Source organism: Copidosoma floridanum, unplaced genomic scaffold, assembly GCF_036245765.1.
Source record: "Copidosoma floridanum isolate Cflo_tuat_1 unplaced genomic scaffold, Cflo_Japanese_pri ptg000007l, whole genome shotgun sequence".
NCBI classification, from domain to species: Eukaryota; Metazoa; Arthropoda; class Insecta; order Hymenoptera; family Encyrtidae; genus Copidosoma; species Copidosoma floridanum.
Genome location: NW_028321884.1, coordinates 8,452,220 through 8,574,115, shown reverse-complemented (window position 1 = coordinate 8,574,115; position 121,896 = coordinate 8,452,220). Strand labels below are relative to the sequence as shown.

General features: G+C 39.0%; 17 protein-coding genes across 35 annotated transcripts in view; 10 read left to right on the top strand and 7 right to left on the bottom strand.

Annotated features, from left to right (window-relative positions):
* Nucleotides 1–1,442: 1,442 nt before the first annotated feature.
* Nucleotides 1,443–6,371, top strand: LOC106647456 (Son RNA binding protein). 2 transcript variants are annotated; one of them, XM_089588805.1, is made up of 14 exons: nt 1,443–2,034; nt 2,108–2,254; nt 2,337–2,504; nt 2,581–3,033; nt 3,107–3,260; nt 3,336–3,487; nt 3,565–3,707; nt 3,771–3,879; nt 3,967–4,361; nt 4,431–4,541; nt 4,618–4,731; nt 5,574–5,805; nt 5,892–6,007; nt 6,076–6,371. In XM_089588805.1, the coding sequence occupies exons 1-14, from the start codon at nt 1,584–1,586 to the stop codon at nt 6,187–6,189; spliced, it is 2,859 nt and encodes a 952-aa protein (XP_089444931.1). In that variant the 5' UTR covers nt 1,443–1,583; the 3' UTR covers nt 6,190–6,371. The 2 variants fall into 2 exon arrangements, with proteins under 2 accessions (XP_089444931.1, XP_089444932.1); XM_089588806.1 differs by lacking the exons at nt 5,892–6,007; nt 6,076–6,371 and adding an exon at nt 5,182–5,255 and having other exon boundaries at nt 5,574–5,657.
* Nucleotides 6,372–6,542: 171 nt separating this feature from the next.
* On the top strand, nt 6,543–10,431 carry mus301 (mutagen-sensitive 301). The gene is made up of 12 exons (XM_014363862.2): nt 6,543–7,133; nt 7,201–7,379; nt 7,447–7,623; nt 7,693–7,792; nt 7,870–8,066; nt 8,135–8,518; nt 8,597–9,194; nt 9,272–9,429; nt 9,496–9,591; nt 9,668–9,955; nt 10,029–10,163; nt 10,279–10,431. Exons 1-12 carry the CDS (start codon nt 6,797–6,799, stop codon nt 10,348–10,350), a joined length of 2,721 nt encoding a protein of 906 aa, XP_014219348.2. The 5' UTR covers nt 6,543–6,796; the 3' UTR covers nt 10,351–10,431.
* A 373-nt stretch (nt 10,432–10,804) lies between these two features.
* LOC106647595 (uncharacterized) lies at nt 10,805–12,839 on the bottom strand. Its single transcript, XM_014364066.2, has 3 exons — nt 11,502–12,839; nt 11,192–11,428; nt 10,805–11,113 (listed from the first exon to the last, which is right to left on the bottom strand). Exons 1-3 carry the CDS (start codon nt 12,332–12,334, stop codon nt 10,897–10,899), a joined length of 1,287 nt encoding a protein of 428 aa, XP_014219552.2. The 5' UTR covers nt 12,335–12,839; the 3' UTR covers nt 10,805–10,896.
* On the top strand, nt 12,540–26,382 carry spel1 (DNA mismatch repair protein spel1). Its single transcript, XM_014364065.2, has 14 exons — nt 12,540–12,777; nt 12,861–12,910; nt 22,690–22,813; nt 22,894–23,150; nt 23,225–23,392; nt 23,481–23,669; nt 23,747–24,141; nt 24,220–24,434; nt 24,511–24,825; nt 24,906–25,357; nt 25,435–25,526; nt 25,604–25,823; nt 25,910–26,002; nt 26,074–26,382. Exons 1-14 carry the CDS (start codon nt 12,741–12,743, stop codon nt 26,230–26,232), a joined length of 2,766 nt encoding a protein of 921 aa, XP_014219551.2. The 5' UTR covers nt 12,540–12,740; the 3' UTR covers nt 26,233–26,382.
* LOC106647593 (uncharacterized) lies at nt 12,930–19,156 on the bottom strand. Its single transcript, XM_014364063.2, has 3 exons — nt 18,975–19,156; nt 16,122–18,399; nt 12,930–15,269 (listed from the first exon to the last, which is right to left on the bottom strand). The coding sequence occupies exons 2-3, from the start codon at nt 18,328–18,330 to the stop codon at nt 13,270–13,272; spliced, it is 4,209 nt and encodes a 1,402-aa protein (XP_014219549.2). The 5' UTR covers nt 18,331–18,399; nt 18,975–19,156; the 3' UTR covers nt 12,930–13,269.
* Nucleotides 26,383–26,580: 198 nt separating the features above from the next.
* On the top strand, nt 26,581–29,850 carry LOC106647531 (uncharacterized). Its single transcript, XM_014363974.2, has 5 exons — nt 26,581–26,866; nt 27,197–28,063; nt 28,137–28,524; nt 28,595–28,898; nt 28,985–29,850. The coding sequence occupies exons 1-5, from the start codon at nt 26,739–26,741 to the stop codon at nt 29,083–29,085; spliced, it is 1,788 nt and encodes a 595-aa protein (XP_014219460.1). The 5' UTR covers nt 26,581–26,738; the 3' UTR covers nt 29,086–29,850.
* A 3,855-nt stretch (nt 29,851–33,705) lies between these two features.
* LOC106647499 (RAS oncogene family member Rab39) lies at nt 33,706–39,502 on the bottom strand. Its single transcript, XM_014363923.2, has 3 exons — nt 38,535–39,502; nt 35,418–35,527; nt 33,706–34,936 (listed from the first exon to the last, which is right to left on the bottom strand). Exons 1-3 carry the CDS (start codon nt 38,640–38,642, stop codon nt 34,498–34,500), a joined length of 657 nt encoding a protein of 218 aa, XP_014219409.1. The 5' UTR covers nt 38,643–39,502; the 3' UTR covers nt 33,706–34,497.
* A 424-nt stretch (nt 39,503–39,926) lies between these two features.
* Nucleotides 39,927–42,807, top strand: Uba4 (Ubiquitin-like activating enzyme 4). 2 transcript variants are annotated; one of them, XM_089588749.1, is made up of 5 exons: nt 39,927–40,464; nt 40,562–40,775; nt 40,852–41,150; nt 41,217–41,667; nt 41,755–42,807. In XM_089588749.1, the coding sequence occupies exons 1-5, from the start codon at nt 40,290–40,292 to the stop codon at nt 41,906–41,908; spliced, it is 1,293 nt and encodes a 430-aa protein (XP_089444875.1). In that variant the 5' UTR covers nt 39,927–40,289; the 3' UTR covers nt 41,909–42,807. The 2 variants fall into 2 exon arrangements, with proteins under 2 accessions (XP_089444875.1, XP_014219496.2); XM_014364010.2 differs by having other exon boundaries at nt 41,217–41,678; nt 41,757–42,807.
* Galt (Galactose-1-phosphate uridylyltransferase) lies at nt 41,893–43,686 on the bottom strand. Of its 3 annotated transcripts, none has more exons than XM_014363984.2 (6): nt 43,446–43,686; nt 43,186–43,355; nt 42,894–43,099; nt 42,586–42,814; nt 42,297–42,513; nt 41,893–42,238 (listed from the first exon to the last, which is right to left on the bottom strand). In XM_014363984.2, exons 1-6 carry the CDS (start codon nt 43,477–43,479, stop codon nt 41,994–41,996), a joined length of 1,101 nt encoding a protein of 366 aa, XP_014219470.2. In that variant the 5' UTR covers nt 43,480–43,686; the 3' UTR covers nt 41,893–41,993. The 3 variants fall into 3 exon arrangements, with proteins under 3 accessions (XP_014219470.2, XP_014219471.2, XP_014219472.2); XM_014363985.2 differs by having other exon boundaries at nt 43,186–43,347; XM_014363986.2 differs by having other exon boundaries at nt 43,186–43,323.
* Nucleotides 43,687–44,032: 346 nt separating this feature from the next.
* LOC106647589 (hydroxyacylglutathione hydrolase, mitochondrial) lies at nt 44,033–50,229 on the bottom strand. 3 transcript variants are annotated; one of them, XM_089588437.1, is made up of 5 exons: nt 50,145–50,229; nt 45,140–45,249; nt 44,725–45,067; nt 44,547–44,650; nt 44,033–44,479 (listed from the first exon to the last, which is right to left on the bottom strand). In XM_089588437.1, exons 2-5 carry the CDS (start codon nt 45,185–45,187, stop codon nt 44,207–44,209), a joined length of 768 nt encoding a protein of 255 aa, XP_089444563.1. In that variant the 5' UTR covers nt 45,188–45,249; nt 50,145–50,229; the 3' UTR covers nt 44,033–44,206. The 3 variants fall into 3 exon arrangements, with proteins under 3 accessions (XP_089444563.1, XP_014219545.2, XP_014219544.2); XM_014364059.2 differs by lacking the exon at nt 50,145–50,229 and adding an exon at nt 45,536–45,661; XM_014364058.2 differs by lacking the exon at nt 50,145–50,229 and adding an exon at nt 45,371–45,527.
* On the top strand, nt 45,654–47,944 carry LOC106647587 (ATP-dependent DNA helicase Q1). 2 transcript variants are annotated; one of them, XM_089588436.1, is made up of 4 exons: nt 45,654–45,674; nt 45,744–45,825; nt 45,947–46,838; nt 46,917–47,944. In XM_089588436.1, the coding sequence occupies exons 2-4, from the start codon at nt 45,771–45,773 to the stop codon at nt 47,764–47,766; spliced, it is 1,797 nt and encodes a 598-aa protein (XP_089444562.1). In that variant the 5' UTR covers nt 45,654–45,674; nt 45,744–45,770; the 3' UTR covers nt 47,767–47,944. The 2 variants fall into 2 exon arrangements, with proteins under 2 accessions (XP_089444562.1, XP_014219540.2); XM_014364054.2 differs by lacking the exon at nt 45,654–45,674 and having other exon boundaries at nt 45,677–45,825.
* On the top strand, nt 48,426–54,246 carry TBC1D16 (TBC1 domain family member 16). Its single transcript, XM_014364053.2, has 8 exons — nt 48,426–48,752; nt 50,861–51,060; nt 51,233–51,717; nt 51,812–52,255; nt 52,341–52,683; nt 52,763–53,188; nt 53,275–53,568; nt 53,663–54,246. Exons 3-8 carry the CDS (start codon nt 51,270–51,272, stop codon nt 54,060–54,062), a joined length of 2,355 nt encoding a protein of 784 aa, XP_014219539.2. The 5' UTR covers nt 48,426–48,752; nt 50,861–51,060; nt 51,233–51,269; the 3' UTR covers nt 54,063–54,246.
* Nucleotides 54,247–56,683: 2,437 nt separating this feature from the next.
* Nucleotides 56,684–60,498, bottom strand: LOC106647588 (putative sodium-coupled neutral amino acid transporter 12). 3 transcript variants are annotated; one of them, XM_014364057.2, is made up of 6 exons: nt 60,174–60,498; nt 59,852–59,973; nt 59,644–59,773; nt 59,062–59,170; nt 58,808–58,983; nt 56,684–58,728 (listed from the first exon to the last, which is right to left on the bottom strand). In XM_014364057.2, exons 1-6 carry the CDS (start codon nt 60,207–60,209, stop codon nt 57,835–57,837), a joined length of 1,467 nt encoding a protein of 488 aa, XP_014219543.2. In that variant the 5' UTR covers nt 60,210–60,498; the 3' UTR covers nt 56,684–57,834. The 3 variants fall into 3 exon arrangements, with proteins under 3 accessions (XP_014219543.2, XP_089444657.1, XP_014219541.2); XM_089588531.1 differs by having other exon boundaries at nt 58,808–59,170; nt 60,174–60,325; nt 60,433–60,452; XM_014364055.2 differs by having other exon boundaries at nt 58,808–59,170.
* Nucleotides 60,499–63,359: 2,861 nt separating this feature from the next.
* On the top strand, nt 63,360–65,240 carry LOC106647550 (smad nuclear-interacting protein 1). Of its 2 annotated transcripts, none has more exons than XM_089588533.1 (3): nt 63,360–63,564; nt 63,658–64,093; nt 64,356–65,240. In XM_089588533.1, the coding sequence occupies exons 2-3, from the start codon at nt 63,809–63,811 to the stop codon at nt 64,935–64,937; spliced, it is 867 nt and encodes a 288-aa protein (XP_089444659.1). In that variant the 5' UTR covers nt 63,360–63,564; nt 63,658–63,808; the 3' UTR covers nt 64,938–65,240. The 2 variants fall into 2 exon arrangements, with proteins under 2 accessions (XP_089444659.1, XP_089444658.1); XM_089588532.1 differs by having other exon boundaries at nt 63,645–64,093.
* Nucleotides 65,241–66,532: 1,292 nt separating this feature from the next.
* On the bottom strand, nt 66,533–70,070 carry LOC106647549 (actin related protein 1). The gene is made up of 2 exons (XM_014363997.2): nt 69,907–70,070; nt 66,533–67,899 (listed from the first exon to the last, which is right to left on the bottom strand). Exon 2 carries the CDS (start codon nt 67,877–67,879, stop codon nt 66,749–66,751), a length of 1,131 nt encoding a protein of 376 aa, XP_014219483.1. The 5' UTR covers nt 67,880–67,899; nt 69,907–70,070; the 3' UTR covers nt 66,533–66,748.
* A 39,013-nt stretch (nt 70,071–109,083) lies between these two features.
* On the top strand, nt 109,084–111,193 carry LOC106647556 (uncharacterized). The gene is made up of 2 exons (XM_014364006.2): nt 109,084–109,714; nt 110,075–111,193. The coding sequence occupies exons 1-2, from the start codon at nt 109,698–109,700 to the stop codon at nt 110,415–110,417; spliced, it is 360 nt and encodes a 119-aa protein (XP_014219492.1). The 5' UTR covers nt 109,084–109,697; the 3' UTR covers nt 110,418–111,193.
* A 2,402-nt stretch (nt 111,194–113,595) lies between these two features.
* Nucleotides 113,596–121,896, top strand: part of LOC106647606 (uncharacterized) — a 19,326-nt gene continuing 11,025 nt past the window's right edge. For 2 of the 9 annotated variants that reach the window (XM_089588626.1, XM_089588621.1), the window contains exons 1-2: nt 113,683–114,052; nt 117,990–118,481. The gene's annotated coding sequence lies outside the window, so the exon portion shown is untranslated. The other 7 variants (XM_089588625.1, XM_089588622.1, XM_089588624.1 and 4 more) reach the window with 7 other exon arrangements.

The following is a 121,896-nucleotide window of genomic DNA, read 5'->3' as shown; positions in this document are numbered from 1 at the left end:
TTGGCCACGTAAGCGCTCAGGAATGCCGTGTGATACAGGGTGGTTGGTTGGTCGGTAGGTGGGGCGCGCGGGGCTATTATACGTTTTTCTATTACCTGCGCGTATACATACATACATGGAGAAATTTTTTCGTAGAAGTCGGTGTCATCGCTGCTATTTGCTTACTTGATAGCCACTCTTTTATTCACCTTTTTTTTTCTCCCTACTCTGAATTCGAACTGTCGTTTTGTTTTTCAAAGGGGCTGGGACTATAGTGGATTATTGGGAAAAATTTTGGCCGCTCGGGGTTGATTATTGATTAGATACGTGATGCGTATAATCATAAGAGACACAAAGTTGGTATAGGTATGTGCGTGCGAAACGATATTTTAAATTTTGATGCATTTACTGTGTACTGGAGATTAATTGCAAGTGTTAAATTTACGTACCGATGTGATTATCGTTTCGTAGTCAGTTATACAAGTTGGTAAAATGATTCCCCATACTTGGAAAGATTCGTCCAAATTTACCTAATTAATGCATTTACCTCATACAGAACATTTGGGTAAGTGCATGTATACGCAATGTTATATAGGTATGTTTTTTTTAAATTTTAACGGTCGTTATCCAAAAATGGTAAGGTAGTTATCTACAACTAAATGTTATACCATGCAGAAGTACACGATAATACCGACCGATGTGCCGATGCCGATGCACGCATCGATAAGTGATAATGTCACCAGTTAATATCGGTACGGTAGGTGTCGTCATTGACATTATCTGATTTTCTACTTTTTAGTTCAAAATTCGAAACGCGAGATGGCGCTGAGCTTTTAAAAAACACTGAGCGCCCTACCCAGTGATCTATTTAAATTTAATGTTGTTAATAATGACAGGTGCGAGTGCAACCGCAGTGAAGACAATATTGAACACATTTTTTGGCAATGCGAACTCTTCGAAGAACAAAGAAATGACATGATGAAAGATTTGAGAAAAGTTGTTAAATATGGACCTTATTCTATTATTAACTTACTGTCAAATACAAACCAAAACATTCTCACAATTTTGGCTAATTATATTTGCCAAATCAAAAAAAATATCTAGCATAAGCATTGATTATTTATATTCATTCAAAAAAGAAAAGAAAAATAGTACATATAAATATAAACGTATTTTGTAACATGACACAAAAACATATTCTATTAATATTTTCTAATGTTCATATTCATTGTAAGTGTATTTGAAATATGTAATCAAATATGTATTCTTAAATATTCTTGTATGTAAATGGCTATGTAACTCAAAGTTAATGCCAATAAATCTATAATCTATAAATCTATAATCTGAGCGCCCTACGGATTAATTTAAATTTTTTTGTTTGTTTTGAGTTTTGAGTAAGTAAAGGTTAGTCTGTCCCCTTGGAGCAGTTGGAGCTTTTCGAGATGTTATTGCTGCATATTTGTCGCTCGTGTTAGTCGTGTCGTGTGTTAAATGGTCGAAAAACAAAACGCACGTTTGTAAATGCGTGCAGACGATCCGAAACCTAAAATTCCTCAGATAGGCTAAACGTGTAACCTCGTTTTTTCGACCAAAGTCGTCACAAAATGGGCGACCTGTTCGACATCGCGAATCTCATCACGGCTGTGGGGGTGGACGCGGTGAAAATAAAACCGGAGCCTGGACTGCCGGAAAAATCATCTAACGAGATTCTCACAGAGTTGTTTAGTACATTTGACGTTCCTGACGACGACGACGACGACGACGACAACAACGACAACAACGACGACGACAACGAGGATGAGGATCAGGATGATGCCGAGGCGTCAAGCAGCAGCGATCAAGCCAAGAAGGAGAAGAAAGAGGGCAAGGATGAGGAGCCTGCGAAAGTAAAAGTCAAGGTTGAGAAGGAGAACGATGAAAAGTCGGAAAGTAAAAAGAAGAAGAAAAAGAAACACAAGCACAAGAGCGAGAGCAAGGATGCTGAGAAGAAGCACAAGCATAAGAAAAAGTCGAGGCACAATTCGCCCGAAGGTGCTAGTGATTCTGAAAATTCAGGTTTGTGCACTGATGCTACAGATGAAAATTTTTTAAATTGTTAAACATCTAATTTATGATCTACCTGATTCAGGTTCCAAAAAGAAAAAAAAGAAAAAGAAATCCAAACGCAGACACGATTCTGAATCTAGAGCTACTGACTTGGATGAACCTAGTGCAAAGGTCAAAAAATTGCATGATGATGCAAAAGATAAATTACAAAGTGATGCCGATAAAAAAGGTACGTAATCTTTATACAGAGTATTTGTTTGATGTTAAAGTTGTTGTCAATCTAAGTGTTCAATTTTTTTTGTTTTTCTTAGAAAAATCAAAACTTGAAAATTCGGAAAAAACAAAAATCAAAAAAGAAAAAGTGGATTCTCACGATAAACCAAAAGATCCTGACAAAAAAGAAAATACTCCTAATCTTCCACCAATTTCCAAAATATTGAATGATGATGTAGAGGCCCCAGAAGTACCAAAGTTACTTGGTTTGTACACCTTATCTATTTTGGTCTTTTTTTTTTTAGTTTTTAAATTTACGTTTGCACTGACATTGTTTTACAGAAAAATCCAAAAATCCTCCAGCCTGCAAAATCTTGATAAAAGATCTTAAAAACAGCGAGGTGTATAATAACACAGTTAAAGAAGTTGAAAATAAAAAGAAAGAAAAAGAAGAGCGCATGGAGGATGGCGAAATATCAGACAGCGATGAAGACGAAGCGCGAGCTGACAACAATCGCACGCCAACCCTGAGTCCTACACCTCCGCCTGGTCACGGCTCTAGTGGCATGCGATCAGATAGGAAAAAATATTCCAGCAGTTCGTCCTCGTCCAAACACATCACCAATAAAAACGATCTTCGACTTGTCCTCAAAGAAAAAGAGAAAAATAAAGTAAAGGATAAAGATGGGCTGCACTCCAAAAGCGATCACAGGAGAAGTACTATAAATAAAGACAGAACAAACGACCGGAGTAGTAGTTGTCATTCACGTGATAGGAGATCACGGAGTCGAAGCGGTAATTCACAATTTTCCTATTTACATTGACTTTGTTGTGTTAAGTTAACACAACTTGTGAAATTTTGATTCAGGAAACAGAAACAGGCGCCAAGGCAGAAGTAGAGAACAGTACAGTAGTAGGCGAGGGGGGAGGCATTCTAGAGAAGCGGATGATATATATAAAAGTCGCAGTGAAGATAGAAACAGAAACCACCGAAGGGGTAGAAGCAGAAGTAAAGAAAGAATGTAAGTATTGCTAAGAGATAAAATAGTTTGCAAGTATAAAATAGTACCCTTGATTCATGCTCTTTTATTAAACAGAGAAAGGATTGAAATAGATAAAAAGAAACTTTTGGAAATCGCCAGAAAAAACGTTATCAATATGATCATGAAGGGAAAATTGCCTTTGGCTCAACAAGATAAAGCTCTTGCAGTGATTCACGCTGGAGGAAAAACGATTGAGGAACTCACAGGTGCTTGTAATTAAATATATATATATATATTGATTTATAAGCATGTTAACGTAACTTGTTTTAATTGTCTATTTTAGACTTTTGTAAAAATTTATCACGATCTGAAGCAATGGGTGAATTATCTAGTATATCCTCAGGAGATGAGAGCGATACAGAAAAAGGTTTTCATCATCCTTTTCTCCTCAAGGAACGCCCAAGTTCAATCATAATGAATATTAAGGTTGGTGGTTGCAACGCTTTTAATGATTTTAGTTTTCATTGTCAAATTAAATTTTTGTTTTAGGATTCGAAACAGCTGCCTAATAAAACTCTTTTAGAAAAGACAACAGATGCACATAGTCAATTACGCATACAATATCCAGTTTCTAGTGGACAACAGCACAGAAAAAACGGTAAACCACAACCTCTCATCTCTTATTTTCTAACGTCTTTGATGACACTTGTAGTTTTTACCATACAACGAAAATTTTGTGTTTCAGAAAACGAATGGGTTCCAGTTCCTCCAAAACCACTAAAGTCTAAGAACTCAAAAGCTGAACCGAAAAAATTATTTGTTCCGGCTAAAGAAATTTTACAAAATGTTCCTCTTCCTCTGGTGGTTCCATCTTTACAAGCACAGCAAGCCCTTCAAGCACTACCACCTGTCCCATCAATGTTACCTGTGCAGCAATCAATGTTACCTGTACAACCAATGTTACCTGTACAACCGATGTTACCTGTGCTACCACCTGTTATGCCACCTGATGAAGAAGCGGATGCCTATCAACCACCTCCACCTGGTGATACAGATTACGTAGAACAGCCAATTGCTCCAATACCTTCAGTTCCACTAGAAAACAATCAACAGTCCATCTTTCCTATTCCTGAACCCAACGTAAGTAGCACATTTTGTGTTTATATTAATTATACATACAGTTTTTACAATATTATTCCAACTTTTTAGCATATTGATATAAGTGCAATAGTATCACAACGATTAGCTGCCATGAGAAAACTATCAGAAAATCCTCATGACGTTCAAGCCTTGAACGAAATGTACAAGGCACAATCAGGGGTAAATTTTAATCATCTGCTTTTTATCATTCGCTTCATGAATCGAATTAAAAAGTAATTTTAAAAAATTATTTCAGATGAAGTCATGGGTTGAAAGTAAACAAGTCCCAGGTCAGTTTCTTGGTTCTACTGGAGCTAAAATAATGTCACAAGCCGAATTAAACTCGGGTCACCAAGCTTGGGCGAAAAAGGTAGCGCAATTTTACTCATTTTCTTTAGTGACCTCCTTGACCTCACCCCTGTTGAGAGTTTTTATACTTTTAACTTGACGTTAAAAAACTAACAAAACCTTTACCATCGCGTTAATCATAGTGCCCAAAAAAAAAATTTATGAAAAACCATTTTATCTGTAACAAGTTTTCAGGTACAGTCTTGTTAAATATCAAAACACAGACGAGCTGTGCCTTTGGTATTCCAAAGACTGTGTTGTAGGCACAGACTATTTCTTGACAAGGGGTAGACTCTGTATCTGCACGGACATGAAAGGATAATTGTTGTTGATGTCATCAACATTTATTCTTTCATGAGATCGCTGCTAAACTTCATACCAGTTTTTTTGACCTTAAAAAATTGAAAACGCAGTACACTGCCTGGTATGAATTTTTAGCAGCAATCTGTATCCACCTGAGCATTTGTTACAGGCTTGCATACATATCTGTATTGGAAAGGAATTCTCGTCGGCAGCCTGAAGTAACTGATTTCATTTAGAGTCTTGGTAAGTATCACGAATGATGAAATAAAAAAAAATAATAACACAAAAAAACGCAAACCTATCATTACAGGATTTGTTTTAAACACTAGGAAATTCATTATTACACAAAATAATTCATAAAGTTCGTAATCAGTGTTGGGTATTCTCTAGAAAAAGCCATTTTAATAATTTATTACCATCCTTGCATCAGAAAATAACTTTCTATTCAAATATTACCTGTAATATTTACTACATGTAAAATTTGTAATTGTTATTAATTAATTTTTGTATTTTTGTATTTTTGTATTTTTTTTTTTCACTACAAAACCATACAAACTGTAGGATCAACTACTGACAGCACAGCCAGTTTCAGGGGGCATGGGGATGGCATTGCTGCAGAAAATGGGTTGGAAACCTGGGGAGGGTTTAGGGAAAAACAAAGAGGGCACTTTGGAGCCCTTGCAGTTGGAGATTAAACTTGACAAAAAGGGCTTAGTTTCTGACCAGGATTTTAATGCTCACAAATTTGGAAAAGTACCCAAGTCCCATGTACCTAACATCAAATCACTAGAAGGTAAGCTGGAATGAAAATTTTAAGTACTTAATAGAATCTCAAAAAAACATATAAATATATATTAAAAATTGAATATTGAAATACAGGCAAACACCCAGTCTCTTTATTAGGAGAATACTGTTCTAAACGTAAATTTGGAGCACCAACATACGAATTATGTTTTGAGTGCGGACCAGACCACAAAAAGAATTTCCTGTTTAAGGTATATATATTTTTTTCAACTTATGTAAAGCTACTTCAAACATAAAGATTATTGTTCCAACTGTTCAGGTTCGAGTTAACGGAGTTGAATACAAACCAAGTGTGGCAAGTCCAAACAAAAAGTTAGCCAAAGCAGATGCTGCGCAAGTATGTCTGCAAAGTATTGGCATATTGCCACCATAAACAGGTGAAAAAAAAAACTAGAAATTTTTACGTATAATGGTTGTGAGACAACTTATTTTAATGCTTTTTAAAATATTGACAAGTCTCAAAATTTGTAAATAATGTAAATAGTCATGGTGCAATTCAATAAAAATTGCATAATATGACCAGTCATCGCTATTAATCGTGTAGTTATTCATTAATATAAAAACGTTTAACAACTATTTGAAACTGTTTAACATTTTTTTAAAAACCCACACCATCAGTACATCAGTAGTTCTGTCTTTTCTCTACTTTACCTATCCTAACTTGAACTAACCTTATCTGAAGTGCGTGTAAAAATGGCTGCTTGACTTCAAAAATATATACCACGAAATACATTCAACGTGTTATAACGTGTTGACTTTTTGTGTTAAATGCCTAAATCTTGACAGAAAATTGCAACACTTGGTGAAAGCCTCATCATCAACGATTCGTTAACATGGAATAAAACTCGGGAGCATCGGAATACGGCAGAATCGCTTCCAGGGTCGACACAGCCAAGCGCGATGAGGATTTACACGACAGTGTTTTAAACCACGTGCAGGCCCACCTGGACTCCGAGGAAGTTAACTCTGAGCTTGGAAAAATGATGGAGGCCGAAGTGCTAAAGGTTAATGTGCTACCAATAACTGCGAGTGATGATATCATTGACATTGACTGGGACTCTACGATTTTGGAGAAAAAACGTCGAAATCCTGTCAAACGGTATCGCACCAGTGTGCAAGACGAAATGAACGAGTCTATCGACTGGCTTAGGACGAAATTGTTTGCAGATGACGATGATTCGATTGTACCTGTCAAACGTAGAAATGTTAGTTTAAAAGAACACATTGAGGTAGATACTGGTCAATATCCCTTTTATGGCTTGCCTAACGAAGTCAAAGAACTTATGAAAAAACACAATGGTATCGAAAAACTTTACGGTGAGTTTAACTTTTCTTTTTTTTTTTTTTCAAACTTTTTTGAACTTTTTTTATTTTATCTTTTCAGAGTGGCAGGAAGAGTGTCTCGATCTTAAGGCTGTACACGAGAGGCGAAATCTGATATACGCTCTGCCCACCAGTGGAGGAAAAACCTTGGTTGCCGAAATTCTAATGCTCAAAGAAGTTCTTTGCCGTAAAAAAAACGCCATGTTTGTACTACCATTTGTTGCTCTGGTTCAGGAAAAAGTATGTTTACTCATGCATATTGCTAGTTTCTGTTAGTTTATGTTATGATAACACTCCTCACTTTTAGATACAATCATTAACACCTTTTGCCTTGGGACTAAATTTTCTAATAGAGGAATACGCAGCAGAAAAAGGTCGCTATCCACCTAGAAAACGACGAAGCAAAACAACTATTTACGTTTGCACGATTGAAAAGGCACAATCCCTTATAAATTGTTTAATTGAATTAGACCGTCTTAATGAGGTACGTTTTATATTACACTAGTTTATAAGAAATACATTCTTTATTGAAAACTTTTTTTTTTTTTTCAAGTTGGGGATTGTAGTAATAGATGAATTACACTTATTGGGTGAATCTGGAGGAAGAGGTGCTACTCTAGAATGCTTATTAACGAAAGTAATGCACAGTGATAGTATGTATACTGTAACTTATTTTATGTCATAACAACTGAACAAAGTAAACAATAATTGAAAACATTTTTACTTCCAGGTAGCATTCCAATAATTGGAATGAGTGCGACGATAGGTAATTTAAAAGAAGTAGCTGCTTTTTTAAACGCAGAAGTATATGTGCGAAATTTCAGACCAGTTAGCTTCAAAGAATATGTTAAATGTGAAAACGAAATATGGCTTATCGATTATAATGAAGAAGAAATGTTTACAGACAAAAAGATAATTAATTATAAAGTAGGTCTTTTATTTAAAATCTCAAAACTTTCACTAATCTGGTATTTAATATTTGTGTTCTCTTTTAGTACAGCAGTAAGGCTCTTCAAATAGATCCGGACTGTTTAGGTGGCTTTGTGATGGACGTGGTCCCAAAAGATTCGTGTCTCATATTTTGTCCAAGTAAAAGAAATTGTGAAAATGTGTCGCTTCTTTTGACGCAAGTTCTTTTTACGTCTCTACAATCTCACAGAGTAGACGAAAAAAATATTCTACTTAAAACTCTGGAAACCGAAGGTGGAAGACTTTGCCCGGTTCTTAAAAGAACAATTAAATTTGGAGTAGCTTACCACCATTCAGGACTAACGGCTGAAGAGAGAAAGTTAATAGAAGAAGCTTTCAAGTCTGGTATATTATGTGTATTATGCTGTACGTCTACTTTGGCTGCAGGGGTCAATCTTCCAGCAAGAAGGGTGTGTTTATTACGTCAATTAAATTTTTATAAACAGTTTACGAATTCTTGAATAATCGAACTCGTTATTCTATTTTAGGTAATTTTGCGATCTCCATATGTTGGTGCAGATTTTTTAAACTTAAGTCGATACAAACAAATGATTGGTAGAGCTGGAAGAGCCGGTTTTGGGGAAATTGGAGAAAGTATATTGATTTGTAATAAATCTGATACTGATAAAGTACGGAAACTTTTGAGTTCCAAGATGAATGATACTACAAGCTCTCTTCACACGGAAGTCGATCGAGGAATCAATAATTTAATAATAAGCTCGGTTCTCTTGTCAACGGTCACCACAAGACTTAGTATACATGAACTCATATCGAAAACACTTTTACAAATTCAAGAAGATAAACTTGGAATTAATGTTAAACAAATTGTAGACAAAGCACTAACACAACTTTTGAACAGTGGTATTCTTAGGGTTAAACAAACTAATACAGCAAACTCTCCTTCAAATCTTAATACGTCTGTAATTTTTCCGTCACAAACTGTCAGTAGCAGTGACGAGAATGACACAAGTCTGGCGATGACAAAAAATTCACCAGCAAATGAAAAGAAGAAAAACAAAATATATACTACTTTAGTCAACAGTACAGAAATTGAACTTTGTCCCCTTGGAAGAGCTGCCATGAAAGGTAAAAATGAAAGTAAATTTTATCAGTTACAAATTACAATACGAAAAAATTAAATTACTAGAAAACTATCATTATAGGATCGATCGACCTGTACACGGCACATGTGTTATATCAAGATTTGCAAGAAGCTCAAAAAAACTTAGTTCTAGTAGACTATCTTCATCTTTTGTACCTTCTAACTCCTTATAATATTGCAAATCAGGTGAAACCAGTTGGAACTGTATATTATGACGTCGTAAGTACTTGTGAAAGAGCATTTTAACATGACTTTTATTGATTCTAATCTTAGATTATTACATAGATAACAAAACTAAATCCTTATCAAATGCAAGTGGCAAGACTTTTAGGAATCTCTGAAGCCATTGTTGACAAATTGAGAGCAGGGTTTTTATCCAAAGTAAAACTAATTTCATTTAAAAAATTCAATCTATATTTTAATTTTCTTTTACTCAAACTCCGTATTTCGTTTTCAGCAAGTAAATGAAAAAGTTGTGCAAAGATTCTATGTAACACTGATGTTGTACGATTTATGGAATCAAGAATCTGTGTTTAGTGTCGCTGATAAGTTCCAAGTTAATAGAGGGACTATTCAAAATTTATTGAGTTCAGCTGCATCGTTTTCTTCTTCAATTGTTAGATTTTGTCAAGAATTAGATGAGTTTTGGGCTTTTACTGATTTATTTACAAGTTTTGGGCATAAGTTGCAGTACTGCTGTGCTTCAGAGTTAGAACCGTTAATGGAGCTACCATATGTTAAACAGGTACCTTTTTAAAAACAAACTTGCTGCACAACATTTGTTAAAATACTAACATAAAATTTTTTAAATCGTGAAGGGTCGAGCAAAACAACTTTACAAAGCTGGATACAAAACATTGCAGTCAATAGCAAAATCAAAACCTGATGAATTGTTGAAAAAAATGGAGCATTTACCACGAAAAGTGGCATCACAAATTATTTCTGCAGCCAAGGTATAAATCAATTTTTTAATAATGTTAACTGTATCGTAACATTTTGATTTAAAGTATCCAACATTTTTAATTTGTTCATTTAAAAAACCATGGTAACATAAAATTTAATTTTCAGCTATTACTATTAGAAAAAGTAGAAAATTTAAAAGATGAAGTTGCAGCAGTCCTAGATGGCGTGGATTTGTAAAGCATATCCGATACAATAACTGGTGAAGACATCAGTAGTGCACTGTGATAATATTCTGCTTATAAATTTATATTTACTTTGTAGGAGAAATGTTTAATTTATTTAATTTATTAAACTAAAAATTTTTTTTTTTTTAGTTATGTTAGTATTTTCTTTTATACAATTCAAGAGTGCAATTTTACACATTTTCTTGAATACTAATACTGTGAACAAGCTATTACCAATAAATTAAGTTGATTTGTATTGAGTGTTTTACTTGTATGTACTGTACTCCTGATAATGTGTTATATATACATTGTTCTAAAAATGTGCATTTCAGAACAACACATTTTTAAATATAGGTGTGTTTGTTCAAGCGTGCACAAAGATAAAACTCATACCGCAACTTTAAGCTTTCGATAGGTTAGACTGATTGAAGTTTGCATTTGTATGATACACTTTTTTTATTTTATTAAAATCTTGCATTAAAGTATTATAAAAAATTCACGTAATATTTATGAAAAGTATTGCCATATATTAATAGTAAAATGTTGAGAAATGTACTCTTCATCTTTTTTTGTACAAACAAGATTTTAAAGTCAAAGCTGGAAGTTTGTTTGCATCCTTTTTCAAAACATCCTTTGTCTTCTTAAAATCCATAAAGTAAAACAAGTTGTTTGATAAATCTGTCCAGGTATTATCAAATCCATACTTGGTCATGGTTTTTATAAAATCATCCACTTTTTCAAATCTACTTTCAACTTCTGCTATTTTCAGGATACCACTGGAACAAAAGAATCAACAATTTTAAATGGTGTCATTGACATGTACAGACTTTTTTTTTATATAGAAAATAACTTACTTTTTTTCAAGAACTCTATTGGCTTCTAATATGTAATCTCCAAGATTAGAACCCATTAGAGATAGACAAAATACGACAACGTTGGTACGACCAATAAGTAGAGGAGTATGAGCCATGTCACATGCTTTAACTTTGTCATTAACAGCTACTAAATCAAAAGAGTGAACTGTCTGTGGAACGGAGTCAGCCAGTTTAGCATCACCACAACCAAAATCTGCTATCACGTATTCCTTTGGCCTATAAAAATGAATGACATTTTAAATTAGAAAATATAAATGTACAAGTTTTTCGTAACTGTTTTTTTACTAACATTTTTGTGATGGAATCAATAATCACATCCAATGGATTTACTGGCCATTTATCCACCTGACTTTTGTAACCTTCGTGATAAGTATAAAAAGCTTGAGGATCATCTTGAAAGAACTTTTTACTCTGTGAACTATCGCTATTGTACATTTGCTCGTTTAAGAATCTAAATCTAGAAGCTTTTAACTGAGCCATCATTCTATCTCTCAATGACAAAGGAGAAGCAGATCTCGCTTGATCAGATTTTTTGTTGACTTGAGTTTCATTTTCCTTTTCTTTCAACATTTTTTTAAGTATATCTATGTTTAATCCCTTTCGTAGATCCTTTGAAACATCTTGATTTTTTCCTTGTTTTACGTTTTTCACTTTAGGCTTGGTGTTTGCATTATTGACAGCCAATACCTTTTTGTTACTTCTCTGTTTTTTCTTTTCTTGCTTCTGTCCATCACCGGTCTTTTGTACAGAATTTTGCCTTTTATTCTTGTCACTACTCAAACTTCCGGCAACCAATTTTTCCAAGATCTTTTTTTTCTTGTTTGCTCTTCGGTTTCTTTTCTTGCTAGAACCTCCGTTTTGGTTAGAACTTGGTTTATTTGCAACATCCCGGTTATTGCTTTTTTTCCCAACAATTTGCTTGTCCAATGTAACAATTTCACTCATTCTGTTCATTTTGTTTTTCAATTGGCTTATCACATTGTCAACAAGTTGATTTTTACTTTTGTTTTTGCTATTTTGTTTAACGTTTACCTTCTCCTGTTTTTTGATACTTTTCAACCGATTGACTTTCGGTTTTTTGGAACCTTCTACCTTGATGTTTACCCTCTTGTTTTTAGCCATTTTTACAATATGTTATAAGATCCACCAAAACATATAAACTATAGTGCCGATTTTATCAGATTTTTCACAACGTATATAAACATGCGGCTGTCGAAAGAAATCGGTAGCAGACGGCGGCGCGGTGCTATATCTTTAATTGTTATTCGTCCGATCTAACCTTTCTGACGCAAAAAAAATAAGTGTGATATCCTAGCTTTACCCGACTGACGTGCGCGGGAAATCCATCATTGAGTGATTGAGTCAATCGTCACACCACGAGGTCAAAAACTCGGTACCTAAGTACTGTTTGAGTTTTTTTTTGTTCTCTGATCTACAAGAGTCGAGAGTGCATCGTTATTAATTGTTGCAAGAAAAGAACAAAATATTGTTATTTAAAAAACCTGTCAAGGCTTAAAATCGTCCGAAAATGGCTGCTGTCGTGCCGACCAAACAATTTGACATGGGTAATCTCATAGTTTTAGCCAAATACGGTTTTTTTTTTTTTTTTAACGAATTTTGTTGACAATTCTCGATTTTCGTTTTGCAGATGCTGGAGCTCAGCAGAGCTTCGTTAGATGCTACAAAAGTTTACCAGAGGTATTTATTGTTTCATTAGTTCTGTTGTCACGTGCCTTTTATTGCGAAATATTTCTTAGTAGTTAATCATTACAATCTTACATTTTTTGTACATGACAACAATAATTCATTGATCACTGTACATTAAATGAGCTTTGTGTTGAGTTGTCATCAAGATAAATTGAGGTATCCCAACAAAAAACTTACAACTACAGTTGAATCAGGCCATTGCATGCTTTCAACATTCTGATAAAGATGTATCAATGTATGTTATGCATGTTTCGAAACCAAATGAAATTAATTATGCAGCTCGAACTGACGCGTAAGATTAAAAGTGATGAGCAAATCTTGTCTGTTTGCTTGTATTGTAGCTTCTTATCTCAGCCAAAGATAGTCCTTGCCCTCTCTTTGGCCTTGTTGTACGAGTATGATAACTTATGACCCACTCTTTTCCAAAACGTACGTTGAGTGGAAGTTGGCTCTGTCTCGATCCATGGCTTTATTGGTGGTAGATTATCTACCATTATTAAACTACTTTTTGAATTTTGGCCACTATTTTCTAGTGACAATGAGTCATGCCATTGACTGGACGGCAAAAACGTGGGTTCCTGTATTTCTTGCCTATAATTGCTTTGTGTACCAGATAAAAATTGCGCACTTTCTTCAAATGGTATTGGCTGCACGTTTTGTCCTGTCTTTTCTACTTTAAATTCACGTTGATACCCATGAAACTTGTTAAATGACTCTTGAAGGTGGCTTAATTCAGTAGATTTGTTCTGAGCACTGAATTCAACTGCAGGTCTCATTGGGTAACTCAATTCAAGCGTTCTCATTGGATTCCAGATTTGTTGAACTTGTTGTTGGTCATCAAACTTATATTTATTGTTAAACTGATTGTAGTAATAGTTGTGATGGTATTTTTGATGATTGAAAAACGCTTGACTAGACTCTCCGAGTCCATCAAGGTCACTTGTCTTCTGTTGCCATTGGTTGTTTGAATTTTGCACATCAGATAAACGATCATTACCATTCAGATTGACTATAGATTTCTCATGGCTCAATTTGAAGTTATAACTAACAACAGGCTTCTGGTGATTACAGTCATCCTTATTAATCTTTGCTTTCTCAGTTACTATTGGAATTATTGGCTCTGGGACAATAGTTGACAGAGGCTTTGGAGTAACGAATACCGGGTTTTCAGTGGTAAGAGGTTTTTCCATGACAACTGGTGGACTCTTTTCTACAACCAGTGAAATAGATGGTTCGGAATGCCCTGGCAAATCCCCTCTGTGAGGTCCAGAAGGCTTCTCTTGGCTACCATTTCCATTGCCTTGATCAGCTTTTCCCTTTAATGTCGGACGAGCATCAATCGCCTCTTCGCGTCGTGCATTTTCCATTTTGGTATTAGCACTGTCAGTGCTCGGAGCGTCATAAAAGATTTCCAAAACGTCATGAGACGGCTGCTCGAGTGATTGCGGAAGACCCGTCTCGACTGCTCGATCGCCTCCCTCCTTGCGCTTGTCTGACGTACTCAGCAACAGAGCCTCATGGGTAGCGTTAGTTGCCTGTGGCCCAAAAGTGTTCTGCAAAGAGAAACGCCTCCCCGGCTGACTGTCCGATCCAAAGTTCACCCGACCGGCTGTTTGCTGAACCGAATCCCGGTCCAGAGTTTCAGTTTTGGAACCACCCTGCTGTCCTGCAGTCCAAAGACTATCGTCACCCGAGTTCCCTCCCAGGGACTGAACGTTTCTATTGTACGACTCCGATCTCACGTAGCCGGGGCTGTCGTAGAATCCACCGCTACCCAGAGCGTGCTCCTCGTTCTTTGGTCTCTCCGACGTTACAGGCGATTCGCTTCCGTTCCGATCGTGAGATGCGCCCGTTTGCTCCTCAAATTCCTCGTCGGACTCGTCCTCCTCGTGCTCTAAAGACTCCTCGTCTCTCTTGTCGTTCCCACGTGACTGGTCGCCGTTGAAGCCACCGTAGAACGATGGTCTGGACTGTCGCTGCCTCTCGTGGTCCATCGTTGACTCTTGAGACTGTGGCCTCTTATACTCGTTAGTATCAACGTGTCGCTGCGCGAGGTCGTCCTGTTGCCGATCTCTGTGGACGGGACGTTGGGGACGATCGGATTGGCCGTAGCTTGCGATGCGCGCAGCGAGATTTTCTATCTGTCTCTCCGTTTCCGAGTTGCGGGACTTTGGGCCAAAGGATAAGACCCCGAGTTTCGGGCCTACGGACAGTTTGGGCTCTTCCTCTGGTGCAGGAAAGGGTTTTTGGTTGTCGTTCCTGCTACGCTGGTAATTGGCGTCGAAGATCGGTTGTTGTTGCTGTTGCTGCTGCTGAGTCCAGTCAAAGTCCGGGTCGTACAAGTCTTTGGCTGAAACGGAGGGAAAGGTTCAGGCTTCGATATTTGATTGTTTTGGGTGGGTGAAGAAATTAGAAAAAAAAACTGCAATAATCAGCTTTGAGAAAACTCGAGGTATTTTGTATGCGTATCAATACTATGGTAGTCGCAACAGGAATCAACACACTTTAAAAAGTCATTAAAAAAAAACTTGCCTTCATTGTCAACGAGTCATTTACGTATTCTCTCTCGACTGTAATGTATTCAGTGCGGCAATGATCACTTGAGTATTTTATTTACTATCTTGAAAAGCTTGTCTTAAATTTTACGTTCGATTGAATATGAATTTTGATTAAGTAGGTGGTTACATTGCGTCAGAAAATTGAAATCTGCACTCGTTGTGTATTTAGCGTAACATGTATTTATTTATCTTATACAAAATATTATACAAGTACGAGTCGTGTTCTAGATTTACATGATTTTTCGGTGACACCAAAGATATGGTTTCAATAAAGTACACACTAAGCTCCTTGACACTTATCGATTAATGTTTGTAACTGAAGAAAAAAGAAATTGTACAAAGAAATACTTTTTATTTATTGTTATTATTGTATCATCGAGTTTCGAAGCCAGACAGATCGGCTACATAGTTTGGCAGCAATGTATTTACTTATGCATGTAACCACACGTATTTCTTTCATTCTACATGGTCTGCCTCATGATTGTCGCACCGCTAGCTGATTTAACCCCATGTGTGGGGAAACTAGAAAAAAAAAGGAAAAAAAAAAGAGAGTTACGTGATGCATGATGATTATGATATAGAGGAAAAAAAAAGATCCAGTTGCGTATGCAAACGGGATAACGATCAACCAGCGTTGTACCAACCTTCGGCTTGTCTCCGGTATCTTCGCTGCTGCTGCTGCTGCGGCCTCGTCTCGACGCACGGCTGCCCGGCGTAGTGCTCGACGCAATCTGCCCTCTGTTGTCCCGAGGACTGCACGTACCTCTGCGACGACGCGGAAGAAAGAGGTCGCCTGCTGACCTCGACCTCGGCTGACTTTGAGTGCTCGTACTCGACGTTGGTGATGGTCGGCGCCTGGACGGCCGAGTATGCCCCGTTGCTGCCGTAAGACGAGCTGGAGGTGTAGCCGGCCGAGGCGGAGAAGCCCGACGCGGCCGAGGATGGGTTGGCCAGGTAGTTGGCCGCCTGTCGCTCGAGCGACCGCACCATGTCCTCGAAGCGCTGGGACAACTCCTCGGCGCTCGACTGGATGTTCTGGTTCTGGTACCTGCTACTCGTCTCGCAGAGATTGCTTATGCTCTGGCGCAACGACTCGGCCTGGCGTTCGGCCTCGCCAATCACGCTCTGGCTGTTGGCCGCCGTCAGCCGCATGGAGTGCGTGTTGAAGTTGTTGATCTCGTTCTGGATCCTGTGGAGCTCCTGCTGGAGCCGGCTCGTCGCCGCGGTAAGGTCGACGTGGGCGTTCAGCTGGTGCTGCTGCTGCTGGTGTATCGGTTTGCTCTGGCCACCGCCGATGCTGCTCTGGAAGGAGCCACTGGAGTGCCTGCCGCCCGTGTTGCTCCAAGTGTTGATTTTGTGCTCGTAGCTGGAGCTACCGGTGACCTCGACCTTGCCGGCAACGCCAGCCCCGATTCCCTGCACGCTGTCGGACTGAGGCACCGTTTTCTGCACCTCCTCGACCTCGAGCCGCGCTCTACGCTCTTCCTCCTGCTGTTGCTGCTGCTGCTGGCGTAGCCTGGCCGCCGCTGCCTCGGCTTCCTTGCGCGCGGCCTCCTCCTCCTGGGCCCGGAAGAGCTCCTCCTCGCGACGCGCTCGCTCCGCCTCGGCTTCCTTCTCGATGCGCTGCTTCTCGAGCTTGAGGTTCCTCAAGTTCTCCTCGTAGTGGTTCTTCTCCTCTTGTATGCGGATCTCCAGCTGGCGGGCCGCCTCCTCGCGCTGCCTATCCTCGAGCTTGTGGATGCGATCGCGAATTTCCGACAAGTAGTTCTCGAAGTGGCTCCTCAGGTTGTCGACACGGGCGCGCTGGTGCTCGCTCTGGAGGGCCTGGAGCTTCAGGTTCGCGAGTTCCCGGCTTATCGCGTCGGCCTGGTTGCCAAGGTCGACCTTGTACTGGGCGTTAGTGTCGACGCGCCCAAAGTTCGTGTAAAAGCTCGACACCTGGCTCTGGATCTTGGCGATCTCGTCCTCGACCAGGCGCTGCTTCACGACGCTCTCCTCGCTTATGACCGGCTGCTGCTGTTGTATGGGTTGGGAGTAGCTACTACCAGCGACGGGCCTGTTGGTGCTACTGCCGGCGCTCGGGTACGATTTAAAGCTGCCGTACACCTGGCTACTGCTCGACGAATGGTACTCGAGCTGTCGCTCCATCTGTTTCTGCATCCTGTCGATGTCCTGATCAAATTGCTGTTGCATCTCGCGTATCTGCTGGTACATGGAGCTACCCGCGTCTACCTGGTTGCAAACGTCGTTCAGCTGGTTGCTGATGGCACCTGCTCTGTCCCGGAAATCGGCAATCTGATTGGCGTTGACCACCGAGCCCGCGTCCACGTGGAAGCTACCCATGAAGCTGGCTATACGGTTGCGCATGCTCGCGAGTTCCCGGTTGAACTCGGCGGTGGTCAGGACCTGCGAGTTGGCCAACCGGGCGTGCGAGTCGTGGGTGCCGTAGCTGTAGCTGTGCTCCGCGAACTTGGAGTACCCGTTCCCTGTGACCGTCTGTCCGGCCCGGTAGCTCATCTGGCCTTTGCCGTCGTCCGTCACGTAGTGCTTCTCGTCCTGCCAGCTGCCCGGCCGGTCCAAGTTCAGCCCGAGCCCGCTGCTGCCCCCAACCGCGTTCTCGTCGAGGTTTTCCAATCTACCGCTGGTCTGCAGCTGGTTGTTGCCGCTCCTGCCACCCACGCGCTGCAACCGGTGTTCGTAGCTGCTGCTCTTGGAGGCGTAGGAATTGCCGTACGAGTCACGGGCCTGGCCGCCATAGCTGGTGCCCTGCTCGCCGCAGTAATCCGTGCAGTCGGTCGGCGCGCCGAGGACCTGCCCCAGGAGCGCGCACGCCAAAAGCGCCCGTCCCAGCATCCTCGGTTGTTTCCTCTCGCTGATGCTCTGCTGGCTTTTATTTGCTCTTTTCCTCTCCACTACCGGTCTCTGGGGGGGAAGAAAGCGATACGGATTTTACTTTCTCGTCGAGCGACGTAGCTTGCAGCGCGCGTTTCGTTATCGTGGACCAAACGCGAGTAAAGTTTTATCTGCGACCCGACCGATTGATTAACCAACCCACATGTTACAGCGTTATCGCGTCTCTTGCCGAGTACATGCTCGCTCTTCCACGACCTTTTTACGATACTTGGAAGTTCCAACGTGTAAAGGTCTCGGTTCTAATGTAATTAGTTACAAATATTACAGCAAATGTGTATACATATACATACGTGATACAAAAATTTGCGTTTGAGTGATTATCTTTCATAAAAATGCACATCCAAAGCTTGCGTCTCTAGCGAATCCGTAAAAGTTGAAAGAGCTTTGCTCTGCCGATCCGTACGATATGGGAGACAAAAATAACGTTCACTGCAGAGTCACACTTTTATTTTTATACGTTAAGGAGAAGAAAAAAATGTAAAACAAAATTACCAAACAACTGGACCACACGCGTAGCGTGTACTTATTGAAAGGCAAACGAGAGGAAAAACCACATGCAAAACTTAAAATGAATACTTGGGTACCTTGGAACAAGACCGTCGAGAGCGTACAGATGTGTATGTCCTGGGAAGCGCGAAAAATTGCGCTCAACGGAGAGTAAAAAGCTTCACCTCCTCGGGTGTACAAAAACGGCCCACGCGCGGCTCGATAACTGATCTCGCTCAGACGGGTCTCGCGGACATACAAGTCTGCCGGTCTTCAGCGCCGGATCATTTATGCTCTCCAGCCTCCTCATCCCCACCTTCTGTCTTTTTCTGGCTCTCCGCCCTCCTGACATTGAAGGTTTTCCCTCCTCGCAAGCTCTCTCTCTCTCGCGAGTCTCTTTTTACCCAAACGGAGTTCCCATCTTTCTCTCTCTCTCCTCCTCGACGAGTTTTCCACGAAAGCCATTTCCATCCTTCATCGGTTGGTCGCTTGGACTCCCCGATTTTTCGTGCAACAAAAACACCGCGCGCCCTGCACGTGCTCTCCCTCTCTGGTGTATATATATCATCCGAAGCTCTTTTCTTTTTTTTTTTTTTTTTTTTTTTCAGGCTCGCCGCGACACGGTACCTATACTTAAAATAAGTTCCGAATGGATCGGCAGTTTTGTTTCGAATTTATGGTCACAGCTCTCTTTTTTTCATCACCATTGGGGTTTCAGTTTCGTTCTAGAGTACAAGAAAGAAAGAAAAAAAAAACAATGATATTTATCGTGCGCTTTCGATTGCACAAACATCACCCCGAAGTATAATAGAATAGGGGGAAAAAAAAAAAACAATGATCCGCTGCACCATTGAAGAATAATTTAGATTTTAATCTCTTGGCTTCCACATGGACCTCGAATCTCGGCTCCAGCAGCTAATTTCGGCCTCGCGTGCAGCTTGAGAGGCTTAGAACCAACTGTGACGAAAATCGTGCCATATTTTTAGACCGTTATACTTATACGCTTCATGGATTTCAATTTATATACGCATTGTTGAAATAAACCAGCATTTTTTTTTTTTTTTTTTTTTTTTTTTTTACAGTAAAAATTGCCATTATAATCACATATATGTGTGTGTGCTGGGTAAGTAAAAAGGGTGGGTTTCGATACGTGCAGTATATAAACAGAAAAGTTTGGTAAAACAATGAATTGTACCTTCTCGAAGGCCAATACTTGGACTATTTTGTTTCGATCGAAACGTATGAATTGGAAATCCCGCGATTGTGATGTACGAAATTTAAATTCTAAATGAATCAATAATGCCCATCAGGTCTAAATATAAATTTGAAAAACAAGTGCCTTAATTGAACGTGCGCGTGTGTCTGTGTGTGTTCGTGCATATTGTTCGCAGTCGTAAGTAAGTGAGTATTGGAAACGATCGGATCGATGAATCGTTAAATTTTTCATCCTCGTTGGAAATACGTGTTCGATTGTCCCAAACTTATGGCGATTTTTAAGTTAACCGAACGTTTCCGTTCAAAACAAGTAATAAAATTTTACACCCAATGGTATGTCGTGCCGTACACGTCGGGATGACCTTGAGACTTGACGTAGAGTATATGAAAAATCATAAAATAAGTGTATTTATACCGTATAGTCAAAACACACACGACGAGAGGCAGCCTCGTCGATGACACACGCGCTTACCGATCTATATAAGGATTAGCATGCATAATTCGATACGTGACTGTTTTTTTCTTCTATTTTTTCCTTTTTTCATAAATCGTATGACAAAGAGTTTCTCGGATGTGCGCGGTTCTCTCCTCCTTTTTAAGGACTCGTCTTTTTACCATACACGTACTCTGGATGCTCCGTCATCGAGTTTGCCGTTTGATGGATGTCTACTTTTGTTGAACGTGAGATTATATTTATTCAAGATGACTATAGATGTAAATGATGTATGTAGAAAATCACTGGAAAGTTCAAAAGGGCATTGATTGGAAATGTGTACATTGTGGAATGATGCGTTAAAATATTGCTCGTCTGTCGAAAGAATACAGATGTCCCGGTCACCCTGTCCTCGATTTCTCGTCTCGGGCGATACCCTACTTTTAATAAAAATGATCTTGTTTGTCCAACGGTCGCAAAAAAATTAGTTCACGCCTTACGACATTTTCGTGTATTGATTCTTCAAACATTTCGTATTTTTTACAATTGTACCTCATCGTTTCAGCAAAAAAAATGTACTGCATCGTATACTTGTACCAACAAAATCCGCGCGAAATTTCCCTCCAATCGTGTATGCGATTCAATAAACGTGATAAATCCCACGGCACTTCCAAGCTGATCGATTTTTCCTGAGTTTGCTCGTCACATAATACATTTCGCAACTCCTCTCTTGATAAGCAAATCACAGATTAAATGCCTTCCTTCCTTTGACTGCCGCCACGTACGTTTCACAGAACGCCTTGATCTTCCGATTTTTCTGTTTCTTTTCCATTTTCGTATCGTACGAACGCGCTCGCTTCCGTAAAATCGTGATTGCAAAGTCACTATTTAGTCATCGACAATGAGCTCGTGTAGTCGTAGATTCGACGTGTCCCAAAGCCACCCAGGGAAATCCATGTCTCGTACACGCGCGGTATATATATATCTCATCGGCTTTTTGTTTTTGTTTTTCCCGAAATAGGTACTGTGGGGCTTTTTTTTTTTTTTTTTCATCATCATTCAATCGTCGACATTCATGAGTACCACGGAGAACCTTGAAATCCGCCCGGCCCGTCTTGTCGTGTATCAAACGGGGTTAAAACACATAGCATTGGCAGCGATACGATGGACATACACATGCGTAAAATATAATTTATCATACATATTATGGTACAAATGTGTGCGCGATTAAAAAGTGTTTACTCCCAATAATCGAGATTCCGTCGTGGTCGTCGCGCACTTTTTTTTTTGCGGATTGATGATGATACACGCGCGTTATTCTTGGAAGTATCGACACATTCGTTTTTAAATCAGTTTTTTTTTTTTTTTTGTTTGCTCTTGTAATCTTTGTCTCGAATCAAAATTTGAAGAACCAGCAAAAAATACATCAGCAGCAGGTTCTATTGGCAACCAGGAAAGCAAATCAGCCAAATTTTTTCGTTTGCGAAGACGATAAGACCCCAAAAAAAAAAAAAGAAAAAAAAAATTGCTGTGAGAAATAGAGAGTACGATGGCTCCGGCGCCAGCTATTATTGGGCGTTTATCGAATTACACGGCCAATATAAATGCCGCTGGCTCGATTAAAAGAGACCCTACACGCATGTTGTGTGTGTACGTGCATTTAACGAATACGAAACGCGACGCGCTATGTGACGCTTTGACCTCCCGATAAATATGCACTGCCCAATATACGTATACGTATAATACGCGTCAAAGGCGAAATTGTGTTTTCCTGGAACGATATTTGTTCGATGGATAAACGATAATCCTTACGTAACGCTGTGTTTCAACGATTGTTTACTTGTTTTTTCTTCCCTTGATAACTCGGAAAAATTTGGTTTGAAATCCATCGTTGATTCTATCGGTTTTTCCCTTTTTGATCTCAAGATTAGCGGTGCCTGTAGAGAAAATTCCTCCAGAAGAAGAGCATCCTTTCTTTTTATTTCCACTGACAATAATAACTGTTGCGTTAAAAGCGCGCAGATGAATACAACTCACCATTTCCCGCCCCGCGAGTTATTTACGTGTATGTCTGTGTAGGTAATGCACATATGATGAAAGGGCGACCCAATTCCTCCACGTACTCATAATCTAAAGCGCGGGATGTGCGTATGTTTTTTTCCCAGAAACCGAGCAGCACCATAAGGTTCTTCAATCGAGCGGATTACTACACCCTGCATGGATCCGACGCCCTGTTCGCTGCCCAGGAGATCTTCAAGTCAACAGCTCCCTGCAAGAAGATCGGACCAGGTACCTTTTTCTTCTTTTCTTCTTTTCTTGAAAACTGTACCAACCGGACAAATCGTTCCATTGATTCCCCGTACGAATAGAGCACAGCAAGATCGACGGACTCCTGCTAAACAAGAACCACTTTGAGAGCTTTATAAAGGAATTGCTGCTGGTCAAGCAGTACCGCGTCGAAGTCTACGTGAATCAGGGCACGCAGAAGAACCAAGACTGGGTGCTCGAGTACAAGGGCTCGCCCGGCAATTTGATACAGTTCGAGGACATTCTCTTCGGCAACACCGACATCGCCGTGGTCGCTGCTGTCATTGCTGTCCGATTCGCCAATGATGGCTCCTCTAAGGTGAATTCGAGAGCGTCGTGTGCTCGTTTTTTTTTTTTTTTTTTTTTTTCCTTACAAGTGATTTTTCTTATCAGGTCGTCGGTGTCAGCTGCATCGATACGGTCAAGACCTTGATTTCGGTGTGTGAGTTCAAGGACGACGAGAATTTCGTGGATCTCGAGGCAGTGGTCGTGTCCCTGAAGCCGAAAGAATGTCTGTTACTGGGTGGCGAGACCAACCCGGATTTTCAAACGATCAAACAGGCAAGGCTTGATTTTTAGTTTATAATGTATATACATTCGTATGAAAACAAAAAAGCTGGGATTAAAAGACTGTATATTTTCCACGTAGCTCATGGAGCGAAACAATGTCCTCGTTACACCGAGAAAGAAGGCAGAATTCAGTACGGATTCCCTGATACAGGATCTCAATTTGCTCATCAGATTCGGTAAAGGACAGCAGCGCAACGCTCAAGCTCTGCCACTCACCAACTTGAAACTGGCAATGTCGGCGACGGCCAGTCTCATAAGTTACTTGAACGTAAGTCCGTGGTTGTTGATTTGTTTTTCAATAATAGTAGACGAAAAAAAAAAAATAAAATAAAATTATACGTTCAGCTGACGGGTGAAGGCAACGAGAACCAGTACAGCTTGGACGAGATCGAGCGCAGCCGCTATGTGCGCCTCGATACCGCGGCTATCAAAGCGTTGAACGTGGAGCCGCGCACCGAGTCCTTGAGTGCCTACGGAGCTGGCTCGGCGCACTCTAGTGTGTTGGGGATCCTCGACAAGTGTCGCACACCCCAGGGTCGGCGCTTGCTCGCCCAGTGGATAAGACAGCCGCTGCGCGACCTTGCGCTCATCAACGAGCGCCATGACATTGTCGCTACTCTGTTTGACAACTCGGATCTGAGGACCGAGCTTGGCGAGGAACACCTAAGGCGCGTGCCCGATTTGCAACAGCTAGCTAAGAAGCTTGGAAGAAAGAAGGCTGGCCTGCAGGAGTGCTACAAGTACGTGGTACTTGGTTCTTTTTTTTCCGCTGTCTCTGAAGAATTTTGTGCTATATGCTCTTGTGGATTTTGTTTTAGGATTTATCTGTGCATGATGCACTTGCCACAAATGGTCCAGAAACTGGATGAAATTTCGAGCGTTGCGGCAGTTAAGGCTATGATTCTTGATCCGCTGAAAGAACATCTCACGGAGATGGATAAATTTCAACAGATGGTCGAGCAAACCATTGATTTGGAAGCTGCAGACAAGGGCGAGTTTATGGTGAAAGCTGAATTTGACGACGAATTAAAGGGTATACAAATAAAAGTACCATTATTGAACTGCAAGAGAATACTCATTAATCGTTCTGATAACAAAATTTCTTGCAGAATTAAAGGAGGTGATGGATACAAAAGAACAAAAGATGTATTCTCAATTGAATAAAGCAGCCAACGATTTGGATATGGAAGCAGGAAAATCCATTAAATTGGAAGTTCATCCTCAGTATGGCTATCACTTTAGAATCACATTGAAAGAAGAAAAGAGCATCAGGAACAAAAATTACATTATTTTAGACTCAATTAAAGGAGGAGTAAGATTTAGGAGCCAAAAGTTGGAAGACCTAAACGACGAATACATGACAGCGAGGAACTCGTACATCGCTCATCAAAAAACTATTGTTGCTGAGATCGTTGAAACTGCAGGTGTGTGCCTCAATATTAAAAAACATTTAATATCCTTGGCTTTTATTTATCTCTAAATAACTTGAATTTTCTTATTGCAGCTGGCTATATTCCTCCTATCAAGAGTCTTGGCAACGTTATAGCAACTCTCGACGTTTTGAATTCTTTCGCGCTAGCAGCAACATGTGCTAATCACCCCTACATACGACCCAAAATGTTACCTAGTGATGATCAAGAGCTTCGTCTCGTACAAGTCAGACATCCATGCTTGGAAAATCAGGAAGGAATAAATTACATTGCTAATGACGTGGTTTTCGATAAAGAAAGTCGTTTCCTTATCGTAACTGGACCCAACATGGGAGGTAAAAGTACTTACATCCGATCCATCGGAGTTTCAGCACTTATGGCGCACATAGGAAGCTTTGTACCATGTCAAGAAGCTACCATATCGTTGCTCGATTCTATTCTTGCAAGAATAGGAGCTGATGATTCACAGATCAAAGGGCTTTCTACTTTTATGGCTGAGATGGTTGAAACATCTGCTATCATACGGGTATGTAAAAATTGATTTTTTTCTGTAATAAATATCTCGTACTTGTATGTAATTTTTTTTTTTTTTTTTTTTTTAAGATGGCTACTGCCAATTCATTGGTAATTATTGACGAGCTGGGAAGAGGAACTTCAACTTACGACGGCTGTGGAATTGCATGGTCGATTGCCGAGTAAGTATAGTCACATTAGCTCATTGATAATATGATAATAGCTTAAGAATGTATTATCTGACGGTTATTTCACTTAGGCACTTGGCTAAAGAAATAAAATCGTACTGCCTCTTTGCTACGCACTTCCATGAAATCACACGACTCGCAGAAGATGTTCCTACTGCAAAGAATTACCACGTTACGGCTATCGTTTCTGACAAGCTTACGCTGCTGTACAAAGTCAAGCCTGGTATTTGCGATCAAAGTTTTGGAATCCATGTCGCTAAAATGGCCAACTTTCCAGAAGATGTTATCGAGGTATTAATTTGTATATTATTGAATACTTTTAAAAACTACTTGTTGCAAATATTCAATGATTCATTGCTAATTTTACAAAACCTCAGTTTGCAAGACAAAAACAAGCGGAACTCGAGGATCAGCAGGGCGCTGTTTTTGAGGGATCAGATGATCCTGAAAAGAAAAAGGAAATCATTAAGGTAACTTTTAAAGTTAAACTTGTGTTATATAAAAACTTGTTTGATACTTAAAAGTACCGTATAAATTTTAGGAAGGTGAAAAGTTGATTCACGACTTTATGGACAAGTGCAAGAGTTTTAATATCGATACCTTGTCGGAGAAAGAAATTGAGAAAAAAGTTTCGAGCTTGAAAAAAGAAGTCTTAAACTCCAAAAATCCGTACATCAAAGCACTATTGGGAAAATCATAAATAATTTTGTCTAACCAAGCCAATCAATCATACCTTTCACAATTCAGTATTATTGAGTGTTTGGAACAATTGTATACCTGTCTTTTAGATTTTTATTTTTTTACAGCTTAAAATAAATTTTCTACTTTTCTACAAATTACAAAAAAAAAACTCTCGGAATGTATCTTTTGAATCCACAAATCACACGCGCGCGATATGTTGTACGGTCGCAACATAAATATAATCAATACAACTCCGATCGTACCGACGACTGGTCAGTTGATCGGGCATAGTAGTAACCTTGAACCTGACTATAGTGTAGTCGCGGATTTTGGGGAGTGTCTGCCGAAAGAGAGGAGGCGATAGACACCTCTCTCGTCCTGTCGTCGGCTCTTCAGTTTTGACTTGGCAGCGGCTAGCTGTCAATTATACAAGCTAGCGCCGGCACACCTTGGTGGCAAATCTTTATCAGTGACGGATTCGTCCTGGCATTCCCTGGGCTCATCAGTCACACGGTAAAAACAACCATGGATCCCGCAATCTTCCCCGAGGAGATCTGGATTCAGATCCTGCTCGAGTGCGAGGTGCCTGATATCATAGCCCTTGGCAGTACCTGCAAGTACCTCAGGAAGACTGTCGACATGGATTACTTATGGTTAGCCTAGCTCAATTTGTCAGGAATATCTTTTTATTTTGCTTTTTTTTTGAGAGGTTAACGCCTGTCACGGTCATATAAGTCAAGATAAAAGTTTTTCAGAACTGTTTATTCATTGATTTTTGCTTCTATTCACACTCATATTACTTGTATTTATCCGTACAAGGGTCTATTGCAACGTATTTAATTGATTACTGCGAAATGTTTTGACTGTTTCGCTTCAAGGATGCGTAGCTGGCAAAACAAAAGTTTTATTTGCTGTCTTTCTCATTAATAACTCATATTTCAATACTTCAAACCGTTTCTCATTGCTAACAATTTTTCTTTCAGGAAAATGAAGTGGTTGCAACTTATATCCAAAGTACAATTTAATTTCCCAGATATGTCGTGTCTGCAAAATCTCACCGTAAGCTTCAAAGCCATGTGCTATAGACTGCACATGATATTGACTCTCAATGATACCAATAAGAATACTTTTCCAAAATGTTATAAATGCAGCAGTTACACGTGTGAAAGAAATTGCGTTGAAGGTTCCAGTGTTAAGGTAGTTATAGAAATAGGAAACAAGTACACATGGGTTATCATTCCCGTGTTTGGCTTGAAAAGGCATTTTTCCATGCTTGGCTTTCCCAAGTACAACGGTGACCGTCACATCGAACAGACACCTCCGCCTCCTCCGACAACTCAAAATCCCCTGCAAAAATTTTCCGGCTGTAGCAACAGTAGAAGAAAATCAGAGAGCAAGTTTGTCACGAAAAAGACCATTGTCAAGCTATTGAAACTTGCAGAGCCAGAAGCTACCAAGGTTCCACCTAGAAGTGGACCATTTTGTGTATTTTGCAATTCGGTTCAATTGTACAGAGAAAAAAGGAGGTGCGAACAGCATCCCAATGATGCTTCATGTTATACTCGTTACAATCCAATTTATCAGAAATTAGTCAATGGCTACTGTACGGATACAGAAGATGTGTTAGGGATACCAAATATAGATTTGTATAATCCAGCGGAAGCTTTGCTCAGTGAAGGAACCTTCACTGTTGTCAAAGATTTCGTTGATCACATATTTAAGCAAATGGGTTTGACAGAAACTTTGAAGAAGCCCAATGCTGTACTCGTATTTTGCGAACCTCTAGCTATTCACCCATTACTTAGGAAACAGCTCTTACATTATCTGTTTCAAGAAGTAAAAATAGCAAGGTAAGATGAGTTTTAAATCAATCGTTAAATGTTGCAAACACCAAAGCTAAATGTTCTTTCGTTTGTATTGCAGAGTATGTTTAGTTCCAAAACCGCTTGCAGCATGTGCTATGCTAGGTGTAGAAAATTGCATTGTAGTAGATAGCGGATCTTTAAGTACGACTGTGGCAGTCGTGGTTGATGGTCAAGTGATGTCGAAACGTTGGAGATTAATACCAGTAGGAGGCTGGCATGTGGCATATTACTTGAAACAGGCGATATCTTGGCAGCCAAAGGAATGTCACGATATTCCAATTACTTATTTGGATTATCTGGCAGTGAAAGAACGTTGCAGGCTAAGCCTCGATATTAGAAAGGAAGAATTCAACAATAGTAGATTACACAAAGGTGGACAGAACAAAGCAGAAAAAGTAGATATAGATATCAGAGTTGATACTTACGTGAATTGTAAAAGAGATTGGGTTAGTATCAGACTTGGGAAATTCTTTTGGGAAATTTATGTTTTTTTATTGAAAATATTTACCTTTGTAGAGAGTATCGTTAGGATCGGAACGATACACAGCTCCGGAGTTGATGTATGTCAGTTTGGATTTACCTAACGTTATAAAAGAAGTAACGAAAGGTCTTCCGGAGGCTATAAAAGAAGACTGCTTCTCAAACATTCTTCTCACTGGTGGCAACACAGACTTGAAGGGATTTGAATTGAGATTGAGTCAAGATTTGAAGAAGAGTCTTTCAAATTATGCACATATTTTGGATGTCAAAAGTTGTCCAGGCACTCATAGTTGGAATGTTGCAATGGGATCTACTTATGTGCCTTTAGCTGTGCATCCTGGTATGCATTTTTTTTTTTTTTTTTCGCAACGCTCATTTGTTGTGTCAATTTCATATAACAAAATATGTTTCAAAATTATTACTTAGGTAAAACTACACCAGAATATACGAAAGGGACTCCGTTTTGGCTGTCAAGAGAAGAATATATTTTATTTGGATGTGAATCTTTAGTGAGCGAAGAGCAATGAAGAGCGCTGGTCGTATCCATTGTTGATAAAATAAAAAAATATAAGTTTATTGCTGCCCTTTAAGCAGTTGAAAAAAATCCAGTGAGGATTAAGAAATATCCTGGTAAACTATATCAAAAAATCAACGTTACCATCCTGCAATATATTTTATCCCGTGTTGTCTATGAATTCATGGGAGTAAGATAAGATTTAAAAATGTTTGATTGAGAACCATCTAATAGGTAAGTGTGATGTACCTTATTTCTAAAATTAGACGAAAATATTCACTGTTACATGTTACGTATAATCGGCCTAAAAATGTTAATTACAATTTTAAAATGTCAACATGTTGTAATTTCGATGTATGTGGATCGGATATTGGTGTGGAGATATCAATATTAAAATCCTTATGTACAAGTGTATTATCAATGTGTTACTTAATGACGATGTTTTGAATGTACTTTGGATGTATCATTAACATAACTCATTTGACGATTTTATTTTGAAAGACATCAAATTTGCATTTTTTAAACATTCCTATTAGATTTGACTTCATATTTTAGGCCGATGATAAGTATCTATATACAAAGTATTACGAATTTTCATCTCGAAATTTAACATTATCTAATATCCAATCAAACACATAACTTTGTTTTTTATTAATATTTTTTATCACTTAACCTTCGGTCGACGAAATTAAGCAGTGATTTTTCAAGTATCAAAGGGATATTACCTTTAAGCTGATACAACATTTTTAGTTTTATCTAAAAATTTTTTTTTTTTTTTTTTTTTATACATGTATGTATCGACGTACATTGAAGATCAATAAATTTTGTGTACCTTGTAAATTAAGTTTGCAAACGAATTATATTTTGTATATTATGAAGAGTAGCTAGAAAATTCAAATAAAAGTTTATGAGATGGATAAGAAAAATATTCATGGTGCAATACAGAATAATTAATCGCTGTATTTGCAATTAAACAAGTTAATGATCTTTAAATACCGAGTCTAAAGTTGAATAAAAGGTCATGCCATGAAAAAGTTATTTTGTAAATAAGAAAAAGTGGAGAGAAAGTGAAGGTGTATTACAAATATGCTTAAAGAGTAGTTAATAAAAATGAAGAGAATGGAGTAAAAAAAAAAAAAAATGAACATGTGATAATGACTTAGTATTTCTTAAAGAAAAACATCATAGAAAAAATGTGTCAGATATTTCGTAAATTTATATTGGATGAAACCTTGCCAAAAAAATATACACGAGATAAAATAGCGTTGTGTAATAAAGAAAAAACAAAAAATTAAAAAAAAAAAAAAAAAGGAAATAATTGTGTAAGAAAATTTTCTAGTCATATTCGAAACTTAGAGTTGTAAGAGAGTTTACTTCCAAGTAATTAAACGTAAAACGAAAACCCTGTAGTTAGTCTATTAGGTATACAAATATTAGGTTTTAAAAATAGCTTTAGCAATAAAATAACACGATGTAAGCGAGCTATATTACCTTTATCCATCCCTGGTGAAAAAATTTATTGTAGAACTGTTGATTCGATCGTACACAAGATGTATATCTGGAGTCCTTTGAAGAGGAAAGGAAAGCTATTAAAAATTATCATGTAAAACAGCTAATCTATTGTTCTGTACGTGCACGAGACCTTTTTACTATAATCACACTAAGAAAAAGCTCTTTATTATTAATTATTCCGAGCCACAAATTACATTTAGTGCATTTAGAAATAAGTTTAGGTGACAATTTATAAAACTGTTGCAGAAAGAAAATATTGGAGAAAAAAAAAAAAAAAATAATAGAATACAATTCGAGTGTAGTGCTGTTAAAGTTTTACTTTTCCTTGTTATAATAGTTTTATTTAGCGAGTTATAAGGACGATGCTCTATATGTACGAATAAGCTGTTTCGATTACTATACAGCGAAAAAAAAAAAATGTTTACGTTATACGATGCATATGATCGAAAGAAGAAATATGTACGCTCTTTTTTAGAAAAAAAGAAACAAAAAAATTGTTTATGTATACGTTATTGAAGAAAAAATCCTTTTTAATAAATGTACATTATCCCTTATTACATCCATATGAATTTTTTTCATTAAATCTATACACGTATAAGTTTAGTCATCTCGAGAGCCACACTCTCCCTTTGTGGGTATATCTAGATACTAACCGCAATAACGAAATTTTTTTTTTTGGTCTTTGATTTTGTTTGTTGTACATACTTTGCGGCGAATTAAAAAAATTCAACTTATTGACCTGTTGGAGAAGTGTAAATTTTAATGTAAATATTTCTCCATTTTGTCAATCAGCTATCGGTTGCGTTGTCTCTTTCAAAATGTACCAGATTTCTTGAAATTTGATACCTACTTATATAAAATGCACATCATTAACGATATAAAAAAAAAAAAAAAAAAATTAAAGACGCTTACGTTACGTACCTTTAGGTAAAATGATATATCTGCGATACTCGGCAAGCCAATTGTCGTTTAATGGTGTCCTTCGCAATGCTTGTCCTCCAAAAGAGCTAATAAGAACTGAGTAAGAACAGAAGTTGAACAGAAACTTAAATTTTTCTTTTTATTTTTCACTATTACCTTTTGTCTAACGCGTTAAATGTCATGTAATAATAATTTATTTTGAAAGCACTTTGTAAATAGAGCAATCAAAAATAAATTCCACTTTTCTACCTATACCGTTTCTGTCGGTGTACTTATTTTAAAAATGATTTAGTTTTTGTCATCACATACTTTACACAATTAAAATACAAGCGCACATCATTCGTACATTCACTCATCAAACGCAATCAACTCAGCTTACAGTCAAACTAAAAATATTAAAAAACTAAACTTAGATGACTCGTGCTTAAAATAACTTCTAACACCACACCATGTGTGCTTGGACGTTTCAGGTTTTCTTCATTTTATTTATTAAAATATTTGATTTCACATATCAATATAATGCAGAATCTACTTTAAATCGTTTTATTTTGGTGTAAAAACTTTTTTTTACATACTTGGAAAACAAATTTTTAATGTTAATTTATAATTTATTAAGGCAAACAAGTATAAACAACTTTTATGTACATACGCTTACATGTGTAATTGTTAAAAGAACTAATTTGTATTTTATTTTTTTTTATTAAAATAAATGTTCTTATTACAATTTTCAGTTTAACATATTAATAAATATCTTATTTTTTATTATAATTATATAGTAAAAATCGTTTTTTTTAATTATAATATGCCTTGTAGGGGAGATAAAAAGTACAAGCAGTCTTTAAGAAAAGATTGAGCATCACACAGTAATTTTTGGCCAAATAATATTCTTGAGAATTCGTGCAACCTTATTAATTAGGCATTAGAGAATTTTTCTTAACTCGCAACTTCTGTTCTTATCACAATATACAATATTAAACTTTTTATATTCTAATCTAAATTGTTTCGTGTCTGTATAATACACACGATATTACAAGAAAAAGTTTCTATATTTTGGTATAATAATTTATGTATTTTTATTTACATTATTTATTATTTTAATCCTTAAATTGTTACTAACAAAAGTATTTAAAAGAAATTTCTTACTTTATATTTCGCCAGGTCTACTGGATTTTTTTTTTAATGAAAAATAAGATGCAATATTTTGAAATCATTTTACATTTTCTCGTCACCATAAAAATGTAATTTTATCACGAAATAGAGTTATGTTGTAATATCTACTCTATGTTGTTGCGATTATACTGTAGTTAACTTATTGAAAATTTTACTAACGTGTTTCAATGTCTGATGAGCAGAAAATTTTTACAGTAGAAATATGTGTAAAACAAATGTAGTTTTGTTAAAATAATAATTTTTTGGTCCTAAAAAAATTTTGCACAGTAGGTTACTGTGTGAATTTAAACTCAAACGTCAATAATCTAAAAAAATATTTTATTCTATTTTTTTTATACACACATTTTGTTATTAAACATACAAAAACTCAATAGTAGTTTCCATCTTAAGTTTGGTTGTAAAAAAAAGCATTCACTTGATCAATTACAGAACATCACATAACGAATACTTCTAAACATTATGAAGACGGACATATGATGTGGTTATCAATATATTTTTGATTTTAATGTGAACTTATGTTCTAAGAACGTTATAAAGACACATACATGAATGTCGCATACTAGTAGCTCTTTTTTTTCAAACGTCCTAGTTATATAGTTTCATTTGTTATGTTCATTTATACAAATTATATACAAAATTAAAATAATAAACTTTCTTACATAGTTTCGATTGTTTAATCTTTTCTGATAATTGAACATTATTCACTAGTTGACGAAACATAAAAAGTTTTTTTTTTATGTATTCGTCGCAATGCGTAACTCAAATACCTATTTTTAGTCATTATAATATACGAAAAAAAAAAAAAAAAAAAAAAATCATATTCACAGAATGAAAGCCGGTCCAACAAAATATTAAAGAATCTTCCTATCAAAGATTAATAAGTAATTTGGTGTGTTCTTACTTAATTTACCTATCGCCATACTACATTGTAGATGCAAAAAAATTTTTCAAAGCAACATTATTTCTTTTTCGTTTTCGTACGTTTTCTACTTATGCACAATTATTTGTGTTGAATAATTACATGAAATCATAAATTACCTATACATCGAAGGTATTATCCGTATAAGCGTTCTATTGACTGACTTTATGTATACCAAAAAAAAAAAGTAAATCGGCAAATGAGACGTATATAAATGTTGGTACAAAAAATTATTAATGAAAATTTTAATTTCGAGCTTAAAAACGTGGCAAAATCAAAACACAAGTGTCAATGGAGTTTGAATAATTTCCATTGAAAATCACAGTCTATGATTACAACTTTACACCTTAACCGGTACCTCAAAGTATTCTTGGCATGAAAAATGTTTATCGAACTATGCCGTGTCCGTTGATTTCCCACGAAAATGAACCACCCTGTGATTTTACTCGCGTGAAACACAAATGTCCAATGTACAAAAGGTGCCAACGTGGATTATCCAAATCGTGTTTACAATTTTTTACGCGCGATTGTCAAAATGGCACTGAATAAATGCCCGATGGAACAAATAAAAAAATGTAATCGTACAAAACAAAGAGCACCCCAACGTATCATCAACCAGTTTTACAGCTGCATATTTCATATACGTAATAATATGTGGTAGACGACGCGTGTAAAAACCCTCTGGAATATCGAAACAAAAGCAAGCAAGACGGAGAGAGAGGAAGAGCAGAGGTGACGGGCACAATCCAGCAATGCTCGGCTTTTAGACGAGAGACGAACGAAAGGAAATCAGGCATCAAGGAGAAAAAAAAGGCACTCCTTGACATATTTGTGTATATCTGCGCAGCGTTGTTATCATCGTCGGTGTCGAAAAATCCACGGTGTAGGTATTTGGGAGAGAAGTTAACAGCACGAGCTCTTGGCGGGCTCGGCCTCGACGAGATTGAAGTCGAGGCCACCGGGTCTGGCGAAGCCCGTCTTGATGCCGTCCCAGCCGTCCTCGACCTTGTACTCGCCGTTCTGTATTCTGTTGTACACTTCCTGGGTGACGGTGCGGAAGGCCTCCTCGACGTTGAGGCCCGTCTTGGCGCTCGTCTCGATGTGGTGGACCCCGTACTGGTCGGCGAAGGCTCGCGCCTCCTCGCGGGACACCTCCCGCCTGCCGCCGTTCGTCACCAGGTCGATCTTGCAACCAACGAGGCAAAAGACCGGCCGGTGGGGCTCGATGTGCCGGCGCGCCTCCATCATCCACCGGGGGATGTGCTCGAAGCTCGCTCGGTTGCACACGTCGTACACCAGGAGCGCCCCCACGCTGTTGCGGTAGTACGATTTTGTGATGGACCTGTTGCGGGACAATGGACAAATCGGCGTGGCTATCTTTAATCCTTTTTTATCATCATTACTATATGTATATTGTAGTTTGATTGAATCTTAAACTCACGATGGTGTCTCGTTTTGTTAAAAAAAAAAAAAAAAAAGAACAAATTTCAGCAAATAGTATGAATCTAACCGAATCTTTCTTCCGAGCTTTTAAGAAAATCGGGCTTATACGGAGTAACCAAATCGGCGTAAAATATACCGCCGCTCCGATTGACATCATCTCGTAACGTTTTTGTAGCGTCAAGGTTTTTTTTGGATTTTCGAGATACAACTACAAAGGTGCAGGTAATTTTTATATTTTAAGCAACGCCATATACGCGTCTCAGGTCGCAATCAGCGCTATTTTCAGGCAACTTTACGGTGAAATCGGTAGAGCAAGTCATGGTTTGTACAAAAAAATCTGCTAAAACAAATAAATGTAAGTATACACATGTAGGGTTTACCTAAATCTTTCCTGTCCAGCCGTGTCCCACAGCTGCAGCTTGATTCTCGTGCCGTCTTTGACTTCGATGAGCCGAGCAAAAAAATCGACTCCGACCGTTGGGTCCGACAGCTGAAACAGATCCAATGGCGCACACGGTCAATGCAAAAGTTCCGCAGGGACTCGTTTAGATAATAAGCGGATAAATTTTCTCTCTCTCTCTCTCTCTCGGGATTCTATTTTAAAGCCATATGTACAGGTATATACGTGTACTTGTGCAGATCGTAATTGCGCGTCTAATTTTTCTCGCGCGTTATGATGTACACCTACTTACTTACGTAAATCATGCGCCGCAATGTCAATGCATTATGACGAGTTATGTAATCCTCGAGCGCTTACAGCGTTTTAAACAGAGGCTTTTCGTTTTATTAGTGGATTTTGAGGTATTTTTTAATTGCCGATTTGTACGAGATCGAGATGAAAATGTGATTTTGTAACTTGGTTGCTGTTATCGGAGCTTTTTTGGAATATACCGATTCAGTCTTGTTTCAATAGAATTTTTTTTCATCAATCATATATCAATAGAACAGTGAAATAACGTGGTTATTTAAATACACGAAGAAAAATAGTATTTCGAGGAGGTATGAATAACGTTTTGATAAACGAACCGATGACTCGTGAGGTGCGGAACTTTGGAATCGTTTAATGTAAGATATGTTATGTATTTTTGTACAATAACGTCAGAAAAACAAAAATGAAATATTTCTAGTGTCAACTATTGATGACGAAATCAGTAATACACAGGAATTGTATGAGAACGCGTCATTATCCGTGTACAGGGAAGCGTAAGATGGTCAATTTTTTTCATACATCAAGAATAAAAAAATACAAAAAAAAAAAAACAATTGAAAAAGTCGTGAAAAAAGTTCTTGCATAAACCGATTTCACGTATTACGAGGTACAACGATATTCTTGTAAAACAAAATGGTAACGTGTTCCAAGATCATTCATAAAAACATAACTGCAGCTGTTTTTACGATCGCGAAAGCTTATCAGTTGTGATACGTATAATATACATGACGGTGTATTTGTTAACGATCGCGTAGCCGATAAACTTTCTCACGTACCGGCATGTGCACACGCCCAACGCTTATCTCCACGCGCTACCAACGCGAAATGATGCTAGCCGATCGAAATCTTGATGGATTGAAAACTCCCTGCATCAGTGTGTGATGGGTAGATACACGATGAAGAAGAATATTATACTTGGAGGGAAAAGAGAAAATAAGTAATTATCCGACGTGAACAAAAGGGGTACCCACATTATATATTTAGGTATAATCATCACTTGAAAAGCAAAGAAGCCGCGAGCTGAGAATCGCGTCTCGGCTGAACGACCACAAAAGAGCGCGGAATAGAAAGAAAAGAGTGCCGTATATAGTTACATACTTCATATCATATACGGAGAGATACATCGCAAGAGGCAACGAAAGTCTCGCGCGCTCATTTACGCGTATACGTATTACACACTTGTGTATGCATTGAATGGTGTATATATTATATGTGTGCCCTTACTGTGTTACGAGCTCGTTCACTCTCTCGCGAAGAGATCGGTTCTCTAAGTATTTTTGCTCTCATCTCTTGCGCTGGGATAATGTGGCTTTTCTCTCTCTCTCTCCAATGATGTATCATAAACGTATATGCATGTCTTATTTGCGCGCTTCCGTTATTGTTGCTCTCAAAAAAAAAAAAAAAAAAACAAATGAATAACAAGAGTCGCTTCGAGAGTACCAACTCTGTTTTGGGTATTTTGCCCCGTTTCATTGTGAATTTCGTTGAATCACCTATTTTTTTTTTTTTTTTTTTTTTTTTTTTTAATAGTGAGAGAGAAGGCCCGTCCCGCAAATTTTAGATTTTGAACTTTTCGTTGAAATTCGCGTTTATTTCAGTCGTTCGGGTGAAACGCATCATCATTTTGATTCATTAAACTTTGCCCTGCTTCTCTCCTGTTTATTATTTATAGAATCCAAGAATAAAATCCAAACTTTCGCGAATCCGTGGAGGAGAAATATATATACATGACTCTTTGTGTGAATGGCAGGTGCCTGAATTGTGCTTAATAAGGAATACAGAGCTTACAATATAATGGTTTAACGATGATTATATTATTACATTTGTGGATGATAGCAACAAATATGTATTTAACTGCAAAACAATATTAATTTCTACTCTAACATGATCCAACATTACGATTTTCACTTTTATACATTTTTATTCCTGATTGGTTCTATTTCAGGTGTGTATGTGATGTAAAGTGAAAACGAAACCCAATATATTTGCGCACATAACTCCTGAACATAATACTTATTACTCTTGTTGACTCATTCTTCTTTCATCTTGTTATTCTGCACCTCTCACTTTGATTTTCCCTACGCAATTACGGGAGCTTATGGTCTCAATACTTCAACAAATGATGTATGGTTTATATACTTGATTTCATCAAAATTAAATGTCGTCAAATTTAATGAAACTTTTGTTTTTTTTTTTTAATTTTTTTAAGGACAATAATGCATACATGAAATTAATTGAACAAACTTTGTTTTGACATAAACACTTTTTTGGTGAATGTGACAAACACATTTTTTTTATTTTATTGATGGAGGTGATAATAATTAAATTTAAATGGTAACTATGTTAAAATGAATAACTCGTAAAAAATAAAACTTATTCACAATAGTACTTGTCATAACCTCTAGCAAAATGTATTAATAGAAGGTGTATCTAAAAATATTTATGATCATTGTATTGTTTTGGGTGACTTATACAAAGTTTGGGTAGGAAATAAATACTTACAGGAGTTAATAATTTTAACACTCACTTCTATTTATCTCTCAATTGTGTACAAAAAACAATTATCAATACCCCTGAAGTGAAAACATTGAGTAACGTGCACAAATGACAAGTTTTTTGTTTGTGTAAAAATCAAAATAAAGACGTAAATCACGTATTGGCTTGAAAAAACGTTTAAGAACCAAGAGAGAGAATCAAGAATAGATTGAACTACTTTTACAAAGTTATATATACACACTTAAGTATGACTCTTTTTGCGTCGTTGTGGTATTTAAAACAAACTACTCACCTCTGCAAATTTGCCATCGGTGAAATACTTGAGCAGCGAACTCTTGCCCACAGTACTGTCGCCAATTAAAATCAGTCGAAACTGATAGTCAAATATCGGCTCAACCATTTTGTTCGACAATATTGAATATGATTAAAAAACTACAAAATACACGCCCGAAGACACGAGGATGAAATAATGGCTCCAACTCCAACTCACTATATATTACAGTACTGTATATAGGTGATATCTCCTCTCGAGAGAGCTATAAAATGCTGCGAGCAACAATAACACGAACGACTTAACCTTTGGAACGTGAAACTGGTGCTAGTATTGAAGAAATAATTAACAAACTACAATATAACAGAATGACAGACGGAAACTATATATATAAACATTACACCGTCGGCAATAGCAGCCGATATTTTAGCATCAGCATAGTTTTTGCTGATAACACGCAATATATATTACATATGAGTATATACTGTCAATTAACGAACACACAAAAGCTTTTTTATTTGAAATTTTCTTGGCTTTGTGAGGCTTTAAAATAGTTCAAAAAAGCAGTTTGGGAGACCCAAAATCAGGACCAGAAACTCCGAAAGCTGCGGACAACAACACTCTGTCCCACTTACTTTTGCACTTATAACTTGTCAGATACAACAAACATAACTGCACTGCGATGCTTTTCGAAGGCTTCGCTTACCCTTACACGACCAAATAAAAAGATGTTTGCGTACTTCTTTTTTCTCCTCGCTACCGCGCCTTCACTGAATACTCTTAGCTCCTAATCTCTTTTTATCATCGCCTTGATGGTGATTGTTAGAGTTTACGTGGGCGGGTGCATGAGTAATCCACCACTTGACAGCTGGCTTGTATATATTATGCGCACAAACTTGTTTGCTGCTCTAATATACAAATGTACGAGAATAAATTAAATATTAATATTGGGCATGAAGCTGAACGAAGAAGGCCCCGACGAACGATGACTGTACGGCTGCCAAGCGACAACTAAACTAAAGCTTCTCTCTTCTGTGGTTCTATACACATGTCAAAACGTTGAGTGTTCAACTCTCTTGTTGTTGTTGCTTCTGTCTTTGTTGTTAATGTAGGTGCAACATCTCCGATTCGTTTAGGAAAGCTGAGCAGTGGGAATTTTTTTCTTTAGGCGCTAGATCAATTTTTATTTCATCAAAGTGTAGCATACTTACGTGTAATTTTATTTTTTTGGTGTATAATTTTATGAGAGTGAGCGTATTAAAACCAAAAGTATATAAATATCACATTAGAATTGTATCCTTAACATACGTAGTTTCATAGTAAAGAAGTAAAGTCATATTATTAAATATAATTTGTAAATTTACTATATATACGCTCCAGCAATATAATAAGGATTTTCATAGGTTTCTAAACTAAAATAAAATGCGAAATTTTTAAACAATAGGATTATATGCGGATAATCTATATTTACACCTGCGTTATACAATTTTTTATGTGCATGTATAATATCGTCGATCAAAGAATTGTTTTTCCGCAAGATTTCGGAGCAATGTTTACAACGTGTGTTTACATAATGTTTACATACACAAAAAAACGCCCGCAGCGACATCATGACTTCTGCTCCGATCAGCTGTTGTGTTGCTGTTCGAACAACATGTTCTGCGATAAAATAATTTGACTAAATAAAATTAATCCAGTAAATTGTGTTTCGTTTGCGCATTAAATAAAAAGCATATGCTATAATTATTATTACTGTAATAATATAAATAAATTGAAATGTGCGAGGAGGCACTTTTTGAAATAAACAGGTTGAAAAAGAGCTTAAAAGAAAAGGAGGAAAAACTCGCCGAATTGCAACGCGAAAATCAAATTTTACAAGAAAATGGGCTAAGCAATGCAGAAATTTCAAGGTACAGTAGGCAGATTTTACTACCGGACATTGGAGTCAAAGGTTTGTGATTTATTACAGCTAAATAGTAGTACTACATGTTATCACATAAACTGTAGGATTTAAAAAGGAATGTACTTTAACAATTTTTTAAATACAGGCCAAGTAAAGCTAAAAAATTCATCTGCACTGATTGTTGGAGCAGGAGGGCTCGGATGCCCGTCTGCTCTGTATTTGGCTGGTGCAGGTGTTGGACACATCGGCATCGTTGATTACGACGATGTAGAAATTACAAATCTTCATAGACAATTACTCTTCACAAAATTAGACATTGAAACATCCAAAGTTGGAGCTGCGAAAGACAAACTTGAAAGGTGTGTCTTTGTTTGTTCTATAAAATATTTGCTTTACATTGTTGTTATTATTTTTTACGCTTTATTATTTTTTTAGATTGAATGAAAACATCAAAATTACTCCATACAGACTTCAAATTAACAGCAGCAATGCTTTAGACATCATAAAGCAGTACGATGTGATTTTGGATGCTACCGACAATGTTGCCACTCGTTATTTATTAAATGATGCCTGTGTCATCAGTGGTAAACCATTGATCTCTGGATCGGCATTACAATTTGAAGGCCAATTAACTGTGTACAATCACTCCGGGCCTTGTTATAGATGTATATTTCCAAAACCACCTCCACCAGAGGCAGTTAACAACTGCGGAGACAGTGGCGTTCTTGGAGCGGGTAAAAATTAAATTAACAAAATTTTCAATAAACTTACAGCTGAACAATATTTTAAATTTTTTGCAGTGGTTGGAACTATCGGAGTTATGCAAGCACTGCAAGCAATAAAAATTATCTTAGGATTACCTGGGATTCTTTCAGGGAGATTATTGATGTTTGATGGGATGGATATGGTATTTAAAAATTTGAAATTGAGATCGAGAAATCCTGCATGTTCAGTATGTGGTAGTAATCCCACGATAGACGCGTTGATCGATTATGAAGAATTCTGCGGAGCAAAAGCAAATGATAAAAATCCAAATTTAAAAATATTGGATTCGAGCGAAAGAATAAGTGTTTATCAATATGATGATTTTTCTAAGCTACCTTTAAAGGATTATTTACTGGTGGATGTCCGGTCTGCTGAGGAATTTGAAATGTGCCACTTGAGAGATGCGATCAATATTCCGTTGACAACAATGAGCCGTGAAAGTGGTTTAAATAACTTGAAAAAACATATTGATGATGCTGACTCAAAATTATCATCGGGTAATTTTCTCTACATCTTCATTACTCACTGAAATTTTACTGATAACATCACAATTATGTGTCTTGATTTCCTTACAGTTTTTGTTATATGTCGACGCGGAAATGATTCCCAAAAGGCAGTGAGATTTTTAAAGAATCACTTTTCAGATTTAAATATCGAAATCAAGGATATTACTGGAGGAATTCACGCATGGACTTACCATATAGATTCCGAATTTCCAATTTATTGATTAATTATGTATGTACATATCACAGTTATAAAAATAATTTCGTTTAATTTTACAAAACAAAGATATATATTTGTTATGTTATCAATTAAATATATTGTGTAACATCTTCATACGTTAAACTAGTTTCTGGATATTTGTAATGATTCAGGGGTACATCACGCAATTTCTCGGCTGCTTGCTCAGGTGTCAAGTCTCGTTGAGCTTGAGCCAAAAGTTCGTAACCAACCATGTGTTTTTTTATGGTTGCTGATCGAAGCAATGGTGGGTAATAAATTCCGTGAAAAGTCCAATGACTGCAATCCTCAGGGGCATTCGGACCGGTCGGAGCACCTGTTCAAAATGACTTTTAATTTCTTTCTCGGGAATTTTAAGGATGATTTGTACTTACCATGCCAACCCATCGAGTAGGGGAATGAACACTTGAATAAATTATCATATTTTGTACACAACACTTTCATGATGACGGCAAGTGATTCTTGCTCTTCATCTGTTAGATCTTGCATCCTGGATACACGTCTTGTTGGTAAAACCATTGTTTCGTAAGGCCAAACAGCCCAATAGGGAACGACAACGATCCAGTGGTGAGTTTGAAGGACTAGTCTTTCCTGAAAATAAATCGCCTAATTAATATATTGGTTCTTGATGAAATAACGATTTACATTATTTTAAATACGTACTTTTTTGGCAAGCTCTCTTTTCATGTACTTGTAGAGTAATGGTACTTTGTGCTGATCATAGTATTCCTTTAGATGTTTGTCTTTTATTCGAGGTTCATTTGGTAAAAATGAACTTGCCCAAATTTGACAATGTGGATGTGCATTGCTGCAACCCATCAATGCCCCTCGATTTTCAAAAATTTGGATCCACGTCCATTTTTTGCCGAGTTCTAACATTTCATTTATCCACCTGGTTGACAAAAAAAAGTTTTTTGAATTACGAATAATTGTTTAAAATACTAAATAAAAAATGATAAGTAATGACTTACTGTTTGATAACTTCTTTTATTTCATCCACTTTCATAAGAGCAATCGTTACATTTGATTTTGGGTGAAAGCACATGACTCTGCAAGTGCCCTGAGCACCTGCCATCAAGAATAGTTCATCTTCATTTTCTGGTGGATTAGGTGCATCTTCCAACATTGCAGGAAAATCATTATTGAATGCAAACGTTTTCTCATATTTGGGAGTCAGCTAAAAATAAATTGCACAATTTAAAAGCAGTTGCCAACTGGAAAAATAACGTTAAACGCACAGAAATTAAAATATTATAAATTTACTGCTCCATTTGCGCGAGTATTTCCGGGACAAAGTGGATTCGTGGGATCGTAGTCAGGTTGTTCTTCATCATTGCTCGGCTCCACTTGTCCTCCCCAAGGTCGTTTCATTCTGTGAGGTGAGACCAACACCCATTCGCCCTTTAAAGGATTAAACCTCAAATGCTGATGTTCTAGTTTAAAAGTGTCAGTTTGTGCATTACTTTTTACTTAAAATAACAATAAAATTTATACATTAGAGAACCAGGAAGTACATTCCCTACCTGTTGGATCAAACTTCACTGTACTGCCACTCATTTTTTAAATTAAATTTGTTTTCTGTTTCACGAAAGACTGGATGAAATTTTGCCAGTAATTAAAAATATACACGTAAATAAAAAAAACAAAATGTTTTCCAACACTTGCTTGAGGAAATCCCGGAGCAAAATGTCGATCTCACCAAGAGGCAACAGCGACGACAGCGATCTATCAACACGAAATAATAGGTATCACACGACGCCAACCTTGTTTGCAATGCGATGAAAAAATTTGCCGCACAAGCACACGAGCTTATCGCCCGCGACGCCCGCAAGTCAACACACACACACACACACACACACTACGCGCTCTTTAACCTTGTGTGCATGTAAGCTTTTCTACGCGCAAATATATTTAGATTCACGGTCATACACAACGAATATAGTTATACTTTTGTACTGTAACGCTATTGCTAGTTTCTTTATCTTTGGAATATAGAGAAAGAGATAAAGTTGATAGCAAAAGTAAAATGTTCTTGTAAAGATTTCATCTAAAATTTATAATTCAGAATCACTTATTTGTTACCAGAATTATTAGGTAAATTAAAAATATATTGTTTGAAGATGAATAAATTTATATTTATTAAAGTCTGACTATTTAGACTTTACCTTTTGACAATAACTGTTGTAATATACAAATATTTCAGAGAATGTCATACCTTGATTTCTGCTGGAATGTTCATGCACGGTATAAAAGAAATCTTGCATACATAAATTTACGAACGTTTTCAAGCTTTGAAGACATCCTTTCTGGATCTCAAGCATCCCATAACTTCAACCGGATCACATTTTTCGGTGTACTCCTTGATTTCTGGCTCACAAACTCTCATAAATGGATTGAATAATTTTTCTTCGCAAATCGAACTAGGCACCGTTGGGAGATTATTCTGTCTTCTGCAACAAGCCCACTCGAATTTTTCCTTTGTAGCATTATTTTTTGGCTCTACTGTCAGAGCGAATTTAAGATTGTTGACGGTGTATTCATGACCACAATACACTTTCTGTAAAATAAAGATTTATAGAAACTCAACTTAATGGGCTAGTTTGAGAAATAATTAAATAGTTTACTGTTTCATCTGGAAGTTGAGCCAAAATTCCGTTGAGAGCTGTATGCATTTGCTTAGCAGTTCCCTCAAAAAATCTACCACATCCAGCACTGAACAAAGTATCACCTTAACAATAAAACAATTAATAAATATAGTTACTTGGTTGTTATATACAAAAATTGACATTGTTAAGCCAATACCAGTAAAAACAGCAGGCTGCGTTCCATTCTTTGTAACAAAGTAGCAAATATGTCCAAGAGTGTGACAGGGTGTAAACAAACACTCGATCTTCAGAGATCCCATATTAATCACACTTCCGTGCTCAACTTTACACGTCAATGAGTCAATCCTGTCATCTCCCCCAAAAACTTGCAAGCCAGGAACTTCACAGCATATTTGTTCATTTCCACCTGCGTGATCCCAATGATGGTGAGTAGTCAAAACTTTTGTCAATTTGCAGTCGCTCTCTTTAACAGCTCTAAGGATTTCGCTTGGATATACGGGATCAACAGCTGCTGCTTCTCTGGTATCCTCATCAATGATCTATATATGTGTGACATAAATACTGATTACTTCAAGCAGAAAAAATTCAATGAAAAACATCAAGAGACTTACGAGATACATGTAATTGTCTTGTAGTGCAGGTATTACTTGGACCTTCATTTTGTTGTGATCAACAGAAACAGAACTACTGTGGAAAGCTCTGGTAAATGGAATGTGTTTTGCTGCAAAGAAAACAAAAAATAAACTATACTGTTGAGCTAAACACTAATATCAACTTTTCAGTAAAGAAAAAAAAACACGTATTGTTTATAGATAACGAAAAGATGAAGGAGATCATTATACCATTATGGGAAATAGTAGCTAATCCGCGTTTTAGTAACGGCGGATAAAGGGACAGAGTCTTAAACATTTTACTAAATATTAACCTCAAAAGTAAACATAAAAATACACATGTCTCATAATTAACAAACAAATGAAAAACTCGTAGTTTTTTAAAAAAGTGCTTACTTCGGGAACAAAGTCCGAAATACGCCGATAAGTAAGATGCTGCAGCGTTATATTTTTTTGACGGATCATATGCGTTTTGCAGACGACAGACACCAACGTTTCTCTAACCTCTGCATACACATATACATAAGTACATGAGGTAAACGTAAACAGGGACGTCCGTTATAATATTTTTACAGTTTTATAACGAAAAAAGTTATTTTTTTAGTGTAAATGTGTGGTAACCCAAGATAACATGTATGCCGGAGGTTCTAAGGAAGTGATAGACGTCGATAGCGGTGATTATCAAGGTATATTTTTCAATTATCATCGTTTCGGCTTGAAAGACTCATAGGTTTTCTTAGCGACGAGTGATCGTTTATTAGAAAAAAAAAAAAAAAGAATCGTTAAAGTTTATTTTTGTTTTGACAGTCACTCAAGAAGACGAGATAGCAGCTATCGACTACGAGTTGAGGCAAATAGAAACTGAGCAACAAAAACTAGAAGATAGGAAAAAAGTTCTTCTCGATCGCAAGCAAAAATTGAAGGACGATGCGTTACTTCAAAAAAGTCTCAACTTGGCAAAGAAAAACTGGGATACCGAAGATTTTTCCTGGTCAAAGAATCTCAAGAAGGCGCTGACTGACGTATTTAAAATCAAAGAACTCAGACCCTTGCAGCTGCCAACTATGAATGCATACTTGTCAAATCAAGATGTGATTCTTGTGATGCCAACTGGTGGTGGCAAAAGTTTGTGCTACCAGCTTCCAGCTGTGATAAGTAAGGGAGTCACGATTGTGGTATCTCCTCTGGTAGCTCTGATGGAAGATCAGCTTCACGGTTTGCATAAGCTTAAGGTGAATGCAAAGATGTTGTGCGCGAAAGCTCCAAAGGAGGACGTTAAGGCTGTGATGACGGGATTAGTTGATAACAAGTCTGATCTGAAACTGGTATACGTGACTCCTGAATACATGGCCAAATCAAACAGATTCAGGAGTAAGTTACAAAAAGCTTTTGAAATGAAAAGGTTGGATAGATTTGCCATTGACGAGGTTCATTGCTGCAGCCAGTGGGGTCATGATTTCAGGCCAGATTATAAGTTTTTAGGCATTTTGAATTCCATGTTTCCCGGTATTCCTATCTTAGGCCTTACAGCAACAGCTCCTGCAAAAATCATTGTCGACGTCCAAAAAATGTTGGAAATTCAAGGTTGCCTTGTGCTCAGAGCATCTTTCAACAGACCCAATCTCTTCTACGAAGTACGTCGCAAACCCAATGACAAAGACACTTGCCTCCAAATGATCTCCAATCTTTTGAAACATAGGTTTGTTGATCAACAAAATTTGCTTTTCAGTGTTCTATGTCACTGATATGTTGAAAATTAACTAGTATATTCTTGCAGGTTCAACGGAAAATCTGGTATTATTTACACAACAACAATCAAAGAATCAGAACAGTTGACCACGGACTTGAGAGCCCAGGGACTGAAAGTCGGCTGCTACCACGCCATGCTAGAAGCGGACTACCGCACTAAGGTGTACTCAAAGTGGATATCCGGAGATTACCAAGCTGTGGTGGCAACCATAGCATTCGGCTTGGGCATCGACAAACCAGACGTACGTTTCGTTATCCACCACTGCCTCTCGAAATCCATGGAGAATTTTTACCAAGAGAGCGGCAGGGCCGGTCGGGATGGCAAAACATCAGTCTGTATTGTTCTCTACCGTCTGATGGATGTGTTCAAGCTCAGCACCATGGTGTTCCAAGATAAGGTGGGCCTGCAGAATCTCTACAAGATGCTCGGCTACTGTCTCGATCAGAGCTCCTGCAGGCGGAGTCTAATAGCTACGCACTTTGAGGAAACTTGGACGAAAGCTGATTGCAAGGAGATGTGCGACCACTGCAAAAAACCGAAAGAAAAGAAAACGCTGGACGTTGCACCCTACTGCCGATATATGTATCAGATAATAGCCAAGGCAGCGTCTAGCGATCAGCGACTGACGCCTCTCAAACTCATAGACTCCTGGTACAACAAAGGACCAACTAATCTGAGGGTGGACAGTGTTCCCACGCCAAAGTTCCCGCGAGAGGTCGGCGAAGCGATCGTTGGACATTTATTCATAAATGGATATCTGCAGGAAGATTTTCACTTTTCGACGTATTCCACATTGACTTACGTTAAGAGAGGGCCAAAAGCTGGACTTGCTCTGGCCAACGATCACAAAATTTTTATGGAAATGATTTCCGATTGAATAGTTGTTCGAGAGGATTTGTATATAATTGTAATGTAATGTTCCTACATTATTTTACGTATTATTTATTGTCGATCAAAGTACATTAACGATAGCAACGAACAATCAAGTTAGTATTTTTGTACAAATTGTCGAATTCGACGGACCAATAAATGTAATAAGTTGTTTTTTCATACAATTGAATGTTTTCATTAACGATATTCGCGCTAAATTCGAATCGCCGCTCTTGGCGCGCCTTCCTAAGAATTAATTTTTTTTGTTATCCAACTCTCAAAATTCTTTTTGATTTATCAGTTGAGTATATGAGCGGCATTAGCATAAATCATTACGGTAATCAATAAATTTGGGTAATAAAAAGAAGAAAAAAATATAGGCAAAAAAGCTTACTAGAGCGTGCTCGCAAAGCTCTCGAATTTCACCCCCGCGTTCACAGAGCATTCATACTGTATGAACGACGCGTATATCTGTGACGTTTCACTGCTGGAGGAGAAGTGGATCAATAAAAGAAGCGGGCGGTGGCAAAACCCACTTTGTGTACTACAATGTATAGGTACAGCATAGGTATATATTACACAGGGAGTAAAGTGGGACGCGTGTACGCGCGAGCGAGGGAGTATCCGATAGACAGGCTTGGTATATAGGTAGTAAAGTATACCTACGTACAACATCACGAGAGAGAACTTAGTCGTGCAGAGAGCAGCGGACGCGGGTGGTTTAGCGCGCTCCAGTGTCCGCGACGATATTGATTCTCTCTCCGCTGTGCTCCATAATGGAATAACTGTGTATACCACCTTATTGCGTCTAAACTATTGTTATTATTGTTGTTGTTGCTGATGTAAGGTATTATGCGCGTGAGAGAAAAAAAAATTTACACAAGTTTCTTACAAAAGATGATTTTGGTCGTGATAATGTCTGGTGCCGACCGGGGTGTTGAAGGTGTTTTGGAACGAAACCAAGAGGATGGAAGCACGAGTCTCAGATCTCAGGTGCATGGGTGATTCAATCCAATTTTTTTTGTCTCTTGTTCTTGTCTTGCCAACTTTTTTTTCGGCATCAATAATAAAATCTCAAAGTAGGATTCAAAAAGTAATTTGAACTTTTTTTGAGGATTATGATTTTTTTTTTCTTAATCAAAAAATTGACGAGATTTGCAAATGTAATTAAATTTTAATTGCTGTACATAATTATTTAAAAAGTAAACGGATGTATTGAACTTTTTAAATAATTTTCGTAACTATGAACATCCTTGTGAACTCATCGAGAGAGAAATGAAGCCACTGTCGCGTTAAATTTTAATTTCACGTCATTATCACATCAGCTGACGTGTGCTCTTATGAGAAATTCAATAATGCCATGTCAAAGGATTGGTGAGTTAAAACCGTAATTTGTTTGATAATAATTGTGTACAAGATACATCGTTATAAATCGTTATTCTGGATTTAATAATAATTGGTCTAAAAATCGTTAAGCGTTAAAAATATATACTACAATAATCAAAAGTACATCTAACGCAGCTAATCCTGCTAGGATTTACATTGAAATCTCTTATCTCAATCTTACGTACATTGAGGAAGTGCAAGGGTACTTCTATACATATTTTCGGAAAAACAGCGAAAATGTTTGTTTCATATTGAATTCGTTCAAATATCGGAAACGTTGAAAATTGTATCGCCATCCGATACTCAAAATTTATTTGATCACACAAACAGCGAAGTTAGCCAATCAAATAGGCGTGAATCGCAGTAAAGAAAAAAAAAAAAAAAAAAAAAAAAAAAAGTAAATTTTAGCGCATAAATAAAGTTGTTTATTATTTCTACCTTTAAATCTAGTTACGTATGAATGTACTACGCGCACGTGCTACGCTACGCTATATGTGTAATATGTATAAACAACTATAGCAAAAAAGCACATGTACAGATAGAGAGAGAGAGAAAAAAAAAGAGTCACCGAGCCGTGTAAAAAAGTCGTTCATAGATAATTTGCATGGAATCCTGGAAGAACGGAGAATAATTTTGTTTCCGCCGATTTCCCTGGTGAGTTTTACCAAAGTGGGTCGACTTCACGGGTGTGCCATACGATGTATCCGAATGAATATCCAATCTAATGGACTGAATCCCTGCACATATACATATATACGCTTCGAATCCCTAAAATCGGTATCATAGCATATACACGCGATGAAAAGTGTTTGTGGAAGGTGATTATTATTACTATATGTGTGAGAGCCGGAAACTCACCGGATACGATAAACCTCGTGTACACTACATGTATATACATTCAGAAAATTAAAGTAGACTCGGTCGCGTGCACTTGCAAAAATCAGAAGTGATACGTACTTATGCACACACCTGCTGTGTTTATAATATATATGCGCTCACCTGCAACTTGGAGTGTTGGTTTTCAGGTATACTGCATTCAAGAAGCGTAAGCTTAAGCTTATGGATTTAGGCTAATTAAGATAAGAAGTTGTTGGCGGGTGTACTTGTTCCCTTTTTTTCCCCTCTCCTTTCGTTTTTCATGGCTAACCATACGGTTTAGAGATATACACACTGTAGAGAAGAAAAAAAACGTTACCTTTACCCATGAGTGAGTATTTTTTTTTTTTTTTTTTTTTTTTTTTTTTTTTTTAATTCGGGGTTTTTTTCAATCGAGTTAGACTCATTGTTATCTTACAAAAAGGAGGAAATATTAACCAAATGTTTGTTTTGTTCCTTCATTTAAACACGAGATATTATCACCATGCCAGTGTAGTTTTTACACAACGATTCAAAAGAAAAAAAAATCGGCAAATCAAACGACAACGTGACATGGTCGAATAAAGCGTGATTCAAGCAGCGCGTTCGAGTGTCAGAGTGCAAGTTACATGGGAAATAACAGCGTGCGCGTCACTTTGTCACACATAATTGCCGATTTTCGCAATCTGCTTCAGCCTCTATAAATACAATTCGATCGTTAATTTCCGTGATTTCTCTCTCTCGCTCCTTCTTACATTCATATATATGTGTGTGTGTGTATACAACAATATAAAAGAAAACGTTAGCGCAATCGGCGCTCGTGTTTGCATGTAATCAATCGGCTGATTTATAACTTTCAGCGATGAGTATTAGCTGCAGTTACTCGATCGTCATCGTCTCGTGTCGTCGAGGCCGTGATAACAATAATAGCAACCGGAGCGCCGATTCGAATGGTAATCACGCGTTCATCGTGGAAAAACACAAAAAAGGCCCAAAAATGCAATCGTCTACCCAACTTTGCCAATCGACTTCCAATTGTTGAACGAGTATATAGTAACAGGTAACACACACGATTTTCTTTATATATAATGTCGCCTGAAACATCAAGACGTGTACAATGTAGATATATATATATATATATATTATCTTACTTGAATCACCCTTAAAAAAGAAAACAGTACTTAAGAATAAAAGAAAGAAAACTTTGTAGATCGTTATATATATTTATATAGTCATGCGATGGCTCGCAGGAGCTAATAGTAAACGACAATGGCGAGCAACGTCGGCCACGCGAGCGTGAAAAAGCCATCGTCGTCATCGTCGGCTCTGTTGACGCGCGAGTCCCGGTGCGAGCTGAGTTTCTGCGTGATGCCACTGCCGAGCATCATAAAGAAGGCGAGCAGTTACATATTGGGCGAGAGCTGCCGGGACACGTTGCGCGCCATGTACCAGGACGGCGAGACCCTGTTCTGCAAGAACAACGTGTGCGTCCATCCGCCGAGTTTGTTGCGCCAGCAGTGCGAGGTGATACACCACCCGGGATACATGACCGTCACTTGCCGGATCGACAAGCCAACGGGCGTGCCGACCCTCCACCTCAGCTGGATACCCAACACGACGCTGAGGAAACACCCGAGTACCCTTGAGAACGCGACAGTTCGGAAAATCGAGGCACCCCTCAGGGAGAACAGCGACGAGCCGCACAACGAGGAACCTGGTAGGTGCAAGGTTGTATGTTACTTTTCCTACCTTTTTTCCTTATCATCGCGTAATAAATGCACACGCCAACTTTGGCGTACATGTATTTAAAGCCAAAGGAAATATGCTGGACGACAAGATTATAGACGGCTGCCAGGAGGCGAAGGAGCCGATCAACTGCAAGGACTGCGAGCGCGTCTGTTCGGGCGGTGTCGCCCACAATTTACCATCGATGCTCATCCGCTCGACGAGTCCCGACCACGTCGCCAAACCACCCCCGGAAGCCGAGGTCGAGGACGCCCCGGTGACCAGTCAGCCGGAGAGCGGTGCCGACGCGAGTGTCCTCGGAATGGCCCCGGGGATAGCGAACGGTAACAGCGAGCCCAGCAGGAGGTTGATGCACCACGCGAGGTCCGACTCGACGGACTCGAATGGACTGCCCGGGAACGGTAGTGCAATAAGCGTCAAGCCATCGCAGGACGACACGACGAGCGTCAAGAGCCGTAGCATGTCGCTCACCTCCATGTGTAGTCTGTCGATTACCTTTACGAACGACGGTGAGCATGTGTCATACATATTATTTGATATTGGGATGAAATCGGACGATTGGAGTGACCAATAAATGTCGCGTCATTCCCGCAGAGGAGATCCCGACGTGGATGCGAACGCCGGAACTGCTGGCGCTGCAGCACAACCTGACATTTCCGGAGAGCGCGAGCGCATCCCCGGTAGCGGTGCGCCGGGCCCACCGGTGCCGGCGTTTCTCCGTCGATCTTGGACAGATGCGCTCCCTGCGGCTCTTCTTTTCCGATACCGAGTGCACCTCCGGCCAGCTGGTGGTGGCCAGTCGCGAGAGCCAGTACAAAATCCTGCACTTTCACCACGGCGGCCTCGATCGGCTCGCCGCTACCCTCCATCAGTGGCACCAGCTCCTCAATCCCGGCCTCAGCGTCGATCGCTCGGAGGACAACTTGCTGCCCTATCGGTACATGCTGATGACCCACCATCCTTACGTACATTGCCATGCATTCGATTTATCTAATACCGATCGTTGCGTGTTGCAGGCACTTTATGGTCTGTCGACCGGAGGTCGGGCGGGACGAGCTACACCCGGAGGAGGGCCAAGTGCCGATGATCACGTCGCTGGTTTGGAAGGACTTGCTGAACGAGCGGGGCCAGGTCGAGGACGACTTGACGCTGCGCAAGGGCGTCTTCTTTGGTGGGCTCGAGCCCGCGCTCCGCAAGATCGTCTGGCCGTTCCTGTTGCACTGCTACTCGTACCAGAGCTCGTACGACGACCGCGAGCAGATAGACGCGATTCGGAGACAGGAGTACCAGGAGATACGCAACCGCAGGGAGACCATGACGCCCGAGGAGGCAGACAGGTTTTGGCGGAGCGTCGTCGCAATCGTCGAGAAGGACGTCGTGAGGACGGACCGGGCCAACCCGTACTACGCAGGCGAGAACAACCCCAACATCGAGGTCATGAAGTGAGTCTTTTACTGGTACAACAGAACTCCTATACACAAATATAAATATAATACGTACCTATTAATTTTTTATTTTTCCCTTTGAGGAACATCTTGCTGAACTACGCGGTGTACAACGCGCGGTTGGGCTACACGCAAGGTATGTCGGATCTCCTGTCGCCGCTGCTTGCCGAGCTGGACGACGAGCAGGAGGCATTTTGGTGCTTCGCGGGCCTCATGCAAAGATCGGTGGCCGTTTGCACGCCAACGGACCTGGACATGGATCGCAACCTCTGCTACCTGAGGGAACTCCTGAGGATCATGCTGCCGAGCTTCTACGCGCACCTCGAGAGGCACGCCGACGCGCTCGAACTCCTCTTTTGCCATCGGTGGATACTCCTGTGAGTCCTTGATCATTTGCGAATGCATACCGCAACGATATAACATTATACATATCACGACGATGATTGTGATTTGGTTTGTTTACGGCATCAGTTGTCTGAAGCGAGAGTTTCCCATGGAGACAACGCTACAAATGTGGGAGGCCTGTTGGGTCAATTACTTGACGGACCATTTCCACCTGTTCCTCTGTCTGGCCATCATGTGCGTCTACGCCGACGACGTCATAGCCCAGGATTTGCGCACCGACGAGATGTTGCTGCACTTTAGTTCGCTGGCCATGTACATGGACGGTACGCTGATATTGCGCAAAGCTCGGGGATTGCTGCACCAGTTTCGCCAACTGGAGCGGCTACCTTGTACTTTAGCCGGCTTGTGCCGGCAGTGTGGACCCGGTATGTGGGACAATACTCACGACCCGGTGGTCGAGTGCGTCGGCCATTTGGACGACAAGTGCCCCCGGGCTGAGAACTACGGGAGACTCGGCCTCGAGTGAATCGGTTATTTTTAGGTGTATATATTTACGTGTGTGTGCGTGTACGTTGGTATTTGTATTCAGATCATCGATTAGTATGTATAAGCATCATTCCGATGGACTGCGGACGTAAAATATATGAAAAAATATATAAGGAATCATCGAATTGCAGAGACTGTGTGTTTTGTACAATTATTATTTATACTTTTTTCAGACGTAGCATACGCATAACCACTTTTTTTACTTACTATTGAAAAAAGTGATACTTTGTTTATTTTGATCTTTTTACGTGAATCATCGAGAATGATTATACTGTGTGGTTGTTTGGCGTCGCCGACAAAACATATATATTTTGTATAATACTGCCCTTTTTTTATTCGATTTTATTTAGTTTTATCAAGACGTAATACAACTCGAATCAAAATATTTCTACTAATTGAGTTATCGATCGTGAACTCGGCACTAGTTAATATCGAAGAATTTATAATAAAAGCACATTAGAACAAAAAGAGACAAAAATCACACTATAGGTACCTAAATAAAGAAAATAAAGAAAACGTTTTATAGTATTCAAAAAATCACTAATTATGTAAATACTTCGAAAACGCACTAAATAATTACATTATACGTTTACAATTACCTAAATACATATAAAAAAGTACAGGCTTCTTTGGGCGTTTGATATATCATAAGAATATAATTTTTTTTATAACTACTGCATTCATTAGAATGCAAGTAACTCTAAGTAAATCGATTCCAGAAAAGGTGTCACAATTTTCGTTGGTATCAATTCAGGCTCGCAATTTGATTATATAAAATAGAAAATAAAAATTTTACAGACTAAATTATAAATAAAAACCAGTAAAAAGTATTGAATATTGAAATTTCATTGAGAAAAATATATTTGTAGTACAATACAAGACTGATGTCAACAAAAATATATACATATTAAAAAAAAAGATCTGATAAATTTGGTCTGATCAACTAACCATGCAGGAGTTAAGTGTAATAAAAAATATTATGTATCTGTGTTGTATTAGGGTGCCTTTCGGTGAAGTCTTATAATCATATGACTTTGATATAAGACCCGGGTAGATTTGGCATTTTTTTTTAGATTTGTATCTTAACATGATCATCGCAGTATATATTTCTCGATACTTAATCTCGACGCCAAAAATGACTAAACTATTATTTGCGTACAAAATAATTATTATGATTTTTTTGAATCAAGAAACATTGGAAAAAACGTAATTTTCTGATGTCAAATTTGCAGCACTATTACTTTTTCTTCGTTAAAAAACAATTTTATCAATATTTTTGTATGAGAAAAACAGAGTTGTTGAAGTTAATGCTGTAAGATACACATTCAAAAATTATTAAAACATTTTTTCGAGTCTTATAATTTGTAAAATAAGACTCTGTATAAACGCACTCTCAATCTTCCTAATTATCAATGGAAATCATGCGAATACTCAATTAATTGAATAATTATTTATAAAATTATTTTAGAAAAATGTTCGTGTGACGTAATTGTAAAGTATAATTTGAACATAAATTAAAAAAAAAAAAAAGAAAGTACTTATATTTATGTAATGTAAGGTAAGTTGTATTGAGCAAAATTTCTGTGTGGAATAAAACTGCAAGCTTCAGCTCACTACAATGTACAAAAATTCGTTTTGTCGAGTAACTGGAAGTTTTCGGAGCTGGCATATACGACACAAAGTGCCAACAATTATTACAAAAGTGTACTGACGTTAAGAAGAAAATATTGATCAAATCCAGGGTGATGTAATATCGATGCATTATCAATGTTATAATTTAAATAAAAAAAAAATAAAAATTTAGCTCAATGTCATTGTCAATTGACTAAAAGGCACTATCGTCACTTTTAGCGTCGGCTACGAGTTTAATGACTTTTCGTGATTTTACTTTGCGTAGTTGATTCTGAGTGACCAAATTGCCTTATTAATATCACATTAAAATCCGTACAACTAATAAAATATTTTTGCTACGCAGCCACCGATACACTAAACAGTTTATAAATATTGATGTGGTTTTAAATCACCTACACCTGTATGTTTGTTCTGTTCTCATTATTATTTGGGAATGACAAAAAAAAAATAAAAAGAAGAAAAGAAAAAAACATTTGCGTACGTATAATTGTAAATAATCACCAAAGTTTCATATTAGATTATAACAAACCATAAAAAAATTTGTTAAAATTTTCTTCTTGACTATTTGTATTAAGAATTAAAGAATCATACCTACGTATAGTTGGGTTTTAAAATTTATGAAGAAAAAATAATATTGTACAATTAATATCGTATCTTTTCTGCTTGAAAATACTATGAAAATTAATTTAGTACATTGTACGATACGATACTAATACGAACCAATGAGTTTTTAACTACATAAGTTATATCATGAGATTTGAGGGTCTAGTTCACGAAAACTTATAAAAAATATGAAGCCGTACAGAAAGAATTCATTTGAAATTTTACTATTCGATTTCTCTACTGCTACCTTGACTTGTTGAAACATTTGGAGGAAATTCTATTGGTGTTGAAAGCCGTGAATGCTTTTTATTCCATGTACCTTATCAACTATGAAAATGGAGTATGAAAGGAAATATACACGAGTAATTCAGTCAAAATTAGTTCTTTATTTTACATAATACTCTCCTGTTTATCATACACCCCTACTTTTCCGTTCTTGTTTCGTTGTTAGAAAATATACATCTATTTGTTGTTGTGTAACTGTTTTTTCATATATGTATATATTAACAACTAACATAATAACACACGATTTTTTTTAGATAACAACAACGATATTATCTTATTTGCTTTTCACATTTAAAGTTGGGCTTGAAGTTAAGATTGAAAAATCGATTAAAACATTTTTGAGTATCAGAGAGCAACCCTCGAGTAGATGCGAACTGAGTGTACCCAAAGTTACGACTGTTTAAAGTCACAAAAAAAAAAAAAATGTCCATCGGCTATAATGTTGCATTCGAGCAGAAGAATTTTTTTTCCTATAAATTACATGAAGATAAAGTTGCACTTGGCACCATTTGTCCAAAAGATAACGTGTAGCGTGTAAGACGTGAACGACGAGGCAAAAATCATCGCTTCCGGATCATATTACTACGAAGAAATAGCCGATGGGTGGAGTGTCTCGACTACAAGGACAAGGACCATTTTTCAAAGCGCGAGTTCGAATCAGAGATTGGTTGCGTCATCATCATTATTGTTTATTGATCATCTCTTTTCTTCCACAGATCCCGATCCCATGACGCACCACTCGTTATTCACAAAAGAAACTATTGCCATTTCCCCGCGAGAGGTTTCGGCCGATCAGGGAATGTCCATTTAGGGTAGGTAGCTACAGCCCTAGGAACCGCATATTAATGCAAGTTATTGTCAATTGTTTTACTCTTCACATTGTCAAATCTATGTATTGTATGACATAAATCAAACATCAGTATCGTTATTTTTATGCGTTTGGTAACAGTTGGCACGTGACCTTGTTGCTATAGATGTACTATAAATCTTATTTGTACCCTTTCTTACTTTCAAAGGAACTAGTCTTATTATTGTTTTTAGTCTCATTCTCCCTGTACTTCCGTTGTATCACAGCAAACGTATTATATCCTTTACCTGTGAGATATCAGGGATAAGAATTTTGTTTCGCAAGTCTTTATCGCAAGCGGGGAATTATACATTCGATCATAATCATGTTAAATTTGTAATTCCTAAAAGATTTGAAAAGTTATATATGGATTTCAGTGATGACTTTACCAATATTCATGTACCTCTCCACCTCTTATACTTTGTTGTTTTTCAATGATATTTGTAGATACGAAAATCATGCAAACAAATGCCCAAAGAATAATAAATACCAGCCAAGCTGTGCTTTTGAATGGACTTGCTAATTCATTCTTTGCCGCTTGGCCTATAATTTCGGCTGTACTTTTTCTTGCATTATAAACTAATAACGTGGGTATCACATATTGTATACCTGCCCCCGCAAATGAGCCGGTTATACTTACAAGCACCGTCAGATTTTTCGTACTCATGGCAATCAAGTAAGGGGGTAGAACCGCTAAAAGGGGAAAAATTGCTTTGCGCAGACATATACAGTACGAGCTTTGGCTGTCATTTAAAAATAACGATTGTAAATTATTTCGCAGGGTTATGGCAATTATGGGAAAACTGGTGCTTAGCGTGAACACAGGAAAGAGAGCCAAAAAGTACTGGATTACAATTAAAACAATGTTATCATCGGTTCGGCAGCCCTTAGGGCCAAAGTCTAAGGTGTAGAGGTCATCCAACTGTTCAAAAGCAAATACGCCCGTGAGTGCCAGTAGTATGTAGAAAAATGAAATCAAAATGAAATCGTAACTGATAGATCTATTGAGTTTAGATTTGTCGGAAATCGGGGCTATAAGAGCTGGAAGAGAATGGTGGCACATAAACGAATATACACATACTCCAAAAAGTCCAGGCAGCCCAGCAGTATCGGCTTTAACAGGAGTTCCTTGTGGACCCTCGGCCAGGATTTTGCTGATTGCGTAAATAATCATTATTGAAAATGCCATCCAACGCATTAGCGATGTTAATACTTGCAAGTACTTAGTCTTTTGTACATTAAAAAATGCAAATGGACCAAGCATCATGATAAATACTGTCTGTAATTGTACAATTATCACGAATAATTTTGATTATTTACTATACTTAAATTTTATTAGTAATTTAAAAAAAACTTACTAAAAATATCCTATATGCATCTAGTCGATTAACTGTTAGTGATTCCCAACAGAGCTCTTGGTCCGGTATAGTTTCATTGCACGTAAAATTCTGAGGAATGTACGTGCAAGCGATGTCTGTCACCGATTTAGCAATGGCAGTACCATAAATACTGAGATCCCCATATAAGTAAACAGCTAAGCAAACGTAAAATAAGCTAACACCTAATTTGGAAAAAAATAAGGAGGCCATCTCGCCCATTTCTATTTTCTCACGAATGATATAAAAGTGATTCGGACGTTCAGAACGTTCTATTGGTACTAGTGGCGTATCTTCTGAATCTTCCGAAGTTGACGGTCTCGAATCTTCCAACGCCTGCATCGCCTGTGTATAATTAATAAAGTATGTAGCGTCTTCTAAAAATATTGTCGGAAAACTGTCTAATCTGAGATTAAGCTCGATACAGCAAACATAAAGGTATTATTACCATTTTTTATCCAAAATGTTGTTTTTTTTCTTTTTAAAGATATCTTGAAAAATATTTATTTGATTTAAAACTAGTATAGTATTTCTTTTTTATCCTCAACAAGCTTAATTACATATGATGTAGTTTTCCGAAAATATTTTCAAAACATGCAATATATCAATTTTATCAAATGCATTAATATTGCTGAAAATTGATTGAAGTTTAGGCTCAAAGTAATTAAAAAATGTGCAACTTTAAAGAAAATACATGCCTGCACCTGTAAAAATGCGCAAAATTTTTAATAGTACTAATAAAAATACAAAAAAAAAAAAAAAGAAGCAAATAAGCCAACTAAACAAAAAGCTTGTATTTTGTTTCAAGTTTTAATAACCTCGGACTCTGGTGCAGTGTGGGAGAGATCTTGTATGTCACCTACTCTTTGATACTTCTGAATATTTTTCCATGTCTTAATGGCGTTTGCTGAAGCTATACTTTCGATCACAAAAGTCACAGTGATAAAACTATAAAACAAAATTGATTACTTATATATAGGTAAGTGAATTGAATCACATAGGCAAAGATTGAAATAAATTATTTACCTTATAAATGCTAAAATCAAGACAACTACAAGACCCAGTAGCCATCCCGCTCGACCAAATACCGCTGGAAGTGCAAGTGCGCCAGTTCCAACAATGAGGTTGAAAACATAAACTAATCCAACCTAATGGTATTTTGAATACAAATTAACTTTTACAATTAAATGAAATAAAAAAAGCTATTCTTTATTATTGACCTAACAAGTTATAATATAGGTAAAGATGCAATGCTCCAAAATCTTGAAACAAAGCTGAGTTTTGGCACAAAGAAAAATTAGTATAAATACCTTACTAATGCATGTAACCAAAGGTAAGTTGTACGTACCCATATTGAATATTGTTCACCATTGATCTCGAGCATTTTTTCTAAATCAACTGCAGTAACTGCACTGCATAACGCACTATAAGTTTTACAACTGTCATCCACTTTTTCTTCCTTTGTTGCACTCTAAAGTGTCTGATATCCGTATAGTTTCACTGAGTAAGTACCATTTGTTTCGTGATAACAAATACTTTAATATTCTCACTGTGATAATCGTTCTTTCGATACATTTTTCATTTTAATATTTTTTTCTCTACTATACTACTGACTGTACAAGTCATTTAGACAATCTATATGTGTCTTTCTCTCCAGATTCCCCTTCCAACAGTTCCGACATTAGGATCAGCGCCATCTAGCGGTCGTGATTTTTTTGGCCAAAAATTGCTTCTGAAATTCTGAAGGAGAGCTTTAGGCAGCTTAGCCCTAGAGCCATTTAGTCACTTATAAACCAGCCGCAACTCTTGAAATAGATACAAAATAAATAATTAACGATGTTTTTGTGCTACTTGCGGCAAGTTTGCAGTGTATGTTTTATACGAATATCAACCTCATATATATTTATACTTTTGGGTAATAGATATAATTGTAAACTTGACGCAAACAAGGCAAACAACGTTAACTTTTTGTTTTATATTTATGAAATTAGTTGCGGCTGGTTTATAAGTAATTAAATGGCTCTAGGGCTAAGCTGCCTAAAGCTCTCTTTCAGAATTTCAGAAGCAATTTTTGGCCAAAAAAATCACTACCGCTAGATGGCGCTAATCCAAATGATTCTTACTACTTGTAGTAGAGCCATTTGATCAATTATAAACCAGCCGCAACTAATTTTGTAAATACAAAATAAAAAGATAACATTGTTTGTGCTACTTGCGGCGAGTTTGCAGTGTATGTTTTACACCAATATCGACCTCCCTTATATTTACACTTTCAGGTAATAGGTAAATTGTAAACTTGCCGCCAATAGTGCGAACAATGTTCACTTTTTATTTTGTATTTATCAAATTAGTTGCGGCTGATTTATAAATGATTAAATGGCTCTAGTATAAGTATAGTAATAATCATTTGGATCAGCGCCATCTAGCGGTAGTGATTTTTTTGGCCAAAAATTGCTTCTGAAATTCTGATGGAGAGCTTTAGGCAGCTTAGCCCTAGAGCCGTTTAGTCACTTATAAACCAGCCGCAGCTATTGAAATAGATACAAAATAAATAATTAACGTTGTTTGTGCTGTTTGCGGCAAGTTTACAATTCATCTATTACCCAAAAGTATAAATATATATGAGGTTGATATTCGTATAAAACATACACTGCAAACTTGCCGCAAGTAGCACAATTATCTTTAACTATTTATTTTGTATCTACGAAATTAGTTGCGGCTGGTTTATAATTGATTAAATGGCTCTACTATAAGTAGTTATAATCATTAGGATCAGCGCCATCTAGCGGTCGTGATTTTTTTGGCCAAAAATTGCTTCTGAAATTCTGAAGGAGAGCTTTAGGCAGCTTAGCCCTAGAGCCATTTAGTCACTTATAAACCAGCCGCAACTATTGAAATAGATACAAAATAAATAATTAACGTTGTTTGTGCTGTTTGCGGCAAGTTTACAATTTATCTATTACCCGAAAGTGTAAATATAAGAGAGGTCGATATTGGTGTAAAACATACACTGCAAACTTGCCGCAAATAGCACAATTATCTTTAACTATTTATTTTGTATCTACGAAATTAGTTGCGGCTGGTTTATAATTGATTAAATGGCTCTACTATAAGTAGTTATAATCATTAGGATCAGCGCCATCTAGCGGTCGTGATTTTTTTGGCCAAAAATTGCTTCTGAAATTCTGAAGGAGAGCTTTAGGCAGCTTAGCCCTAGAGCCATTTAGTCACTTATAAACCAGCCGCAACTCTTGAAATAGATACAAAATAAATAATTAACGATGTTTGTGCTACTTGCGGCAAGTGTGCAGTGTATGTTTTATACGAATATTAACCTCCTATATATGTATACTTTCGAGTAATAGATAAATTGTAAACTTGCCGCAAACAGCACAGAAAATGTTGAATTTTCATTTTGTATCTGTCAAATAAGTTGCGGCTGGTTTATAATTGACAACATGGCTCTAGGGCCTAAAATATCTAAAGCTTTCCTTCAGAATTTTAGGGCCACTTTTTAGTTTAGAAATCTGAAACGCTAAAACCAGCCGCAACTAGTTGTGTAGATAGAAAATAAAAAGTTGACATTGGCTGTGCTGTTTACGGCAAGCTTACAAATAATCTTTTGCCTGAAAATCGACCTCCTATAAGAATATTCATACTTTTGTATGAATAATAATTTATCAATTACATTGTAAAATTACGTGTGAAATGAAGAGTTAAAAGTAAAGTTTGAAATTATGTCATTGTTTACTGTCATTGAACATTTCGCATGTGTGCAATAAATTGATACAGGATTATACAGATACCTATTATTTTGCTGGGTGAGAAAGACGGATATTTGGTTTTGTTAGCATATTCCAGCGGTAATAATGCATATTTGGAATCTATGTTATATATTTATACAGCTTAAAATGTTTAAATATTAATCATGTGTGCCTATATTTACCAACTTATTTGTATAAATTGAACTTTATACAAAAACTCATGATACAATCATTGATTGTCTCAATCATTATTCTAAACGTTAGTGAAAAAGGCGGTTAAGGACGTATACTCAGCCTGCGGACTATGGGTGTATTCCGCAAATGCTGCCAGCAGTTAAGTTACGTAGGTCGTGGTAACGCCGCATGGTCGGGTAGCGCTAGCGTCAACCTGTACTAACTGTCGGTGGGTTCCGCATGTCAACAAACTTTGATATTTTTTACTGTTTTCGCTCCTATGCCATCTGATATTTCGGAGTTTGTTGACATGCGGAACCCACCGACAGTTAGTACAGGTTGACGCTAGCGCTGCCCGACCATGCGGCGTATACGTAACTTAACTGCTGGCAGCATTTGCGGAATACACCCAAAATTAATTATAAGCTGTATATATAGGTACTTGAGTAAATGAAATAGAATCCGTCTGCTTTGCAACTTGTGCTCGCGCTTTCGTGCACTCGTATATATATATATATATATATATATATATATATATATATATATATATATATATATAGGTGGACTTTCGTAGTAGCTGTAGTGTATGTGGTTGCAGTCTAGTAACGTTGTAATTGCAACCTGCAAGTTGCAAGCAGGTAGTATCGTTGTATGGTTGTAGGCCAGGGTTCAAGGACCCAGAGGCTTTAGAGTTATACTGGTAGATACCTACAGTGTTTAGTGTTAGGAAATTGTGAAGCATATTTTTATAAACGAACTGCTTTTTTTTCTTCAGAACGTTTGCTACTGATAAACTTAAAGGTGAACTCATATTTTGTTTCTAAATTTTCACTGGACCACTGTAGCTCGTATCTTACCTCATGTAATCAACTACTTACTAGTTATTTGTGCAAGACTCTGTCACAGTAATCATCGCACCTTCTTCAGTTGATGCATCAGTATAGCATAGTGACTTTGTTGACTGCTCTTAGAAAGGTTATAGAGAAAAGTTTTCATTCCATAAGAAAATAAAGGTTATAACACCACCCTTCCGTTGCGTCAAAAGATGTCTCGATCTCGTCACGACCGTCGTTCTCCGGAGCACCACAAGATCGAACGCAAGCGTAAACACAGCGACACCGAGGACCATCATCGAGGAGGTGGAGAAAGAGGAAGTGCTGGTAGCAGCAGCAGGTGGGACGAGAAACGCACCCAGCAGCGAAATGTCGAGAACAAGAGGCCCAAGGATCGCGAGGACGAAGATAAAAGACACAGACGTCATCAGCACGACGATGATGCTCCTGTGCCCAGACGAAGGGACAAGAACGACAAAAGGTCACGCTTCGAACAGGTTAGTGTTACCGATCGCCCTTGTGCACATAATGAGATTTCCTTGCTCCAAAACTCTTAAGAGGAATGAGATAATAGCATAAAGATTAATCCTTGGTTTCTCACGAATGACCCCTCTCAACGGATATTTTGTTACTAAAATAGAGCGTTAAGATTAATCTGTGATATTATTAGATTTCAGTGTATTCCATAAATATATTTATGAACTTTACAACAATAGAAACTCTTTTTGTTGTAGTAGATGAATATCTATTATGTTTCAGCCATTCCTAAAAAAAGAAGACAACGAACCATCACCAGAATGGGGAAAAGCCAGGGTCAAAAAAGAGGGCAAGGCTAAAATAGAAAAAGACAAGCCAAATTTTCAGACTTCTGGCAAATTAACGGAAGATACTAATACCGTTAACGGAATTGTGATAAAGTACTCGGAGCCACAGGAAGCTCGTAAACCAAAGCGCAGGTGGCGTTTGTATCCATTCAAGGGAGAAGAAGCTCTACCAGTGCTCTACATTCACAGACAGTCTGCTTATTTGATTGGTAGGGATCGGAAAATTGCAGATCTTCCAATTGATCATCCTTCTTGTTCCAAGCAGCATGCAGCATTGCAGTATCGTTTAGTGACTTTCAAGAGAGAAAATGGATCAGAAGGTAAACGCATTAGACCTTACCTGATTGACTTGGAGTCTGCTAATGGAACTTATGTTAACAATGTGAAATTGGAACCTAAAAGATATCATGAACTTATGGAGCGTGATGTTATTAAGTTTGGATTTAGTTCTAGGGAGTACGTTGTTTTGCATGAACAAAGTAAAGATGAAGATCTGGATGATGATTTTCGTGATTAAACGCGTGTATGACGTACAAATCTGTGGGTGTATGTTAAAATCTGTAATATATTTATATTAAGTATTGTAAATTAAGAATGTACATGAATTAAAAACTATTTTAGCAACGATTTATTTTCTATTAGAGTTAAAAATCATATTACTACCTCATGTGTTGTAAAATACAAATATTCGCATTGATTTTACACAAAACAACTTTCTCTTAGGGTATTCAAAACCTCAACTTTTTTTTGTAAATATTAACTAATGACTTGAACCAGAAACTACTTTTTGTAACAAACTGATCATAATAAACTTGTTCTTCGAAAATATGAATCTAGTTCTATTACACTTATTTATAGGTTTTCTATCTTAAGTTCAATGTTGTGTGAATACTTTAGTTGATAAACTTTGATTAACAAAATGCAGTTATATAAATAAGTACTTCATTTGGAAATCATTTTGATTTCTCGCAACTGTTGAGCGCAAACATTTACAGCTGTTGGTAAAGTAGATTTGTTTAACCAGATAACCATTGTATGGCAATTGTGTATCCTACATTACCACCTTTTTTTCAAATCAAACATCGATGAGAATATCCCCCGCGGGTTACATGAATTAAAGAATAAGTATTCAGATTTCTTAATAGTAACAAACAAAAAAAAACTAAGAAACCAAGGAACATAAAAGAAAACGAAGCTCAAAACATTATTTCATTAGGAGTTGAAAAATTTAGTCCTGACGTGAAGAGTAAAAAATAAAGAACTACAAAATTTTGTAATACTGAAACTTTTACTTACCCACATTATTTTATTTTATTACAATATTTTAAAAATTTTGGCATTTTCTGATATACTAGACTGCATGAAACATCATTACATTAAACTTATTCTCTAAGATGCTATCTTGAAACTGCAATATGTAAGTTAATCGTGAAATGAAGTATTCAGAACAAAAACACATTTTTTTATGTTGATATAAAAAAATCTTATGTACATATAAAATTCGATACAAGTATTAAATTTTATATGCACATAATCATTGTAATTTATTAGAAAAATTTGATAACTCATATTTAAAAATTATCGTCACGAAAAATTCACAAGCATTTTAACTTTAAAATTAAATTATTCCAATAAATACTTGGTTACAACTGTTTTTCAATCGATGATTCAAACTAAATAAATGTATTTCAATCGATGACCAACTAAAAAGATGTATATACAGGAATAAATCGTTTTTACATGGAAATTTTTTTTGAATTGTTTATAATAATAATAATAATAGTACTTGTCAAAATATTCATAGCAAATTATTTTAATCATGGTATTATCTTTGTGTAAGCGAGTTTTTCTTTTATCAAACAGCGGGACGAAGTCTTCTCATATGCATGTATACTTTCTCCAAGGTTCATTCAATTCAACACTTGTCCTCCTATAAGTGTATGCTTTTGTGGTACACGAGCCAAGGGCTTTTAATAATTTTTACTTTTTTTTTTTTTCCTATCTTACTAGAGGCCAGTTTTGCCATCGCACGAAGGAATGGAGATGAGACTAAATATATATATATTTATATATATCATATGATGCAAGTATCGCATAAAAAACGACGACGAATGCAAAAATAATGGCTTGTGAGCCTGTTGTTTATTTAATACGCATTCCTTAATATCGCACTCGACGTACGAATCAGCAATAAAAAAATGATAAATCATTAATTTGTATTTTCTCGTATTTCTTAAGACAAGACTAGCCGGCCGCGGGGTATGTTGTTGATTTGGTGGCGTCGTTGCTGGAGTTGGAGCAGTCGTCAGCAACATCGTCAGCGGCAGCTTAGAAGCATTTCCTGTGGACGATTGATGGGCCCGACTCGTCGTACTCCTGCTTGGAGATCCACATCTGTTGGAAGGTGGAGAGAGAGGCGAGGATCGAGCCACCGATCCAGACAGAGTACTTCCTTTCTGGGGGCGCGATGATCTTGATTTTCATGGTCGAGGGCGCTAAGGCTGTGATCTCCTTTTGCATCCTGTCAGCGATACCTGGATACATGGTGGTACCTCCCGAGAGTACAGTGTTGGCGTATAAGTCCTTACGGATATCGACGTCGCACTTCATGATCGAGTTGTAAGTGGTCTCGTGAATTCCGCAGGCTTCCATACCCAGGAACGAAGGCTGGAAGAGGGCCTCGGGACAACGGAAACGCTCGTTGCCGATGGTGATGACCTGACCGTCGGGAAGTTCGTAGCTCTTCTCGAGGCTCGACGAGCTGGCAGCGGTGGCCATTTCTTGCTCGAAATCGAGGGCGACGTAGCAAAGCTTTTCTTTGATGTCACGAACGATTTCACGCTCGGCGGTCGTCGTGAAGGAGTAACCACGCTCGGTAAGAATCTTCATGAGGTAATCGGTGAGATCACGGCCGGCAAGATCGAGACGCAGGATAGCGTGGGGCAGGGCATAACCCTCGTAGATGGGCACGGTGTGGGAAACGCCGTCACCGCTGTCGAGTACGATACCGGTGGTACGACCGGAGGCGTACAGCGAGAGAACTGCCTGGATGGCTACGTACATGGCGGGCGTGTTGAACGTCTCGAACATGATTTGCGTCATCTTCTCGCGATTGGCCTTGGGGTTGAGAGGAGCCTCGGTCAGGAGGACTGGGTGCTCTTCGGGAGCAACTCGGAGTTCATTGTAGAATGTGTGATGCCAGATTTTTTCCATGTCATCCCAGTTGGTGACGATACCGTGCTCGATCGGGTACTTCAGCGTGAGGATACCACGCTTGGACTGAGCTTCGTCACCAACATAAGAGTCCTTTTGGCCCATACCGACCATGACACCCTGGTGACGTGGCCTTCCGACGATCGAAGGGAAGACGGCACGTGGTGCGTCGTCACCGGCAAAACCAGCTTTGCACATGCCGGAGCCATTGTCAACTACGAGCGCAGCAACTTCTTCGTCGCACATTGTGCTTTTGTGTTTTTAAGCTGTAACAGAAAGTTTTTTTTTTTAGATGCAAGTACTATAACCAATTATTAATTGAAATTTTGTATTAGAAAATTGATTGTTATTTGCTACAATGATTCAAGACATGGTATATGCAACACTATTGACAGTATTTGTCAAAAAAATAATCATTATGTTATTGAAATTTTATAATGACTAACTGTGCAAGCGGAAGTGAGTATCATCAAACGTATCATTTAGTCGTACAGTAACAAAAAAATTACTTGAAAAGATTGCAGATGAGTCATACATTACTTGATAACTCAAATGGCTGATAAGAATTCTATTAAATATTTTATACTCTGCCAACAACTCGTTAACAAAATATATAAAGAATGTACGAGTATTAAGATAAAAATATCGATGATTCAATAGGTTCACAACGCCGAACAATTTTTCTTGGCAATGTAATACTTTAAATACGTCTCTACATATGTGTATATCACATATAATTTCATTATTTTACATATACAGACATGACTCAGGGAAACTGGAAAACCCTTCGGAAGTGATTTGTTTCTCTAAGTATTTATTCACAGCCGTAAGAGAAGATTGAATTGAATTGACTTGACCAACACATATAAACGTGTCTTGTTTCAAAATGGCCAACCGACACTTTATAGCTCGCAGCAACCACCGACTACGTAGCCGTTCTACAAATTCTGCAATGAATTGTGCGAATTTCGAAAGTCGGAACGAAGGCAAAGAAGAAGAGCAGAGAAAAATTTAACAGCATTACCAGAAGAGATGGAAGTTTCTAGACGCGTCCCTTTCACCGTGTACTATGCGATGATATTACCAATTTTTGTATTACTTATATATTATACCGACAGCGGCAGCGAGGAGAGCGAGTATTAGTACGCAATTGTATATCTATATGTACATGAGCCAACCGCACCCTGCCCCGCCCAGCCCCGGCGTCCAACGGTCGATATAGCCGGCTTGCTTGCGCGCGCGCGCCCTCATATCTACTTCTCTTTTTGCCTACGTCGTGTTATTACTATGTCGGTTCCAGGGTTTTTCACGCCCGGAAGTCCAGCGACAAAGGAGCGGTGCGTTGGCTGCAGCAGACCCCCTGGAGGCTTGTTCTCGCATATTTTTATTTGATATCGTTGGCATGGCAGTGTAAGAAAAATTTGCCAAACGATTGTGTCGGGAGTAGCCAAGCTGGCAGTTTAATTTCTTGGAATTTTTGCAGAGTTCCAGCGACAGCGCAATTATTACCGTGATATTTGGGTTTTTCGTCACGAATGAAAATCAATGAAACCGCAAACTCGTGTTAATCGGCTTATAAAACTCGCGATGAAATCTCGTTATCAAAAAAGGAATTGGAGAAATAATCGACGAGTCACCGTGACGTTAAAATTGAACACAGAATTACTAATTCCGGGCGAACCTCGCATTTATTTGTTTTTTTTCGAGAAAAAGCCGTGCAACACGCACGAGGAAGCAGCAGCCTGCAGGCGGTCGTACAGAAAATGGAAGCTCGCTTGACTCGCGAGGTGCGCCGCAGAGCGAGAAACGCCGGCGTCTCTCGTGTCCTGCCATGTTCGAATTCAAAACTTGGTCGTTTCTCATATCACTGGTATGTGCCGACAACATGAAAAAAAGCATGGACGCTACAGTTTTTTTAAGGAAAAAAAAAAAAAAAAAAGAAAAAAAAAACACGAGGTCTACACTGCCATGACCGAAACGGGGTTTTGGACATATCCTTCGCCCACACAGCCATTTTGCACAAACGCGCACTCTCAAGGGGTAACACCACAGCTCCTTTGGCATTGAGCGATGCCTGTGTATGCGAGAATATGCTAAACACTGGACAAAAACTGCTCTTTTTTTCCTTGTCGTACAAATGAAAATCGAAAAGGACACAAGATGACTTTCCACACACACATTGCCGAGGCAAATCACTTGACGATCGCTTCCGGAAAAACGAGGGAATAAATTGGTGAAAAAAAAAAAAAAACTCGTTGAGAGAGAAAACTTACTCTTTAAGAACGGAATAAAATAACTCGTGAGAACTGCAGGCACGCAGATAACAGATTATACAGAGGCACGAACGGGCACTGTTGAACAACTGGTATTGCTGCTTATCTGCAGAGATAGTACACAAGCACCGGCGACGAACGGCACGAGAATGCTGGATGGCGGCCGGGCGGCTTCGTGTTATACTCTCCCGCAAGGAGGAGAGGGTCTCTCCCCCCTCTCCGAAGCCAAGCAGCTATGCGCCAATAAGGATAGGACAGCCTCGACCAATCCCGGCGCTCTTCACCATATATGGAAGTGTTCTCGCAGTAGAGCTGTGTGCCGCCGAGCCGGCCCGGGAGGGGAAGCCAGACTCACTATGCCCCCCCCCCCCGCCCGCCCGTCGCATATTCATGCATGCATCACGAGAGAGTGATGATTCTTCCGTAATACGCTGTGTGTACTTATGTGGGTACGATAATTCAACTTTACGTGGAAAAAAACGCGCCTTTCACCCAACGTGACTAGAGTTATTTCGGCGTATTTGATGGACTCGTTGATTATCATGTACATACCATACAATATCATAAGGTATTTTTCTTTAGATGATAAGTACACGCAAATAAAAATTTTAAGTAAATAGTACTTAAGTACTGAATCAAATTTTTACGAACGGTTTGTCGAATAGAATTATGTACATAGGTATATTCCCGCGTTACGCGACGTTCGAGTTATTTCGTTGCTACACTTTGTGTGCGACGAACGAAATTTTAACGAGGTATTTGTCAATGGATTTCAAAACTATTTTATCACTATTCGTTTCTCTTATCGATGAGTTATGCCTACTTTTCTTTCGTTGTCTCGTGCTTATGAAAGCATAAAATATTTCCAAGTAGTTTCATGTACGCGATAATGTTTCGGTATACTTGTATTTTAAACAAATTTTAACGTACTTTTCTTAGTCCTTTTCAATTATTTATATTGATTTTTAAATTAAATGCGTTAACAGAACTCGTTTCATTTTTCGCAAACTAGATCCTTTGGATTTAATTTGTGTTCAATTTTATTTCAACAAATATTTTCAGTACAATTGAATTGAAAAAATACAAACTTAACAGCAGTGAAGTAAGTATTGTCTTAAAACACTTTTTTTTTTTTTTTTTTTTTTAATTAATAATGTACTCTTATGCAGGCTTGAACACAATTATTGTATAGATTTCTGAACAATTAAAAAAAAATACTTTTTTCCAGAATAACGTGCATCGTTTTTGATTGAGTACATTTTTTTAAATTTTAATTTATAATAAAATACTGAGAAATAATTTTTTATATCAATTAAGTGCGATGGTAGAAAATTATTGTTACGTATCTGAAGTAAAAAATGCGTCGTTATTGCTTTTGATATAAGTAATGCATTCAATTTTCAGCAAAAAATAATATTCAGCGAAAAAATCTATGTTACGTATAAATTGTACTATAATAACAAATCAAAATAGTATAGTATTGCCTCGTAGCCACGAACACGTCATCAGATTTTCGTCTGCTGTGTAACTTGTAATTGATATGTTACGGTTTAAAAAGTTACATTCGCGATTCTTCTCTCGAGAATTTTCAAATGCGTAATTGTTCAAGTGAAACCGAGTCAGCTGTCAATACGCTTGCTTCATACGTACATTGATATGGCAAGTATTGGGTCCGTTCGACAAAATGGGAACATTATAAAAATAACAATTTTTGGGACTCGTCGCGGGTACCTCGGTACAAAATCATTGGCAACAGGTAGGGGTCATTTTTCGAAAAAATCGAGATAGAGAGAGAAAATTGCTTCGAAGTAAGTGGCTTCGTGGCGAAACTTTTATCCAGCAGTCATGCGACTGACGTGAAATTTCAACGCAGATAAGAGAGGCCTCCGTGTATTTGTGCGAGATAAGAGGAAATTCTCGCGATACGTCAATAATTTATTGTTTCAGGGAGGATATTTATACAACATAGAGAGAGAGTCAAGGCTCTCGCTGAGAACGGCACTTTCATTTGCATTTTCATCCCAACAGGAATGTGAAACGTAATTGTTATCAGCTGTTTGCCTTTAACGTAAAACAAATGTGTCATGTGTGACTAATTCTCATTTTTTTTTTCTTTCTTTTTTCGTTCCGATACAGTTTTATAGATATTAATAACGATACGTTTGGCATCGATGGTAAAAATTACTATCAATCTACTTCTCGATCACGCGGATAAGGTGCGTGTCTCTTTTTCGTAAGTACAGGTATTTCTTACATGTTATTTTTTCTCAAAGGACAACAACTACTTTCCCATGTTGAGAATCAAAATATTATTGTGAAATAAATATTAATGAGCAAGACAACGTTGTTAGTAAGCGTTCTAATCGATCATTTGTTTACGATTACTTTGTGCCTCGTGCCTCGAGTGATCAATTAACATTTGTTAAAACAATAGGCGTTACAATATTGATGCTTCATCGCTGTTGTTGTAAATTTTTTAACACAACACTCGTTGTGCGCCTGCACACACTTTTCGACGCGAAAAATCGTAAATACGTTTAGTTAGTATATAGGACGGATAAATCAATTAATACCACTCGAAGCAGGTTATCACGAGTAACGAGGTTCCTCACATACTTTCAAGAGATAAGAGTTTAAAATAACTCCAAGGCGGTAAAAAGTCTCGTATCTCAAATGTGGAAAGACTAAAAAATATGTACCCCGTGAAACAATTTAATATTCGTCAAATCGATACATGCAAGATACTGATCAATTGATGAAATTTGGCTTGCTCGATTTCTTCGTTTCAATTTAAAAGGCGTTTTTCTCAAACGCGCTGTTCGACGTTTACGTAATTTGCGATCAATTGGTCCTCTAAGGCGACGATAACTGGCAGTAGAACAGCAGAGGTTTTATCACTTTGAAAAATGTGGGTAACAATCCCAATGCGTTTTAGGGTGTGGAAAGTAACACGTGTGTATTTCCAGAGTCACGCGAAATCACGTACACCGGTAAAATAGTAAAAAAAAAAAAAAAAAAAAAAAAAGTGCTCCGAGTCGCGTTCAATTAAACTTTTCCTGGCTGTATACCGTTTCATTACTGTGAAAGACAGCCTTCCATTGTCTCCTTGCTTTCTTATTTTCCCTTTCTCATTTGCCGAGCCGAGAAAAGGTTGAATGAATGTCTGGGCGGCTTTTCTTCGAGCGCATTCCATCGAACCGCGATGGCCCTGTTTGGCCAATCTTTTTTCTCCTCCTTTGCTCTTTAATTTCTTTAATTGGTGCATCCCTCTCGAAACTCGAGAAATTAATTTTCACCCCAAATAACACGAAAACCTTTTTTTTTTTGTTTTTTCAATGTTCAACGAATCGCGTGCCACGAAACCCACAACTGAACGGCAACCCCGTGTGTACGACACAGTATAGACACGGTAAAGGGTTTTAGTTTCACCGCAAAAGCCGGGGTGGAATGTGTTTTTTTTTTCCCCTCCTCGCCTTCGCCTCGCAAAACAATACACGCAGGTGTGCTCCGATATTTTTTAAAAACTTCCTCGAGCATGTCTAATGTTACTGCAGGTGTCTTCCAGTGTCTACCTTGGCTGACTACATCAACATATACACCGCAGCCTCGAGCTCTTTTCGTATCATATAGGTAGCTACGTATTATCTATTTGTAATGTTACAAATTAAGTATAGCCATCCCATGGCTTTGCCGTTTGAAACAATTTTCAACAATTATTCGAGCTAACCGTCACCGACAAGGTTCATCACGTGTGTTGATCACCGTCCAGAGGATCGTAAAAAAAACGAGGCAAATTTCGGGGCAACTCGACCATTTGGATGATTGTACCTCGAGCTCATTCGTGACGTGGAAGCGTAGTCGAGGTCTTTACCCTATACACGAGCGGAAAGCCTCATTTCCCATGAGGATGTGTATATAATATATATGTACTAGCCGGTTAATAGAGTTTACATGCATACCTATACAATACAGACACTGTCGTGCCCATAATATATCACAGACGCGCGTGTCGAAATGTTTATACACGTACAAAGAAGCAACGTGTATGCATCGGCGAACGGAAGGAAAGAAGAGGAGCAAAGAGAATAGAGCCATGCATGTATACAAACATACACGTATACGCGCAATCTGGGCAAGCCGATCTGTTCCTCCGGAGCGCCATATATATATACATGTATGTGTGTGTGTGCACCTATATTATACCTTATACGTTGAGGCAAAAATAAGAGACGGCCGAAGAAAAGGAAAGAGAGAAGAGGCACATTTATCGCGCGCACAGCGCAGAGTCTAATATTAGAAAAGCTCTCGGCGATGTATTGTATACAATGACGACGATGAGGCGAACCAACCACCTGCAAAACGAGAGAGATGAGGCTCCGCGGGTCATTACGAAAAACCACCTGATTCTACGAAGCTCGGAGAAAAAGAGAGAGAGAGAGAGAGCGAATAACAACGACAGCAACCTGTCTCCACACCACCTTGAATTACATTTTCGGGTGGAAACGACAAGAAGTCCCACCGATTTCCCGCTCTTGCTAGCGATCAAAGTGGAATCGATATATGACAAATACTCACATACACACATCGAGGCATGTCGTACCCCCATAAAATAATATCGATGACTCTTATTGCGAATCGGTGTATAAGTATACATAACTCATTGCCAATCGCTCGTGTGATGACTCACGTCGTTCGGGGGGGGGGGGGGGGGGGTGGTACAGACAAACGTTACCGCAACACGTAACATCATCGCGAATACCATTGGGATGAGCCGGCTTATCGTTTCGTCCTCTCAACCCTTTCTCGGCTCTCTTATCTCTGGAAGAAAAAAAAAAAAAAAAAAAAAATTCCATCCCCCATCGTAAGCGACGATGAATCCGAGCGATAGCGGAGATAACGTTGCCGATTCTTCGCCACTTATATAATATAAAGAACACGCCTCAATATTGCAAGAAAAAGAGAAAACGGAGCAAAGTCATCTCGTTTTTTTTTTTTCTTACTCACCGTTCGCGAAACGATATCTCACAATGTGTCATGGGTGCGCTTATCTCGCCCAATAAACCCCCCCCCCCTATGAAAACAACATCCGGACCCCGACACCGATGACCCAATAGAATTTCGGAGTCGAGACAAGTAGAACACCGTTAATTATGTTAATCGGTAAAAAAAAAAAAAAAAAAAAAAAAAGCAGGGAGGATAAAAAATAGAGTCGGACGAAGCGCGTGCAAGCATACAGGCGGCACAAGGAGCAACGCCCTGCCATGATGGCGACGAGAGAGCCGTTCTCTCTCTCTGCCACTCTGGCTCTCTCTCTGTTTCGTTCTTTCTTCATATATCTCGCGGTATGTAAAATGGGTAACACCATAAACGTAATATATTATTAACATGCATGGTTGCGAGCGAGCAAGCGGTACAAGAATTTTTGGGGAATCAGGGCCCCCTCGAAGAGAACGCGCTCGCCGCCTGCCACGTCGCCAGTAGTAGCCCCACACACACACACACTTTCAAGGTCAGCTCGGCCATGCCACACACGCCTATCGGCATCCCTACACCAGCCCACCTCCTAGACAAGCATGCATATATTGTGTATCATCCCGTTTTTATCTACATATCCTGGAGTGTACACACGCCGATTTCCTCCCTTCCCTTCCCCCCCCCTCCCCTCCACCTTTACAACCCCGATAAACGTAAGACAGAGAGGGATTATAATTATGGAGTTTGTGGGACTCACCTTGGTGAAACTACTACGCGATATCGATAACAATTAACAGCCGGAGACGGTGATGCGGTTCCTCGAGCGAGAGTACAAGCAGCGGCAGGGCAGGGAGTTTATTGGTGAACGGCGGCAGCGGACAGACTTTGCTGGCGCAGCGTGAAGAGGCTCTGTACAGGGGCACCACTGACGAGGCTCGGCTTCGCGCTCGCGCTCTCCGCTGCTCTCTCTCTCTCTCTCGCCGGCTCTTCGAAACAGAGAGGATGATAGCCATATGGAGGATGGAGAAGGAGAGAGAACACGCGCGTGTGTGTGTGTGTGTTTGCTCGAGGGATAATGTATATATTATAATATCGGTATGTGTGTGCACTTGTGTATGTATATACGCTCCAATAGCCGGCGTGCGCTTGGACTCGTCCGGATGTAGGTGGGTCTGGCGCGCGTGTGCCGTCCTTTTCTGTCCTGTGTACGTGCACCTAGAGCTCTTCTTCGTACAACCTGCGCAGGGATACCGATTTTTTTCCCCTAGGCGGTCGAGGCCTCCCCCGATCGATCGCACCCTGCAGTCGAGTATATAATGGGGGCTACTGGAGCGAAGCTTATGTGCGTTCGATCCACATTGAGAGTATATATTGTTTTTTGGTTGTATAACTAAAGTACCAAAAAAAAAAAAAAAAAAAAAAAAGGGTACCGATCCACACACAAAAATCAAACGTCCGAAATGGACTCGTCCGACAGTTTGCTTATATTATTATATTTGCCGGTTGCCACGATCGCACGTACCAATACCATTACATATTTTTAACTAGAGACGGTGCCGAGACATAATATTCATGTATACAGTTGTCATGGAGTATAAAAGAGTATAGGTATATGGTAGGTCGGTAGGTTGGCAAGATGTGTGTATATTATATATATGTACACGAGAGGTACCCCACTGTATACGATCGCACCCGAGCAGCTTACCAAATATGGGCATAAAATGAAGCTCGGGCTCCCATTGGTCGATCGAGCTCTCCCGGCTCTCTCTCTCTCTTGCATGCCGGTCTTTCTTTATTTCTCTCTCTCTCGATATCTCACTGCCGGCTATATTAGTAGAGATATTCGTCCAAACACACCGCGCGAGCCTTATATACCTACGTTTACGACTCGCATGTGCTTATATAGGTATGCGCGACGAGCTGAATGAGAGAAAAGAAAAGAGAACGGCTCTCGGCGCGTATATGTACATGGCTCTCGAGCTACTTACTACTTTTCCGTATCTGTTGCGATACGCGTGTGTGTAAGTATATACGTATGCATAGGCTCGCGATAACGGGCAGCCGGCTGATGTGGCCGTGTTGCTGTTGCGCCTTATCATGAAACGCAATGGAGCGCTCTGTCGCGAATTTTTTTGTTTTTTCTAAAAATTTCAATCCGACGATCGCGATTTTGGTGCGGTTTTTGCGGATTTCGGGTGAAGCGAGATCGGTAAGATTTTCTTACTACCGTGGCTCTGTTCGGAAATCATGGGTTGGTTAAGTATTAAGTTGGTACCTACCCCCACCCTGGCTTAACTAACCGACCGTGTGCTCGCACACATGTAAACAATAGTTAATCAGCTGATCACGTTTTGAGCGCTTTTGTGGTTAAAGAGAGGACTTGAAAGCGCTCAAAGTGCGCCAAAACGTCATCAGCTGATTAACTATTGTTTACATGTGCGAACGCACGGTCGGTTAGTTAAGCCAGGGTGGGGGTAGGTACCAACTTTATACTTAACCAAGGTATCATTTCCGAACAGAGCCCGTTTTGCCGATCTTGATCCACAGAAGGCAGTTTTGAAGGAACGAAACCATACATGAGATACCTATAACTACCAGCTGTCAATGGTTTTACGTTTACAAGGGGTGAATTGTACAAATGATTCTAATACTATCAGAGTTTTTTTTTTTTTTTTTTTTCTACTAAGCCTCGGTTCGGTTCTTGATGTGGCACTCCATATGAGCGGGTGGAAAACAACGATCCAGTTGTTGTACCTACGATTGTAGAAATAAAGTTTTTTTTTTTTTTTTTTTCATCTCAAACATTTGTTGCTCTTTCGTCAATAATGTACAGTTAACGTATACATGACACTGCATTGTTTTGCTTTTAATTGTGAGTATCATTAAAAAAGTAATGTTGGGAAAAAAAAAAGAATCGGCAAAGTTGCTGTTAAGGGTTTTGTTTGCCCGACAAGTGGGTGAGTATATTTGTGGTAGCGACTTTGGTATACGAATACACCCGGCAATACGCCGAGATACGACAATCGACCGATAAGCGTGTACGGACTTTTTCCAGCCATCGCTCGTAAACGCGCACGAACGGCGAAATAAAATTCAATCGGGTACGTTGGAAAAAAATTTTTACCGTTCATCCACCACGTTGTTAGGGGAAAAAATGGTGTTTAACAAGCGAAGAGTAAGAGTACCTACAATCAATTAATATAGCTTATAGTGCGGGCAATGAAGAAACAATGATAATCAATTACAACGGTACGAACACGCGAAATCGTGCATCACTGGTATAATATGTATATACATGGGAAAGCTCTGAGAAACTTTGTACAAAGCTTGTAACGCAATCAATAATAAAAAGGAATAACGGAGGAATTTGGCTCGCACGCGAGACGCGCATCACGCATGACTCAATAAAAGATGAGTCGCCGAGGTTGCTCTATTATGTTATACGTGATGTTTTGCTGGTGCACGAGATAATATTAGGCGAGACGTCGGTGGTCGGCTCTCGCAGCATCCAAGACGTAATCTAATGTACCTATACTCACTCATGCCTATACAACACCACCCAAGTTCAAGGTCTGTTTTTGTTTTGACCCGCGGCCCACTCGTTTGAGGATTATACACCTACTCTCTGGACTTATTCGGTCCCCAATGTAATGGTACTTGGCCATTTTTTTCGCCGTGGCACCTTCGTTTTTCGTTAGTCTTACGCATGTTTTACGTGACACTTTGGTGTTTTAGCTTGCCACAATGTGTCGGCGTGGTGCGGTAATATTCGGTGGAATTCCTCGTGTAAGTGCGAAATTTCGTCCAATAATTAATTTATGGTGATTACAACGTTCAACACGAAATTCTATTGAAACAATTTTCCTAAATACTATTTCTGTTTAAACCTTACCAAAGTGATAAGGATATTCCACGGCACGTCGTTGCCCAATCAATTAGAAAGCATGTACACGATTGCACGCGCACCTTTTGGATGGTCTTCGATGTACGGACTTGTTTTTTTCATCCATACACATGGCTTTTTACAACTTGGACGTACATAATTTTAACTGTACTGAAAACTCTGCCAACCGCACGTACCTATTACGTATAGGTATCTATACCGCGTCTGATTAGGTTCACATTAAAGAGAAGCCCATACGTCTCGTGTATAATTATCCTGGAACATTTTTTTGCCAATCAACGCTAAAACACATCGATGGATGCACAATTTATTCAGTGGCTTCGAGACACTTTGTACTGATGTAAAATATAATGGATTGATAATAAAGTTGTGTGCACCGAAGTAACGAATAATTAAAACAAAGCCGTTGAAATCCTTGACACCGCATTAATCAGTGTAAATGCCTGTCGTGCGTTGAACGGAGCAGACATGGAGAGTTAAAGAGGCGCAAGAAACACGAGAAGAAAAACGAAAGCAAAGACGGACTCCCAAAAGATTGGCTGGCCGCCAAATATTCGCTCATTGGATGTAAGACCGATCGTTTAGGAATAAACACTGCCTACACACACCACCTATAGGGAAATAATACGATGGGTATGTGAATTAGAAAATTTCCTTTTAAGATGGTCTTTTTTTTTTTTTTTTTTTTTTTTTTTTTTTTTTTTTTTTTTTTTTTTTTTTTTTTTTTTTTTTTACGAACGCTCGAGGTGAGCACTATGCAGGATCCAAGTAAAAAGAGAAAAACGAAAAGTTGGCATCGTAGCCAAGAATGACACATCGTGGAGTCGCGCCAAAGGAAGGAGGGGGGGAGGTAGGGGATCTTGAACTTGAGAGAAATTTCTTGGCAAGCTTATACACATGTATAGCTGCGAGCATAAAAGGTTTCTCCAGTTGTATGATATACGTACCTATATATGCGTGACCTCTTCGATTTTCATCCGTACAATTTATATAACAACAACTCTGTAATGTAGAAAAATCAACTATTGGCAAAAAATAGGCTTTGCTCAACATATATATATATATATCAGAGATAGATAGCGCGAGTATACCTCCTTGTAAGGGCAGGAGGAGGAAAGACTTGGAATATACGTAGGTATATAGATGTGGGGCATCACGAAGCACAAAGGAGAAGTTGAACTCATGCACGTAAGGGGTATACCTACACGGATGTATATACATATACACACACACGTGTACCTAATACTCTTCGGGAGGGCGATACGCCCACACGTGGGCCCTCATATATGGGCACGCTCGGTCGTAGCTGAGCTCGATGTATAGGTATAACATGCAACGGCATCAGGGCTCTCGATCGCATTGCACGTAAAATATATCTAGTCTATAGGTAGTAGCAAGAGAGTGCAGGGAGGGCGATGTAATGTACATATATATATATATATATATATATATATATATAGGTACAACCCACGGAGCGTGGGAGTATAGCCGGAGGCGGTGGGTTATATTGTATACGTATACACCACCTATACACGTATGGATAAAATACTCTAGCTGCAGGAGTTTGCTTCCGCACGGGCGCTGATCTTTTGTGCCCTCGCGCGAGGGGAGGCTGCACGGCTGGAAATAGATTTCAAGGGCGCGGCTGCTTCTTCAGCGGCCCAAAGGGACAGAGTGTGCAAAGAGTGAACGATCAAAAGACGCGAGAAAGTGACTATAAGTGTACTTTTCTCTTTTTTTTTTTTTTTTTTTTTTTTTTCTTTTCCTCGAGTGTTAAAGTCGCTGAAAATCGATAACAACCTTTGGAAGAACATCATACCCAAGATTAGATTGTACTATACGTAAAGAGGACGACGAGATTGTAGAAATGGTTATTTAATTTTTTTTTTTTTTTTTTTTTCCCTCAACGATAAGAATCTTTTCGAACGGGCGTTTTGTAACAAAAAGCGTGATTAATACTCAACTTTTAAATTGGACGACAAAAATGCTTGTAGGTAACTATATATCATTCATCGATAAATTTAATGAGCTCGCTTGCACTGGAGAACTGTTAAATTTGTGCAAATTTTGATTCGACTCGAGAATAATCTACGAGTTTTCTGGACGCACTCGTTTGTACTAACACTGAGCGGAAGCACGAAAGAAGATGAAAAACAAAAAAAAAAAAAAAAAAATACAAACAGGGAACACGTGGACCCCAAATGTCACGGTATGTACAGAGAGGAATAAATAAAAAAGGGGGGGGTTCTCTCGTTAGACGCTGTATGCGTAAAAGGAGCGTAAACACCCAAGACGATTCGTTTCCGTACTTTCGGTCTTTTCGTCAATTTTCACGCTCGTTTTCAGCCGAGTTTTCGCCGCGACGAGCCCCAATGGATGTCCGTGGAGTCCCGGACCATTTTATCCAAGTGTACACGTATACCTACGCGGAAAAAAAAAACAAAATGAACAACAAGGATATTTTTATTATTAAAATCCATGCTGCTGTTTATAGGACACCCCGTCGATACCGAAAGCGTCAAAGTGTCAAATATATATTAAACGAAACACGGAAGCGATGAGTGACGATAAAATACTTGCGCAAAAAAAAAAAAAAAAAAAAAAAAAAAAAAAAAAACTGTATTAAAGATTTCAACAGTGAGCTTCTCCCCTCTGCTTCACGCAAAGGAAAGCTCTCCACGAGACCGAAATCCCGGTGATGTGCACACCGGAATGGAAAAGCGAATATCGATCGTCACGTGGACCCCCACTGTCGCGCGCGCACACACACACGTACAAGAGATGACGCTCGCGAGACGATCGATCCTCGTATAACCATATATACACCGGTCCTGCAACGATTCGAAACGAGGAGTTTGACAGGTGTACCCGCGTTGTCTTGGCGGACCCACGCGAGGGGCTTTTTTTTTTTTCTCTCCCACCGTGAAACGGCTCCGTTCATTGAATCGCCGCGATACGTACATAATTATAAGGCGCATTGATTTTTGCTCTCCATTACATGGCGTTTTGTACCGTAAAGGTCCGTGCAACCCGGCTCACTTTGACACCCTTGCGAAAACACTCAATTTTCCTTTTGTCCGCGGCATCCTGATTAACGACGCGCTTTTGATTTACCTGCAGGTGTCTTGTGGCCTTGTAAAAAAAAAAAACTCCGATTATTGGGCCTTTGAAATTAAAAAAGACAAAAGGAGCAACCGCAGAGAAAATTGAAAGCAACAACCGGGTGTCTCCAATCACCCAACCGCAGCTTTTCCTCCATTTGTCTGGTAACAAAAGAGAGGAGAGAAAAGTGCCCAAGCTCCATGTACACGGCACAGGGAGTCTGCGGGAGGAGCACCGAGTTTTCCGAGCCGGCTGCCGCAGGTGCGTTGAACCCTCGGAGCATACCAACACACGCATACATATAAATACGTGTACGTAGTAGTACGCAGCGGCGTATAACCCGGTATTGATTTCAACGACGACGACGTCGGTGGCTACGGCGACGGAGGCGCCGAGACTCGATCCAGACGCGCGTCGAGAGTACAGAGAGATGCGTCGTACATACATATATTGTGTATCGCGTGGGTACGTATAGATATACACACACCTGATGCAGCCACGCGTGCGTCACGTTACGTAACGACGCCCACTCGTGGAGTACACAAGGCTTGTGCATGTGGTTTTTTCCTCCATCTGTAGCGATGCTGCGTATGCATAAGGGATGCTTTGATGCTAATTTCCAAGGTGGCCGAGGATGCCGTGCTTGTTTATGTATAAAATGAAGGATGCATCCCAAACGGAGGTATCGTAGAACTAAAGAAAATAAAAAGACAATTGTAAAATTGGGCAACTTTGGGAAAAAAACCGAGGAGCGAAATGGAAGGGAAAGCCAAAAAAACCTACACTCAAAAATGTTGGATTGGATCCGAAGCGCGAGTGTTGCGCCAACGGTCCGAACCACGTAAGTATATATATATATATATATATATATAAGCAGCAAGCCGAGCGATCAAGAAGGGGAGGGAGGTAAAAGAATCGCGACGACGACCACAAAAGGCTCGCGCGCGAATTTCACTTTCCGCCGAGCGTTCCCTAATAAGAAACACCGCTGACCAATGGTCTCTTGGCTCTCCTCCCCTCGATGTACAACAACAATATAATCAAGCCACCGGGAAGATACCCATATACGAAGAACTGGCTATGTAATCCTTTAAGGAAATGGACGGAGAAGCGCGCCTTGTTGAGTATATATAATATATTAGGTGTATATACGTAGACAACGGCGTGGTGATGTTACACCGCGAGAACGGGGGGACCTTACGCAAAAGTTCAAGAGGAGGGAGGGCAGCGATGACCGTATTTGGGCCCCACGAGCGCAAGGTTGCCGGGGCGACTCGTTTGAACGCTCCGTATCGAGGGTTCTTCTTCCTCATTGCTCCTCTCCCGTGTCCAATTATGGTTGTAGGTAAGTATGTATGTATACGTCTTTATCGTAACTACGTTTTCAGGCTTTTATTTGGGGAAAAATTGTCGCCGAGGTTAATTTTGCGCGGTCGTTATTTATTATAATAAAAGAATACTCTGGTGAGGTTGATGATATTTCATGCCCATACTTGTGTCACGCTTGCCCACGAAGCTTGCGCAATTTTATTCTAACAATTACTTGAATTTTTAAACAATAATTTTTTTTTCACAAGGTCTGCAATGATAATGAATATGTTTTTTGTTTTTTTTTTTCTTATCGAACAACAGTGTACCGATTAAGATATCAAAAAAAAAAAAAAAAAAAAAAAAGATTTCAATGACGCAAGTGTTTGTTCAATTTTCCCAATATTTTGAAATGGTAATTAAACATTATTATATACCACGACTTTATCGAAATTTTTTCTGATAAAGATATTAAAGTTCTTGGACTAGTACAGTGTTACGAGCAAAGCGTTACAAAAATAGAAGTGAGGAATGGCAAGGGAATCCGAACGCCCATCTGCTTTTTGTTGAGACATTTGACAGATCGAGCAGTGCATGGTTTATAAGTGTAGCGCCTCACACGAAAAACATGCTAGCACCCCTAAACTTTTCTCATCTTTCGATTTCTTTGCAATTTGCAGATTAAATTTTTCTTTCTTTATTTAAATAAAATTTCAAATGATTGATTGTAAAATACGTTACTCTAAATGTAAGAAGTTAACGAACGTATTGATCCCCATTTCGATGAATCGATACTAGTCAACACCAAAAAGATTTTGCGAGCAGGGATTGTATTGATATATTTGTAAGCCTGTCGTATATGGTCGACTAAATACAAGTTTATACATACTCTCCTGACTCTACTGAAATAAAGACAGTTTCGTTGTTGAACAAACTTAAACCACATCTAAAAACCCTTTTTTTTTTTTTTTTCTCGCGCGCCTATTTCAAGACACACCCAAACTGACGAATCTGATACTTCCAGCGTGAGTCACCAAGTCTCGGGCCACGGATATTCTTTATTCCCTTGGCACGGGCTTAAACATGGTCCTCCCCAACTGTAAGCAAAGTTTTCAATGAATCACCACGTGTGTGCACCACATGCGTGGTTCTTTGTAGGGGAGCATCGGCTAGATGGTACACTTGTGCAGAAAATGGTAAAAAAACGAAGCACGCGAGGACTCGACGAAACAATAATTCACTGGACGTAACCGACCAGACCTTTTTAGCGCGTATCTTTAAAAATATACGACACTGGTTACGATAGATAAAGTCCGTCGTAAGCTAGCTACTTTTGAAAGCGTTAAAAGGACATTATAAGGCGATGTACTGATAACGTGTCGGTGTCGATTCGATTGGTCTTATCGGGCGAAATCCCTCGTTACCGTGAGTATTATTATATTGTATTTCGGATTAGATTTCCTTTCCGGCGAATCGATTCCGATGACACGTCTCGGATAAAATGTTCCAGTTGGTATTGCGCAAGACGCTCAAATGTTCGCAGCAATAACATTATTGAAAGACACGTCGCATCGATTGCACTGGAGGGGAGACTCGAAACGCCGATAAAAATTCACGAGCTGCGACGCTCGTGAGATCCGAGTGGACGATTCGTTATGTAAAAGTGTTTTTCATTTTTAACGTTCGACTTGAAAGTGTCATCAATGATTTATACATTCAATATTATATTTAATTGCAAAAAATTTTGAGTCAAAGACTTGCTTGTATATTATATTACAATGAGCTGGTAACATATACAATATGAATGACGTGATTGTTATAGGGAATAAAAAATATGTGACGTAAAACACACTTAAAAATACGTCCACGTGAAAATTTAACATTTTCATGTCCTCGATGAATAAAAAAAAAAGTTGATCAATTTTATCGAGATCTCGGCTTTATTCTGTCTTCCAAATTAAAAGATGACAAAAGCTTGACATCGATGACGTCGCACACGTTACAATGAATTCCGAAGATAATCTACGAGCAACACAGCTGATAGCTTCTTTACGACTTTTCCAATTATGGTGGACTACACAGTTATAATAAATTCATCGATAAAATACACTCATGTGCCGAGAAGTGTTCGAGTATTAAAAAAAAACCACGCGATAGTCAATAGGAGGGCCTACATGTTACAGATGTAACGTAAGAAACGGTAGCTCTATTTAAGTGCTGTATGTACACTTTGTGTGTCGCCAAAGTCTAATAATTATAATCCATGATAAGCAGACTCGAGTTAAAATGGTACACTTAATGGCGTCTCATTCTCTATTTGAGGACCAAGGCCATCAAATATACAAGTATATTCTCTACAAATAACTCGGCGGTGATGTATTGTATATACGTACAAAATTGTTATTCCAGTGAGGTGTACATCAGTCATTTTTTATAAACTTGTGAATTGCCAAGTCCAAAATGTTGATCAAACATTCGAAGTATTTAGATCTACAGCGGCTCAAAATATTTAGAGAAGCGATAAATCCCGTCTGCCGGAACAACATTTTTTTTTTTTCTCTTTCCAGTAAGTTGTGTTATCAACGATCCCAAGGTAATAATAACTCCGACATGTGCTCGTTGTGGGTAGTACACATACATAAATTGTTGGCTCTCCAGATGACGGGGATTGTAATTGAGCAGGTGTGTGTATGCGATGCTCGTAACGCCGTCAGTGTTTACGTACTTGAAAAAACTGTCTCACGCGAGGTCATTATGCAACGAAATCACCAAGTCGAGACAGCGTCAACTTTTTAACTCATATAGTTTTTCCTTCTTGGCAAGGTTTAACACTGGATTCCGCGAAGTTCGAGTTAGCTACACAGTCGTCGATGACGCCACACCAGTTATCCCATTGACGAGAATTTCTTATTTTTTTTCTGCATCGTTTCTCTGATTTTCCAACACAAGCATATCCTTGCAATTTCGATACGCGAGCCTTTAAAATTAAAGAAGTAAATATATAGGATCACCTCACGTTTGGGGTTCATCATATTTTACGAGAACAAAAGAATTGGCTGCACAACTCCTCGCTGCGGCACAAAAGTGGGAGAGCCCGGCCGATTGCCGGAGCGTTTCTGACCTTGAGCGGATTCTGAGATGTTGACCTAGAACAGGTGCCCCAACCGGTAGCCTGGCCGCGTATATACGGACTACCGTATCGAGTGGACTATATAGATTTATTTGGGGAGGGATGTGCTTTGCCAAAAACCTGTAGTCCGCAATACAGGGACGCTACGAAAAAGTTAGAGAAAAAATTTCATACGAGTATGTGTGTGACTACAGATACCTTATTCACAATCGAAGATGGTTTTCTACTAGTGACGTAATTTTTCCTCTTCAAGCGTCATCATTTATTTTCATACTTTTTTTTTTTTTTTTTTTTTTTTTTTACGGCAGTTGCAGCAACGACTCGTGTGTCCTTTTTCTCTCCTCGAAAAAAATCGCGAGTGTATACGTGAGGGAATGGATATTGAAGTCTCATCAAACTGCGCTGCAAGACTATCTTTGTTTGCACTGTCATAAAGATATTGAATGGAAAATGCACAGTCGACACTTTTGATACGGAGGCACAGCGTTGCGTGCTGTAAATCGAAGACTCGGGAAGTATTAAAACTGGTAGTAAAAAGTGGAGTAGAAGAGAAATATACGTAACAATTGAAATGTAGTAATTTCTAACCCACTCGTAATAACAATAAAAAAAACAATGGTCAATTATTACCTCAGAATAAGAAAAAAAAAAAAAAAAAAATTCATCACGCATTATGTAATATTGAAAGAAATTAAAAGTACAGTTGACAGCGACATTGAAAGACGAGAATGACCAATTAACCAGACTATATGGCTCTCGATACATTTATTTCGTATTAATCAAGAGGTCGGAAAACATTCCAGGAAACACGTGTCGAAAATAAAACCTTGATACATCAATTCAAGAGATTGTACTTCACGTAACTAATAGATGTTAAATACCGTTTCAATTTAACACTCCCACTGCAACTGAGGACATTTTTTCTTCTCCCAAGCCTCAATGTGTTTGCAAAGTAGTTGATTTGAGAGAAAAAAAAATAAGACCAATCTCATTCGAAAAATGACGGTCAAGGGCGTGTGGTATCCTTAAAAAAATCAAAGAAATGTCGTCTCTCTTATGCATGCATCGTTTACGAGTGACGCGCACGTAGATGTCCTGTTCAAGTGACTCGTTGCAATGAGCTAATCTTTCCTCAAAATCGATACCTCCAAGTGTACTGCTGGATTGCCTCGAGAGAGGGATCAAATAGGCACGCGCGCAAGATGAATGGCCACACTCGAGACCCTGGCCGGTCACGCTGATGCGCCGTATTGCGAGTTACGCTGCTCGTCAAGGACTTATGCAAACGTCCCTGTCTTCATATTTTGTGTTTTTTCATCACGTATCAGACCAAGTTTATTCCAAAATCGGCGTTGACGCTTTTTTTTTTCCTTTACCTATAAAAAGCTCTTAGTTTTTTTTATTTTTTTTTATAATGAATTAAGAATACGTGGAACGAATAAGGCTAAGGAAGATGCTCGCGTTTGTATTTATATTTTTTATCGGGGACCATCGCGTGGTCAATAGCAGAATACGAGGGTTGTCTGACTAATACGCTATCTTTCATAGTAAGTGATACGTTAAATACCACCAAGCAAATAGATAGTAAATCGCTGAAGCAATACGAATTTTTTTGCACGAGAAAAAAAAATTTTTTATCCGTAAAAACAAAAAAATTTACGCACAAAAGGAACTGTTACGTTACGATAAATGAGTCAGATTCCAAATTTACCATCACGAATTGAGTAAAAAAAAAATAGGAAAAAGACTCGAGGGAAAATCAACTTTTTTCCAACATTTGTACAAACGAGCAACGAGTTGGTAAATACAAATACGTAGTTATCCGATTTGTCACTTGGTGTCTAAAACTTTGTAAAACGTTCTTAACGAAACTTTTATCGAATATTGATAACGTTAGTGACTACTTTTAGCTATAATTTCTAATTGGTTTCCAAACCCTATCAATACGTGGCAGGACCTCATTTTCTCGTGCCATACATAGTCTTTAAAGGAAATGAGTTACTTTGCCCGAGAAACTCTTTTACTGGGCACTATTTTAAAAATTTACTCAAAGTTCAACTAAATATTTGCTATCATCATAATATAATGAACGCCCGGGAAAAATCGTTTTGTAACTCCTTGCACGAATTTCTCTGGGAAAAACCACATACAAGCGGTAATTGGGAACAAAAAATAAGCTGATTTGAATTTTTTTCTTTATAAATCTTTAAAAAATTTTCTGGAATGAGAAAAATACAATGCAGTACTAAAAAAAAGTATAAAAAAAGACATTTTGGCAAAATTTGCCTTTTTTATTAGTTAGGATGAGGTATCAAAATATAGAAAATGATAAATCTAATCCAATCCAAATTCATAAACGGAGTCCAAGGTATAAGCAGTTTGATAATCATAAAACATTCAACTACTCCTCATCTACAGAAAATAGTATAAAGCGACTTTATTCAAGTGTAAGTTTGCAAGAGACTCTGATTTTGCATGCACTCTTCATCTTATGGTGGAGTCAGCGTTTTTATTCACTCGCTGTACTGATAGGATAATTAAATGCAGGTACCTACGAGGAAATTAATTTTTTGTTTGAAAAAACGTTACCTACTAGGGCTAATAATTTAAATTTTATATTTTTTGCCGAAGTAGATACCAAAAACAATCAAAGATGTTCTAGTTTTAGTAATGATGCCGAGATGCGATAAAATAAACCAACTGATTTTAATAATTTTGTATACTGAATAAAAATCGTTTTCTAAAAAAAAGAGGCAGTTGCATTAGACTGATGATATAAAAATTCCATCTTAAAATAACAATCATTTATGTAAAAACTCTCATTACATCAGAGAATCCCTTGTTTCAAAAAGTTCAAACTATTTATTACTCATAAGTTTTTGTTTGCGGTCAAACGAAGTAGCAGCGTAGGGATATTGTTAAACTTGAAAAATGTTAACCCATCAGAGTTCTGCGGCTGATGGTATCATCTCTGCACCGCAAAAACAAAACACGTAAAAGATTCATTCTCCGCACACACACACGCCTGCTCGAAGAAGAAAATATACCTGATCTACGTTCGTGCTGCGGTTAATACTTGCTTCAATGTCTCTGTTTGTATTTATTTTAAACAGATTTAAAGTTATCGACAAATATACTTGTACACAACGAATCATCGCGTAGTTACTGTATTTTGGTTTTCTACGTGAATCGTATATATGACCATAATTAAAAGGCTTCTTCATATACTGGAGAACGAATGAAAAATCCAATCCCATGGGTAACCAAAGAAAAAAAAAAAAAAAAAAGAAAATTTTGTCTCGCGATCAAGTTCAATTATGTGGATGCTCGTTACGTATACAACATATACATACGTTTCATCTACAACGCTATGGTCACGCATTTTGCATGCATATGCAAGTTGTAGCTCCTTCACGCGATAGTTCATTGGCTTTACTCGCGCACGGCTCTCTCTCTCTGTTACAGAAATATGCATAAGTACAGGTACTTTGATCGAAATGCTGCACACGCGCTGTGCAAATCTCATCAGTACAGCTCCCGATGTATTATTTCGCTAAGGCAACGAGGGTTGTTAATATTTAGTCGCAAAGTGCTTGGGGCGGCAAGTTTAATGCTAATCGAACTTTTGAGGAGAATCGATTTCATGTCTGGCGAAACGTTTAATTAATCGAATGATACTTTGATGTGATAATTTTTCATGAATGATGTCACTTATTATTTTAAATTATTTTATCGACGCGATTTGAAAACGTTCTTTTTTTTCCCCCGTTCGGTTATCCAAGCGCACGTACGTATCGAACCAATATCTGGCAATTAATATACGTTAACGAAATCGTTTCCGATACTTGAATAAGGCTATCGTACTCGCTATCGCCCCAATTTTCGTATACGGTAACGTGCTTGAATATGAAATTTAGTTGGATGATAAAAGAAAAAGAAAAAAAAAAAAAAAAATTTCAAAAGGTAAAAACTAAATTTCCCTGTATGTGTGCCTTGTCCGGATTAGAGAGTCGAGGTATTTCTCTTATAGATAGTGGACGCGAACACTCGTCGATGCACTCGTTCGACCCACTTTCGAGAGCAGGTAATGAGATCGCTGCACTTGGCTTGGCCTAAGCCTTACACACTGGCGCACAAATAAAATACCTTTATACCAAGTAGGCAATGTTTTTTTTTTTTTTTTTTTTTTTTTTTTTTTTTTTTTCGTCCTACATGCGAGACTTTCATCAAAATGAAAAATTCAAACATGTCTACTTTTCATATTGGATCAAGCCCGATTGGTTTGCCTGGAAATTAAATAAATCTTTCCGATGAAAAATTTGTCGAACAAAACAGATCATGGAAAAAAGGCAGGTAAAAATTAAAAAAACGCGATCCCAATTCCGCTGTTTGCTCTGGCTTCGTCGAGAGCATCGGCCCCTGGTACGTATACACACTCGCTCAGGTGTTCGACAAGATCCGTTTATGCCTAAGCGTGCGTGACGTTGCCTATACATGATGCATCGCCGTGGCGAAACTTTTGTGCGTGTACGCATGAGAGAGGCCCCCCCTCGTTACCGTAACGAGTCAAGCCTCGATTAGACAACATTAAAACGAAATAAAAAATTAACAACGCTTTTCACCCGTGCGCTTCTTAACGGTCTGAAAATTTTATCGACGCGCCACGCGCGAAAAGTTTTTAACTACGCTTGCTGTACTGATGGTTTGATCAACTAGCAATTCATATAGACAAACCTCACAACGAGTTTTAGGGTAAAAATTGTATACATCTTCCAGAGGACTTTCTACAGATCTCGTAACAAAAGTGTGACTACATTGCGCGCGTTGAGTAACTTTTACAAGGGAAATTTTAATCCAAACTGTTTTTTCATAATTGCCTATGAAACCTGACGCAAGAAACTTGTTTGATCAACTTTTTTTGATCGCGATATCAAAAAGAAAAATAGGAGCTACAAGCAACGTTTCTTATACGTGTAAATCACTGTAAATTACTCGTTGATTAATTATATAATTTTATGATACCACGTGAGAAGTACACGCGTATAACGTACGATGTGCCATATTTTCTTCGCAAATCTGAATAATGTTGCTAAATATAACTCGTGCCATTAAGGCCTATTGTCGAAGATGCGACATCCAAATTGTTGCACGTAGGTATATATTATAATATATAAACACACGACGCATCTGTTGTCTCTGATCGTCTATTGCGTTACCAATAAATATACTTAGCTGGATGGATTTAACGTAACCCTGAAACTCATACTTTTTATTTTTCGAAACTATCGTCATTCGCCAACTCAACTATCCAGAACCGCGGACAACATCAGCAACGATGATCTTTGGATTACGGTGGAGTGCGGCAAAATAGTTGGAAAACCCAAGCGGCTCATCATTCAATATGACCGGTATATATGCTTATCGATACGTCTCCAACTCCGTATGGGCATTGTTAAACGGGTCCGTTACTGTACGCGTGCAGCGAAAATCGAACAATCTAAACCGATAGAGCAGGTGAGCAACAGAGAGCACATTGCATCACGCATATATATATATATTGGTACATGCAATGCACGCACACACGAAAGGTATACGTGTACGGGCGAGCAATCAATTAGCGTTAACTAGCGTGCATAGTTTGTTCTTCTTGTGCTCTTCCGATGGTCGTCACGGGAAAAAAAAAAAAAAAAAAAAAGTTAACGCGACCCACTTGGCAAATAGGAATGCGCGCATTTCCCACTGGAGAAATTAACATGGGGAAAAAAATCGGATCACAGCCCATCGGGATTGGCTGAACTATATGCGCCATCTGCGATGATACTCGTGGCGGAGAGAAACTCGCAAGTAATAATTGTAGGTCAAGCTATCAGGTGGTTATCGTTGCGTGGGGACAACAAAAATAAGATCTCAATACATTAAGATGATTTTTGGGGGGAATAACATGTATATACAACAAAGTTACGAAGCTGATTGAAAGTGAGAATTGTTTATCCTCGTGCTTGCTACTCTGCAATACAGGTACGGAAAAACGAGTTTTGTGTCATCGCACGTGATGATTCTATTTTCGTGACGATTATCTTTGCGAGATGTTATTTAGGTGACGGGTCTCTTCACTATTGAATGCTACAAAATGAAGGAAGAAAATGTGTAAAGAAAAGAGTAGATTTTTTTTACGTAATGCCATTAAATTTATTTTTCTGTACTTGTGTCTCGTCGATTCATCTATTGACACGTTGGTGCAAAAAGGGTTGAAAACGAGGCACTTGCTGGATTAAAAATAAAATTTAAAAAAGTAGTGGGTATACCGCTTTAAAACTCAAGATCTTAAGTAAACTTCTGAGGTGTCGAGTCACACCCGACAGACCAATGTCACCTATGGATCCATAACGTGTACACCTATATATACAAGCATTAACACCTAATTTACATGCCAAAGTAAGACTAAAAAGCCAGCAACGATTCACTCGTTGAGTATACCTCTCTCTTGTTTTTCTCATATGCCCAAGTAGATCCCTATACGTACACGGACAACATATACGTTGACAGATGAGCCATTTGAGAATTCGAGAAACGCGCCTTCCCTTATACGCGTAAAAATAGCTCATGGCGTTTCCGCTGCGACTCTACGAATGAACAAAAGGGGGGTAATCCCATGTGTCGTTTCTCTCCCACGTTAATTCGTTCTCGTGCACATCGTCACCACCTGCAGCGACACTCACTTTTCCCTCCCTATACGGAATCTCATTATGCTCCTTAATTTGCAGTAATAATATACTACACTTACACGGCCTACAGCCAAGGCCGCGACTCTGACATATACACAGCCACATCGAGAGTTGTTGCTGTAAATGTTACATCTTATATACTCGGTAGAAATTTTTACTCCTGTCGTCTCTGAATACTAGTTTATATGGTTATATCAATTGTGAGCCACGTATGTCGTTGGTTGGCACACGCCGGTACGAATATTTACCCATTTTTTTTTTTTTTTTTTTTTTTTGTTTCCTAAAGGAAAACGTTGATGAAAATCGGTAATTGAATCATCGTTGCCAGCTTGTACGCGTCCTCGAGCAAAAACAGGACCAAAAAAAGTCAATGAAAAGCTCGTAAAAAGAAAAACGTATACACAAACACGCAAGGTCGAATCGATCGTAGAAACAGAGCGCGACGCGACCTTTTCCGAACCTCTCAGTTGCGCGACCCACTTTCGCACTTACATGTTTCAGGTATACGTGTATCGCGTGACGATCTAATCAACAGCAGATACGATGCTTCTAAGGTAATAGGTTGATGGCACCAACTAATATAGAGAAAAGAGCGAAAAGTGAAAAGACCACTGTTGTAGTTATGATGCAAGCGTTTACATGCGACTGGATGGAAATTTTGTTATCTTTGTCAGTAAAAATTGGACATACGTATGAAATGGACGTGCAACCAAAGCAATTGTTGACAATTCAATTGGCCACTGGTGGAGACACACTTATCTTTTTTTTTTTTCCTCGCAAGCACTAACGAGATGATCCGAACAGTAAAGTTATTCTCGGGGTCGCATTTATGAATTAGAACTGGATGAGCCGAATAGGCTGCCTCTGCATAAAAAAAAAAAAAAAAAATGTAAAAAGTTCCAAGACAATACACGAGTATCAATGGATAGCCACGAGTCCCTCGAGGATGGCTGCTCGACGAAATTCCGTCTCGCGTGTGTTGTTTTGTATAAATAAATTACATCAGCCCAGCCTTTGGCAAAAGTTTGAGCTTGACTATGAATATCTTGTACACCTATAGTGTTTAATCCGACGAACAAGGTGTGTGGATGAAATACCTTCCAGGATTTTCAATAAAAGCACTCAGGGAGAGGGGGTAGATAGTGGGCAGCAGGATATGCATTATTTATAAGCATGCACGGGGAGATCGAGGGAATCGATGCAGTAAGAAGAAGAGCGCCAGGGGATCCTCGAGGACAAAGGTGCGAGAGGACTCCCCCTTATACTTGGCGTCTCTCGCGCTCGGGAGAGCCCGTGTACGGCCAAGGGGATGCACGGGAATAAACCACGCGGGCCCAAACAAGGATAAACCAGCGGACGTGCGCGTCTACGAAGAAAACGAAGGCGAGAGAGGAGTCGCGCGAGACATGCGTTGGGAGGAAGAAAAAAAGAAATAAAGGGGAGCCGGGAACGGCGACAATCGGAAATGACGAGGTGCGCACGCGAGCCACATTGGCAATTTATACATCGGCTGTGGTGACGCTGTTCGAAGGGCAAACAAAGACCATGGGGAAGTTATCGCGAGATAATGGGATTCGTTTTTTTACGAGCCGAGTACAACTGAATTTCAAAGCCTTTGCAGTCGCCCGGTACGAGGGTGCACGTGATTTTTGGAGTCGTCCCGACTCGTACCCCCGAAATCTCGGAGAGCCGCCGAAACGAAAGTTCTCAGCGTCCGATTCCTCGTTGGTCGGCCCAGATGTTCAGCGAGTGGCTACCCGGCGATAAAAGAAAAATAGCAAAAGACGACGAGAGCTCTGCTTCTGCCTCTCTAATTGGCAAACGAGCCGAGCTGAGCACGTGTGGGTGGGTAATGTAATTATGCATAATATACGGATACACGCGGTGTCTGGCGTGTGCGTATGAGATACTCTCTTTGCCTATTTATCGATTACGCTAATTTCGCCGTGTGGCGTGTGCGGTGTGGCGTATCGGGAGAGGGAAAAAAAGAAAAGAGAGAAACTGCACGGGTATGAGATGGGTAAGTGGCGGAGGAAATTCTGTGCGCGGTTGTTTTTCTTGTACACACCGCGTTGCTATGTAGACTGTGATTTTCTAATTGCGAAGGGGGAAAAAAAACAACAACGAAGTGTTCCAAGCGGCGATGCGTTTGTTTTGGAATTTTAAGGTTGCGCAATTGCGAACTGGGCTTGAAATTGGTTTTTTTTTTTTTTTTTTTTTCCTTTTGTGAAACGCGTAATTAAGTTGTGGAGTCGGACAAACGATTTTCACCATGTTTACCCATACGAAGTTTGTTTATTGCACCAAAGTAAAACATCCTGGTAATAATGAGTTTCGCGAAATAAGTCGCGAAACGCATGATCGGCGTTAAAAAAATGGCACTCTTCAACCATACGTGGGTGATCTGAAATTGTTTTTCGCAATGATCGTCATTAAGAAGTTAGGTGCTCGTCAATGAACGTCGGCCGGAGATGTCTTACGAGCGAGGCAAGTGGATACCTTTTACGCAGCCATTCAAAGGACAGTTCATGGTAACAGAGAGTAACAAAAAAATTCGCATCCGTGCTTCAAAAACCAAGTAGTAGTGAAAAAAAAAAAAAAAAAAAAAACAAGCTTTTATCGAAGGAAACATAATATACACGTCCGTGGAAAAGGAGTTCCCTCGAGATATTTGCGACGAGAGCTTTCGACACTATAATGTACTTGGCTTCTTTCGTTATCATCGAAAAATCCGTGTGAACGGTATTCGCTGAGTAAAATGTTACGCTCTCTTGCAAGTGTGCAAAGGAGACAAAAAAAGTGACAGGGAATGGAAAAAAAAAAAAAAAAAACGGAGAAAGGGGGTAGAGAAAAAAGACACGATGAGGCTAAAACCACATGCAGGAGGAATGTCCGAGCGGCGCCGACAATGCATCGCGCGCACCTTCGATTTTGTGCTCCTTAAACTCCTCGGCTGCAGTGCACTTATGTGTACATGGGTATACATATGCGTACACGGACACACATAATAGCCACACGCGGCGAATAAATTACGCGGAGGAATGCGAGTCGTCGTCGTCGTTGTTGTTGCTGCCGTTGCAGGTCGCGCGCGTACTCGTTGTTGTATGCACACGCGTTTTCTTGTAAAATGAGCACACGATACCTGCCTGTACATTGATTATTGATGTTACTATATTACATATACATTTTTAAATGAGCAAAAGAAATTGATTTAGCTGTGATAAATTAATAATCGATGATAAACTTTGCCAAAAAATGTAGCCTATGTATATGGTACAGGTATTGATATTTTCAGTATTCAGATAGTGAAATCACGAATCTACCCGATGGCACGATGAGACTTTGCATACTGTAAGTACTGTATTTATGCACTTGAAGAGAAAACAAAGATGAATAATAGAGAACCCGGAGGAGACACGTATATGTATAATATATTATAGATGGCCATCAGGGTGGAAAAAAAAAGAGCCGGAGGTAAAGAAAAGCCGGAAAGGGGAGAGAGCCCAAGTCTCCCGACGACGACGTATCAAGATCGGCTCGCCACGGCGTTCCGCTCCACATTCCTCGCCGTCGTCGTCTCAAGTTCAAGTTCGCTGCTGAGGAAGGGGCTCCCGTCTCTCTCTTTCTTTCCCATGTATGCACCACCACCACCACCACCACCGCCTCTCCATGGGAATACAGTAACACACGGGAGCGGATACATACGAGCACACACACGCGAAATCACCGGTAATTAACGATTTTGCAATGTTAATCGCACGCGAGGCTCCCCCCCCCCGTCGATGCTCTCTCGTTCGTGGGAAAGCTCGTCAATTTCGGCGCTACAACGGGGGAAGTGCACATTCAATGCAACGTGGACTAGCTACTCTCTATTTATGGGTAAGTGGCGTGCGAAGGGAACACAAGCACCTATACCCACCTGTATACAGCACGTAGGTGTATAAGTTTTACCATCGTGATTGAATTTATGCGCACGGTGAGTTTTAATATACCCCCTTTTTTTCCCTCTTCGTCAATAATATTCCAAATGGATTGGAATGGACACAATTTTAACTTTACTCGCATTCAACGGTACAACTTGGCAACGTAACGGTAATTCGGGGTGTAGGTATACCTCATACTGTATCTAAGGTTATTGTCAAAAAAACCAAGAGCTTGATTAATCGGATTTTCATGCGTTGATGAGCTTTTGGAACAAGCGAAGCGCATCGAGTACTCGTTGTGGGAATATAGCTATACTAATGTACCTGCCTGCGTGTGTACCTATATAGAGGTACGTCTTTAAACGAAACAAAGAAAATGAAGTTTTGAATGGGCTCCTACAATAATAATCCAAAGTAGCTGATGAGCAACAAAATACGAAGCGTCGTGGCGCACGGCACGGAATACATAGGTACGTTGCATAAACGCTAATGATCGCTCGGATGAGGTTGCTCCGAAAGACGATGATCACGTATGGGCATACATTATAAAACCAGCTGCGGAAGACGAGAGAGAGAGAGAGAGAGAGAGAGAGAGAGAGAAGGAAGGAGAAAAAAAGTTACCACAACGCGAGGAGAGAAGAACCTGCTTTCAACCTGCCACCTGTCGAGCCGTTATGTATACCCGAGTATATCTCCTCGCGGTTGGAATTCAGCTCCTCGCCGCCCGTGCGTATATTTATATATGTGTAACAATTTGTAAGCGCACGTGATGCGACGCCTCGCTACGCTGTACTCATATATTTATATTATATACCTACTGCACTTATGGAATGGATGATAATATACCTACATTTAACGCCACTGTCTTTTAATTCTTTAATCTATACCATAATTAATGGTGATTTTTCGTATATTCTATACATTTTATTTAATGTATAATAAAGAAAAAAGTCACCTATACAGCTCGCAATGGTCATGTCTTTTTCTTCGACGAACAACCACACGTAAACTTTCGTTCATTGTTTACGTAATTTAAATAAAACACGTTTGTTAATATCCCACAACCGCGCTGACTATCTATATGTAAAATTATGCCTATATGCGTATTGCAATAAAAATGATCCATCTAGAATTTAACACCAATTTATTCGAGTCACGTAAGATTAAACGAAATTTCACGCTGCGTGCAAGGAAAGAACAATCTCAGCGCATACAGTGGTCCCATCAGCAAAAAAAAAAAAAAAAAATACACACGCAAAGCCGTCCCTCTTCTCTTTTACTCGCTATTTCGCTGCACATATAAATATGTACACACGCACGCACACCCATCGCATCGTAAAAGATAAAAAAAACTAGCTTTCATTCGAGAGGAGACAAGAGAGCTGTATATATAGCAGCCCCGTGCCGGAAATGGGCTTTAGTATGCGTGCCTGCAAACAAGCGACGAGCGGCCTAATTCTTTTGCCATCTATATAAGTACCCACATATATATAAATTGTAGCACTTGGTGGGCCCCTGCCCAATCAAATGTGCAATGAAACTTTTTCAAAGCCCATTTCATACGTATTGTTTACCGCGACTAGTGCGTGTATGTGACGTGTACATGCCCTAAAATAGTCGCACCGCCAAGAGAAAACGAGAAGGTGTTTCTTTCGCGCGAGGGTGGATTTCACTTTTTCTTATACATATACCCACATACGCCACGGGATTTGTTTACAACGTATGGAAGTTGGTTTCCCTTCGTTTGTTCGATTGTTCGCCGAGAGTGAGAGAGGAGGAGGAGGAGGACACTTTTACGCGCATATTACAAGAGTTATTGCTCCAAGTGTCGCATACTGAATAAGGCTTCGTTGTACACACGCGCGGGTGAAATGTACCACTTGAGAGTATTGTTTTCAGGTTGGGTGCAATTATTTCAAACCTTTGAGCGTTTGTTGCAATTTTTTTTTTTTTTTGCCAAAAAAATATCCATGGCGGTGTATAGGGCGGATCTCAAATGACCCGGGGCACGATGAGTCATGTAGTTGACGTGTTTTTTTTTTTCTTTTTCTTTTGTACAATAGTCGCCCGAAAATTCAATACCCCCCTATACGTGTCCGCCTAATTCGAGAGAAGACCTTCGTATGGGCGAGTCGCTGCAGCGTTCGTCGAAAGGCATCGTTATCACTTACATCGACTGCACATATGCGTCAGTCGTTTGACCTCTACCACGTTTGTTTTTAGTCCCTCATATACAACAGCGTGTCGACGTCATCGAGCGCACATCTTATTTGTTTGGCATTGTGGTAGATAAGTTCATCTACTTACGTGAAAAATGACATTTGATAAATGAACAGACAACTCTTGCTCTCGGTGAAGATGCTTTTGAATAATTGTAATTTTATTTTAATTTCATCCGTACCTTTTTTTTTCTCCCATCAATTCGTTAAATGGATATTCTCGATATATAAGAGCTCAGTGTCAAGGATTACCCCTATTATTTAAAAAAAAGAGAGAAAGGAGGATGACTCGAGGTATGTATAGTTATGCTGTAGTCCACCACGGCTTATCTTACAATTGCATCGATTCGCGTGACACAGATTCGTAGTCGTAAATTTGACGAGATCTTGATGGCGCGCCATCGGAGGTGCAGTCAACGCCGAAAAATTACGGTTCATATGCCCTTACACGTTGTATTGAACCTTGGAGTAGGTGTCTTCCAAGGATCGAGCATTTACAAAAGGAAACGAAAAATAGAGATGGCCCGCGGTTTACGCGTATCACCTCAGTTTGCACGAGTGTATACACAGTGCGCGTTTTTTTAGAAAAGCCGGATGCGCGTTTTCCACACACTGGGTGAGCCGTTGTCGATGCGGGCCACGCAGGCTTTGGATTATCGCCGACGTGCCGCGCGTATACTACATGTTCAAGCACAATGGGTGTGCGTGTTGCGGGTGATGGACAGGAAGTGTCTCGTTAGCCATCACCGGCGATAAGTATTCTGTTGCTCCGAGCAGAAAATCCGTGCGGACCGTTAATTTTTTTTTCATTTTACACGGCTCACTTCGATCGGAAAAGAGCTTGTTTTTAGTTATTCTTATTATTTGGAGAGAGAAAGAAAATTTTTTTCTTTTCTCTTTCGTCCCGTGGACTGAGAATATTTTTTTCCTGCAAAAGGTCGTAACGAGCTTATTCGCGTGGATATTCAGAGCGTGCACGGGCAAACACAGGGAAGAACGCACGTATATATATCTACCCACCGTGGGGAGAGACTTTTCTCCGATCGATAATTCCCTGACTGGGTAATCGGTACGGAACTGGCATTGGAAAAAAAAAAAAAAAAAAAAAAAAAACTACCTAATCGTTTAAGGTGATTATGGTCCAGACGAGAGAAGCTGCTTCGCGAGTTTTTAGTTGATAAATATAAATGAAAAAAAAAAATATACGGAATCGTTGGATGGATTTAATGCAGACCCCGATCGACGATTCGCCAAATGGAGTTTCGGACGAGATAACACGCGACAGATATTTTTTTATGAATAAAATACAAGACAAAGTTTTGGCAGGAGCATTTTTCGCATCTCGCTGCGAGAGAAAATTATTCACCATTACCGAGAAGCTTTTGATCCCAACTGATTTTATAGGCAATTTTTCCGACTTATACCCCGCATTTTAACACCTCTAAAGTCCCAACTATACAGCTCGAAAAAACGAAAAAAACGAAACCTCTTAGGTATAGGAAGGTTCAAGCTCGTGTACATGTATGTATAAACCACTGAATATAAAATACTATCCTTTCACTTTCGCGAGGAGGGAAGGCGAACGGAGAGCCGGAGAGGCGTACGAGTACACCTATACAAGGAGCAGCGAAACGACGTATACTTATGTATCCTGCAGGAGAGTTGGAGTTACATATATATATGTATATTTAATAATGTATACGTGCAATATCTGCCACGGAAGGGAAGAGAGGAGAGTCAAACGAGAGGGAGAGAGCTTTTTCGAGGGGTCGGCTCTCTCGGATCGATCGTCGGCTGGGCTGGCTGCTGCACCACACCCAAAAGCACACCAGAGCCTGCAACATATACACGCCGGGGGCGAGTGCGTGCAAAACACACAGAGTTACTACCTCCTACGTACAACCAACCTCTGTGCGTATAAGTACATGTACAATGTATACGTATACAACATGGACTTGCTCGCCGCGCGCCGTGACTCACAATACCCTGACGTGCAGCTATAGGTACGTATAGGTACAACACCATCGTCGCCGACGCTGATGTGCCCGACGCCACGCCGCCACCACCAGTCGAGGGCATTCACTGCGCACACAAATCCATACATATATATTATTACGTTGCATTTACGTACACGTACTTATATTAAGGGGGAAGGGCCTATGATGTACATAATATACATACAGGTTCCTAAAAAAAAAAAATAAAAAAATAAAAAATACATATACGCATATCGCTTGCTGCTGTACACCGAGGCATGATCCTCTCATATCCTTTTTTCTTTCCTCTCCTCTTATTTCATCTGATGAATATCAAAGGCTCATCATTGCGTAAACTGGATGATTTATACCTATGATCGATTTTTCTAGGATCATGAATAAGATTATTTCGTTAAATGAAAAAAAAAAAAAAAAATAAGTATATTATGGTTGTACATCATCGGATGATCCCTATTGTTTTGAACACAACTCTCAAAAGCCTTACTCATATCGTCTCTCTCTCTCGCTTCGGTGCAACCCAAGTATATAATATATGTAACCTTTGTTTTTCCAACCCCCACATGTACCTCGAAAGCCCCCTGGGAGAGCATTTCCAAAAATAACCGAGCCAACTTCCATCATCTCACGCGTTCACAAACAACGAAAGTCCCGTCGTAAACGAGTGTACATGTATATATTATGATACTCGTGCCGAGCGAGACACGACTGTCTGGTGTATGTGCAATATATACACGTATATACAAAGTGGGCGAGGGTTCAAGGGGAAGGCCACGACTATGGGGGGGGGGGAAAGGACTGGATTCCACGCCAAAATTTTCTCCCGGATTCTGCCGCGCACGCGAACTACGCCCTCGACGCAGAAGAAAGGGCCACACCGCAGGGTGGGCTTTGATTGATTTCGGTTTTTTGTGCGCGGCCCCTCGGACGAGAGAATCGTCTAATTGCGATTTTTCGTTCCCCCCGCAGGGAGCCCCGTTACTACTATTATACAAGAGTCGTGTGATTGTAGCCAGTATAATATACATATACGGCGCTCAATTATGGGGCTATCCGACTATATTGACTCGTTGAACCGTATTTGTTTAACATTAACCCCACCATCAATGCCACATAGTGTTCCCTTTCTATAAATATAAATACGGGTATATCATCCTTTTTTTCTTTTTCCGCAGCCGTCCAACGACCTTCCTCCTCCTCATCTGTACCGCGAAACAGAATTATCGAGCGGACTTTTGAGGGCGTGTCGCGGGGAATCCCCCTTTTTTCTTCTGGTGCACCGCCTTGCTTGCCATGGGAACCCTGCACGAAGCTTTACTCGATCTGTATACAATGCCTTGGATATATATTATATGTGTTGCACACCTCGTAACACCTATACACTTACGTGTACATTACCAAAGGAGTCCTCGTTATTGCGATAAAAGAGAGATAAACGACAATGACTTTTCGATGGACTGCAGCGTTGGCAAAGAGTGCCCCAGTAATGCTTACTTTCCCGAGAAAAGCACGTTGTAACCTTTTCTTTTTTTTTAATAATACCGGCTACTGCGTGCTAGCGCTCGTCTGTAATAATTATACGCTCGGTCGCTGATGCCATCGCGACTTTGCCTCGTGATCCATTACATACCATTCTTTTGTTATAATTTTCGAAGTAAAAGCGACAGCGACGCATATCTATGTATTATATTATATGTGCACCGGTAATGGGGAAATGAACTAAGGCATATAGGTGTACGTAATGTTGCTCCTCGAACGGTGCTTTTTATTGTGTGTGATATAAATATAATTGATTACTCGACAAAATGACCAAGTCAACGTGAACGTCATCGTCATCATTGTTAATCCAAGCGTCTCAAGTAGGTGCACGCATACGTTCGAAGCGTTTAACTGAAAATCTGGTTTTTACAAATACATTATTATTATTTATTGTTTCTTGAACGATTTACGAAAAAAAAAAAAAAAAAAAAGTTTCAGAGTGAACTACTCTGGTCAAAAATCGCCCAATGCATATTTTGATTCATCTTACTCAAAAGTGTTGAAATTAGTATACATAACTGGTGAAACACAACAAAACATTAATCAATAGTTGTACCTCAATGCAATTTATAAAAACAGAATAAAAATATAAACGTCCATATTTGAACAATACGCGTTACGAAACGCCAACCACACACACACACTTGGATTTAAAGTGATGGAAACAAAACGGTTCGTTGTGCGATGGGCATTGTATAGAGCATATTGAAAATCGATCCGCAGCAGCAGCCGTGTATACGTAGACTTACTTCGTCGAAGCGTCTATTATGGTTGGACAGCGAAAACCGTATAGCGCACAAAGATACGAGTATAAGCAAAGCATCGACTTTCAGCTCGAAGTACAAGCCGCGACCCCTCTCTCGCTCGGCTTGAAACACAACCAGAGCGGCATCGGGCGTTTGTTTGATTGTTTTTTTATTCGTAAATAAAGTAAAAAGGAAAAAAAACCCCTTCACCGAGGCCTCCAAAACCAATTACGCATCAACTCCAGGGAGAGAAAAGAGATAGACGCGCGCGCCCAAGTGGGGCAGCGTATAAACTACACGGGTCGTTTAATTGCCGCGCATCCGCGGACGACTACGCGCAGAGCCAAATATGGCGAGGCACGCCGCCTCGCTCCGCTGCACCGCAGCTTCCGGAATCGTTTATCACGCGCCCATATCCGATCCTATACCTCTCCCCTACCGCGCCTCTTCTGTACAAACACATAATATATTATGTGTACATCGGTATTTGCGAACGCGGGCTTTGTCGTTTCTTCGGGGCATACCATTATATTATTCTTCCTTTCGAATGTACATTACGTAAGGACGGGACTAGCCTTTTTTTCCCCTGCTCGCTACCGTTTCGGATTGGCCGATAATGGAAAATATGCGCTTGTTTTCACGTGTACAACAAATAACATTTGACACGATTTTTTTTTTTTTTTTTTACATTGCGCTGGATATTTTTTAAGCTGCGAAGGAGCTAAGAGCTCAACACTTTCGGTACGCGCGCGTGTGTATAGATAGGTACTCATATATATAGCTCCGCGAACGGCGAACCTAAGGCTTTTAACTCTCAAAGGCCGCACGTGCACTGCAGCGACGAATCTCACTTTGCGCGCGTATAGTGCAGCAGACGTCTCGTGGAGGGCAAAAAAAAAAAAAAAAAAAAAAAAAGCAAAAGTTTTTAAAAGCCAAGCAGCCGCGGCGATACTTTGGGTGCACTTTTGCTGGGCACAAGCCCATAAACGGCAATGCGTCGTCGCGCGCGTGACTCGCGCCTTTCAAGTTCACGCGTGTAAGTACGACACATGCCAGGCTGTATTTTTTTCTTTCTTATTTTTGGATGTATATCTAATTATAGCCGAGTTGCGGACCCGAAGATCGCGCCTTATAAGTTTATGGGTGTCAAGGGGACGATTCACATGTGGGGCACATCCACGTGACGATTTTGCACTTGATCGAGGTAAATTGATCGAATTTATTTATTTTTTTTTTTTTTGGCGATACTATCAAACTTAACCATCTACACTACAGGCCAAGAAAAAAAAAAAAAGAAAAAAAAACAAAGCGAGGGAAGATTACTTCAATTACCCCAAAGGTGCACTTAGAACACTCTGGTGTCCAAACAGCAGAGACGAGTGAATTGAGCAACCGCGGAGCTCGGCGAAATTAGACAATTCCCATGAAGGACGAGCAAACAGTCACGGATTTTAGCTGGAGAAACAACGTAGTACATGCACACTTTTGTTTTCCACATCATCATTGTGGTATATATGTACTCTCAAAAATTGTTATTTCAAAATCACTTTCAACTGCCTTTCAGAGTTGAAAATCGTACATACATTCCAAAGCCGCTCGCTCACCGGTGTTTATAAACTTTAATCGACCGAGCGAACAATCAATATAAAATACATCGAACGTCACCTTTTCCAACATACACATTTTGAAAACGATACACCGAGTCGTTGACCACATACGAGTATCTCTACAGTTTCAAATAGAAATACGAGGAAGCCTATATAACATTTGCTCGATACGATGCGCACTGCAAGAACATCCGACTTTGGTGTTACAGTTATAAAATGAAGAAGCACGCAAGCCCGTGGTTTGATAAAAATCGTTGCTGTACACGATCGGGCTCATTACACCTTCAAAGTTCTGTACAGTGGAAAATCTATGGGCGCTGGCTTTTCTGTACATGAGGGGGGGGGGTAACTATTGTTTCGAGGCAGCACCTTGTCACTAGTTTATTATTTATAGTACTTCGAAAAATGTACTTTAAAAACGAAAAAATGAGCATTCAAAGTTGTTCCCACGAGCGTGTAACGAAAATTACATCGCCTTTGCGATCTGCCCCCATGCACGTTTGTTTTTTTTTCTTTTCTTCCCATCGGGTCATTTTAACAATTCAGATCGGTACACGCGGCTTATTAGAGCACCGCTGCAGCTGTATAATATTATGCAGAGGAGCGGCGTATTGTATACCCACAACGGAGCATCGATGAACACGCGATGCATCTAACGGGGAACAAAAGTGTTTTGGGTGTATATGCCTTTGTGTGAGTCATTGAGACTTTTACAGGCATGGTTTGGTGTTACGAGCACTACAACAACAAGCGTACGGTATACACGTACAATTTTCATAATCATGAGTTAACGAATTTTATTTTTCCTCGGGAATGTCTCGAAATTCCGTGCCATACGGTTGGGGTATGGAAAAAATATTTCGAGAGGAGACATCACCATTCTTGTGTATTCCAGACTTGGGTATTCGCTTTCTCTTCGGGAACTCCCGAGGAGTTATGTGTTAGTAGGTGTATATACATATTATCATTTCTCTTCGTCCCTCCCTCTCTTTTGAAAAAGTCGGTCCGTCCAGTCGAATAGTGCCCCGCTATTGCCTGTGTACACAATACATATATATGTATAAAAAAAAATGCTGTAATGAATCGTACAATTTTTATAGAGTCAAGCGTTTAGTGTTGTTAAAACTATTGGAATAAAAAAAAAAGGAAAAAAATAATGTTTCATACCTAAAGATAAATGATGAAATAAAAATAGAGCCCGAAACGTGTTACTTATATGTGTTTGCAGGCGAGGGCTGAATAACAATCAGCAGTTTAGGGTCGAGGCCGTGAAAGTCTGGTCGTATTCGGTTGGCAAAAACTTGACTTAAATGGCAGCACAAATTACTCTCCTGTTGTGCCTTGGCTACGGTTCGCGTGAGCAAGAAAGAGGGAGATCCGATGAGTAAGTCACACATACATACGACGCAGAGCCGAAAGATAATGTAAGGCGTGTGCATTTTTTTTCTTCAGTAAAATACGTACAATGATATCTGTATCAACTGTTTGTTTGAATATTGAGAAATAAGCATTAAAATGTGTATATATGTATATTTATCACGATCTACGTTTTGCGTCATAAATTTTGCACTTGGCGTGTAATCGTTAATCCATCCGACATCCTCCAACATAATGTTAATCCCCATTAGCATTGCGAGCCCCTTTTAATTGTAATGTACCTATACATGCGGTACAATCAAACGTAAATAATGAGTCATCGACACTTGCGCATAATTATGTATCTATCTTCAAAAATACTCGTGATACATGCAAAATCAACTTGGAATCCCGCGGACGTTACTACGAAGGCTCGTTGTGAGTTGTATATATACTTAGTGGTATGATTCAGAAAACGAGCGAGAAAAAGATCCCGTCGGCGTCGATCGAATGATGACTCAGCAGCCTTTTCTCGTTTCCTCTCTCTCGGACTCGAGAGTGTGACGCTCATGGGCATATACGCGCACAGCTGGTTCATGTACATACCTATAGGTACGCCGTTCCGAGTATTGAGTCTTTGATTTTTCATGATTTTGCGATGTTGACTGCAAACTTGACACGGTTGTAAGGACAAAATTTTCTGCGATGGAAGGCCTTTTTCCCTTTGCTGTCTTTGAACTCAATTTAAACTGCCTTTGGGTGCGCTTTTGGACTCGCTGGTGATTTCTTTTTTTTATTCAAGGGCGGTGACAATGTTGCACTCGTTAGTTGGAGATGTGACCGTTTATTTAGTATGTGCACCAATAGGCATACTTAAAAACTAATATCACATAAAAAGTTTACAGCAAAAAAAAATTATTCCAACAGTTAAGTTGAGAGAGTTTTTTTTTAACACAAAAATCAGAAATATTGGCTCAATTTCCAAAGAACAAGAAAAAAGAAGAAAGAAACAGGGTCTTTGAGTCAATCAAAAATTTACTGCTTTATATCCACAAACGTATAATTATTTTATGCTCAATAAAAGTGTGGGTACCAATAAATTAACTAATTTGCGTGTGCCAACACGATATCTCATAATCAGTATTTTTAGCTTTAAAAGATATTTTTTTTTTTTTTTTTTTTTAGAAAGAGTCCATGAGATGTAGTAATGGTTTTGTTTATTTGCTCTGGCTAAGTAATTGAACAACCTGTATTTAGTGAAATTTTTTCAAAATGAAATCACTTATCAGTGTTTGGTGTAATGACTAATGTAATTATCAATATAAGACTCAATTTATAATCCATTCAACCCTTGGATTAATTTTTTTACTCACTATCTAAATAGAAAACTAACCCAACCTTTTTTTATTAATTCGCTCAGATTGTTTAGTATTGTGCATAACTTTCATTGTGATTAAGAGAAATAACCACAGCAAATCACCTTATAAAAGTATTAAATTTCACTTAACACTTTGCAGTAAATTCTTATACATTAAAAACAATTTTTGGGCTAAAATTTCTACTAAAACACTACTATAAAACCTTTCTACAGAAGAGCCTGACGATTGAAAAAAATATCCAAACAATCATTTCCAGAGACTATTTTCTAATATGTTCCTATAAATTTCAATAAATATTTTTCACACATCATATAGGTATACAGTGTATGATACAACACTCACCTACACATCAAAATGACGTGTACATGTGTTTGGTTTGGATTGTAAAGTCTTACGATATAACATGCTTATGTAGAAACTTATTTATCTCGTAACGATAAAAATACTCGAAATAATGCTAAGAGTACTTACAAATTCAAAAACTCAGCAAGCCTCGAAGAAACCAAATATATTAGCTTGGATTGTTAGCGTCTTGGACTTGGACGCCGTTGGTAATTATACGCGTTGTATTCAAGACCAGCAAAACAGCAAGATATCCTCTGGAATCCTTCAATATACCAAAATTCTTTATAAACAATCTCATAAACATTTATGTTATACTTACTTTTCAAGCTTTTGAAGCATCAAGCAGTCAAATTTTTGTATTACAAATTCGCCGCAACGAACCTCAAAATCAAGCTGACGCCATCTTGGGAGGGAAACAAGTCTGTTCTTGTTGATGCTCAGTTGTGCCGCCAATCCGTCTTTTTTCCTTACCCTCGGTAGCCGTGGCAGGAAAATCATGAATACAGTAGCATCATCTGATGACAATAAAGATAACTGCATTACCAGCGCTTTCTATTTTTCTAATCGATAAAACATGTGTGCTTCTTTAAATCTTTAAGAACACATATACTTATCCTTTTTTTGGTACTTCAAAAAATTAATTCAAAGACATGATTGTTAATTATTAAAAATAAAAAATAAAACACGGATAAAAACAATAGGCTTTTACTGTTGAGAGAAAAAAAGACTACCGTGGTCAGTAAGCCATTTGGTGTAAGTCAGACAGATCAGCTCTCACCATCACACTAAAATTATTAACTTTTATAAAAAAAGGGGCCGACGTGCACCCGTGCACCGATGCACTCTGTCACATCTTTTACTCGTCTCACGTATTTATGTGTTATATATGTAAAACACGCATTGAAAAAAACACCCGTCGCTCGTCGCCCTCATCGGCTGCTGTGTTTACACGCGTCCAATAAGATCCGACTTTCCCAATTAATAATAATCATACCTACTTATTTGCCAAATGTGCGTATGTTAAGTTTAAAAGTTGGTCGATCGCCCGTGTGCTGTACTGCAGTGACTCCAGCTAGTCTCACTTTGTTTCTTCGTGCTCTGAGGTCGCTCAGAGTATCTGCATGATCTAATTGTGGCTCCGAGTTCTGAGCCCCTGCTTGCTCTGACAGGATGGAAAAGTCAGACAGCTGCTGCACACTACTGACTGCCTCACCTGTGCATCAATACATATACTTGCTGTAACTTCGTGTGTCCAGCTTAATCAACCAACGCTCCAAGCGATAAGTGAGAAATTTCAAGGACACCACTTTCGAAAAACCGAAGCTGGAACAGAGATGAGCAAAAGGTGTAGAAAAGCCCTTGGTTTGAAGGAGGCCACTGTCAGGTGAAAAGACAGCCAGGCTTTATTAAGTATTTCGCTGCCCATTGGTGAGGTCTTGTGTTGTGTGTGTTGTGGACAAAAAAAAAGAAAAATCCTCTTTTTATCTTGTCGTGCCGTTGCTGTGATTTCTTCTGCTGTTCCTGTTAAAAATTTTTGAAGATGACTCAGGCCAACAGGTTAGTTTTTTTTTTTTTTTTTTTTTTTTTTTTTTCGTCTTTTAAATGTCATGTAAGCAAGGCACCTACTTATAGAAGTGTGTTTCCTTTATTACGTGATAGTTATCTTTTATTCGAAAATTCTTGGCTTGGATTATTTTTATCATTTTTTTATTTTGGGGGCTTCTTTGTTTCATATTTTACAAGAGGGACTTTAAAAATAAACTCTAGCTCCTATTAAAACGCGTAGTGTTGTAATCTCTCCTGTGTGTATGTTGACATCTTTTGAAGGCAGTATTTTTTTTTTATTTTGGCAAAATAGACGAAACACACTCTTTATCTTTTCAAAATGTAAATACTAAGAACAGTTCAATTTGACAGAAAACGCGGACGTGACATGGAAGAGGAAAATGGTGAATTCATGCCTCTGAGCAAAAGGATAAACAATCTTCATTTAAATAATTTGCAAGGAGGTGGACAAGAAAATTTATCAGAAAATATGGAATCTCACTGGGGGAATCAAAATTTTGCCCCATCACCAAATCATTCTGAACCATCTCAAGGATCATCATCCTGTGATGGCTATAGCTCCAGTCAAAGTAGCTACTCTGTTGAGTACAGGCCAGAACTTAGTGCCAGTGAAAATCCTTACTATTACGAAAATAACAAACTTTTGTACAATTTGCACATGGAACGAATGCAGAGAACAGATAATCATTTTTAGAAATTTTTTGAATTTTGGCATGGTATGAATGTCTCATGTTATGTATGATTGTTCTGTTGTGTAGTCACTTTGGATTTTTCTAAGTGCAACTAAAATTGTACTTGAAATTAATGGTGCCGAACATTGCTTGGATAATCACTTGGCTGTGCAAGCTTGAACCCAATGTTACCTAGTGGTGATACGATTAGATCGAGTTACTAATTTGGACATGACAAGCGTACAGTCATCAAGAACGAGTTCGATGCTTAAGTCAACTGTATACCGAAATGTTATTGAAAGTGCTTCTAACAAACTAACAATACCATACCGTAATGCAGCATTGCTTAAAATTAATTTACAGAGTTTAATGAATGAATTGAGGATTCCGTTGTTATCTATATTGTCGCTTTAAACGGTCGATTTGAATTTATGAAAATTTAGATTTGTAACTGTTGTTAAGACCATCAAAAAATCAAAATGTTATTGAAACGTAATTGAAAATTTTGTATTTTACGTGTATTTATAGAATTTTTTGTCATCAGCTTAAATTTTTGAAGCTTGATAACATAATTTTATAAGTTTTTGGATTATTTTTGAAAATGTATTATATTAATGCTGTACATTATTTTTGTTGGACAAAGATAATCCATAAAAATACTAGATTTTTTGTTTCATTAAAATCCAGCGCGATCATTGTTAAGTATTTGATGTTGCGTTATTCAACGTGACGTGACTTGAATAAAGTACAAGCTCATTTATTGAGCCAGTGATGAATCGCTTTTTATTAATATATATATATATGTGTAAATATATATATATATATATATATATATATATATACACGTAAAGAATAAAAACATATTGATCAATGTATTGTGGAAAAATGCACAAATCATTCCGTCACACTTTGTTTTGAGGCAGTACAATCACAATATTTGGAAGGTTACTACAACATTAAAGTCATTTTACCGAAGGTACATCGACATTGTGGAGATAAATTTTCTGTGCATTTATTTTTCAAATGTATTGCCAATAAATCAATAAAAATAGATAATTCGAACTGATGATGGAAGTAACAAGCAATAACAATTGAAGATCATGCATTCGATTTATTGTAAATTTAAAAAAAAACTCTAGCTACTTTAAAATAAAATTATTTGTATCATATACAGTGTGTATAAGTCAATAATAATATTTGAACTCATCACACATGAAACTAAATAATATTGTAAATAAATTTGCGATAAAAATAAATGGCTCAAAACTAAACGAAATTGTATGAAAATTATTTTACAAGAAATAATATTTTTATTGAAAACAACGTTTTAATTGTTAAAGTGGTAGAAAAAGTGGTTGTCGATTATTAGGTACGTGTTTTTTTGTAATCGGTTGGTCGGTCGATCCTTCTGATTTCTCTAGCACGTATACATGTATACAGAGTGAATATAATATGTACTTTCTTAATTTAAAGAATACCTAATAAGCCCAGAGAAAAATAGAGTCTCGTTCCAGGTAATTTGAATTTTGCCGCTAAAAACATCGATCCATCGAAGATCGCAAAATTTGAAATGATCTCACGAAATCAGAGATCTGCTCGCCGAAAAAAAAAAAATCATGTCAGGACGAATACGCGCGCGCATTGACCTGCACTGACCAAAAATTCGCACATCTGCATGTTCACAAGTCCCTGCACCTATTATTTGTACCTTAATGAAGACATCTGCAACTATCTGATCCAGCATGTGCTGCCACCACGTTGATCTGCAGTCGTCGCATTACAGTTTGGAAGCTAAGGCTCGAGGATTATTGTTGAAGAAAAAAAATGTTCCAAGAAAGCTTAGTAAAACAAAACGAACGAAGAAGCAGCAGAGGGGCAACCGTTTCATTAGGAGAAAAGGGCCAATAAGGAACAAGGAAAGCACAAAGTAGGATACACCGCCCGACGCCGCCTATTTGGAACGAAAAAGGTATTATTACCTACCTATTACACTTTTACATTTATATCGTAAGTGTATATAATACATAACTCATAAATGAGCGCGTAGTGAAGGAAAACGAGGAAGAGCTACACGCTCTCGAAAAACTCTATCAGTCGTTCTCTGTCGGGCTTTTATTGAGAGCAATGAACTAAAAAAATAAGCCGACTTTTTACGCTGCGTAAGAAAGTACACGCTTGCAATCGTAGGTCATCGGGCCTCCTAGAATTAAGACCCAGGAAGAGGAGAATATGAATACACTGTCATGGATCATTGCGCTAAGGGAGAGAATACGTGTACATACATATACTCGCATATACTATTATGCCATTTCCTATAATTGTGCACCCGCACATTTTTTGCTTTAGCGCGTTTAATCCGAAATTGAGCGCATGCGTCTCTGTTGTACTATTTACAATAGTACACAGGGCACACCTTCATATTTATACCTACATTTAGATGTGTAGGTATGCATTTTATCTATCTTGCTTGCTCATCATCGTGAATTATATATTCTCGTATTCGTTCAGCGTCCATCAAGGGGTAATCAATAATTTTATGCATACATGTAATATTGATAGGTAGTCTGCACAGTAGCAGAGGTCATAGAGGTTTAATGATCAAAAAATTTATTGGATGAATATTGTTTGAAAATGTTTCTTGGTAAGTAAATGCATAAACGAGTTATACTGATCAACACCGTTATTTTCCAATATATACTGCATTAGTATAAACATTTTTTAATTTAAAAAAGTTACCTACTTCAGTAGTAACAGTACTTGTACACATTAAATATTTTTAATAATAAAAAAAAAAAAAAAAAAACAATCAGTGCTAGATACTACTTGATTATAACTAATACAGTTATTTCACACGAATATGAAAACTTGCCTCTTGCAAACCAAACAATGAATAATAAAGCATTTAACTTGAATAAAATAAAAAAAGTTTGTTAGTCTAGTTAGTCTGCATGTAAAAAAAAAAGATTAGGTCAAATATCTGAGTAATTCTTGAAAGATATTCTGGAAAAAAAGGAATATATATAAGAGGACGTTGTACCCCACGTAAAAAATTCTCTGCTCTCGAATCCTTTCGATGCACCTTGTCATGAGTACCGTTAGTCCCCAGCCGGAGTCCGGAGAAAAATAAAATAAGCGCGCGCCCACCGGCCGCGGCCCGCAGAGCAAGAGAGAGAGAGCGACAGCTTGAGGCATGCGCAGTGCAAACGCGGCAGTAGGCGTCCTCATCTACGGTAGCGGAGAGATGTGTTAACATTGCTCAGAAGAGCCGAGCTCGTCGAGGTAAACGTACCGTATTTATGTCATTTTTTAACGTGTATTGTTCTTTTCATTCTTTACAAACCAAGTGTTTCAATGATCAAGTGATAAGTACAGTATACCTATCAAAAAAAAACTTAAAGCACGTTTTTCACCCCCTAATGTTAGAAGGAGTAGACCGGAACAACGTCAGGAAATAGAAAAAAGAGTGGAAGTAACTGGTTTAGTCGCAGCCTGCAGAGACGAAAGAGAGGGAGCAGTTTAAGAAAACGAAAGGTTTTGCTGGTGGTGGGAGCGATCGGTGGTTCAACGTAAAGTTTTTCGGAGCAAGCTTACCCTCGAAGAGGAAAGCACAGTTAGATGAACAATTGATGAAGAGGAAAGGAAAACAGTACAAACTCAGGTAAGCGTCTAATAAATTTTGCCGCCCTTTTTTAGGTTAGGTTGTAAGTTTGTGTGTGTATGTGTGTGCGATAGTGCGCGCGAGCATCCATCCACAGTATAAAAAAAAGAAACATCAACCCTTCGGTGGCAAAGAAAAATTCTGTCTCACCCTTGCGGACACCGGCGCGCTTTTGACAGCAGCTGTACGCATCTCAGAGAAGAGATAGCTAGAAAACGTGTGGCGGCGGTGGTGGTGTGTGGGTCTATACGCGCAAAGTCCCCTTTGGTGGGGTAGCGGGTGGTGGTGGTTCCGCGGGAGAGAGAGAGAAGTGCAGCCGACGGATATATACGTATATATAACCGGACAGAGTGTCTCTTCATGCTTGGTTTTGGAGCAAAATATAGTTGAGAAGGAGAGAGGTCGTCCTGGTGGGGCTGTTACTTGACGGTGGTGGTGGTGGCGGCGGTGGTGGTGTACAACACACCTCTCCCGCGAGAGAGAACCGCCGCCACCGGGGGACCCCTCTGTTCCCGCCCTCTCTCTTTTCTCTGCATCCGTCGATTGACTGCTGCGTCTTCTCCCCTTCCTTGTTTACAGCCCCATACAAGGGGGGCTAAACCTCGACAGCTTTTCTGCTTTATACACACTTTCTTAGCTTCTATTAGTGTCCGTCTGTCAGTCTGTCTAGTTGTCTGCGTAGGGGTTCACATTTGACTCCGATGAAGCTGGCAGACGAATATTTCATATTGTGATTTCATATCCACTTAAAAAATATCAAAAGCTTCCCCGACACTAATAAATATGTTTTGTAAAGTTAGTTTCAAGTTTATTATGTGCTATCCGTCTTTCGAGGTTGAAGTATTATTTACTCATACGCGAGGTTGCAGTGGTGTGGAGTGCAGTCGTTGTCCAATATGGACACCAAGAAGAACGCTGCTGTCTGTAGTCACGCCTATTTCCTCGGCTTGCGGGTACCAGCTGCAGCAGCAGCTTTTATACATAGAGAGATCTTGTTCTTTTTCTGTTAACGTATGCCTGTGAATTTCTATAGTGTCAGTTTGTCTAGTTAGCATAACTGGGAGGTTTCGTATGTCGAAGATTAAAATTGCAGCGTCAAGCATCCATCGGTTCAACATGTTCTGTTCTTTATATTCGAAAGTTTCTGCAGAGAGTCTTGAGTTGCACTTTTGTGGCACAATAAAGTGACAATAGGTAGCAGAGAATGTAATAAAAAAATTAGCTGCTAATTTTTTGAAACTTAAATTAGTAAGTAGCTTCGTAACTCACGATCTCATTTTCCCTTTTGAAATTAAATTCTAGTCGCAATAAAATGGATCCCACATTTGTCTGCAAAAGTGCTTTATCTCGTGACTTCATCCATTTATATGTCAAGCTACTTTGCCGATTTATTTCAATAATTTTTGAGCCTCGTTTCGAACAAAGTGTACGGTCTCCCTCGCGTACAATATCTCCATTTTTCCAGATTCCATTTTAAATCCTAGTGCACGAGGCCAGCCTTTTATTTTACCTCTTACAATATTACCTGTGATTCTGGATACGCATGTCTCTTGAGATTATCACAATTCCACTTTTTAGTCTACATTTTTATGGATTTTTTTCATGCATAATATAATAATATACGTATACACACATACGTACGCGCAGTTTTTGGATGGCTTCCGCTGATGCGTTTGCCTCTCTCGTTTGTGCCCCGCTGGCGCTCTGTGGGGACCTTTTTTACTCCAGCTCATGCTTCAAAATACGATTCCTAAAAAGGTTCTCAAACCTTGAAAAGTTTGAATGCCTAAGTATACCTTTCTTGTTCTCTGTTCACTCGCCTTGTTACGCTCTTTAGAGGTAAAAAAGCTCATTGTTCGATTCGTGGAATAGTTTAAAAGGGGCTCTTAATACGCTAGCAGCTTTGTAAACTAAAATATATAATACTTTTATGACGTATGTACATATGTACCGGATGGCACTTGGGCAGAGTGCATCGGCATCTGTATAGTTCTATATTATAGGCATGTATTCAACGTTGACGAGGGTTCGTTGCACGCCCACTAATAAATCTAATGCACATAGATACTAGATGCTGGATAGCTCTACACCTTATAAAAAATACAGACACTTGGTAACCAAAGAACTTCCTGAGCCCCATTGCAAGCTTGGAATTTCAAACTGGAAAATCGTGTGATTTCGAAATCATAAGTAAGTATGCGTGTTAGTACGTGGGTTAAGTCGGCTTATATGTATAGTCGAAACTAACGTGCACGCAGAGTAGAAAGTTGAAAGTTTTGGTTTTCATTGCCGCACCGACAAACGACCTTATAAGAATTTTCACTAATCGAGAGAGTTGATTAAATAAGGTCAACAGTAAAATAAGACATCTCTCTACCTCATCTAATTGACCGAGTAGATGAAAATATTCATTCACTCAGTTAAGACATTATTTGTCTCGTTTTATTCAAGAAATACGATACAAGTTACAAGTGAGATACACGGTAACGCTATATCTTGTTTCTTTGTTTGCTGGGACGTGACAAATGATTTTTGACCCATTTTTGCCCCGTTTGAAACTAATCGCACCCGAGCGAATATTTGACTACATCAATAATTATTATTAAAATGAAATATAATCTGAATATATTGCACTGGAACATTCTTTCTAACGAGCTGGAACACTAATTAACTGCTTTTAAAGCATTATGGTTGGATTGATAAAACACGTTTATCATTTTAACATTGCCTTAGTTTCAAAATTCGATTAATAACTGTACACATGTAAGTGTATTTTCACAGCTATGTTTCACGTGCCGATACTTTTTTTTCTTTTCTTCTTTTAATGAACTAAATAGTTTTGGATTTTCATTATTTTTGTATCCCTATGTCCTAATGTCTTAAGAGAACAACGAATCATCGAGTAAATGGCAAAGTTTAATGACGTAAACCAAATAATATTGTACATTCAGTTTTTCAGGAACGTTTAATCATTTGGGTACGTGTCTTTGCACATTTTTTAATGTTTAAAAAAATATATTCCTTTTTTATTAATTACTGAATTGCCGTCGACCGCCGCTACCAATCGGTTAATACTCATTTAGTCATGCGACGACGGTTGTCCTAAATTCAGCTACAAACAACATACACATGTATACGACAATCCGCTCTGCCTGCAAAAATGAATTTGACACGCTGTCTTGTTTTAAGTATCATCAGAAGAAAAATAAAAATCGGAGCATCCATATGAATGTACCCAAGGTATAACACTCGCTATGCCAGCTCAGCAGCCTTTCGAAGCGTAAAAAAACCTCGCAAGTAATAGTAAAAATCTATTCTTGCACTGCAGTGCAGCAGGTAAGCAGCCAACGACCCCAGAGCTGCACGGGGGCAAATAAACTTGCACACACGCAATCTTTTTTTTTTTTTTTTTTTATGCACACGTCTTTTGTAAAACCAAAAGCAGTGCCGAAAAGAAAAATACCTGCACGGTATAGGGTATGTATAGGTACGTAGGCACACTTAATGATGCGAAATACTGCAGCAACAATTTCTCATCGTGGGCCGCTAATACAGTTACTCCAAAACAATAAAATGCATGGCGTGTATAAGTATGTACTGTTACGTGCACACATATAAACATATATGTATATGATGAATAAAATGTAAGCAGCAGAAGCAGACGTTCTCCACGTATACATGGGTCTTTACACGCAAATAAGATAAGAGCAAGGAATAATGACTATCAACGAGAATGAGCAGAATAATGTATAAATTAATGTGCTCTATACATTTTTGAAAATATTATTCAGGCTGGCGGTCTGATATTTTCAAAAAGTACAGTACATTTATACATAATTCTGCTCATTCTCGTTGATAGTCATTATTCCTTGCTCTTATCGCAGTGTTATCCCGTTTGCGCGTAAGTTTCTATATGTATGATAAACATGTTATATAGGTATTTGTATCGTAGACGACGTTGACTCCGCCATGTTTTGCAATCACAAACATATACAGACACACGAATTCACTAGAGCAGCCGGCGCATGCGCACCTTTCCAATTTCTCATAGCCCATCTCTTTCGCACTCGCAGCCGGCCCCGTGTAATTCGTGCTCCGTTCTCACTCTTCTGCTGCAGTGACTGTTGTGTGTTGTATATTATATGCTCGAGAGACGATACGAGCAGACAGCAGCAGCGTTTCGGAGCAAGCATCAGAGAGGAAGACTGACTCTCGGAGAGAGACAGCCTAAATACTGCACGGCGTCGTTGTCGAGAGCAGGGAGAACGCGGTAGTTTCTCTTGGTTACTCTCTAGGAGCGCCACGTTCGCTTAGCACTTGTCACTCTCACCAGGAGTTGCCAACACCGTCCCGGAGGAGCTGTGCAAGCGCACAACAGTCGTTCACGTTGCGGATGCGACTCTTTTTCTTTTCAATGTCGCCATCGATGGTAACGTATGCACACACCAAATACATATTGCGTTCTTTATCTCTCTCTTTCTCTCTTTTTTTCCCTGCTTTTAACCATCACCACGGTCACACAATTTTACCTCTCTCTCTCCCCGAGAAATCAATGAAAATTTGCCTTATATTAACAGCTGCAGCTTCGAGGTCGGGCTGGCCTACTTTGTATAGTCTCGTGTGCGCGCTGGCGTGTGTGTGAACGTGTGTGTCTCGGCCAAGCGTGAATAACGTTGCGCGAACAACCATCAGGCGTTGAAGTGATCTCTTCGACGTGAAAAGCCGAAATATATAAATCTACAGCAGTGAGCAGACAAACCGCTTTCGTCTCCCCCACGGCCACGACTGCTTGTGCTTCTTCCTATATAGGTAGGGTATAGACATTGGGTAGGTACTGCATGTGCTCGTTTTCGTCTCCACCTCCTCCTCCCGCCCTCTCTCTCTCTCTTTCCCTATGTGAAATCGTGACGTGCCGCCCGCGCAGCCAGGCAGGGAGAGAGAACGCGTGTAGCCTCCCTCCTCGGGGCGCGGATGGATAAACTTGGGGGATCACCGATGCAGCGCCGTCAGAGTATATGTGGCACAGAGAGGCGGGCTGGAGGGCTCCCTTCTTTTTCTAGAATCTCTCTCGTGCCCCGCACTTTGCTCCTTCCCTGACAGCCTCTCTCCCATCCGCCCGCTCTCACTATCTGTGTGCCCTGCCCTGTCTGCCCCCCTACCCTTCGTTTTCCCACACTCCGTGTACGTGTGTCTTATTTCCTCTCTCTCTCTCTCTCGCTCTTCTCCCTCTCTATCTCTCTTTTGTGTTTTCTTTTGGGATGGATGGGTGGTTCCGATAGGCCGTGCAGCTGGGGTGGAAGTGGGTACCGCGCACTCTCATTTTAACATATACCCTTCCACTCTGTCTCGATGCTTGCGCTCTTCCTACAATCTACATACTACCCCTTTTTTTGCGGGACTTGGGTAAGAAATCTGTATAAACGTGCTGTATCGGGGTCCCTTGTACACGGGCCTAACGAAATTTCCAAAAAGTTATGCGTTAGCTTCGTAGGTGTGCATGACATACCGCAAAGTATAATGGCAAAAGGTGACACGCACGCAGAATAGAAGAGCAAACAGGAGAACTGTATAGTCGTGGCGTGACCGTATCGGGACGGTTTTTAAGACGGCACGGCCTTGCGCCACAGATCTGTGACTGTTGTACTTATACATCCATGCATGCCACACTTACCGTGTGCGCGCGCATACATCTACACCTTGGCATGATGTGATTACTTTACAGCAAGAAATATGTGCTACGTCATCAGATAATCGTTCATCGCCCAGAGCAAATTTTCTTTCAAATGATACAAGAATAATTTTTAATTTTTCGAGTTTATACATTTTTTTAATTACTTTCATTTGTTTATTCGTAGCTTCTAAGGATATTGATATTCATTTATTGGTGATGCAACGAATAGCAATGATCACGCGGTGGTATTACGTAACTGCGTTATATCGATTCATTTGTTTTGCCAGTCTCGCTTGCGTATACTTCATTCGGAAACTCGATCGATTTCTGTTGGTTTACAAAATTCGATCATGTATGCATTTCTTGACATGTAAATACTTGGATTATTCCTGCAGAAATACTCCATCATAATGTGGGACACTTGGCTTTGAAAGCAGAGTAAACAATTTTTGTGGTGGAATGCAAGGCTGTGAGGCTCCGAGCGCGTAACTTATTTTTATGAAATGACTCAAATGGATATTTTTGAGTACTATGTCCAATGCTACTTTTGTCCATGTACTAAAATAAATTGAAAGGTTTTTATAACAAAAATACAAAAGTTGTTTTCACCGTGATTCTTTGGAGTTAACATCCTACAGAGACTTTTTGTGATAACAATTCGTACACAAATTCATTCCAAGGTACGAACACATCGTGTTTTTTTTTTTTCTTTTTTGAATTCGTACTTTTAAAATTTTCGTTTACAACATTAAAGAGATTTTAAAAACAATGAGACAATCCAGAGTAAACAAGATGAGAAACAACCGGGGCGTTTCGTTCATATTTTCTCGTTTCAGGTTCTCTCTCACTCGTCGGTCTAGATTTGCTTGCCAAGTATAAGCCTCGTATATAGATCAACGTGTGCTCTAAAATGACGAGGAAAACTCTTGATGATTAATTTTTTCGTCTCGAGACAAACTCAACTTTTTCAACACGAAGAATGATTTGCCCGCCTAATCGAAACAACGTGACACAGTGACGCACAAACACTTGGAATGAATTTGTTCGAAGATGGTAAAAAAAAAAAAAAAAAACAAAGCCGGGTCGCTTAAACGCAACGCGCATCCGTGATGTGATGCAATATTGCTGTTGTCATTCGCCCTATACATATACCGACACCCGCTGAGCAAACCGTCCAGCGCGATCTGCACGCCAGGCGTCTACTGGCGCGAGCGCGGGCGGCCAGCCGGTCCTAGGAGGCATCAGCGGCCGCGGCTGCACCCACCGCGAGTTGCAAGCCGGGGGGTCGTCGACGTAGTCGTGGGATCGGAAACGGGAGGGGTCGAGGTGGAGAGAGAGAAGCCAGAGGGCAGGCAAGGGAGGGGGGATGGGGACCCTTGCAGGGACTCCACTGTATACATGTGTGTATGTACATATAACACAGGCGGCCGTGCACTTGCTCCACGCGATGGAAAGAAGGGGGCAGCTACGCGGCGAGGAGATGACAAGAGAGAGGGAGAGACGAGGGTGGGAACGTACGTAGCTGCAAAGTGCAAGAGAGAGAGAGAGAGAGAGAGTCTGCGAGGGGTGATGGTAAACGCGTGTGCCGTCGCTGATGTGCACCACGTGCAACTGGACTTGGGTGGAGGGGTAATCTTTGTCGTGAACTTGAAAACTTATTGGCAGGGCAGGCAGAGTGGAAACAACAAAGAGTGCACGAATTGTCACAGTTCCACGTTGTAAAGAGAGAAAGAACCGTTACCTTTTTGTGGGTGGTGGTGGTGGTGGTGGTGGTGGTACTTTCCCTTGAAAAGTGCTCATTGTTGATGCAAAGGGTGCAGACGTGCTAACAATTTCGTTTGCCCAAACTATACGACTTGGTCTGTGGATATGACCACGTGTACGTAGCCCATACATTGTATTGCTTGGTGCCCTAGTTTACATACATATATTTTTACATATTTGTTGTGTAGGAAGGAGATAAGGAATAAAGTTGGTGTCTGATGCAGCAAAGTAACGGTGTGAGAAAGAAATCTCGGGGTCATCAACTTTATTTTTTTTTAATATCCCATGTACAATGGTTTTCCAATAAAAGGATGTACAGCCAAGAGCTGAAAAAAAAAAGATATTCCCTGATGGGGATGAGCAGCGATATCCGTTTTAAGAGCGTGGGGCGCGAGGGATTCGAAGAGGA

What these genes read in the sequence shown, in the direction of transcription:
- Galt (XM_014363984.2), bottom strand. Translation starts at nt 43,479, where the DNA reads ATGAGTGGCAGTACAGTGAAGTTTGATCCAACAG. An exon ending in AGTGAAGTTTGATCCAACAG is followed by an intron (nt 43,356 to 43,445) that starts GTAGGGAATGTA and finishes CTTTTAAACTAG; the next exon opens with AACATCAGCATTTGAGGTTT. An exon ending in CTACTCGATGGGTTGGCATG is followed by an intron (nt 42,239 to 42,296) that starts GTAAGTACAAAT and finishes CATTTTGAACAG; the next exon opens with GTGCTCCGACCGGTCCGAAT.
- LOC106647531 (XM_014363974.2), top strand. Translation starts at nt 26,739, where the DNA reads ATGGATCCCGCAATCTTCCCCGAGGAGATCTGGATTCAGATCCTGCTC. An exon ending in CAAGAAGTAAAAATAGCAAG is followed by an intron (nt 28,064 to 28,136) that starts GTAAGATGAGTT and finishes TTTGTATTGCAG; the next exon opens with AGTATGTTTAGTTCCAAAAC. An exon ending in GCCTTTAGCTGTGCATCCTG is followed by an intron (nt 28,899 to 28,984) that starts GTATGCATTTTT and finishes ATTATTACTTAG; the next exon opens with GTAAAACTACACCAGAATAT.
- LOC106647550 (XM_089588533.1), top strand. Translation starts at nt 63,809, where the DNA reads ATGTCTCGATCTCGTCACGACCGTCGTTCTCCGGAGCACCACAAGATC. An exon ending in AAAGGTCACGCTTCGAACAG is followed by an intron (nt 64,094 to 64,355) that starts GTTAGTGTTACC and finishes ATTATGTTTCAG; the next exon opens with CCATTCCTAAAAAAAGAAGA.
- LOC106647549 (XM_014363997.2), bottom strand. Translation starts at nt 67,879, where the DNA reads ATGTGCGACGAAGAAGTTGCTGCGCTCGTAGTTGACAATGGCTCCGGC.
- LOC106647587 (XM_089588436.1), top strand. Translation starts at nt 45,771, where the DNA reads ATGTATGCCGGAGGTTCTAAGGAAGTGATAGACGTCGATAGCGGTGAT. An exon ending in CGATAGCGGTGATTATCAAG is followed by an intron (nt 45,826 to 45,946) that starts GTATATTTTTCA and finishes TTGTTTTGACAG; the next exon opens with TCACTCAAGAAGACGAGATA. An exon ending in TCCAATCTTTTGAAACATAG is followed by an intron (nt 46,839 to 46,916) that starts GTTTGTTGATCA and finishes ATATTCTTGCAG; the next exon opens with GTTCAACGGAAAATCTGGTA.
- LOC106647499 (XM_014363923.2), bottom strand. Translation starts at nt 38,642, where the DNA reads ATGGTTGAGCCGATATTTGACTATCAGTTTCGACTGATTTTAATTGGC. An exon ending in CCGATGGCAAATTTGCAGAG is followed by an intron (nt 35,528 to 38,534) that starts GTGAGTAGTTTG and finishes GATCTGTTTCAG; the next exon opens with CTGTCGGACCCAACGGTCGG. An exon ending in GCTGGACAGGAAAGATTTAG is followed by an intron (nt 34,937 to 35,417) that starts GTAAACCCTACA and finishes GTCCCGCAACAG; the next exon opens with GTCCATCACAAAATCGTACT.
- LOC106647593 (XM_014364063.2), bottom strand. Translation starts at nt 18,330, where the DNA reads ATGCTGGGACGGGCGCTTTTGGCGTGCGCGCTCCTGGGGCAGGTCCTC. An exon ending in ATACCGGAGACAAGCCGAAG is followed by an intron (nt 15,270 to 16,121) that starts GTTGGTACAACG and finishes CCTCCGTTTCAG; the next exon opens with CCAAAGACTTGTACGACCCG.
- spel1 (XM_014364065.2), top strand. Translation starts at nt 12,741, where the DNA reads ATGGCTGCTGTCGTGCCGACCAAACAATTTGACATGG. An exon ending in GCTACAAAAGTTTACCAGAG is followed by an intron (nt 12,911 to 22,689) that starts GTATTTATTGTT and finishes TTTTTTTCCCAG; the next exon opens with AAACCGAGCAGCACCATAAG. An exon ending in CTGCAAGAAGATCGGACCAG is followed by an intron (nt 22,814 to 22,893) that starts GTACCTTTTTCT and finishes CCGTACGAATAG; the next exon opens with AGCACAGCAAGATCGACGGA.
- LOC106647595 (XM_014364066.2), bottom strand. Translation starts at nt 12,334, where the DNA reads ATGGCTAAAAACAAGAGGGTAAACATCAAGGTAGAAGGTTCCAAAAAA. An exon ending in ATTGATTCCATCACAAAAAT is followed by an intron (nt 11,429 to 11,501) that starts GTTAGTAAAAAA and finishes TCATTTTTATAG; the next exon opens with GCCAAAGGAATACGTGATAG. An exon ending in AATAGAGTTCTTGAAAAAAA is followed by an intron (nt 11,114 to 11,191) that starts GTAAGTTATTTT and finishes CTTTTGTTCCAG; the next exon opens with TGGTATCCTGAAAATAGCAG.
- LOC106647588 (XM_014364055.2), bottom strand. Translation starts at nt 60,209, where the DNA reads ATGCTCGAGATCAATGGTGAACAATATTCAATATGG. An exon ending in GTGAACAATATTCAATATGG is followed by an intron (nt 59,974 to 60,173) that starts GTACGTACAACT and finishes AAATACCATTAG; the next exon opens with GTTGGATTAGTTTATGTTTT. An exon ending in ACACTGCACCAGAGTCCGAG is followed by an intron (nt 59,171 to 59,643) that starts GTTATTAAAACT and finishes AATTATACACAG; the next exon opens with GCGATGCAGGCGTTGGAAGA.
- LOC106647589 (XM_014364058.2), bottom strand. Translation starts at nt 45,437, where the DNA reads ATGTTTAAGACTCTGTCCCTTTATCCGCCGTTACTAAAACGCGGATTA. An exon ending in AAGACAATTACATGTATCTC is followed by an intron (nt 45,068 to 45,139) that starts GTAAGTCTCTTG and finishes ACACATATATAG; the next exon opens with ATCATTGATGAGGATACCAG. An exon ending in GCAGCCTGCTGTTTTTACTG is followed by an intron (nt 44,651 to 44,724) that starts GTATTGGCTTAA and finishes TTTATTGTTAAG; the next exon opens with GTGATACTTTGTTCAGTGCT.
- LOC106647456 (XM_089588805.1), top strand. Translation starts at nt 1,584, where the DNA reads ATGGGCGACCTGTTCGACATCGCGAATCTCATCACGGCTGTGGGGGTG. An exon ending in AGCAGAAGTAAAGAAAGAAT is followed by an intron (nt 3,261 to 3,335) that starts GTAAGTATTGCT and finishes TTTATTAAACAG; the next exon opens with AGAAAGGATTGAAATAGATA. An exon ending in TTCCTATTCCTGAACCCAAC is followed by an intron (nt 4,362 to 4,430) that starts GTAAGTAGCACA and finishes CCAACTTTTTAG; the next exon opens with CATATTGATATAAGTGCAAT.
- Uba4 (XM_014364010.2), top strand. Translation starts at nt 40,290, where the DNA reads ATGTGCGAGGAGGCACTTTTTGAAATAAACAGGTTGAAAAAGAGCTTA. An exon ending in ACCGGACATTGGAGTCAAAG is followed by an intron (nt 40,465 to 40,561) that starts GTTTGTGATTTA and finishes TTTTAAATACAG; the next exon opens with GCCAAGTAAAGCTAAAAAAT. An exon ending in GCGAAAGACAAACTTGAAAG is followed by an intron (nt 40,776 to 40,851) that starts GTGTGTCTTTGT and finishes TTATTTTTTTAG; the next exon opens with ATTGAATGAAAACATCAAAA.
- TBC1D16 (XM_014364053.2), top strand. Translation starts at nt 51,270, where the DNA reads ATGGCGAGCAACGTCGGCCACGCGAGCGTGAAAAAGCCATCGTCGTCA. An exon ending in GATTACCTTTACGAACGACG is followed by an intron (nt 52,256 to 52,340) that starts GTGAGCATGTGT and finishes TCATTCCCGCAG; the next exon opens with AGGAGATCCCGACGTGGATG. An exon ending in GACAACTTGCTGCCCTATCG is followed by an intron (nt 52,684 to 52,762) that starts GTACATGCTGAT and finishes TGCGTGTTGCAG; the next exon opens with GCACTTTATGGTCTGTCGAC.
- mus301 (XM_014363862.2), top strand. Translation starts at nt 6,797, where the DNA reads ATGATGGAGGCCGAAGTGCTAAAGGTTAATGTGCTACCAATAACTGCG. An exon ending in AAAAGATAATTAATTATAAA is followed by an intron (nt 8,067 to 8,134) that starts GTAGGTCTTTTA and finishes GTTCTCTTTTAG; the next exon opens with TACAGCAGTAAGGCTCTTCA. An exon ending in AAATTATTTCTGCAGCCAAG is followed by an intron (nt 10,164 to 10,278) that starts GTATAAATCAAT and finishes TTTAATTTTCAG; the next exon opens with CTATTACTATTAGAAAAAGT.